Raw genomic sequence first — 144,179 nt, 5'->3', positions numbered from 1 at the left:
CTTTCAGCGTTTTTGGTTATACGTTCTGCTTAATGCTTGATGATATACGATTTTCGGCTCAAGATCTCCGTCAGTTTCGTTTCTGGACCAGAAGACTGCTTCCACGCCGTCAAAATAACCTGCAAATAAAAATTTCCGCTGCCAAATCGTGGAGACCAGGTAAATCACGCTCAGACGGGTTCTCTGCATGACCAAAGGCAGAAGGTGAAAGGTATATGCGTCGGTAAGCTTATCATTTGCTGTAGCATAAAATCGTTTGCCGTCTCTCATCGTGCCTTGTGGAAGTTACGTGCTCCATTGCGCCATTCGAAATCCGCAGGTAAAATCGCCATTGGAATATCATGTTACGCTCAGTCGATTATAGAATTTTTCCACGTTTTTTTTATTTCCGTAGGTTTTAGATGAGGGTTACGTTATAGTTTTGTTTTCATTTTGTTTAATTTGTATTTCAAATAAAATCCAAAAGGTTTGGCATAGAATTAGTTTAGGATTTGAAGTGGTGATGTATTTTAATTTTTAGATTTTTAATGTATTTCTTTAGTTTAGGTTAGTTCCTTTTTAGATTTTAGATTTTAAAGTTTTGAATTTTAGAATTTAGTTTAAGGTAACTTAGATTTAACTTCATTTGTTTATTTTAGTTTAGTTTCAAGTTACATTAGGTTAGTTAAATTTAGATGTTAAGCTTGGTTAGATTTTAAATTTTTTTTAGATTTAACTTTAAGTTAGCTTTTAATTTTTGTCTTATTTTTTTTTATTTTTTGAATAAAAAAATAAAAAAATAAAAAAAATATATTTTTAGTTTTATTTTCTAACGATTAGATTTTAGTTTTAAAATTTTAACTTTTTTTTCAGGATTTTTTTGAAAAAGATTTAAAAAATTTTGAAATTTTGTGGAAAATCAATGGTTTCTCATGTTATATCTTTCATGCTAAATTTTTCAAGTCGAGATATGAATACAATATCTGGTTACAGATCTTTGTGGTGGTTTTAAAGAAATCATTTTTTAAGGCACTGGTCTTCTAAATAAATCGAGTCTTTTAGGTGCTTATCTTAATCGTATCTCGTGTCTCCCAACCAACTGGTCGACGGTTGGTCTTCATCAACCCACAGGGACTACCCCCCTTAGCCGCGGGAGACAGGCTTAAACGGAGGGATCGGGGATCGGAGTGACAGCCCCCGGTCTGAGCGTTGTCGTGTCAATTTGCGCGACAACAGTACCCACAGGGGTTACAAGGGAGTCCAACAAGCGTGACCACCTCTTGTATTTCCTGCATGCATGCCTCCCCAAATTCGCAGATTTATGCGCTCAATGACAGATCCTGTGGTTTAAAGATGCTGAAACACGTCTCTAGCCAATTTTTTTTTGCTAAAATTGGAGATCCCACCGGCCCTGGAAAGCGCTCTAATACCACTTGTTATGCTCTTAACCTGCAAGATGATACCAGAATACCAAATATGCGAAGCAATATACCCAGAACATAGAACAGTGAGAAATAACCGCAAGTATTTTATTATTCAGAAAGCAATGTTCACTTGTCTTTTCGAGGGGGCAACCTCCAATAGAGCAGAGCTCGATTACAAAATAAGACACGATGTTCCTCGCAGGGAGTCTCTATCCTTTATATAGGATTCATACATGCAATAGCATGGGGCAATACCATGGTTCTTATTAATACCAACTATCTAATACCATGGCCCATTTGCAACTAATTGTGGTCCCACATTAAATGCGGGTTAACCACTTACAATTATTAATATGGGCTTTATTGACTCTTTACTTAACTATAACTATGACTCAATCCTATTACATAAATAAGGGGGTTAGGGTGGGACCCTAACAGATTTGCTGAGGAAGGATGACGTTTTCAGTTCTAGAGGCTAAGCAGAGGTTCCAGAGGGTCGGAGAAGCATTTTCCCAGTCAGCAATAGGCAGGATAGCTAGACTAGCAGTCGATTCAAGCAACATGTGTGGTAGGAAGCATCAGGCTGATGCAGAGTCTGCGAAGGCCAAGTTGGAAAACTAGCCATTCAGAGCTTAGACAATGTCGAGATTGCTTGGAGTGAGGGTAATTTCCCTTAGATTATTTTTGCCAGTATTTTCTCTACAGGATAGCCATCATTTGGGATCCATATTGTTTTCGGATAATTTCACTGGTACATAATAATAAAAACCCTCAGTTGTCGCACTAGTTTTCCCAAGCTTGATTTTTCTGGGACATTTGTCCAAAAATAATTATGTTAATTTTTGATGTGTGTGTGCTTGCATATTTCTCAGTTTTGAGTGCTATTATTTTTTAGTAGTTTTATCTGTGAAGGTTGCATGTGATTTGTTCAATATTTGTCATAGCAAATAAATTGTTAAATTAATTAACAATTAGAAGAATAATTTCCGGTTGCTGTAATAGGATTTTAGACTTGAAATGTTCACATGGTATAAGATGGATTTTGATCATACGGGGAAGCTTAGGAGCAAAGGCAAAAATTCATTTTTTTGAGGGAGAAGCAAGGCGAATTTTTGGAGACTGCACGGAGCCTTAGCAAGGTAACGCGAATTGCTTGAGCAATTCCATTTTTTCGTCGCAGGGTTGTAGAAAAATTCAGCTTTCCAAATTGAGTGATTCCATCTGGCAGAGGGAGTAGCAGTCCAATATTTTCGTTGGGTAGATTCCTTGTTTGGGCGCAGAAGGGTTTTGTAGTAGCAGAACCAGCGTCAGGTGGACGAGAAAGAGCACACAGAGAGAGTTTCTCTCAGAGGGTTTCTAGCTTCAGAAATACAAATTTCCAATTGCAGGTGGCAGTAACAGCTAGCAGAATTGCACATTCTATAAGGGAGTGCAAACAACAGTGTAGGAAGCCAAGTAGGAAAGGGAGGATATTCTTGGTTATATCCCGGTTTTTGAGTTTCACATATTTTGCAGCTTTGCAAAGATGGCCATATGAGATTGCCAGAGCAGTCTGTGCGAGTTAGCCATAATGTAGATCTGGGGAGCAAATCGACTTCCAGTTGCCAGAGTAAGGTGTCGGAGGAAGCATGAGTTATCCAGCGCAAGTTGCAAAGCGAAGAAGGGTCTCAGCCTTGGACTAGGCTTGAAAGGAGATAGTGGGGCACCATTTCCAAGTAGAGGAGAAGTATGAGACTTCGGTGTGGCAGATGGGAGCGTCTAGCACAGTTGCAACAAGGAGATCAATCAGATCAGTTCTAGATTGTTGCAGCGGGACCATCACCTTTACTATAGGAATCCACAGTGTCACAGTAGCAACATTTAGTGTCAACAGAACTAGTTGCAGTCAGTGCACGTGAGACAGTGGTATATCTAGTTGTAGTGACACGGGCAATGCGAATCACCCAGTTGTAGTATGCAAGTGCAATTTCAGCCAGAAGATTCTTAGTGCAGAGCTAGGTAGTCCAGTTTCCAGTACAGGAGCATAGTGCAAGCTACCAAGAGGGAGCAGAGAGATTTCCCATAGGGAGATCGAGACTTAGAGGGAGTCTAATTTCAAAGGGAACATCCCTATGGAAGCTAGTGCTTCAAGATCTGGGGAGATCAAACTCATTATTACAGTAGTTGTAGCAGCAGTGCAGAGATAGAAGCAAAGCAATATGAGTAGATTGGAGTGCAAATCCACTGGGGTGTCCTCCTCATGGATCATTACCTTGCTATAGGGGCCCGCAGTATTCAGTAGCAAGATGGATCAGTGTCAGTTGATGTAGCCAGATTCTGGAGTAACAGTTGCAGACTAGTAGCAGTCAGACGCTGAGGGGCGCAGTGAAGTGTTGGCAACAGTGTAGAATCAATAGCAACGCAGATTCTTCAGCAAATAGTACAGTATCTAGTAGCAGTCACAACTCGGGAGACAGATGCATCAGGCTGAACACAATTGATTCAATATTTAGGATGCTTCTCAGTTACAGTTGTCGCAGAAGCAACACCATATGAGAGGGAGTTGCGGTGCAGATGCAGCATTGGCAGCAACACAAATGTAGCATTAGAGTTGCGTAGTCATTTGTGGGAAGTGGCCAGACATCAGTGGCATGACAAAGGGTGTTACAGAGACAAAGTGTGCAACCCTAAAGAGAACACCTTCCTCACTAAGAGGGAGAGTTAGTTTCTATAGCATCGGAGGTGTTCTAGTCTCAAAACTTTGTGGAGAGGCTAAAACATAAGAGTTCTCCATAACCCAGAAATCGTTTATGGAAATTCCACCTGGAAGTGTCTCAATTAGATTATTAGCCTATTTTTAATTATTTTCTAAGTTTAAACTTCGGAAAAGGGGTCAATTAATTAGAATTAATTGAGATAAGGTGTGAATTATCTAGAAACTCACAAAGATCAATAAGGAATTAATTTGGGCCCTTGATTAAGTTTTAATCCTGGCTGTTGGAGGTCCAACAAAGGATTATAAGAAGTTGATGGGTAGATGGAGAACATACTTGTGAGAACAATAGAGAGTTCAATTTCCTTGGAGGGTTCGATTTTCCAAAGAGCCAGTATTGCTGGAAGAGTTTGAGCTTCACTAGGGAAACAGAGACAATGATATCGGAGGGAGATTTCCAGATTTGGTGAGTGCTTTGTAGAGAGGCCGAAATTTCTCCAAAAATTTGCATAGAGAAAACGCAGAGGCTTCAGAGGGAAATTAGATTTGCTGAGGAAGGAAGACGTTTTCAGTTCCAGAGGTCAAGCAGAGGTTCCAGAAGGCCAGAGAAGCATTTTCCCAGTCAGCAGCAGGCAGGACGGCTAGACTGGCAGTCGATTCAAGCAGCACGTGTGGCAGGCAGCATCAGGTTGATGTAGAGCCTACGTAGGCCAAGTTGGACGGCTAGCCTTTCAGAGCTGAGACAGTGTCGGGATTGCTCAGATTGAGGGTAATTTCCCTCAGATTGTTTTTTCCATTTTTTCTCTGCAGGATAGCCATCATTTGGCATTCAGATTGTACTCAAATTATTTCATAGCTGCATAATAATAAAAGCCCTCAGTTGCTGCACTGGTTTTTCCAAGTTGACTTTTTTCAGGGACATTTGTCCAAAAATAATTGTGTTAATTTTTTGTGTGTGTGCTAGCATATTTCTCGGTTTCAAGCGCTATTATTTTTTAGTAGTTTTATTTGTGAAGGTTGCAGTGTGATTTGTTCAGTATTTGTCGTAGCAAATAAATTGTTGAATTAATTAACAATTAGAAAAATAATTTCCAGTTGCTGGAATAGGATTTCTAACTTGAAATTTTCACGTGGATAGAAAGAGCACTTCAAGGTGTTGCTTAAGCATGGGATTAGGAGTTATCTCTTTGTACAACAGGAAGAAGAAGTCCATGACATTGAGTTCTACGGAATTATAGTATATAACACCTAGCATGGCAACATGCGAGGCCATTTGGCTTCAGAATTTGTTAGTAGCCTTGTTTGATCAAAAGGTAGAGACAACAGTGATACACTGCAGCAATAATAGTTGCATCATACTATCTGAGAATCCAATGTTTCATGACAAGTCTAAGCATATATACTTCAAATATCATTTCATCAGGGATTGTGTACAACGCAAGACAATTCAGCTTCAATTTATACCTACAGATCAGCAGGTAGTAGACATCCTAATGTAGGCCTTGGAAAAGGTGAGATTCATCTTCTTCAAAGATAAGATGGGTATTGTGCAGAACACCTTCCTCGCTAAGAGGGAGTGTTAGTTTGTATAGCTTAGATAGGTGTTCTAGTCTCATGTAGTGTTAATGAGTCTAGGAACATAAGTGGATTAATCATGTCCAAGCCCAATTTATTTTATAAAGGGAAAATGTTTTAATTAGATTTATTAACCAATTTTAATTATTTTCCTGAGTTTAACTTAGGGAAATGGATTAATTAGTCAATCTAGTGACTTCTAGAAAAGTGACTTGATGGGGTCTGTTGTCGCACAGATTGTCACGACAACGCTCAGACCGGGGGCTGTCGCCCTGATCCCCGATCTCTCCGTTTAAGCCTGTCTCCCGCGGCTAAGGGGGGTAGACCCTATGAGGTGATGAAGACCAACTGTCGACCAGTTGGGTTGGGAGACACGAAGAAACAAGCACTAGATTTGTATTGTTAAGTTAAAAGACAAGTGCCTTGTGGAGTTAATGTTTAATCGATTAATTATCAGACGCTGCAGAAATATAAACCATGTAGAGCGATCATTTATCATCAAATAAATTGAACGATGCAAGATATCCAATAAAACAACAATGTTCTTACAATGATTAAAGCTCAATAACGATATTCCGGCGAAAAAAAAATTCGAAAGATAAATGCTTTAAACAACCACGCAATTATGAACATTACCCAGATATCATATTCGTGCAGCTAATCTTCAAAATGATCATTCATGTGCAGACTCGCATAAAATGATAAACATTCATTCCAAATCAAAAAATTTAGCCTTAGCAAAGATAATAAAGCGTGATAAACCCCTAAGCCAAGACCGAAAAAAAATTTCCCAAATTTTTTATTTTTTTTTTATTTTTTTATGTTTTTTGAAATACAGCAAAGATTTAAAGCTAAATGAAACTTTTAAACAAGAATCTAAGTGATGCCAAAATCAAAATCTAAGAAAATGATTTTTTTTTTTTTCAACCCCAAAGTCTTTCTTTATTAGCACCAGAAAGAGTTTACAAGAGAGCTCCTTCAACACAAGACTCACAGATCGAATGATCTCAAATGACCCCTAGCACCCTATTTAAAGGAAAAGATCCCAATAGCTAGTTCAAGTGATCCACGTCAAAATGATCTCGACCGTCGATGAGGATCAAGATATCTCTTGATCTCATCCGTCGAATTTTTAATGTATTAAAAATTTGAAATTCTGCATTTATTTACTCAAAATATTATTATTTTTAGGTTTTTTACTTTATTATATATATATATATATATATATTTATTTATTTATTATTTTTAATTTATTTTTTAAATGGATCCTTGAACTTAGCTTTTGGGAAAATTACCTAGGACCTAGGACTTAGGACTTATGAGGGGATTAAAACATTTCCTAACCCTCAAGGCACTTTACATCATGACTTTTACAACTTTACATCCCAAGGGGGGAAAACCCATTTGACATAAACCCTCATAAACCACCCAGTTCTGCGACACAACTATAATCTAGCAGATTAACACACTAGGATTATCCTAAGATTCTAATGACAAAATCCATCCCAGCTTTGGGGTTAGGCTTAAGGAAAACTCTGCTGATCATGGATCAGTGAGACGAAAAACCTTCTGGAACGTAGATTATCACTTAGAAAATTAGGTCCACCTAGGCAATTTACAGACATGACTCATATCTGCTAAGATTATTTACAATTTATACATGCAGACTGGGTTTACAACATAAATTGATCAAGCTGTCGATGACTGTAGAATGGCACGGACATGTCGATCAAGCGCTACCCTTTTTGCAAAGAAAAAGGGGGTGTACTGCTATGGGCAGTTGACCGGTAGTGGTCAACATCTGGCTCTACTTGGGGACACGTTGCTGCACTGTAGGAATGTGAGAATCCAGAATCTGCATCCATGCAACACACAACAGAAATAAGTAGCGTCCATTAAAAAATCATCATATAACATTTAAGCACATAAACGATAGAAGCTCTTTAACTATGAAAAGTAAATCTAATCTAAAACAGAAATGAAATGCTGAAATGACAAGGAGTAGGGATAGAAATACAATACAAAGGATGCCCTATGGCATCAGATATCATCTTTGAAGAACAGCTTGAGCATTTGGCCATTCGCTGGTAGATCAAGTGGTTCACCATCCAGTCTACTCAAGTGGAATGAGTTTGGTCCAGCTATATCTCGAATGATGTAAGGTCCCATCCACAAACTGTCAAACTTCTTATGTTTTCCTGGTTTCTCATTCTTGCGGTCCCAAAGCAATACCATATCTCCCACCTGCAAAGATCTAGATCGAGAAAATTTATCAAAGCTTTTCTTAATGTTAGATTGATTTTTACATATGGCATCAAAAGCTGTCCTACGAGTTTCATCTAACTCCACAATCTGATCTAAATAGGGTGCTAGGGGTCATTTGAGACCATTCGATCTGTGAGTCTTGTGCTGAAGGAGCTCTCTTGTAAACTCTTTCTGGTGCTAATAAAGAAAGACTTTGGGGTTGAAATCTTGCTGGTGTTACTCTCTGGAAGTGCTGTGAGCTACTTTATTTTTTGCATATTTTAATTTTCAGCCATTAATAACAGCTTGTTATAGAGTATTGTTGAGCACAGGTATCTTGTTCACTTGCTAGGGTTTGAATGGCATTAGGTTTTCTGAAGTAATGGCAGGTATCTCCATTGCTTTTTGAGATCTAGTATTATTTTTTCTCTCTTTATTGATGGTTGAAGTGAGTTGTGTAGGAAACCCTTATTGAAGAAGATCAGCAGGCGTTAGGGGAAGTTCTCGGCTGAACCAGCCAGCTCCTGCAAGCATTTTCTTGCAGAGCTCAGCTAGTTTTGATCCTGGGTTAATCATTTAATTTGTTTTCTGATTTGCATGAGAGATTTCCTAAGTATTTTCACATTAAATCTGAAGTTCTAAAATATTATTGATGATAACTGACAAATCTGGCTATTGTAAAGCTATAAATTTTGAAATTTTGGACCGGTTTGTAGGGTTTCATTTTTTGCATATACTTTCTGGATTTTGTTTTCCATTTGCAGGTCTGAGACAAAATTCTTGTGGAAAATTAAATTTTGCAGGGTCCCCATTTTGCTGTACAAGGGTTTCGAAATATCGGTCATATTCAGATCTGAGGTTTCATTATTTGCAGGAAAAGAATTTTGTTTTGAAGTGGTTTTCTCCGCAATCAATGCACGTTATTGCATCCCCTTTCTAGTTTCTGTTGTAGCTGCCTTCATCATTTCCGATCATTCGGCGGCCATCATCGTACCACCCTCATCCTTCCCCTCTGCCTCCTCGTTGTCATCCTTGCAGTCTTACGCTGCCTCAGCCTTCCCTATCAGCGTAATAAGCCTCATATTCCAGTTTAATAGCAAGCCTTTCCCGCAGACATCATCTCTGCTTCCCTTGCGTAGCTGCTTCCTGCGGCTCTTTCTCCCCAACGCCCGCCTACCTGCACGGAGAAAAGAAAAACGCTGAGGTTCTCTGCCCGTCCAGCACGTCGGTTTCCAACCTGCATTTCAAAATTTCATTGCTGCCGTCTGAGTCTGCTATCACCGCCGTCCAGAGGCATTATACACAGGCCAGTGGCCCTCACATCGTTTCCCCTCCGCGCGGACCCTGCAAAACTCACGTGCTGCGTGGACTGAGTTTCATAGTCCCTCTCCGCCATTTTCCCGCTGCCCACTGTTCGATTTTCCATCCCTGCAATCCGATGCTGCATTTCCCCGCCGTCAAGCAGGATCAACCTCAAACTCTCCGTCGATTTCATCTGCACGAGGTGGTAAATTCTTCTCAGGTTTGTATTTTGACGAGTTAAGGTCAGCGTGCATGTAATTTTTAGGATTTCGTTTGATGTTCTTTTCTTTATTTTTGTATGCGTTTCATATGGTAAGAATTTGCTCAGTTATCGTTTAGCTTAGTTTTAATTTTCTTTTAAATAAAATATATATATATATATATATATATATATATATATATATATATATATATATATATAGATATAAAAAGAAAGGGGTTATCATTTTTAATAGATTTCTTCTTAGGTTTAGATTTAGTTTAAGTTTAGTTTAAGTTCTTAGCTTTATTCTTATATTTTTTAATTCTGAATCTTTAAAAAAAAAATATCAAAATCATTTTTCTTGTCTTAAAATTAGATTTTATTTCTTTTAGAATTTGAATTTTTTTTAAAGGGTATAAAATCATAAAAAATATATATATATAAAGCATAATATATATATATATAAAAGCATAAAAAAAAAATCATTTTCTTATATTTTGATTTTGGCATCACTTAGATTCTTGTTTAAAAGTTTCATTTAGCTTTAAATCTTTGCTGTATTTCAAAAAAACATTAAAAAAAAAAAAATTGGAAATTTTTTTCGGTCTTGGCTCAGGGGTTTATCACGCTTTATTATCTTTGCTAAGGCTAAATTTTTTGATTTGGAATGAATGTTTATTATTTTATGTGAGTCTGCACATGAATGATCATTTTGAAGATTAGTTGCATGAATATGATATCTGGTTAATGTTCATAATTGCATGGTTGTTTAAAGCATTTATCTTTTGAAATTTTTTTCACCGGAATATCATTATTGAGCTTTAATCATTGTAAGAACATTGTTGTTTTACTAGATATCTTGCATCATTCAAGTTATTTGATGATAAATGATCGCTCTACATGGTTTATATTTCTGCAGCGTCTGATAATTAATCGATTAAACATTAACTCCACAAGGCACTGGTCTTTTAACTTAACAAAATCAATCTAGTGCTTGTTTCTTTGTGTCTCCCAACCCAACTGGTCGACAGTTGGTCTTTATCACCTCATAGGGTCTACCCCCCTTAGCCGCGGGAGACAGGCTTAAACGGAGAGATCGGGGATCAGGGTGACAGCCCCCGGTCTGAGCATTGTCGTGACAATCTGTGCGACAACAGGGTCAAGATGATCTTTTCCATTGAATTGAGATTAGATCGCGACCGTTGATTCACCAACAAGATATTATGAGAGGAAATCAATGGGGCTGTTGGAGACACAATTCGAGTGAGCAAGGGATTCATAGTGATAGTGTTGGAGACACCAGCAATAGGGTTTCAATAGAAGAAATTGAGGAGTGATTTGCTCAAGTAAAATCTCCATAGAGATTCTAGTTTTTTGAGAGACAGAAGGAGGCCGAATTACTCAACACAAGGGAGGTTGAATTTACCAGTGCGAGTTGCCAATTTAAGAGTGCAATTTGTCGGAGGTTTAGTTTGTGTTTCCAGTTGCCAGAGCGATTTATTGGAGGCAGTGAAAATAGGTTGAGCAAATTGTTGGAGGCGAATAAACTTGCAAGATTGATTTTTAAAGGCAGAGTGAATTGCCAGAAAGGCTAGTACGCATTTCTAGTGGGCAGTGCGAGTTCACAGAGGCAGTGTGAGTTTCTCAGTAGAGGCTAATTTGATTTACATAGGTTCGATTTGGTCAATGGAAGTGAAGAAAACAATATGTTGGAGCTTTTCCAGTGAAAGGAAAGCAATTTATGTACATTCTCAATTCACCGAAGAATTGATAACATAAACCCTTATTTGCAGAAATAAATTCTCCCATCTTGAGGTTTTGCCAGGAACAATTTGTCCAAAAATATTGGTGTCGATTTTATGTGTGATGTCTTCTCAATTCTTGTGGTTTATTTTTTGGTGAAATTTGCATTGTGTGTTTATTCAGTATTTGTAGTAAATAATTTACTAGGACAAATAATCTAAAAGATTGGTGAATAATTACGGAATTAACTGCAATAGAATTTTCACATGTTGGCTATGTCGTTGAGCAACTAGTTGTTAAGAGCAGAAGAAAAGTTTTCTCCTGTAGGGTTACACATTTTGGTGGGTAATTGGATCCCCTCCAAATTAAAAACATCTTATTTCCGAATCATGTCTTGCATTATGGACAAAGTCATTAATACCATGGCATAGAGAAAATTCTATGGGTTCTTCTTGAAAGTTCAAATTTTTAAAATCGTCCAAGGAAATTTTGAAAAGGGGAATGATTCATCAGTTGATGCAAATTGGGAACAAGGGTTTGTAAATCTAGGCTTTCATCAAGGTCGTCTTCATTAGTGGACCTGTTACCCACCCAAACTGGGGGAACCCATAGGAGAAATTTTTCTCTCACCATCTCTTCAACCAGTTAGCTAGCAACCCCTGACATCAACTAGTAGCCGATGACAACATGCCATTCATATCTCCACCACTTGCATCATTCATATGTTTCCTCACCCATGTAGCAAGAGCACATGTTGGAAGGTGGGCTTCTGATCAAAAGGTATTTTTTTCATTTTGCAATTGGGTGCTTATGCTTGTTTGTATTTGGGCATTTGACATGGAGTATTGGGTAACTTGGAAAAAATATGGGTTTTTGTTGTGATCTTGTTCCGTCACCTTAAATGGGGAGTCTTTGATCCTAGTCCAGTGGGACCTCCCTTAATGCCCAACGGTATAGGAGGGACACTACTTGGGAAGCCATCATTAGGATAGTGTAGACCCATCTCTCCCTATTCCACCTCCATTATTTGGGTTCAGCTGACCACTAGTTCATTGGGATTTGGAACTCACACATCCTCATACCTGGATAGGGCCTAGAAATGTATATTGGGAGGTTGATGCAGCTAAAAGAAACAAAAAGAGCATATGATGGCCACAACCAAAACAAAATAGAAATGAAAATGCAAAAGCTGACTGGGACATTCAAATTAGCATGTGGGCAAAAGCTAATGTTGTCCTATCTCATAGAAGAGAAGGAACCCTTGCATGTCCCAACTGCCCCATCATTAAGCAGGTAAATAACTGCTATACATCATACAAAGCAAGCCCTCATTCCTCGAGCTCCAAGTAGTAATACAAAATACAAGGCATGAGAGGGGTGAAAAAAAAGGCCGAGTTGGTAATTCATGCATCTATGATTGCTCCCTCCTCGCATCTATACACCTAGGATGAGGATCCCCCATTAGGTTGATCCCTTTGGCCATTGCACTTGGCCATGAAGTCTTCTCCCCTGCGTTCCATCATTATTCACATAGTACCCATCGATTGAAGGGCGAACCAAGGACATGTCACTTCCCCTTGGGGGTTGAGAACACCTAATAGGGTCATCGATTAACTAATCCTACCTAGGGATGTAACACTATTTGGTGACCAAAGGCCCAGTTTTGGAAGAGAAACCTTTTATGAAGTGTTAGTTTTCCCATTACTTTCAAGCTTGTTTCACTTAGATGCAATAATGATTAAATGTACCTAATGGTGAAAGTTGTAGCACTAGATATTGTGTGTAATTGACAGGTCATTCCATCTATAGATCTGGGGAAATTAACTGGGGTCCAGGTCCTCCAAAGGGACATATTGGCACACACAGGTGAGGTGTTGATACTGTCATGTCCCTTCTCAAAAACATTAGTAAAAGGGTGCTCTTACACAATTTTGCACATTTTTACTAAGGAAGAGGGCCCCACACTTTCAACTTAGGGACTTAGGGGCCAAATTGGCTTTATTTAGCTGCTGGTGGCATGTGGGGGCCACCCACATAGGAGTTCGAATTAACCATTCGATATGCTTGGAGGGAAAATCGAATGGGTGGATGGAGGGGCCCACATGAGGCTAAGAGGGCCCAAGGAGTTGTAAAGAGAGATCAACTCTCATTTTGTTCTCATCTTGCTCATTTTACAAAAAAACTTATTTTTGTACGCTCTGCTGCTTAGCGAGTCTACTGGCTGTTTAGCCACGGATCTTCTGCATGGGAGATTCAACCTCTACTTTGGAGGACTATCCGTGCCCGCCCTAGGGACGATGTTCCACAGAGATTTTAGGGTTTCTAGCTTGTAGTCATCATAGGTGAACCCAACATTCTTGGGGTTTTTTCAGAGGGATTTGCAAGTTGTTTCCTGTAAGTCGAATTTGGCAGTAGCAGTTGGGGAGAGGCTCCAAGGAGGCCGAAAATCGAAAGTCAAAATTAGAGAAATTCCCTTCTGGGTTTTTCTGGGTTTTGTCCAAGGAGTCTAAGTCTAAAAGGATATAATTTTCTGAGTGGTTTTTGGGCGCATTCCAGCAGGTCAAAGTTCAGTAGGACAGTGGTTTTACTAGGACAGCGCAGTGCAAAGTGGTGCAACCACTGGGCAGCCTTCAGCTCATTTATTCCATCACCTGGGTTTGGTCTAACTTGTAGTCATCACAAGTGAACCCAACATCTTAGGGTGTTTTCAAATGGATTTGCAGGCTATTTCCTGCAAGTCGAATTTGGCAGCAGCGGCTCGGGAGAGGCTCCAAGGAGGCCGAAAATCGAAAGTCAAAATTAGAGAAATTCGCTTCTGGGTTTTTCTGGGTTTTGTTCAAGGAGTCTAAGGCTGAAAGGATATAATTTTATGGGTGGTTTTTGGGCACATTCCAGCAGGTCAAAGTTTCGTAGGACCATAGTTTCACTGGAAACACGCAGTGCAAAGTGGCGCAGCAACTAGGCAGCCTTCAGCTCAGCTATTCCATCACCCGAGTTTGGTCCAGCTTGTCCTATAGACAAGCCTAGGTGCACCATCTCATTTATATTGTACCTATGCTCTCATATTTATAATATATGGCTTAGCAGTTCCAAATTTACAATGGTTTATGGGTGTATAATGCATGTTTTTAATTTTATGCTGCTGCACTGTTTATTTGTTTAGAATATCACTTATATTTTGGCATAGGAACATTACAGTGGTATCAAAGCATGATCTTGGCCCAGTTGTGGGTAACCAGTAAGATCATGGGAGATTTGGGCATGTATGCACCGTGACGAGTTACACCGTACAGTACCCATGGCTCAAGGGAGATTCAGTATGTAGCAATCCTGGGGTGGAATCCGTTGGAATGATGAGAGATTGGCTCAGTTGAGGAAGGTGTCAGACCCGATCCATCCTTATCCTTACAACAAAGACACTAGAGGTGCACAAGCCATGGGAGTACAACCATCTACACTATGTGGGGAAAGCCAACAGAATCAGGGTACCGAATCTCCTGAAAGGGAGCAGGCAGGCCAAAGATAGTTAGAGGATGAGTCAAGGAGATGATTTTGCTGGTGGAGACCTGGTTTTAGACATCAGGGGCTTGAGGAGGAGATTGAACATGAGGAAGAGGATACGCAGGAGTGTGAGGATCACATTGGTATACCCAGTGTGGCCCAAGAGTCACCATTGTTGGAGGCCTCTTTGATAGCACCAATTGACACCTTGGGGGAGAGAGTAGAGCATACACCCATAGGACCATCCATTGATGAGGTGCCAGGAGACACAGACATGTCCACCATTGAGAAGGTGACATCTGTTGTTGAGATATTTGAGGTCGTGACCGAGTTTTCAGGTGATAGCAGTGCACGACAAGATGATGAGGTGCCGAGAGACATCACCACCCTTGATGAGGAGCCGATAGGTACAAAGGCACCCAGATCTATGATAAAGTTGCAGGATGACATCCACCTACAACAACATGGAGAGCACATAGAGGGGTGTGAGCTAGTCATGGAGGGGTAGTTTGTGACTCATGTTGAGCCCATGGTGGAGGAGGACGAGCAGTCTTCTTTGGGGCCAACCATTGACTTAGAGCTGATAGATGCACAGACCATCAACAGAGTTGTAGTACTTCCAGATAATAGCTCTCTCTGGGCTTATATAGATGCGGCTTGCAACATTGCTATACTACCTTTGCACCATGGAGAGAGAGATGCAGAGACTCCCCGACAAATTTTATGCGTTGACCAGGATGGTAAGTTTAGATGACATGAGTTGCACAGGGTGCAACACTCGCAAGATGGAGGGCTTGTTCTATGTGCTAGAGTTTGTGCATTCGATCCCTCTCTTGGGGTTGGATGGCGAGAGATTCTAAGTTGGTACCCAATGGAGTGGGCTAGACCCATGGAGATGGTTGTAGTCCAGAGTAAAGCTCAGTGGGAGCTTTCAGACATTGAGGGTGCTGGAGGCTCAGGTTGGCATTGGGATCCAGGCGAGGCTTCCTTTCCGATATCAAACATGCGGGATGGCTATGGCATTAATGAGGTAGTCAACCCCGATGCATTTCTTAGGGGAGTTCCAGTTGATGTTATTGGCCAGGTGATTTGTGAGCCGACTCCATTGGTTGTTTTGGCATGTTGGTTGTGCATGGGGGTGCAAGATGATTAGCATTCTCTGGCAGTTGCTGATTGGAGGAGGTGGCATGGGTATGCCACTAGACCGGATATCGTATGGAGACGATGTTCTCCCATTGAAGTTTAGGACTTGGGGGTCATAGAGGATCGGCATAGCAGAGATATCCCCCCTAATAGGAGTGGAGTTAGGGTGCTCAGGTCTACTAGGATGGATGAGGGGACATGACGCATGTCATGGTGGGGTCACTATCAGAGTGGCAGACACTTTGGCACATGCAGGATACCATATGTTACTGGGTTGTATGATAGTAGGTAGTGGTACACAAGACTGCACAGAGTCAGGTCGTAGCATCCAGTTTTATATAGAGGGATGTGGCCTAATGCATATAGACCCAATTCTAGGCCATAGCACCCAGTGGTGTGCAGGGCTATGTAGCGAGGAGCAGTGGCCTGCAGAGGAGCATGGAGATACATGGTGGTATACCACAACATGCCGGTTGACACTGTGGGGTAGGAGGAGTGACTCACATCACATTGAGGACGTGCGGGGAGTGACAAGTGCAGTGACACAGGTAGGACACAGGACGATACAGGATGGTATGGCTGTAGCCAGGGGTATTCCATGGTGTACAAAGACAGGTTGCGGTATACAGTGGCATGTCGATGAGTGCGGTGATACTGGGTGGTATGCAGTGGTAGATGATGTAGTGCAGTGGGCACTTGGAGTGTTACCTCCAAGGAGACTTATGGACAGGGGTAGTAGGTGTACCATTAGATGCATCTCACCTAGGATCGATGAGGAAATGGTTAAGAATCGAGGGGGTTGTTAGCAGATCCAAGGTAGAGACATGGACGTCCGTAGGATTACTCTTGAGCATTCTGGCAAACTCTTGATCATACCCTTCGAGACATACCCACCCATCCTCCTTTGGTGTTGCTTACAGTCACATAGTGTTTGGTTTTTGCCCCTTGACACTTTCCATTCAGGCAGCAGGGCATGGGAGGCTCACCCTAGGTAGTTGGATGAGACACCGTGTGTCATGGGCTGGGAGGAGACTCTCCAGTTGAGACACTTGGTAGGTCCACAAGTTGACAGATACATGCTTAGGGATAGCATGGTTGATTGCTGAGGTAGCATATGTTCCACCCCTAGGCTCACACTTGGGGAGGTGACTGACAGCGAGTTGTATGGTGCTTTTCCAGCTCAACAAATTGAGACATTAGGTGAGCATGAGGTGGGAGGGATGGTAGCCCTTGTTGGCAGGATGATGCTTAGGCTTCTAGTAGGACCAGGGCACATCATCATGAGTTGGGATAGTAGATCTTGCTGTGTGATTTGGCAGGTGCGGAGTTGATCTAGATTTAAACAAGAATGCAACAAATTACAGAGATAACCATAAATATAGATATGCAGTGGAAATAATACTTCATTTCATTACTGTAAAATACTGAAATATGCTTACAAACAGAAATGGAAATAAATTAGCTAGGGTGATGGTAGCTTATCTCTGAGAAGAGATGTGGTGGCTACATGCTTCTGAACTGTCTTACAATGAGGCTCAAGGGCCTTTTTATTATTGAACAATAAGAGCAAACCCTAAACAACCAAAACCCTAACCCGAGGAGATGTAACACCAAGAGTTTATGGGCCCCGTTGGGGTGAGTTGGACAACCAACTTCCCGGGGTCGTGACTTGGTCATATTATCTCTGTTTGACGCGCATGATAACCCATTGGAAAGATCTCTCCAAGGACTACGACGGAAAAGACAATTTTAGTTACAAAATCGTTGGCGGTAGATTTCCAAAAAAACGTCATTTAGGGCCTCAAAATGGCTCTATAAGTTTAGGACCCGAAAAACTGCTAAAAATAGTAAATTGTGCTACAATTAAGGAAACTGAAAAACTAAAATAAGTAATGATGGGGGTCCAAGTGGAATCGACGGGTGGCCACCAATATCCACCTGGATCAGGAGCAGTTGGTTATTCGCAATATGGGTTCTTGATGCTCGGTGCCTACCTATTGGATACCTACAGGAGTCAAAGATGGGGCACAGAGGAGTTCCAACAGTAAGAAGCATATCACAACGATAGGCAGAGAGGATTGGGGGTTGTGGACCTCCAGTATGGTTATGGGATCTAGGGATCCAATGGATTGGTGAGATACTCCACTCCTCAGTGAGCATGGGCAGGATAACATGTGAATTGATTCATTCACAGGCAGACACATGGGGAATCACCGAAGCCCTCACCATAGGGCGAGGTAGATTGTTGCTCAAGATTGGGGCCAGCCATGGAGGGATAGGCACTGACACTATTGGGTTGCTTTGGCAGGTTGGGCCTAACCTCGATCATCGCATAGATTGTGGCCGAGAGCTATGCGAGAGGAGGCTCTTGTACGAGCATGTTAGACAATTAGTGATGACCAGGGTGTTGCGGGGTCAGCAGGACAGTTTCTTGCTGCGACGGGCATGGGACCGTAGCATCATAGTACTTAGCAGTTCGGATACCCATAGGGGTGAGTTGGTTTCTATAGGGGAGGGTCATCAAGATTCTCCATTGGGTTTCAGTGATTCACTAAGGGTGTGGGAGACTTTTGTAAGAACCTGAAATAATGAATACAAAATTTTAAAGAAATTTAATCTAATGAATACTAACCTTTCTGCTTTGCAAAAAAAGTCTTTCTGCTTTGCTGAAAAATCTGTCTACTCTGCTGCAGTTCTTGTCCAGCTGTCTGCTCTGCTGAAATTTTGCTGAAAATCTATCTGCTCTGCTGCAATTCTTGACTGGCTGTGTCACCAAAACAGCCAAAACCACCTTGCCAAATTGAGTACAACCTAGGTACTCAGTCTCAGAAAGCTTTCAGTTGAAGCAATTTGATTTCCCCCGTGCCCAAAAACATCAGTATAATCAAGACTCAAGTTTCCTTCATAACCGTACTACAGTATCCAATTTGTTCTCCTCCTCCCAAAATGATTTTTCCCTTCTCCTTTTATTTCCTCATCCACCGCCTTCTTTTCCTTCTTCGTGTCAATTTTATGGTTAGGTGTAACTTTTATGAAATCGAATCTGATTTGATTTCATTGATATTTATTTGAATATGTAGTTTGATTTAATAAGGTTTATTTATTTTATTATTTTATAAATTTATTAAATTTATAATTTTAATTAATTTATATTATTATTTTATTTATAAGTGGGTCATTACAACTTCATCAACATGGCACGATGTTTGGCAAGAGGATTTCAGGAGGAGCTCATGCAAGAGAGGCTTCATTCACATAGGGATTGAGTTGTATCTTCAAGGGCCCACAATCAGAGTGCATGGGGTGGACTATTCGGTAGAGCAGCTTCATGAGGATTTGGGTAGAGTTTTACATCGTCAGGATGCTCTACTTATTGGTGATAGACACAAGGGTTCTAATGCCCATATCTGGCAGGATAGTGAGTGGAGAAAGGGGGGCTTCACATTGATCAGGTTGGCTTGGGATCCTAGTATCGAGGGACTCCTTCACTATAGGATAGTACAACGATTAGGGACGATCTAATGGCACATTTGGGACCCTGGTGAAGTTTGCAGTGATAGTGGGGGTCCACAGTCAGAGAGGGTGTTTGTTCAAGCATTGCTTGAGGACAAGCGATGTTTGGTGCATTGGAAGAACTTGCCAGATGAGGATGCCACTTGGGAGGGTGAGCATATTTTGGAGCACCCAGCTTTGAGGTTGCTTGAGGGCAAGCAACATTTGGGAGGGGAGGACTGTCATGTCCCTTCTCAAACACATTAGTAACAGGGTGTTGCTACACAATTTTGCACATTTTTGACTAAGGAAGAGGGCCCCACACTTTCGACTTAGGGACTTAGGGGCCAAATCGACTTTATTTAGCTGCTAGTGGAATGTGGGGGCCACCCACATAGGAGTTCGAATTAGCCATTCAATATGCTTGGAGGGAAAATCGAATGGGTGGATGGAGGGGCCCACATGAGGCTAAGGGGGCCCAAGGAGTTATAAAGAGAGATTAGCTCTCATTTTGTTCTCATCTTAATCATACTACAAACAAACTTATATTTGTACGCTCTGCTACTTAGCAAGTCTATCGACTGTTTAGCCACGGATCTTCCGCAGGGGAGATTCAACCTCTACTTCAGGGGACTATCTGTGCCCACCCCAGGGAGGTTGTTCCACAGAGATTTCCGAGGTTCCAGCTTGTAGTCATCACAGGTGAACTCAACATTCTTGGGGTTTTTTCAAAGGGATTCACAGGTTGTTTCCTGCAAGTCGAATTTGGCAGCAGTGGCTGGGGAGAGGCTCCAAGGAGGTTGAAAATCGAAAGTAAAAATTAGAGAAATTCCCTTCTGGGTTTTGTCCATGGAGTCTAAGTCTTAAAAGATATAATTTTCTGGGCAGTTTTTGGGCACATTCCAGCAGGTCTAAATTCAACAGGACATTAGTTTCACTGTTTTACTAGGACAACGTAGTGCAAAGTGGTGGAGCAACTGAGCAGCCTTCAGCTTAGCTATTCCATCACCTGGGTTTGTTCCATCTTGTAGTCATTATAGGTGAACCTAGCATTCTTGGGGTGTTTTCATAGGGATTTTCAAACTGCTTTCTGCAAGTTGAATTTGGCAGCAGCAGCTGGGGAGAGGCTCTAAGGAGGCCAAAAATCGAAAGTCAAAATCAGAGAAATTCCCTTCTGGGTTTTTTTGGGTTTTGTCCAGGGAGTCTAAGGCTGAAAGGATATAATTTTCTGGGTGGTTTTTGGGCACATTCTAGCAGGTTGAAGTTCAGTAGGACAATAGTTTTACTAGGACAGTGCAGTGCAAAGTGGTGCAGCAACTAGGCAGCCTTCAACTCAGCTATTCCATCACCTGGGTTTGGTCCATCTTGTCCTTGAGACAAGCCTTGGTGCACCATCTCATTTATATTGTACCTATGCTTTCATATTTTATAATATATGGCTCAACAATTCCAGATTTACAGTGTTTTATGGGTGTATAATGCATGTTTTTAATTTTATGCTACTACATTGTTTATTTTTTTAGAATATCACTTATATTTTGGCATAGAAACATTACAGAGACCAATGGGACTCCAGATAGTTGTAATGCATCATCTACATCTGTGGGCACCTCCAATGCCCAACATTCCAGTAGTTTGCCCCACATTATTCACTTTTATGGGATGATGCACTTAGACCAGCATGCCCCCAGCCGAGTTAGCACTAATTAGATGGATGGAGGCCAATCAAGGGCCTAGATGAAGATGGCCTCACACATTAAGACATGGGAGGGCTAGCAGCACCTTGAGAGCACCAACATTGGAGCAAAGACAAGCATTTTGGCCACTTGGTGACATATGAGACCACTTTTGTTCCCCAAAGCCAAAATTGGGGTCCACCAAGGGAGATTGTTAAAGATCTAGGGCCAAACCATAAGAATTGATTTTAGAGGGCTTCTACACTCATGACCACACTCATATCCATCAACGTCAGCCCTAGAAAGGCCTATGCTAGCATGACGTTAGCATTTTAGCCCTCACATGTGGAGATTTGTTATGTTTTTCATAGGCTACTAGGTTGGCAACTCAACTTGTGACCCAGGCAAGTAATTGTCCATTATTTTATTCATTTGAGGGGATAATAGGGTAAATTAGAATTAGACCTCCTCACATAAATAAAGGTGGCCTTCATTTCTCAATGATCATTACATCACTCTTGGATTATTTCTGCCTACTTGGGCATTTCAGCCTCTTAAACTCGTGGAGATATTTGGATCTTTGATGCATTTTGCACTTTGGAGCTATTCTTTGGATGAATGGAATGGATTATTTGCATGTTATCTTGTAAGTTTACCTAAATTTTGAATATCTATCTCTTACATGTCTAATGTATGGAATTTTGTTCATTCTAGTAATTGCAATTGTGCCCTAACTTGTTGAATATCTATTGAAATGGTAATTTAGATGATCTATTGCATGCATTACTCATACATAGCATGTGAATGAATGTCCTTAGTAGTGAACTCTTGGTAGCTCTACCATTGAATATGTAATTGTTGGTGTTAGATTATGGTAGCAATGGACAGGTATTCTAGTCTCTGTGAGGGCTAATAGGCTAAGGAACAGGAGATCTCGAAAACCAAAAAAAGGTTTAGCAAGAAAAGACTTGGACACACCTTAAGTAAATTAATTAGTCAATAATTAAAAAGTTCCTAAGTCTAACTTAGGAAAATTGATTAATTAAAGTGGATTAATTAAGGAAGTTCAATTTTTCTCTAGAGGCTTCTATTGATGAAATCAAATTGATCTTAGTCATTGGTTGAGAGATAATTGTTTCCATTGAGACTCCAATGAGAGATTATAAAGGCAGGTCGAAGGGCTTGAAGAAGAAATCAGCAGAGAGTTGAGTAGTTTTATTCAACAAGGGTGTAGTTGAAGTTAGGGAAGCATCAGAGACAAAGGGATCAACAAAGATTTTAGAGCAAGAATCTGAAGGCTTTTTCCTTAGTATTTTCCAGTGTCCGAGAGACAAGAAGAGGAGGGATGAATTATCTACAGAAGGAGGCCAAAATACCAGTACGAGTTAGCCAGTTTATAGTTGTCAAAGAGACCGCGTTTCAGTTGCGAGTGGTTGAATCAGTATCCCAGAGGCAAAGCGAGTTGGTCTAGCAACTATAGGAAGAAGATTTACTTGTTGGGACAAATTCCCAAAGGCTGTGTGAAAGTCCAGAGGCAAGCAGTGTGCATACTGGGCTGCAGTGTGAGTGGCTAAGGAGATTGTGAGTAGGCTAGGAGAGGCTAGATCGATTGCAGAAGGAGACAAGGTATCTCTAGTATAGTTTGCCAGTAGAGATTGCTAGAGCTTTGCCAGAAAGGCAAGCATATCATTGTAATCTTGAATTTTTGAAGATAATAATAAAACCTTCATCTGTTGCACAGGTTTTCCCTTCGTGGTTTTTCTAGGGACAACCAAATAAACTGATTTTTCCCCCAGGGCGGTAAGGAGCCAAAATATCTAATACTTTAATGTCCAAAAATAATTGTGTCAAATTTTTATGTGTGTGCACATATTTTCTCAGTTCTAGTTTTTATATTCCATGGCATTTTTATTGTGAATGTTGCACTAGTGAATTTATCATTATTTGTCGAATTAATAATTCTAAAGACAAATAAACTGCAATAATTAGAAGATAAATATCCAATTTATTGCAATTGTGGAAATTTCACTTGGTATCAAATTGATAATGATCAGATCAGAGGCACTAGAAGCGAGGGTTGTGCAGTTCAGAGGGAGATATGAAGCACAATGAACCAAATTTACGCAGGCCTAGCAAGGAAGTGAGAATTGCAAAGAGGCAACAGTTCGATTTCCAATCTAGGTTGGACGAAAAGTTCGATTTGTCTCAGAGCAGTGGTAGCAAGCAGTGAGGTTGTCGGAAAGGGTTTCCGGAGGTAGATTAGAAATTTGCAGGGCATATCTAGTGTAGAGATTTGTAGCATAAGGGTTTTGCAATAGAAGATTAGCGCAGGGAAAGGAAGAGAAAGCACATAGAGTTTTACGAGAAGGAATTTCTAGGAAAATTCTCAGAGGGTTTCCAGATTTCTAGAGACATGATAGGAGATCATGATTTCCAACAAGAGAATGTCATAGCAGGTAAAGTGATTGGCAAGTGCGAGCTTGCTAGTCGAGTCAGTAAGTGTTTCAAGGTCAGTAGTGCTATGCCAAAACCAAGATATTTTCCGGAGGTAGAGCGAGTTACTCGGGAGAAGCAGCAGGCAGTGTGAGTTCCAGGAAGAGATTCTGGAGGCAAGTGCATGATACCCAGAACAAAATTGCATAGTCTAGAAGGGAGTACGAATTGTAGGGAGTAGGTTGAGTTAGTTGTCAGAAGGAGAAGGATATTTCCTAGGTTATTAGTTCTCCAGTTTTTGAGTCTCACAGAGATGGTTGTAGTTGGACTCAGAGATTAGGAAAGGTTGGATGGAGCCTCCAACTATGGCATCTAGAAGGCTAGGATGCTATCCTTTTGGATGAGCATGGTCTGAAGGAGTTTGTGACAACAATTGTGGTTGTACCAGCAGATCCTATCTTGTTACGTGATTACAGGAAGGATATGGACAAAGGTAAGAGGATGGTCCTCAATGGAGTATGAGATCATATCTTCCTGCATATTACAGAGAAAGGAACTACAAAGGAGATGTGGGATGCCATCAATAAGTTGTACTATGATCCTTTTGAGAGTCGAAAGACTCAAGGAGAAGCTAAGAACAGTTAAGATGCATAATGACAAGAACGTAAAAGTCTATCTCACTAGGATTCAGGGTGTCGAAGATGAACTTGTAGTAGTTGGAGAGAAGCCAGCAAAGGATGAATTGGTGCATAGAGATCTACACGAGTTTACCAAGGAACTGTGAACCTTTGTTCAGGTGATTACTAGACAGGGTAAGCTACCAGATTGGTAACGCTTGTGGAGTGACTTCACTCAGGAGGAGTTGAGGCTCAGTCTCGTCGATGGTACTACCAACAGTTGTGGGGAGGGATTGAAGGTAGAGAAGGAGGAAGTGAAAGCCGCTCTTGCAGGGAAGGGAAAAGCAAAGAAGAGTCCTAGCCAGGAACATAACTTTAAAGGAGACACAAAGAAGGAGGACCTATCAAAATTCAAGTGCTTTGGATGTGGTGAGCTTGGTCACTACGTCATCCAGTGTCCGAAGAGGAAGGACAAAAAATGGAAGCAGACAACAGCTTCAGCAGAGGTCAAGGATTTGTCCGCTGGGTTCGAGGATGAATTCGTGTTGATAGTAGTAGTACCTCCTGGAGAAGGTGGAGTATAGAACTCCAGTTGTCAGATCGGGTAAGGTCTGAGGGAGGTGCAACAAGGAGATAGATTAGTAGATTAGTAGGAGGGATAGATTAGTAGATTAGATCTAGTTGTTATCCATAAGATTCCTTCGTTGGACCAATACCTTTGCTACAGGGGCCCATAGTACTAAAGTAGAAAGAGGATCAACGTTTCAACAAGGCGCAGTCAGATTCTTGAGATACAGTGCAGAGCTAGTTAGGTGCAATCAAGTACTCAAGAGATAGTTGCAGAGCCAGTTGCACTGACACAGTAGATTAGTGAGAGATTGAGACTCACTATTGCAGTGATGGCAGTAGCATAGAGGCAGGGGGAAGGCAATGCGAATTGGCTAGTTGTAGAGAGCAAGGTGCAGTTCCAGCCAAAGAGACTGCAACGTAGGGACATTAGCAGTGTGAGATCAGAGTAGCGTAGTGGAAGCGCAAATTGATTCAACAACAATAATTAGCAGGTGAATCAGGGTATGCACAGTAGAATGGTGGATAGTGAATGTAAGACTATTTTCTTCACAGTGATTTCCAGTGACAGGTTGTCTGATCAACTAGATGTGAAGAGTTGAGGTGTCACAGAGGTTAGACACCAAAAACATGGATTGATTCAGCTATAACATGTTCCCATAAACCAATAGGTGGTTGATATTGTCATGTCCCCTTTTTTTATCTTCCTCTATAGTACAACCAAGATGGATTTCCAGGGCATGGGATGGCCTGGTCAGGGGAGCAAGATTATGTCATTAGGGCTCTCGGGGGAGTTTTGAGGAGTTTTTATGGGATCTGATAGCATTTGCTTGGCATATTCCATAATCCATACAACTTTCCTTTTGCTTCGTTGCATTTTGACAAATTTCAAAAAATGAGGTTATTATTGGGCTTGACTTAATTAATTATGCTTATGGTGGCATTCTGGGAGGATCGTTCAATGTAACACCTCAATGTAATAACTCATTGGAACCAGAATGAGGATATCTACAGGATGGAATGTTGAGAAGTGACTTTCAGTGGCCGGAGCGAGTATGGTGGGTGATTTACCATTTTTCCAGATTAAAAATGACTTTAATTAGTCATTTAATTAAAAAGGGGAAAAGTAATTAATTGGAGGCAAAAGGCCAAAAGTGAATTAAGTGAAATAAAATTAAATTAAAAGGTCACTTAAGATAAAGTCAAGGGAGGAGCTTCTAGAATAATAATAAAATAAGATGCTTCTAGAGGCTTGGAGATCTATCTATGGAGTCTTTAAAAGGAGGAGGAGATCATTTGAGACATCCTTGAGTTGAGTATTTTTCTTGTGGAGAGGTTTGGAGAATAGGGAGTTCCTAGCTTCAACAATAGCCCCAAGACAGAAACCATTGGGTGATTCAGTGAGAGTGGGCGAGTACCCATCTCTCCCCATGGTGAATTCATTTAGAATTCACAGGTCAGATCAGTATTTTGGAGGTACACTGCAGTGTTTTTGTTGATCCTTTGAGGGCATCGTCTCAGCCATATTCCTATTCCTTGTATCAACTTATTTATATATCAATAAAATAAGGTTGAATTCTCTGCATGTGTATCTTGTTAATTCTTTAGTTGCAAATCATCTTTCCAGTTTTTTGTCGTTAATTTTATGATTCAATTTGTGCAAATTATTATTTAAATTGATGACATTATTTTCTGAAGCAATTTTTAGTGAAAATTTTGATTCGGAACATTAAAATGGTTGTGCATCCTGCTAGCTTGAGGGTTTATTGCAGATCAATTTTGAAGAAAGATTGTGATCGAATTACTGAAGATATTTTCTTGCAAGCCATGTGAAAACATCACTCATTTATTAAGTATTCAACAATTTCTATTTCAAATTGTTGAATTATTTGGACAAATAATATTGAGCAATATTGAAGCATTAATAAGGGTCGTGAGCAATTTTTTTTGCAAAATCCAAATCAAAGATGAATCAGTCGTTGGCAAGCAGAGAAGGCCAAGAGGCCACATACAAATTATCAACTTTATGATTTAGTTTGTAGTGTTTATCCTTTCCACTTAAGGGGTCGAGTTTAATTATTCAGCTGGGGCATTTACAAGATTGGAACATTACAGTGCCATATTTAATTAAATATCATTTTGGAAAGGGCCCAAGTTTTATCATTGCACTTCAGAAACTGAAAGGGAGCCAAAGTTTATTATTTTAAAAAGGGTTGAATTTCTATAATTGTTTGAGCATGAAAATATTTTGGAAACCCAAATTTTATTACCATGGCTTTTCAAAGGGTCGTGGAAAAATATTGTAAAATGAGCCAAGACTTAATTCTATAACATGTATGAATAAAATAATTCATAACTCAACTTTTGCTTGACCAAATTGGGTGATATTTATGTTGATTTTGGCCCTCTCAAAAAGAGGAATCTAATGCAATCATCATATCAGTCATTTAAGTTGTCCAAGGTGAAAGTTTACCGCAGCTGCAAAAATTAACACTCCCTCTCAACTAGGGAGAATTCTACCTGCCAATATTTGTCCATTGATCAATATGCCATTTTGGAATCTTCAAGTGTCATCACGTATCATGTAGTCATCGTGCCATTTTCATCTCAAGTGTCCCATTATCACAAATCATCATTGTACATCTCGATCTATCCTTTGCTTATTCCTGCTTATCTCCTTATTGTTCCTACTCATATGCTGAACATTCTCGGATCTAGAAGAATAATTTGTTACTAGAGGGGAGCTTAATCCACCACCCTCTATCCATCAAGTTGCTATCTGGAATCTCTATCAATGGGTTACTACCCGGAATATCTTTATCAATCGTCATCAGAGAGCATATCATCAAGGAGCACATCTCAACCTGGAACCACATCAAGGAGCAATAGCTTCCACCCATATCGAGCAATAGGATAACTCATCACATAGGGGAGTACACCCTTGACCCTTGAATTTCATCGAGGAGCTTACCCTCAACCTATCCTATTTCCTACTGATTTTCCCATCGATGACCCTGAATAGTCATATGGTAGAAAACCTACATCATAATCGACTTGGGTTGTACACCCCAAGTACACTCTCAATTTGTTGGCCAAACGAGCAGCGATATTCCCGACAAGTTGGCCTGCTAGTGGGTATGATGCCAACTGGGGTATACTCTGCAAAGGCCAAACGGGGAAGCAACATTCTCCGGCCCTATGAAGATAGGGGAGAAACATTCTCCAACCCTATGGGTAACAGATAGGGGTAACGCCCTATTGTCTAGAGTTCCCTCAACCCCAGGAGCCCTTCTCCCTCAATTCCTCACCCTGGGAGCTCAAACAGGGGGGAAGAGTTGGCTCAGTGTCCTCGATCAACGCTACTCTCATCATACTCGAATCTGGTATCTTCTTGTCTCAATAGTAGTTGTTTCCTGTTCATACAGAACATCAAATCAAATGTCATGTCAGATCATATATAATCATATAAATCGCAAAAGGATACCATAATCATCCTCCCTCTCAAGGAGGTGCCAACCACAAGCCTGAGCATGTTTCGAACAACTGCACCGTCTCAATATATGAGAATATCTTAGTCCCAACTATAAATATGGGACTTTCTGCTAATCGGATATCAATGTATCCATGTCATATCCAGATCATGCTCAGGAGCTTCTTCATCTTGCCTCACAACTAGCCATGCTAGTAACATTGTACTCATCCTCAAATGTACTATGGACCTCTCATCCAAGATATCATGGCAGATCTCATACTAAAGTAGCATCCAAATGTGCTTATCAACAATAATCTCAAATGTCAGCAATACATCTATGCAGACACATATCATAGGAGAAATATCTCATTCGCAAATAGAATATCTCATGCAGATATTTCAAAGGATGCTCGGTGGCAACTCTATGTGAGTGAAGTAGCTCAATCATGAATTTAATCAAGTTCTATGCACATCATACATATACAAATGGATGTTCAAAATGGAACATCAATGCTTCAATCAACTGTCGGGTGCCATGTCAAGTTCAACAACATCTTGAACTACAAATCGAAGTATCCAAGGATTTACATTTTCATTATTCAAAAACATTTTCCCATAGCTTTGCAATATGGAATTTCTTTCCCAAATTCCAAAAATCGATTCATCATGCCATGATACATCATTTCGGGCTTTAGAAGCCATCTCCCTCTGATTTAGATCATCAGAGGCTCATCACTTGTCACAAGTAGATCATCAGGATATAAAACCAAAACCATAATCAATATCAAAGCCATACCTTGGAACTCATCATCCTGAATTCATCAAATAACTGTCAAATATAGACATATTAGGATTGCAATGCTCTAAGCATAATGTCTTGCTAATCCAGCATAATCAGCCTTACATAAATCAATGTTGTATCATATCAGCAAAGTCATCTCATTAGAGTTTAGAAGTCCGATCACGACCATTATCAAAGTCATCATTATCATAGTATCAATACTTTCAACCAGGAGACAGGTAGAGCTCATATCAAATCATGACTTCATCATGCCAACAAGTTGTAATCAGTTATGCAATATCAATTCAAACTTTATCAAGTCATAATCATAACATAAGTCATTTCTGTCACTAGATGCAAATGCATACACCAAGGATGAGTCATGTTCATGCTGAATCATAGCTATCAATTGATCCGAAATTGATCAAAGGATGATCAAGGATCCAAAAAAGACCAAAAATCAAATTTGTTGGATTCAAGCAAAAGCAGCGCCATCACACAGATCTCGCAGAAACGATTCCAACGCAACTTGAACGGGCGAAAACCGACTTCTTATGTGGAAGTTATTCAAAGTCAAAGTTTTCAGGGCAAACTCCAAAAAGTCAAAGGTCAACGGTCTGTTAAACACACATGGGCAGCAAGAGAAAATATGAAAGATAAAACATGCAGTACAATTTTTATTAACAACTGATATACATTTATAATACATTATTGTGACCGTTGGGTTTCACATCCCAAGGTCTCTTGGACTACTTAGTCTATTCAGCTTCCACACTAACCCATTGAGGATTAGGTGTCCAACATTCCCCCCCTTAATCCGAAGGGTTATGTATGAGTCCAAGAAGAGAGCTGTAATACAAAATGTGCAAAAAATGCATGGCAGCACTAGGCTGAATGTGCTCTATGAAATGTTGGTATAAAGGGCAGTGGTTTAAGGATGACCACCAACACTGGAACGCTTAGTGCAGTTCCCGGAACTCTTCCAAAACTGGCAAGAAGCTGAAGTCTTCTGCTAGAGGAAGTGATCCTATTGTTTTAAAGAGGGAAACCTTCAACCATGAAAGGGAGGTCTCACCCCGCATAAAAGGGAGAACTTCAACCTGAAAAGGGAAGTCTCAACCTGTGATGGTTTAAGGATGACCAACAACTCTGGAATGCTTAATGCAATTCCTGGAACTCTTCCAAAGCTGGCAAGAAGCTGGAGTCTTCTGTTAGAGGAAGTGTTCTCAATTGTGTTCCTGGAACTCTTCCAAAAATGGCAAGAAGCTGAAGTCTTCTGCTAGAGGAAGTGTCCCAGGTTGCCAACTGAAGGCATGTTCAGGGGCATCTTTGTCTCTGGCTACAACTCTGAAACTGGTGTGGCAGGTTGTGGCTCAGGCTCGCTTGATGTGACTTTGAAGCTTGTAGATGACCATCATTTCCCCCCCTGTCAGATACAAGGTGAGAAGATGGAGAAAACTCAACTGCAAGACTGTTCAATACTCTAGAACAAGTTCTAACATGCATTTGGAATATCTTCTTGCTGTTGATGCCCATTGCCAAGAAGCGATCCATCCAAGATGAATCTTTGTTCTTGTAGGACGTTTGTTTCTGAAGCATCTGTGTGAAGAATGGGTGGTTTTATGACAATGCTTACATGTATGAAGATCAAAACAGTGATCTTTCAAATGGCCAACTCGGTCACAGTGTTGGCATTTCACAATCTGTTGTTGTTGTTGTTGCTATGGAAGAGGGGCAGAGTCTGGAACAGTTGAAGCTGAACTCTCATAAGGAGCAGGTGAACTGTCATGAATGAATCCAACACTCTGAAACTAAATGGGCTTGGCATAGTCTGGAATATGAAAGGACAAGTCCTTGTCATATTCAAGACCAGTTCTGTGCTTGTTGTGGACAAGTTGTTCCCAAGGTCTGATGATGGGCTTGGGAAGTGCAGACTGAGTTTCTGCATCTGCATGTACAACTGCTGCTTTATTGGGCACTAACTCTGAATCAACTGTAATATTATTGACTTGCTTCTGATGGGTTGCAGTCTCAATGTTCTGAACAGAAGAATGACTCTTCTGCTTTAGTTCTTCTTGCTGTAGCTGAGTTTCAAGCTGCAAAAAATCAATTTTCTCTTGTGCGTTTTGTAGACAGACTTGAATGTCTATGAGAGAAACTTTGCTAACTTTTAAAGTATCATGATTAGAGGAATGTATCAGAGTTTTTAAGAACTCTAATATTTCAGTAATTCGAGCCATATTTTCCATTGTCAAAATTACACCTTTTAAAAAACTGATCACAACTATGACCCAATGAGTAAAAGTAACACCCACTCACAGTACAAAGACACAGAAAAATCCTTTGTAGATGTGCAGCAAATGAATCAAGGAATCAATGCATATATATGTAGACAGAAACTATAATGAGTTTTAAATACAGTTCCACAATTGAGGCAGCAGCAACTGCAAACTTGCTTGGATCCTTCAAGTACTCCTTCACTTTCAAATCAGCATCAGCAACAAGTTCCCAGAATCCAGGTTCTTTAAAACGGACTAGTAACATGCATCTCAGCTTTTTACCCAAATCAAAAACCTCAATAGCTGGCAATTTCACAACTGTACCATTTGCATGCGGAAGCTTATCTTTTATGTGGTTCAAAATCATTCACCATTGATTTCATACTTTCATTAAAAGCCATCATATATGGAATTATCTCAATTCCAATATCTACTCATCAGCAGGCAAATTCATAACTTCTTAAACCCAATGACTCAAATCATTCAAATGCTCATCAACCCAATAAACATCATTCATATATGACCAAAATTCAATGAAACAATGTGCCCATGTTTTAATATTCAATTTAACATTATTTTAATCAATGAAAGGCTTGGACTTGTCCTTACTCAATGCGCCCTTGATCTTTTAGCAGTGGTACAAATGATCCCCAATGAATCTCAACCTCCTAAAATGATGAAGAATTTGGTCTTCCAGGCATCTGGAACTCCTACATAATATATGCCCTTGGATTCAAATAAGGAAATGCTTTCGGCCTGCAAGAATGAATGGCTCTTGCCCTATCAAGAATGAATGGTTGAAGGAAACAACCAAGAGTATATATTCGATTTGGAAGGCCTCAATACATTTTTGGAACAAGCGATTAAACCATTGTAGTCTTATATACATCTGAGCTTTGAACAATGACTCGAGTATTTCACCAAATACAAACCGTCTTTCGTTTCATCTTTACACAAACCATTTACTCTTTGCTTTCTGAACAAGTTGACTACAAGAAGCAACTATTTACCTTTGCCGGACACCAGTCGGTGAAGGAAATTTAACTCACAAATCACAAATCTGAAGACCGCACCTAAATATATCGAGTAGCACTTTGAGGAATTTCGCTTCAGGCAGCTTACACTTTCAGAGAAGGACGCAGAAAGTGTCATGATGATGAGTTACATTCAAGCATGTCACGGAAGTTTCTGAGCAATTTCCATGATGTTCATCTTCAATTCACTTTTTGAAATTCAGGGGATATCAAACACGTATGCCCTGAGAATCGAACACGCGTCCACCGACTGGTATACACAAAGCAGAAAGTCTGTGAAGACCGGAGATATCGCTGCAGCTACCAGATATCAGAATTACCGCGACCCGAATGTATTACATTTCCTTTTTTTAAGAAAATATCGTTTCATATTCCCGGCGATAAAGCCCCAATATCAAACCATATCATCGCATCCAACTGCGATTTCTTCAGTGGCAAACCATGGAGCAACCTCAAATGTAAAACAGCGGTAGACGAAACGCTGAAGTAATTAAAAGAGATTGATATGTATAGTCTATACACACCCAAGTGCTTGGCAAATGTCATAGTTGGGCAAAAGTCGAGAAGAAAATTAATGGCAGGATCATATGATCCCTGTCTTGATAACTATGCAATCGTTTATTATAACAACCCGGATGTTCAAAGAGCATTGCATGCCACAATTGGCGGAGATCTCACAAAATGGTTCCCATGCAATAATACCATCTTTAACAACTGGAAGGATGCCTTATTCTCTGTGCTGCTTCAATACCACTCAAACGCATAGGCATAGGCATATACCATTCAACGCAGTCAACATATACACAACGTCTAGTGACTATGCAACGACGTATGGTGGTTTGTAGGGATGATTAAAATACCAACATACATTCCATTCGTGCAGGAGAAGTAATCCATGTCACAGTCATAACGCCTCCGACTTCAATGCACCAGCCACAACAAGATAGAGGAGAGTAGCTCCTTTGACACCCTCACGCATTCAACATCTCCAGGTAGCAACCCTTCAGCCACAACACCTCCATTCGACTGCTCTCACTATGCCACAACAACTACCAAGCGCTGTTACAGATTTTCATGAAGGGGGTAGCACACCAAGCGCTGTTACATATTTTCATGAAGGGACTAAAGATGTTTGGAAACATGATCACAAATCTGTTTTTGAGTAGTCATATCACCTCCCAGATCAACACTTGCTCAAATATCGATGTGTTACTCAAAATTCCCTTTTCAAACATGCGCTGGAACTACAAAGGATCGTCTGTCTGACGCTGGTTCATAACAACATATGATCCGAAAGCCCTTTTATTCTCCCTCAGCGTAGGCGCACTAATCCATTCTTGATAGATCCTGAATATCCGTTCTTCCAGGTTTATGTCTGCATTCTTCCACTAACAAAAGATAGGTCAGCCTTAAGATAGGTCGGCCCTCCCTTATGATTTAGATCAGCAAATATGAATCTCCAGATTTTCTTGTCTTAAGGTGAATCCTGAGTGCAGGATTACATAACCGTCATGCATATTATGAATCTTAGTGACAAACCTACACCAATATCAGGCAGAGAGACCAGAGAGCGTAGAGAGGTCAGTTATGCGTAGAATAATAGCAGAGAATAATAGAGAATCACAGGTGAATAATAGACAGAGAGGAGCGTTTTGTATGCAGAGAGCAGCGTTTTGTATGCAGGTGGAGCAGCTACAGGAGCAGCGTTCAGGCCAGTGTTCAGAAATAAAACGCATATGACAGACAAGACCAGCGAAAAAATGACAGACAAGACAGCACTAAAATTACCATGAAATGCTTATGGACAGAGAGCGCAGGTCTAATTTCAAGGGTGAGGACTGTAAAAGACAGAGGTCGCAGGTAACGCAGAAGAGAGCGCCGGTATGGCAGACAGACATGTCAGAACAGCTTGGACAGCGCTGGCAGTGTCAGGCAGAGGAATGTTTCATCGTTCAAGTGAATATGGCAGACAGGGCGCAGGTCTGTATAGAGGAATATGGCAGAAATAAACTGCACAGAAAGGCCATAAAACAAATGGCTCAAATTAATTATGCAGGGCAGGAATACGCCTGCTCTGATACCATGTTAAACACACATGGGCAGCAAGAGAAAATATGAAAGATAAAAAATGCAGTACAATTTTTATTAACAACTGATATACATTTATAGTACATTGTTATGACCGTTGGGTTTCACATCCCAAGGTCTCTTGGACTACTTAGTCTATTCAGCTTCCACACTAACCCATTGAGGATTAGGTGTCCAACACGGTCGATAGGCAGTGAAAACTAAAAATTCAATGCTGACGTGGCATCTGACTAGGTGTTGACATGGCATTGCTAATTGTGCAATGATGTGGCAACTGACTGCGTAGTGACTGGACTGGGCACGTGGTCCTACCAGTAGGCACCACATGACCCTATCAAAGGGCACCATGTGGTGCATCTGGATTCGTCAAAAGTTGCTAAGGGTCCGACGGATTGGACGGGATTCGATCCTGCGACCTCTTGGTTACAAATTCGGCGACTTACCGTGGGTTACATGTGATTCTTGTTATAATGTTTCTGGTGCATTTATTTAAAGGCATAATAGTTGTTATTAAACAAAAAAAAGGTGGGAGCCCACCATTATTGGTGGCCCTCGCCGAGTCGTCCGCCATATCATACACTTTGCCAAACCAACCTTATCCATCCGACAACACAACATTAATCAGCCTCCTCCATTCGAAAGCTTCCACCATAACTCCGCCCACGGTTTAATGAAAATACATATGGTTATATACAATGTATATGGTTGGGAGGGGTGAGTTCGGGGGACCTCGCTCCCTTATTATGGTTTAAAATTATATTAAAATAACTATATGCAGATGTGAATCCAAACCAACGACAGAGAGTTTGGGATTTGATTCCCTGACCTCCTACCTATAAATTAAGTTTTTTCACCAATACGCCAAATGGAAGAGGAACTGAGATTTGATGCAGTAGAGAAATATTTGTGCAAGTTCAGGCAGTGAGACTTAAACTTTGAAGGCACTTTTTGGGAGATCCGAGAGGCCTTTTTTAGAACCGAGAGTTGCTACAGGTTCCCGAGACAGAGTAGATTACAGTGGGATTGTTCAGGATTGTAACTGAAGCATTTTTATTTTATGTATTTATGGTTTTGAAGATTTAATATAAAGGCCTCCCCAATAAAGACTAGGGCCCGGAGACGTAGGCTTGAAGATAGCCGAACTATGTTAACAAACTTTTGGTGTCATTGTGTTAATGTGCTTGCTGTTATATTCTCTAAATTGCTACAATTTCTATTTTCAAGTTTTTATTCTTAATTTCAAGTTTTAAAGCAATTTAAATAGTGTTTTTAAAAGTCATACATTAACATTTTTTAAAAGACAATAAATCACGATTCAATAAAAGATCAAATCTGGGATCATTTGATATCAGAGCTTAATTGATAATTGTGATCTATAAGTGTGCATGATCACTAGGTGTTGAAATTTCTAAGTCTAACACGTTAGAAATCCCTACTGCATCTTTTGGTTTAAATTCTCCTACTTGTTTATTACATTAACAAGTTATTTATCAATATAAATACTGAAAATAAACACAAATGCAGCATTAACACATATACAGATCAACAACTGAAATACTGAGACAAACACACAAGGGACACCGTTATTTTTGGACAATCGTCCCTGGAAAAATCCAATGCAGGAAAACTGGTGCAGCAGATATGAGGGTTTTATTATTATGCAATTTCTGAATACATCTAAGGTGCCAAAAATGGCTCACCCAATAGAGAATGCCCTCGGCAGTAGTACCTCTCCTCAGAGACATATATTATGGCTGATCAATCATCGAATGAACGATCCCACAGCAACAATGGCAGCTCCTTAGTTGGACAGCGAAAGCTGCTCCAAGTTTCTCTGCTGCTCTGCGCCACTTTGCAAGGACTGCGTCACCCTGCCCAGCTCACCAGCACCCAGTTTTCCCCACGAAAATTACCCAGCGCTACCTCTTAGCCCTTCGTCGCTCTTCTAGCCTCTGCGCAGCTCCTGAAGCCTTTGCGTCAGCCCTCAGACCCTCTGCATCACCCACGCTAGCCTCTTCAGCCTCTGCATAGCTCCCAGTTGCCTCTGCGTCAACCTCTCCAGGCTCTGCACTGTCCTTCTGGCACTATCACTGCCTCTCTGCTATGTACTCACTGCCCCTCGCTAAAACAGATCACTAGCTCGAATTTTCTCAGCAAGCCCCGCTCTAGAAAATCGAACTGACTAATCAATTTGGTGTATCTCCAAATGACCCTCAAGCCTCCTCTTATACTTTTCCTGTTGAGTCTTCAACAACCGAGATTAAGTCTCTAATCAATGGATAAGAGTAGATTTGGTTTGATCCATGTCATTTAGAACGTTCTCACCCAGTTTTATATTAATACCCATTAATATTTTAATTTTCTTAAGTTTAGACTTAGGAACCCCATTAAAAATATTAATTATTTTAATATCTCTCCAACTGGGTGGAATTTCCCCAAACCATTTCTGGGTCTTGGAGATCTTATGTGCCTTAGCCTCTCCACCAATGTTCATGGCTAGAGCACATCCGATGCTACCACAAATCAACACCAAGAGAAAATCAAGGCTTGGTGAAGGAGAACTTGTTGAAGGAGATCCAGAAGTTGGATAAAGAAGAAGGACAACTCGAGGAGAAGAGATGGCTGAAGAAGGAAGCGGTGATCATCCTTTTGGATCTGATGCAGGCTTTGTGGATGCTTTCATGACCTTGCAAGCCATGGTCAAAGAAATGTATCGAGAGTTTAAGAAAGAAAAAGATGAAGACGCAAAACCTAAAGACGAAGAGGGACAACCATCACAATCTGGAAAAGAAGATGAAAGTGATCAAAAAGACCCTATCGCTTCTCTCTTGACTCCATCTGAAACTTTGAAACCACTATTGAAGCTCGATGTTAAGTTCAAGTTACCCATGTACAATGGAGAAGTTGATGTTGAGAAGCTTGACAACTAGGTCAGGAAAATGGAGTTCTACTATAGCATGCAACGAATCACTGAAGATGAAGTCAAAATCAGGCTAGCATCGCTTTGTTTAGAAGGCACAACATTGATCTGGTGGCAGAGTAAGTTACAAAAAGGTACTCAGCTTATCGGTAATATTTTTCCATCATGGTCTGATTTTATTACTACACTTAGAAAGCAATTCTATCCATTGGGATATAAGGAAAAAGCTTTAATAGAATGGAAAGGACTAAAAGTTAGGAAAGGCCATTCAGTGCAGGAATACACAGATGAGTTTCGTAAGAAGGTGTTGATGCTATATATTCCTTTATATACTCAAGAAACTCTACTAAAATACATAGGAGGATTACCTGAGTATATTCGTAATACTGTATTTATGTTTAGTCCTACTAACCTGGATGAAGTGGAAGTACAAGCAACTTACATTGAAGTAGGTAAATTAGGAGTTAGGGTATCATTAGAATCAATAGCTAGAAAGGAGAGCAAGGGAAAAGGAAAAGCGAAGAAAGAAAACTACACTAAGATGGAGGTTGAAAATCTCTCTTGTAAACATTGCAAGAAAGAGGGCCATGACGAAGACCACTGTTGGCAATTGCATCTTGAAATGAAACCGAAGTGGATCAGAAAAGGGAAGAAAAAGGTTGTGGCAGCAGTGAAACCGATGGACTTAGGGTCAAATTTAGGCGACGAGACGTAGATCGCATCATTGGTTATGACCGGTAAATTTGATGAAGGTAATGATTCTAACAGTTCCAGACACAAGTTATTTCATATAAGGGTTGTTATGAAACATACAAAGATCGACACATTACTAGATAGTGGATCTCAAGCTAACCTAATTTCAAAAAAAGTGGTTAAGCAATTGGGATTGAAAACCATAAAGCATCGTAAACCTTATACTTTAATTTGGATGAGAAAAAACCATAAATTGCGAGTGACTAAGCAATGTATGTTACCATTTGCAATAACTTCTCAATTTAAAGATAAGGTGATGTGTGATGTGGTAAAACTAGATACATGTGGGATGGTCTTGGGTAGCCCATATTTATATGATCGGAAAGTGATATTTTTCAGGGAACAAAATCAATATCACTTGTTCAAAAAAGGAATTGAATATATTGTACATTCTCACCCCATAAAAGTAGATAAATCTCTTTTCACAGTAAAACAATTAAAACAAGCAGCTTATGCTAGTAAAAATGTTGTTGTACAACCTAAAGTACCTAAGCATGAGATCATTAAAGTTAATCACAAACAGAGAGACATGCTTAAGGAATCCAAAATTGTACATCAACAAGAGTTGCAACATGATAAGTTGAGTTTTGTTTCAGCTATGAAGAAAAAGCAGGGTATGGTTTCATCTATGTCAATAATTTCAATGTTGTTAATGGGTTTATTACTATTTAGTGGTGCCTGGAGAATGTAGATTTGGGTGAAAAAGGACTCGAGATACTTTGCAGTTTGTCTGTTTTAGTGACGATTGTATGGATGAGTAAAGTGTACAGATTCAGAATAGGGTGGACAGATACCGACCAAGTGGGAAAATAGTACCCACATTTATTTTATGGAATTTAAGACTTTTGGTGGTCCAAAAGGTCTCAGCGGGGAGGAAATGATCTGAAATTGATCAATGGATGATCAAGGATCTAGAAAAGGCCAAAAATGCAAAGTTGTTGGATTCGAGCAAAAGCAGCGCCATTGCGTGTAGCTCATAGAAACGATTCCAACACAAATTGAACGGGCGAAAAATGACTTGTATGTGAAATTTATTCAAAGTCGAAGTTTTCAAGGAAAACTCCAAAAAGTCAAAGTCAAAGTGAAAGGTCAACAGGCAATCAAAATTCACCATTGACATGGCAGCTGACTAGATGCTAACTAGGCACTGATGTGGCACTGCTGACTGTGCGATGATGTGGCAGTGACTGCATAGTGACTGCACTGGGCACGTGGTCCTACCAGCAAGGGCACGTGGCCCTATCAGAGGGTGCCATGTGGCGCATCTAGATTCGTCAAAATTTGTTAAGGGTTCGACAAATTGGACAAGGTTCGATCCCGTGACCTCTCAGCTACAAATCCGGTGACTTACCGTTGGGTTACATGTGATTCTTGTTATAATGTTTCTGGTGCATTTATTTAAAGGCATAATAGTTTTTATTAAGCAAAAAAGGTGGGAGCCTGCCATTATTGGTGGCCCCCGCCAAGACTTCTGCAAAACCAACCTTATCCATCTGACAACACAACATTAATTTGCCTTCGCCATGCCAAAAATTCCACCATAACTCCGCCCACGGTTTAATGAAAATACATATGGTTATATACAATGTATATGGTTGGGAGGGGCGGGTCTGGGGGAACCCGCCCCATTATTATGGTTTAAAATTATATTAAAATAACTATATGCAGATGTGAATCCAAACCAACGACGGAGAGGTCGGGATTTGATCCCCCAACCTCCTGCCTATAAATTAAGTTTTTTCACCTGTACGCCAAAAAACAGAGGAACTGAGATTTGATGCAGTAGAGAAATATTTGTGCAAGTTCATGTAGTGAGACTTAAACTTTGAAGGAACTTTTTGGGATATCCGGGAAGCCTTTTTCAGAACCGAAAGTTGCTACAGGTTCCTGAGACAGAGAAGATTGCAGAAAGATTGTTCATGATTATAACTGAAGCAATTTTCTTTTATGTATTATGGTTTTGAATATTTAATATAAAGGCCTCCCCACTGAAGACTAGGGCCCGAAGATGTAGGCTTGAAGATAGCCGAACTCTGTTAACAAAATTTTGGTGTCATTGTGTTAATGTGCTTGTTGTATTCTCTAAATTGCTAGAATTTCTATTTTCAAGTTCTTATTCTCAATTTTAAGTTTTAAAGCAATTTAAATGGTGTTTTTAAAATTCATGCATTAACATTTTTTTAAAAGATAACAATCACGATTCAATAAAAGATCAGAACTGGGATCATCAATACTTCAACCATTGTGCTAGGAATGAGGCTAATACAAAATCATTTTTCCGAATACTCACATAAGTCATTATGCCCACATAGCATCAAGGAAAATCAACAATCGTGAAATCAGATCATTAGTCATCAGGTCAAGTCCAAATTCGCTTTCGTAGAGAGATCTAAAGTCAAAGCATTTCTCAATCATCAATTCAAAGATATTGTCAAGCATCATGTGAAAACATTGTTCATATATATCAGTAAGCCAAATCATGTCATCTTCATGTAGGACAAACATAGTGACATATCTATCTATATGTCCCGGCCACCTACAAACACAAGTTCAGTCTGCATGTTCATGTTATGGAAAACATTCAAGGTTTTTCCTGCTTGCAAATCTTGCTGTTATCTGCAACACATCTGTGGTATTGACGTCTTTCAGGTGAACAACTGATTTCATGCACAATACTTCATTATGTGATCAACAATGTAACCCAACAACTTCAAAAATCAGATTACAGTGGCAGGATATGTCAGAGACATCTTGATTAAGAGTTTAGATAGTTTTAGAAAGCTTCAGATGATGGTCAACTGTAGTCAAACCTCTAGTCGCTCCCTTCAGGTTAGCATGAGAGCGACTTTAGTTGCTTGGATGCTATCTATGCCTTAGCATGCGTGCTTTTAGGGATGAGATCTCCCAGATCAATGACTGCGTCTGGAGTAGAAACCCTAATTTTTGTATGGGCTTTAGATCTGAGATCCTGTTGCAGATCAATATTGTCAGATGCACATAAATCATACTTTAGCAACAAAAAATGCAAATAGTAGTATGAGTAAGAGTCTTGAGAAGAGATTCTCCCTCTCACTAGGGATCTACTTCATTCATATCATTGGCCTATCTCTACTAGAGTCATGCAACAAAAAATTTGTTAGATCATAAACATATATCTATCATGGCTATCAACATCATGACATCAATCTTTCATCGAAGGTTAGACTCAAAGCAGCAGATAGATATAGCATCATATCTCAAAGATTATGAATACAATAGCACTTTCTATCGAGTCACTTCATCACGTTATGACATCTAGTTTAACCATATGTCGTCAAGACATGACCATAGTTAGTAAGAGATCTACTTATCAATCTTACACTTATACCTCTAGCATCAAGGTTATCATGCTCTTCATTATCAATAGGATCAAGTAAGGTCATTCAATAAAGCTTTATCAAAACAACAAGAGTGTCAAATTCTCTCTTTCCATATGCTTTCATCATGCTTATCACAAGCATTATCAGCATACTCAAGTATAGGAGTCAATGAGTTATCCCTCTTTATGAACTCCATCATGACAAGTATCAAGAGTGTCATGTACTAGAGTCAAGGTGCTAGCCTTCTTTCTAGGATCTGGATATCCAACAGATAGATAATAGATGTTAGCCAAACATCAAGTCAAGAGCCATCAATGTCCATGGCCCATGTACCAATGTTGCCTTCAAGTATCCAGCCAATTCTGCTAGAGATTATCCCATCTAGAGCTTCATCGAATCTTTTTCAAGTGCTTGAGCATCTTCGCATAAACCATGCTAGAGTTTCATACATCAAATCTCAAGTCTTTGCCAAAAACCAGGGTTTTCTCTCCAACCCTAACCTCATATAATCCATCAAACTCTAATCATCAAGATGCCTAGGGTTTTCTTCAAACCCTAGAATTCTTTTAGGTCTCCACCATCCTCTTCTTGCTTCCATCAAAGGTGTCATCGTCGGGGTGATCTCCATGACTTCTCTTCAACTTGGCTCCTCTCCCATGTTAAATTTTCTTAGGGCAACATTGTCCTTTGCTTTGATAATTGCATTTCATCATTAATACATTAAGTTCACCCCATATTATCATTACGTTATTCAGATCTATATCATTATACATCAGCGTATGCAATTATACATAAAGAGACAACATCATCGTTATCATCATCAATGCATCAGAACATAAAAGGAACGGTAAAAGAAAGCATGCACACATATAAAGACGCCAGGATTGGTCCGAGACCAGGGCAAAACCCACTATGGGGAAAACCCTTGCAAATCTTCTTCTTCTTAGATCGTCATAAAATGATGCAGCAAAAGAGAGTACAATGATCCATAACTTATTATATGCAACAAAACAATAATGATATCTATGAAATAGATCTAATCATGCTAATAATCAAAACTCTCATATGACTATAATTCTCTGTCAAAAACTGATTTCAACTGCTTTATACTGTTTTCACTATGTCGAACACTTCTAAACACTGATGTCACTGATCGAAAACTTTGGAACACTGAAATATCATCTTTGAGTCTCGGATGCAAGGAGGAGGAACTGTGTGAGCGACTATAGCAACCCTGAACTCCCTCTAAGAACTATGTGCCAGCGTCTGTGGCAGTCCGGACGCTCCCATACTATTATGTGCATCCGTCCGGGGACCAACTCATCAGATCTACACAAAAACCCTTGGTTTCTCCCTTGAAGTTACTATGTGTGCGCCTAGGACAGTTTGGTTGCTCTCAGGACCACTCTGTGCGAGCGACTGCGGACCGATACTTCCATATTTGCCTATGAAGCCCTAGTCGCTCCCATAAGCCTCTGTACCAATGTCCAAGGGTCTTTGGTCGCTCTCATAAGCTTGTGTGCTAGCATCTAGGGACCAAAATGCCCTGTTCTATGCTAGCATCCGAGATCTAGAAAACCCTAACTCAGAGCGAACCTTTTGCCTATGATTTCGGACCCTTGCGTGAACTCCTTTCGTCGAACCTATGCGAACCAACACAAAAGAGAAGAGAAGATGTGTCCAAATGATCTTGAGGTCTATTTTATTTATACGCTTTCTTGAGGGGTCACTTGAGGTTAAGACTAACCCAAGCAGTTACTCATGTGGTTAGGGCCGACCTATTCAATAGTACATGTATAAATAAAATAATTCATAACTCAACTTCTACTTGACCAAATTCGGTGATCTTTAGGTCGATTTTGGTCCTCTTGAAAAGAGGAATCTAATGCAATCATCATCTCAATCATTTGAGTTTTTCAAGGTGGAATTTTACCGCAGTTGCAAAAATTAACAAGGGGCAATATTTCTTGGACATATCTTGTTGATGGACTGGGCAAAGCAACATAAGTTGTGCATGGACTAGCATCAACATAGTAGACTTGTTCCATAACCAAGTGTCCATGCATTGGATTGGCGGGAGATCATGAGTTGGTATCCTATTGATGGGATGTCATTCTTAGTCAGGTGCATAGTACAGTAGGAGCCCTTAGATGTGAGGGATAGTTCATGTTTTAGTTGACAGTGGGATGTGGAATGACAACTCATCAGCATTCCAGTAGCACTAGCCCAACATCAACAGAGTGGGGTTGACCTCGGTCTATCCCAGAGGTTGGATTGGAGAGAAGTAATGAGTTGGTATGCTATTGGTGGAGAAACATCTTTAGGTGGAGACAAAGCATAGTTAGAGCCATGGGGTATGGGTGATGATGATCAGACATGGTGGCTTTGGGATCTAGGTGGATTTGTTGATGGAAATATGAGTCGTAGATGGGTTTGGGATCCATGTATTAAGGGATCCGTTCATTTTTTATTAGCATGGAGGCATGGCATAGAAAAGTGGTTCATATGGGATCCTATTATCAGTTTGTAGATGCCTCTACAACGGATTGCTTAAGGGAAAGCAATCTTGGGGCGGGAGGATTTGTCATGTCCGCATTTTTATTTTCCTCTATAGTACAACCAGTGTGGATTTTTCAGAGCACGGGATGGCCAAGTTAAGGGAGCTGAATTATGTCATTAGGGGTCTCGGGGGATTTTTGAGGAGTTTTTATGGGATCCGATGGCATTTTCTTGGCATATTCCATCATCCATACAACTTGCCTTTTGCTCTATTGCTTTTTGGCAACTTTCAAAAAATAGGGTTATTATTGGGTCTGACTTAATTAATTACATTTGAGGAGGCATTTCAGGAGGATCGTTTGATGGAACACCTCAGCGTAATAGCTCGTTGGAACAGTAACGAGGAGATCTACAAGATGGGATGCTGAGAAGTGACTTTCAGTGGTCGAAGTGGGTATGGTGGGTGATTTACCATTTTCCTAGATTAAAAATGACTTTAATTAGTCATTTAATTAAAAAGAGGAAAAGTAATTAATTGGAGGAAAAGGGTCAAAAGTGACTTAATTGAAATAAATAAAATTAAAAGGTCACTTGAGATAAAGTTAAGGGAGGAGCTTCTAGAATAATAATAAAATAATAAAATAAGATGCTTCTAGAGGCTTGGAGATCTATTTATGGAGTCTTTAAAGGAGGAGGAGATCATTTGGGACATCCTTGAATTGGGTATTTTTCTTGTGAAGAGATTTGGAGAACAAGGAGTTCCCAGCTTCAGCAGTAGCCCTAGGATGGAAACCCTCGGGTGATTCAGTGAGAGTGGGCAAGTACCGATTTCTCCCCTTGGTGAATTCATTCAGAATTCACAGGTGATTTCTGCATATCAATATTTTGGAGGCTCGTTGCAATGTTTTTGTTGATCCTTTGAGGGCATCATCTCATCCACATTCCTATTCCTTGTATCAACTTATTTATATATTAGTAAAATAAGGTTGAGTTCTCTGCATGTGTATCTTGTTAATTCTTCAGTTGTAGATCATGTTTCTAGTTTTTTTGTCATTAATTTTATGGTTCGATTTGCGCAAATTGTTATTTAAATTAACGACATTATTTTTTGAAGCAATTTGTAGTGAAAATTTTGATTCGAAACATTATAGATATACTCGCGAAAGGCTTGCAGAGAGAAAAGTTTGTCTAGTTTAGGGAGCAGATGGGTATAGTGGAGAACACCTTCCTCGCTAAGAAGGAGTGTTAGATTATGCTAGTAGCAGGCAGGTGTTCCAGTCTCTATGATGTCTAAGATGCTAAGGAACATGGGATCTCCAAAACCCAGAAAAGGTTTTGTGAGAAAAGACTTGGAGATGCCTTAATTAAATTAATTAGCAAATAATTAAAACATTCCTAAATCTAACTTAGGAAAATTGGTTAATTAAAGTGGATTAATTAAGCAAGTTCAATTTTTCTCTACAAGCTTCTATTGATGAAGTCAAATTGATCTTAGCCATCGGTTGAGAGATGATCATGGTCGTTGAGACTCGAACAAGATATTATAAGAGTAGGTCGAAGGGCTTGGAGAAGAAATCAGTAGAGTTGAGTAGTTCAACTACCCAGTTGCAAGTATTCAATAAGGGCACAGTTGAAGCTAGGAAAGAATCAGAGACAAATTGATTTGCAGATATTTGAGAGCAAGAGTTCGGAGGAATTTTCCTCAGTATTTTCTAGTGTCTGGGAGACAGGAAGAGGAGGGCCAAATTATCTGCAGAAGGAGGTCGAAATAGCAGTGCGATTTAGCTAATTTATCCAGTGTGAGTTGCCAGTGGCCAAATCAGTATCCCGGAGGCAGATCGAGCTAGTCTAGCAACTGCAGGAGGCAGTGTTACTTGATGGGACGAATTCCCAGAAGCTACGCAAAAATGCAAAGGCAAGCAGTTTGCATTTTCGGCAGTGGTGCAAGTAGGCTAGGAGAAGCCAGATGATTGTAAAAGGAGATAGGGCGTCTCTAGTATATTTTTCCAGTAGAGATTGCCGAGATTTGTAAAAAGGCAAGCAGATCACTATAATCTTGAATTACTAAAGATAATAATAAAAACGTCATCTGCTATACTAGGGTTTTTCTAAGGATAGTTGTCCAAAAATAATTGTCAAATTTTTATGTGTGTGCATATTTTCTCAGTTCCATTTTTTATATTTCGTAGTTTTTTTATTGTGAAGACCGCAATAGTGGATTTATCATTATTTGCCAAATTAATAATTCAGAAGACAAACTGCAATAGTTAGAAGATAAATATTCAGTTTATTACAATCGTGGAAATTTCACAGTTGGAATTTTGGTAGCTAGGGCATCAAAATTTTGGCCTCCTTATAAGCCATTTGGCTTATTTGAAACATGATTGACTCCATACTCCCAAGGGATAAGGGACTGGCTCAATTGGCTGGTGATCATTTACCTTTCTTATCCATTTTCTCTCTCTTTGAAATTTTTGCCCCTTTAAGGCTAAGGTAGTAAACTAGGGCTTGATATGAATCCCTAGGTAGGTAGGATTCTTGGGATTAAAGAGCCTAAATATTAAGGGGATATCATTTTCCACAAAATCTACCCTTTTGGCGGGAATCCACTTCAATTTCATCCATAAATTATTTTTCCCTAGTTGTTTGCCCTAAGAGGGAAACACTAGTTTTATCGTCCTTCAAGTTGGGGTTTTTCTTAAAGGTTTCATGAGCCTTGGCCTTGCTAACATACATTATTGGAAACCTTTACTCTTGACCTTGACATTAGGTTACTCCAACACTCATCAAATCGATCAAACCCTAGGTCTTGTGCCTTGCATTATAGGTCTCTCTATAGAAAGTGAATTACCTCCTATGGATCCTTGAACCCAAAATTGTGCCTTTCTTTGAGATACTATTTAGATCACCTAATAACTTCTACCTAGAACATCATACATAGGTGACCTTTACCAAATACTAGGACTCCTCCCATTGGTGAAAATCCATGAAGAGCAACGGGTTTTGGCTTGTGGTGAGTCTAGTGACAGTGGGCCTCTACACCATTTTTGTCTCTTGGTCTAGTTTATGCCTTGTAGGGTTTCCAACGCCTGCTAGATTTTATGGCAACAAAACCCACAAAGTTGTTCTTCATAAAATAAGGGGTCAACAAACTCCTCCCTTTCAAAATTATCAAAGGACATATCAAATGTTTGGAAAATAGTGCAAGTCACTAAGTCATTAATGCAAAGATAAGTGAGAAGTGTTGTGATTATTGCAAATCAAGTGAAAAGTATCTCAAACAATAGAGAAATTGCATGTAATGCCAATATTGCCCAAATAAATGAAATTTTAACCAACAACCTCAAAAAGATAGTGTTTAGCAAATTAGAACATCATTCCATTAATGATATTAGTGCAACTCTCTATACAATAGTGAACCATAGGATTTCCAAATGCACTACAGTCATGACAACATAGTTCATCAAGAAAGATCATTAGCTACCTCATATTTCGAGAAAGAAAGGAAGAAAGAAAGAAACTATTTTAACATCCACGAGGCTAAAGATAGCCTATGGGATATATTGCTTCTTCATCTGCTTGATGTATTCGGCCCTTTTTCTGTGAAGCTTCAAAATGAATGCTCCCAGCTTCCCGACAAACCCCACTAAATAGATAATCCCAAGAGCTATCTGCCAGCATATCTACATAATTTTCCCTGTTGTCTTTGAGGGCCTCACATTCTAAAATGAAACATTTTTTTGCTTCTACTTTTCCGGAAGAACAAAAAATGCATACTCTTTCCTCCCACACTTCTTTTGGCCTTTTCCAGCGCCCTGTTTCACAACGGAGTTGATGAGAATTATTCCTCAACTAAGCAATACGAATTTTGGCTTTCCAAGAGATATTGGCCTCTATGTATGCTTTTGTTTGATGACTATGAGTGGGATTAAACACTTCAATATAGTATTTTTTCTTTCTTCCTAGCTCCTTATCCCAAGTATGCTTGTGGAACTTTTCCATCACAATAACTTTTATCTCTTTATTGTTTATGGGACACGCGTTCAAGCAAATAACCCATTTACTAAACCATTTGTTATTTTGTTGCATCCAAGTATTTTTTCTCTTACACAATCTGTCATTAAAGACAACCTTAGGCCATCTACCCTCTTCCATTTGCTCAAAGTTTTTTAAATACCTTATGACTCGTACCATAGCAATTTCTTCAATAAGAGCAGTCCCTGTTTCACTTAACAAGATAAGATAAGGAACTGCACTTTTAATCTTGAATTTTTTTGTAATCAAACGCTTCTGAATTTTTTCAATTTGTCTCCACTACATGTCGGATGTACTGTTGGCTCATAGTTCACAACCATAGAGAATCATCGGAATCACTAGAAGCCCAAAAAGGGTTTGAGTGGTTTTCTCGTCCCATAACTCTGCCTCTCTACACCTATTTTGAAAAGCATAAAATGCTTTCCAACCCCCCAAAGTTCTTTTCTTTCTACAACCATTCCAGCTTAGATTTTTGTTGAAGTCAATTCCGAGATATTTTTAATCCGCAACTTCTTCCAGAATGTTGCCGTCAAAGTAGAACTTATGTTGGTTATGTTTTCTTTTCTTAGAGAAAACCACTACTTTCGTTTTGTTGATATTGACTTGCATCCCCACACTTCTACAAAAATGCTCAAGGGATAGTAAGTGCTCTTGCAAACCAAGCGTTGATTTAGCAATCAGAATAAGGTTATCTTCATACAAAAGAAGCTTATAACAAACTTGCCCAAATAGATACCATCACCCCCTTGCAAATTTGACCACTCCTCAAGCGTATCGATATGTAAACCAAAAAGGGTAGGAGACCGTGGGCAACCTTGCTTGACCCCGATATCGCTTTCGAAACTTTCAGAAATGCCTGCTGAAGTTCTAATTTTGACTTTCACCTCTTCATATAATCTATGCATAGTTGCTCTCGAATGTTTAGGAACCCCAAGTTCCTCCATTCTATGCCAAAGCTTATCCCTAGGAACTGAGTCAAACGCTTTTTTGAAATCAACAAAGCAACAAAATACTTCTTCCTTTTTCTCCCAAACATTTTCAATGATGTGCCTTAAAGTTATACAATGATCAACTGTGGAATGTTTAGGTCTAAAACCTGCTTGCCCTTTAGCACGCTTATCTCTTTCTTCTGCCCACTTGCTAATTTTGTTTTTTAGCATGCTTCCAAATAGCTTTGAAAACAAAGGGTTTATCATGATGGTCCTATTATTGGAGGGATTATTGACGTCACTGGTCTTGAAAGAGGTATTGCCATGCTAGTTGTCCAATCTGTGGGGAGCCCCTGTTGTATGATGTTGTTTAAATTTTTTGTAATGTGAGGTGCAAGAATGTTTGAGCCCCACTTTAGATATTCTGCATGGAGTTCAACTAAGTCTTTTGCTTTTCCAATACCCAACTTCTTGATACCCATCTCTACCTCTTGCACCGTGAGAGTTCAGTATCACTGTTTACCAAGGGGGGAGGGTCACCCTTGGGATTCTGCTCATAGAGTTGTCTTGCATAGTCAAACCATTTAGAAGTTGTAATACTATTTCCAGTTTGTATCCTTTTTGGTTGGAGCTCCTTCAAAAATAATTTGGGATTATTTTTCCCAAGGAAGATTAGTTCTTCCCTCCTTGAAACCATGAAATCAGCTTTTTTCTTGCTTAATAACTGCTTGTAATATTTGAGCTTTATGTTATCCTTGTTTGACTCTTTCCACATTCTCCTTGCCTTTTTCATTCCTCATCAAACCAAGCATTAATCAGAAAGCAATTTGTTTCAAACTTCTTAATTTTTGCTCTTTTGCACTTTGCAAGTGCGCATTGAATTAAATGTGTTAATTCATGACTATGAAGGCTGTGAATTGTGATTTTCTCTTTCTCGAAGAACCTCTCTCGCGTCATTTTGAAGGTATCACAATTTTTTGGGGTCAAAAGAATTCTGCCCTATGGGAGGTTTTGTTGGACATGCTAAATTTTTTACTCTAATTGTTTCTTTCAAGTCCAATAGAAACACAAATAAATTGGCTTGTGATCTGATTTTAAGTTCCATAGCTGATCTCCAATCAAAACTTCCTCCATTTTCTCACACAAACCATGTGACCAAATTACATAATCTACTACACTTGCTCCATTATAAGTATTGCAAGTGAAATTACCAGACTTTGCCCATCTAGTCAAGCCATTACAAATGATTAAATCAAAGGCCCCACATAGAGTAAGCAATTGTTCACCAAAGAGATTGTAGCTCTTGCCCTCTGAAATTCTTTTCCACTGATGATTACTCTCTTCCATAAGCCAAATAGGGTCACAATCATCGTTACAGCAAATAATGCTAGCTTGCTCACTTGCATTCCTAGCATTGAAATCACCCACTATAAGGACTTCACCTAGCTACGAATAAGTTGCAATATCTACTTTTAAGGTTGCAAATTGATCTTTGTGGTCAAGCCCTCTACCTTTGTAGATTTTTGAAACTTGCGACACAAAATAGCATGCTGACCCCTTAACTTCAGAGGCTTCTTTTGGGGCTGCATGTTGAGAGGTAATTTACTCTCCCTCTCAACCACCAAGTCTCTAACATTTTTCTTGCTCCTCAAGGCTTTTCATGCATCTTGAACCTCAAAAGCATACAGGTTCTTGGCTAGCACACCAATATGTTTCATCTGTCCTACCGTCACGAAATTTTCTACAAGAGAAGTTGATTTTAAATCAGCGATATCTCCCTCATCTGAACTCTGATTCGGCCGTTTTTTTTTTTTGAATTTGGGTATTTTTTCGCAAAGAATCCAAATCTGCTATTTTTTTCTGAATTTTTTGCACAAAAATTTTTAGATCTTCTCTACAAACTCACGGCCCAAAACTCAAAACTTCAAAATCTCCTCTAGTATACTGTTCTCAGCTTCGATACCATTTAGAAAATCCCATAGATTCACAATCTCATGTAATCTACTAAAAAAGAGACAAGAATCTACTTCTACTCTTTACAGCAGAAGCCCATAAAGATCGAGAAAAACAATAATCAATAAGAGGAAGTCGAATCAATGGAACATAACATAATAAATATCTAGGGAAAGCCACAACTCAAAAACCCACTATCTATATTGTATTAATTAGAAATCCAAGATGATAATACAATGCTTGTTCTCACAAGAACAATCACAACACTCAGTAAAATCAATCTCCATCTCACAAGCAAGTTCAAGCCAAATCCAGGCCTCTTCTCTACTCTCCAAGCCTCATATTTCCTTGCGCCCTTGGTCAAAGAATTTGGATGAATACAACATGCTCTGCTCAACCTTGAGCTTAACCTGCACATGTATTTCCTATCCTCCACTTGAAGACTTCCTTTGGCCAATACTTAGCCAAATTTCCAAGCCATCAAGCTTCTAATTCTTTACACAATTCTTGAGAGAATTAGCCCGTATATAAAGGAAAATTCCTCAATTCCTGAATGCATGCACTATTAGTGCAACTCAGAAAATCTAAAACAAATAGTACACTGTCTCTACACTCTAGTCTCAATTGGGTCTTTCTCAGAAGCGACATGCATGAGTTTCTTATGAGCAAATATTCAGTTAATTGGAGTAGCACTAGTTGAGTGCACTAATGCATCAACTGACTGTTAACTCACTATCAGTTCCACAAATAGTTTGGAACTAATTTAACTGGACTTAACTCAATAAACTGAGTTAACTAATTACAACTCATACTTAAATCATCTTGGACCCCTATAATAGGGAGATAACATATACATGACTTCAGAAAGACTTCCAACTCGAAATTCCTAAGTTAACTAAGTCAACTCACTCCAGTTAACTTTTACAAGTTGCTATGAGAATAAAATTCGATTTTAATTCTCAATTTAATTCAAGGACAAATTAAACTGGAATTTTTGGATTCTATTTTTATCATTTCTTGTTGCTATTTTCAACAATTTGATTTCCATATTCAGACGATCCTTGTCACAATGAGACGTTGGACCATGGTTGACCATGATTGATTCTCATATCGAGACAATCTTTGTCACCACACAATGTTGGACCATAGTTGACCATGGTTGATTTCCATATTGAGAAAATCTTTGTCACAATGTGACATTCGACCATGGTTGGCTATGATTGATCATGGTTGACCATGATTGATATTATAAACCCAAGGGAATAATAAACCTAAGGAATTGATATTATAAACCCAAGGAAATAATAAACCGAAAAGGGTTAATACTAAAACCCCAAGGGATTATGGATCCAAGAGAATAATATTAAACCAAAGGGTCTAATATTATAAACCCAAGGTATATAAACCCTAAGATAAATACTATAAACACTAAAATAAACATGGTTGACCATGGTTGATTTTCATATTGAGACAATCCTTATCATAATGCGACATTGGACCATGGTTAACCATGGTCGATTTTCATATGGAGACAATTTTTATCACAATGCGATGTTGGACCATAGTTGACCATGGTTAAATTTCATATTGAGACAATATTTGTCACAATGTGCCATTCAACCATGGTTGACCATGATTGACCATGTTTGATTCTATAAAACATGGTCGACCATGATCAACCATGGTTGACCATGATTGTCCATGATTTTCATATGGAAACAATATTTATCTTAAATTTTATATACCTTGGGTTTATAATATTAATTCCTTGGGTTTAATATTATTCCCCTAGGTTTATAATCACTTGGATTCTAGTATTAATCCGTTGGATTTTTTATTCCCATGAGTTATAATATTGATCCCTTAGGTTTTTTAATCTAAAGGTTCATATTCCTAGGGAATAATATTATTCAAAGAGTTCCCCGGATGCGGGTGGTTGCTAGACATATGGCGCATAAGGCTCGTCCGAAGGGCAGGTGTCCGCCCGGACGAGCCACGCATGCCAGGAGGACACACCATAAATTCACCAACCCGCTGCATTCAAGGAAGGGAGTTAAGGGTGTTGACAGAGGCGTCCTGTCGACATTCATGGCGCGTCTTGAGAAGCGAAACATGGCGCTTCATAACTGCAATCTCTCGGACATTCTCCCGCATTTCCCGTCTGCACCTGTTCTGATCTTGCAGGAGGTGACGGAGGTTCAGCACTTCGGCTCTCATTCTGGCCCTGAGAGTGAATGTAAGTGTTTAGCAGCTACAGAGTGGGGCAATTGGCAGGCTCACAAGCAAGCCAGTTGCGATTCTGAGAATTTGGCAGTGCTTACTTACCCGCATCTCTCGTTGGCTCTTGTTCTGGTTTCGAAGGAAGTGGTGGAGGTTCAGAGTCTCGGCTCTCATTCAAGCTTTGAGAGCGAAGGTCAAGGCTCTGCAGCCACAACTTTGGGCAATTGGGAGGCTAGGACTCGGTCTAGCAGTAAACCTGTGCCAACAGTGGTGTTGCGTTGGGGAATTGATCGCCCTGTTCAGAGGACCAGAATGCAGCGCAATCGTGGAAGGGGTAACAGTGGAAGGGGAGGCTACAGTGGAAGGGGAGGCTACAGTGGAAGAGCCCCCTCGACTTCTTCCTCAATTGAAGAAACCTCTGAGTGCAGAAGGCCGAGGGGAAGGCCCCCGGGCAGAGGCAGAATAGGGGAACCTCCAGCGCGAATGGACTGTGGGCATACGGAACACCCAATGGTGAGATACCGCCTTCCCTGCACCTTAGCCAATTCTACTTTCTTCGTGACTGTCTCTGTGGAGCACTGCAGCAATCCTTGGGAAGATGAGGAAGGCAATCCCCGTGCCAACCCTCCGCGTGTTCCTGGGATTGTTCCTACGGTGGAAATGGAATTCCCTGCTGTTGAGATGATGCGGCCCATACATGACCCGGGAGCAGGCCCGAGAGAACCTGTTTGTGACTATGGCGCTGGCCCAAGTGACCGTGGAACGCACAACCCTGGTAAGGCCATCCTCCAGCCTCCCTGCTGCAAGGCGGAAGATGAACCGCAGACTACTGATGAAGATTAACATGCCCAGCTCGCGCTCCAGGTTTTACAGCAAGAATTTTTCTCTGTCAGCTCCCTACGCGGTCATATATGAATCTGTTACTCTGTCTCTATGTAATTGTGTCGGTTTTCTGTTATCTCTGTTCTGTGTCGATGTTCTTCAAGTGCTTTTGTTCATGTGTCAGCTACATGAGTGTTGCTCTAAGTTTTTGTCCATGTGTCCTATGTACTCCTGGCATGAATACTCCGGTGTCTACTGTCTGTCCTAGGACAAATCTTACAGGGCCGCGGCCCCGTTGTAATTTTGATGATGTAACTTTGCTCTTGCTGTAATATAATAGTTTAGCCTTACTTAGAAAAAAAAAATATTATTCAAAGAGTTTATTGCCAAAAAGATTTAGCCCTTGTAATTATTGTTGATTTTTTTCTCAATAATTCAAATATAAATTACAAAAAGCTGAAAATTATAAATCTATATAAATAATCAAATATTTTTCATTTTATATAATTAATTATAAATTATAAAATCTATTCATTTTTTATTCTATATAGTTAATTATAAATTATAAAATCTAAGTATTTTTCCTTTTATATAGTTAACTATATATAATATTTTTCATTTTATGTAATAATAATTAAATATATTTCTAAAGACATTTTTAATTAAATAATTAAAAATTAATTAAAATTAAAATAATTTATTATTATTATTAAAAATAATTAATATTTTTAGTATTATTTAAAAAAAATATTTCTACTCATTATTTTATATCAAAAATATTATTCAAAAATATAAATAATTATTTTTTATAATTATAGAAAAAATAATTATTTATTATTATTATTATATTTTATTTATCTTTTATTATTTAATTATATAACTGATTTTAAATTATTAACTTTTTTAAGAGTGGTTCACGAATATTGAGTAAGGACTGCTACATCTATGGAAAATCAAGGGAGATCAACCCAAAGGAACCAAACTAGCAAGGCCTAGCTCCAAAGGCGTCAAAGAGATTTGATCCCATAACCTCTAGATAGACAAAATACTTAACAACAAGAACCCAACCAACTAAGCTATCCGTTGAAACTTAATTATAAATTATAGCTCACATCAATTTTTTTATTATTAAAACTCAAATATCTAAGAATTACAGAAATATTAATTCAAATTGCTATAAGATATTATATCACATTGCTATTGATAATCATAATATCATGTTGTTATTATTTATTTTTAAAGATGGTGTATAACAAATTTGAATTAATATTTTGTTGTTAATAAAATTGAATTCATTATTATTTAAAATATGGTTTTAAATATATAAATAAATAAATAAGCAAAGTACTTCACTATATGAAAAAAAGATTATCAAAATTTGAAAGTAATTACACAACGGAAACCAAAATTTTTTTTTTATAAAAGTTTCAGGGGATTAATAATAATAATAATAATTTGTAACAACATTTCCCTTAAAAATCACATAAAATAAAATCCTGTCGACACATTTCGAACCAACAAGTGTGATTGATCTTATTCCATCGATGCGTTTCGAATCAACAAGTGTGGTTCATCTTATCCCAAAGATGAACCACACTTGTCCAACAAATGTGGTTCATCTTATCTTAAAGATGAACCACACTTGTTGGTTCGAAACGTGTCAACGAGAGTTTATTTTATGTAATTGTTACCAAAAACACTGTTACAACTAATATGGATCACAAAAATCTAAATTCTACAATAATAAGAATTGTCGGCCATCCTTTTGTGCTTGTGCCGTTTCCAACGTGATGCCCGATTTGCTTCCTAACTTTTAGGCTCTTCATATTTTCATTTTCATTACGTGATGCCCCATTTGCTTCCTAACTTTCAGGCTCTTCATTTTCATTTTCGAGCTTGAATAACGTAACGGCAATCGACAGTCCAAGTTGATTGTCAGCTGCAAAATATCTAGTACAGAAGCCCTCTCGCTTCTCTTGCGATTTCAGCACAAGGACGGATTGCATAGATTCGATAGAGATGTTGAATATTGTCACAATTATTTTGTGTGCACCCCTCTTGGGAACTTTATAGGAATAGATCTCGTCCTCTAAAATTACTAATATTCCAAAACACTTAAACCATAGTGAAAAAACAAAAAATTTATTATACTTTCTTCATCATTCATCTTTATTATCACCATCGTTAATCTGCAAAGCAACATACATCTTTATTATCACCATCGTTAACCTGCAAAGCAACATAACGATTAATACTTTTATTGTGAAATGATTTTTAATGTATTCTGCTTGCGAAATAATGAAGGAGAAGTTGATATGAGATAAGTTGAGAATTACAGGATACCATTGTACGTATTCCCCACCATGAGGGTTAGGATCCGTAATTACCTGTTAATGTGGATTTATTAACAAGTTAATAATTGATTCAATTGGACAAAATATAGATAATTATTTGAATATCATTGTGCAACATATGAATTGAAACAGAAACGGGGTTTACATTACCAATACTGCCGAGTTAAGATCCCTGAAGTTTTCATACGTCTTTTGTTGAATACAAATTTTAACTAACACAAAACCTCTTCTAAAGCAATTGGTCTGCCAACACCTGAATTGAATTAGTCCCCCTTCCGAATTGCATCTATTTATGGGTAGCTCAATTAAGTATTTAAGGGGAAATCAACAATCTAGTATTTAACAGATGATCAACAATCTAGTGAGGACGAAAGCAAGCTGAGTATTTGTTGGAAGACATTAATTCCAACTACCTACCATTAATGCAGTTGCTAGACTATTCTGGAGGATTCGACAGACGTCTTAAGAGATGGATAGCTTCCTGGAGAAACCACTGACTCCATAAACTTCCTTGCTGTGTATAAAAGCCGCTTCAGCAATCAAACAAAGACAGTTTTGTTTTGTGTTTTATGTGTTCAAGTGTGTGTTCTCTAATTTGGTATCAGAGTAGGTGTGAGGTGTGAGAAGAACGAGCTCAGGTGAGCTGCGAGGAGAGGCCAATTAATTGTGGTGCTAAGTGTTTGAGTGTAGAGAGCTTTTCGTTGTTTGGAACTGCGTTAGAAGAGGCGGTGGGGAGATCCATTCAGAGCGGTGGATTATAGTTAAGTGTGAGGGCTCTGTTCTGTCCGGGGAGATGGCTCTGTTCTGCTAGAGTGCTGTCTGCTAAAGCCAAGGGAGAGCTGAAAGGAAGCCTGTGTTTGGTGTGCGATTGAGGCGTTCGAGCCACTGTGAGGAGGATTGTGTTGAGACCATCGTGGAAGGTAAACTCGTCCAAGCGTGGTTTATTTTTCTTGTTTTCCAAACGTTGTTGCAGGGATCTACGCTAGTGTGACCGCAGGAAGCCGAGGTTTGAGAAAGGAAGTTCTGAAAGCAAGGACAAGCGCCCATTTGAAGTTCTGAGTTTGGCGGGGCCAGTTGCTGATGCACTTCAGATTTGAGATCTTAGGGCGAAGGTTCTTCTAAAGGGATTGGTGGAGAAAGCAGAAACGTTGAAGGCTGTTGTCTTTACTTTTATTAGTTTGGAGACTTAATACAAGGGAGTTCGAGGATTATGGGAATGTCATATTAAGTTTCTGGTTGTCATTAGTAGCGTTTATATTATCGACTGTTATAGTTCACTACTTACCAGGGATGAAGGGTTCATCTTGTGCATTTTTCTTCACTGGCAATGGTTATTACTATTATTCCATTTTAGCAAATCTAATCTATTCGATCAATCACATTTCAAAGTTGTGTTTAGTAATTTGTGATTTAAGCTATTCTAGTTTGTGATTCAAAAAAAAAAAAAAAAAAGGCAACAATATTATCCAATAATATTGGATAAAAAAATTTTGCTTGAGGATTTATATTTGTAAAAATTAGTAATTTTTGGTGATTGGTAAGGTGAAAATAAGTAAAATGGCTAATGTATTGGCAGAATCTTATTTATCTGAATCTAACAAGTTAGATGGTGAAAATTATGCAAATTGGAAGTTTAAGTTGCAGACTTTGATGGAAGGCAACAATACATGGGCGATTGTGTCTGGAGCTGAAGTTAAGCTAGTGTCCCCTCAAGCCACAGATGCTGCAATTCAAGATTGGGAGTGACGGGAAAACAAAGCAAAGGTGCTTTTGCGGATGACAGTTAAGGAAAACATTATTCCACACATTAGAGAGTGCAAAACATCCAAGGAGACATGGGACACTCTCAAAAATTTGTATGAGACGAAGACTACAAATCAAATAGTGTATTTAAAGAGTAAGCTTTTTTCAATTAAGATGGAAGAAAATGAAAGTGTTAGTGATTTTATTTCTAGAATTAAAGATCTAAAGGATAAATTAGGTGACATTGGTGAATCAATATCTAGTATAGACTTGGTCACTGTGACATTAAATGGAATGCTTGATGAATATCAAATATTTATAACTGGTCTTTCAGCTAGAGAGAAGGCTCCTACTTTTGATGAGTTGGCAGGTATACTTATGCAGGAAGAAGAGCAGAGAAGAAGCCTTAAACAGAAATCCCCCAAATTAGATTTGGCATTGATGGCCAAAGGGAAGTAGTCCTTCAAAGGCAAACAGTGAGAGAAAAATAAAGGCAAAAAAACATGGGTAAAATCATTTCAAGGTACCCCTTTACCAAGGAAAAATGCCAAATCAAGTAGAGATGATGTGTGTTATTATTGTGGAAAACCTGGTCATTTTGCTAAGAATTACATGAAAAGGAGGTCTGATCAATTTAAACAAAGAAGGCATTCAGGAAATTATGTTGATAGAGATTAAGCAATTAGTCAAGATGTTATCAATCTTAAATTGTTTGTGTCCAATGCTACTTTATCAGTAGAAACTGATGATGATAATGCTTGGTTTATAGATTCTGGTGCATCAATCCATATGTCACGCAAAAGAGATTGGTTTGATACTTATCATGAGATTAATAATGGTGGACACATCTATTTAGGAGATAATAGATCACATGAAATTAAAGGATATGGTAATATAAGTGTTATGATGCCTAATGGACAAGAAAAAAAAATTCAAAATGTGGCGTATGTTCTAGGATTAAAGAAGAACTTAATTTCAGTCTCTACTATCACAGATCAACATTTAAAAGTTGAATTTGTGAAATCACATTGTTTGGTAAAGGATGTGCGGGACAACTACAAGGTTGTTGCAAAAGGAATGAGAGTTGGAGGCTTATACAAGTTGGATGTAATAAAGAATGGGCATCAAGCTTTGGCATCAACAGGCATGTCAACTATAGAACTTTGGCATCAAAGGTATGGACACTTAAATCATAATGACCTAATGTTACTACAAAAGAAACTGATGGTAGAAGGTCTTCCAATTATTAAGGGTGAACACTTTGAATGTGAAGGTTGTGCACTAGGAAAACAACACAGGGAAGAATTTCCTGTGCATGAAAATAGAAGAAAACGTGAAATACTTGAACTAGTGCATACTGATGTATGTGGTCCAATGCAAACTAAGTCACTTGGTGGAGCATATTACTTTCTTATATTTATTTTTGATAGCACTAGATTCACCTAGGTGTACTTTATAAGAAACAAAAGTGACGTGTTTGACTACTTTAAAGAATTCAAGTGTATGGTTGAAAAGCAAACAGGAAAGAGCATTTAAATTATTCGATCAAATAAAGGTGGTGAGTACACTTCAGGAGCTTTTATCAAATATTGTAAACAAAATGGAATTATGCAACAATTTACAGTACCACATACACCTCAACAAAATGGAGTAGCTGAAAGAAATAATAGAACATTAGTTGAATGTGCTCGAAGTAAAGGACTTTCTAATAGTTTTTGGGTTGAAGCCATTAATATAGCTGTATATCTTAAAAATAGAAGCCCTACTAAGTATCTTGAGCACAAAACACCATTTGAAGCATTGTATGGTTTTAAACCTAAAGTTAGTCATTTAAGGATATTTGGATGCAAGGCCTTTGCTCATATTCCTAAAGAGGATAGGAGAAAGTTAGATGCCAAAGCCATCAAATGTATTTTTATTGGATATTGCACTGATCAAAAAGCATATAAAATGTATGATCCAAGTACTCACAAGGTCTTTGCAAGTAGAGATGTTATATTTCATGAGCATGTAGATAAACAAATAAAAGAAGATGAACATAATACATGGCAGTCTTCTTATGAAAGATTTAAGGAAGAAGAAGAAGTTGTGGAATCAACTCAAGAACTAGAACACATGGACATTCCAAAAGACACATCAAGGAATCAAAGTCCACAAAGAAGTGATGAAGGCACTCCACAGAGAAGAAAAGGAGAAGGTACTCCACAAAGTAATGAACCTCTAAGAAGGTCAACACGACAGATTCAAGCCCCCATCAGGTATAAAGATTATGCCTTAATGTCTCAAGTAATGATTGTTTTTGAACCCTTAAATTATAAACAAGCCAAAAATCATAAAGAATGGATGGAAGCTATGAAAGAAGAATATGACTCTATAATAAAAATGAAACATGGGAATTAACAAAACTACCTGAAAATAAAGTCCCTATAGGATCAAAATGGTTGTACAAGACAAAATTTAATGTAGATGGTAGCATAGATAAGTATAAGGCAAGATTGGTTGCAAAAGGTTATTCACAAAAAGAAGGTATAGATTATGAAGATACCTTTGCTCCTATTGCAAAAATGAATACAATCATAATAATGATAGCAATGGCAACTAAATATGATTGGAAGCTACATCAATTAGATGTGAAGTCAGCTTTTTTAAATGGTGATTTAAAAGAAGAGATTTATCTTGTTCAACCAGAAGGATTTGTAAAGAAAGGTCAAGAACATTTTGTATGCAAGTTAAAAAAGGCCTTATATGGACTAAAACAGGCCCCCAGATATTGGTATGAGAAAATTGACAAATTCTTCTTTCAACAAGGATTTAAAAAGAGCAAAAATGATCCTAATTTGTATGTCAAGACAGAAAAAAATGGGGATATAGTATTGCTTTCTATATATGTTGATGATCTAATAATAACAGGCAATGCTGATAAATTAATTACAGATATAAAAATGAAGTTATCACAGGAATTTGAGATGAAGGATCTTGGTGAGATGCACCATTGTCTAGGTCTTGAAGTATGGAGAAATTATGGAAGAACCTTAATCACACAAAGCAAATATACAAATGAAGTACTAAACAGATTTCATATGAATGGATGTAAAGCAGTGAGTACTCCATTGGAACAAAATATCAAATTAAGAAGTGATGATGGAACAAAAGAGGTGAATGGAACATTGTATCGACAATTAGTGGGAAGTCTGGATTATCTCACTACCACTAGACCAGACATTGCTTATGCAGTAAGCATACTTAGTCAATTCATCGCTAAGCCTTATGAAAGCCATTGGATAGCTGCAAAAAGGGTCCTTCAATATTTAAAGGGAACTATCAATTTTGGTATTGAATATACTAATGCTTGTAATGTTGAATTGACAGGTCATTCTGATTCTAACTGGGCTGGAAATCCAGATGATCGGAAATCGACCACTGGATATGTCTTCAATATAGGATCGGGAGCTATATCATGGAGCAGTAAGAAATAGGCAACAGTTTCCCTGTCATCAACTGAAGCATAATATAAAGCATTATGTAGTGGCACCTGTGAAGCTATATGGCTCAGAAGAATACTTGAAGATGTTGGTGAAGGTCAACAAGAACCTACAGTGATCAGATGTGACAATCAAAGCACCATCAAACTAGGGAACAATCCTGTATGTCATGCAAGGTCAAAACATATAGACACACAATATCATTTTGTAAGAGAAAAGGTCCAATCAAAAGAAATTTCTCTAATGTACTGTAATACAAATGAGAATGTAGCTGACATATTCACTAAGCCTCTTGGGAAGGCAAAATTTGAGTTTTGTAGAAGTAAGTTATGTGTTGTAGAAAATCAAGATTATATTGTAAGCCTAGCTGAGACTTAGACCAGCAGGCATGAAAATTAAGAGTATGTTTATAGTGTCTTATATATTGTGCTATAGTATATTTTTCATATGGTTGGAATTAAGGGGGAGTGTTGGAAGACATTAATTCCAACCACCCGCCATTAATGCAGTTGCTAGACTATTCTGGAGGATTCGGCGGACGTCTTGAGAGATGGATAGCTTCCTGGAGAAGCCACTGACTCCGGAAACTTCCTTGTTGTGTATAAAAAACCGTTTCAACAATCAAACAAAGACAGTTTTGTTATGTGTTTTATGTGTTCAAGTGTGTGTTCTCTGATTGTATTCCTTCAGAATCTCATCTATTAAAGCAACTTACACATTTTTTTTCCATGGAACACACCACCGTTGTTTTCCATGGAACAAACCAGGGAAGGAATTCAAATTCAGTTTGAAGAGGAAACATGCATGGTAGAAGCCATCTGCAGAGGAGGGGCAAGGCCTTGCCTTAGAATGCATTCTGATTGCATGTAAAAACCCGGAACTTCCTCTACATCCTGCGCTTTATGAAGAAAACAATGCACTTTCTGTGAAGAAATATTTTACCTGAATAAAAAAATTTTGAGAGCTCAGTGATTGAAAGGAGAACTTATTGTGTTGCCTTGGCCTGCGCCTGTGTCTCTGGTTCAAATGCAACTAATGCTGCTACCTTTACCCCTCTTTTTGTCCCTGTTGTCTCTAATGAGTAAACCACCTCCAACTTGACTGTCCATTAAATAGATTTTGTTTAAGGCATTTCTCTTTCTCACTGCCCCTATTACTCCCCTCTCCATCCCATGAGTTAGTGTTAGTTGGAGTTCAATATATATTGGGAAAAATCTAATTTAGTGACTTTGTATGAACAAGTTAGAGCATGGAGAATTAGTATAAGTTCGAGTTCAATATATATAAAGTGGAGAGTTAGTATAAGCCCGACTTCAATATATATAAGTGGAGTTGTGTCCACTCAAGTTAGAGTGTCCCCTTTATATACTTGTACCCGTGAGGATCATGTCATGTCATTGTAAAGTGTGTGAAAGCCCCGTGATTAGGTCATGGTAATGTGTGTGAAAGCCAAGCGGTAAGAAGATAGTGATAGTTGGGTGTGAAAGCCAAGAGGCAAGAAGATAGTGATAGTTGTGTGGGAAGGCAAGAAGATAGTAGTGATAGTTGTGTGGGAAAGCAAGAAGAAAATTGTGTATGTGATAGTTGTGTATGTTATACGTTTTGTGAATTTGTGTTTCTTTGGTTTGAATTTGTTTGTTGTGTATGTGAGAAGTTTTGTGAATTTGTGTTTTTTCTGTGTGAATTTGTTTTTGTTGATTGTGTATGTGAGAAGTTTTGTGAATATGTGTTTTTTAGTGCGAATTTGTTTGTGTTTTTTCCTCTCTGCGTTTACATCAGATTTTAGTTAAACACTTAGTAAGAAAGTAGCACTTATGGGTTTCACCATGATATTGACAAGGAATGACTCTAGTTGTTTTTATGGTCTGTGGTAACTTGGTCTCTATTTTCTTTCTTTGCCTTGGCTTTTTTTTTTAAGAGGAAAAGAACACAAACTTTCATTAATAAAAGTTGTTCATAAGCATGGATTTCTCATTATTTCATCCATTCACTACCATCCATACTATTTACTTCACAACTCTTTCTATATCCTATCATCTATTATAATTCTTAGTTGTTTGTCTTACAGATTCTTCAAACTCTAACTGATAACAAAAATAATCATCACAAATATTCTACGAGTCTCGTGATCACTCAACATCTAAGGCTTCGAAGAGCCTTGTTACATAAACCAAAACAATAATTTATCATCTATTAGTCAACCCTTATCCATCATATTGAAATGAATCTAGTTTTTTGGAGGGATCCATTGACAAAAACTGTATATTTGATCCTACACAGTTCAATAGTGCTCCTGTGAGATTCCCACCAAGAAAATAATCAATAGATATGGAATATTTTAGTGTTCTAAATGGAATACTGACAAGCCAAACATAAAACACAAGAGACCTAAAAGAAATGTAGCCTTTATTTATATTATTAACTAAAGAAGATAATGCATGCCCATACAAAATATTGGAGCCCCTGCAATGGCATGCACGACTGCACAACAAAAGAGAAAACAAAAGACTGAAGCACAATCGTGGATTTTGAATGGATCCACTAGATAAATCACACCCACGAGGTTTTCGTCCCCGGATCAAACTGGAACTGACCATGCCAAGTTCTCAAGAAAACACAATAAGATAGATAAACTCAAGATGATCTAAAGACCTAGCACCTATCCCCTTTTATAGGTTTGATGGACTCTTTAGAAATCATATTTTACTATTTTTCCTTGAGAAACGAGGCAATTACCATGGGTCAGTACCTTAGGTAAATACCATGGGCAGATTTCGTCCACTTTGACCATATAAAAAAAAAGGGAATATTACAAATCCTCCCACCCAAATATTGCTTGTCCTCAAGCAATCCACTTCAATCCACAACAAAAGCATTTGTATACTGATACCAGGGTCCCATACAAACCAGTGTGTTATTCCACGTGTCCATGCTAAATGATCCTGAATGGATCCTTTGATACCTAGGTCCCAAACAAGCCTCCAGCCAATCCTGCCCTCAATAGATTCACCTAGATCCAAATGCCACCTAAGTCCTAGGACCTGTGGGTTATGATACCATCTCATCCCTCCATAACTGCACATGCCTAAGGGCCCCTGCTGTGATATGCCCTTGGCTAAAAGTGTCCTATTAATCATCCCATCAATATCGTACCAACTCATAATCTCTCGCCAATTGATGCCATGGGAATGATGAATACCTGCACATGGAATAAATATACTATGTTAATGTTACTCGATGCCGCACTCATGTTGCTCCACCTAGTCACTCAACATGATCCATTTGGAGAACTCTGCCCTACTTTCCTCAGTGTATAAAGGTGGGTTGGTAGTGCTGCAAGCCTTATCTATGTACTCCTGTAGAGGGCTGCTATGGAAGTCCCAACTGTACTCCTCTTACTGCGTTGTGAGGGACTTGAGTCATTCCTCAACACTGGACAACTTGGCCACTGACTCGACACATACCCCTATGAGCTCCTCAATTTTCCTATTCTCCTGTAAGACAGTGTCTCAGACTGTCCAGACTCTCTGCTTCAACATCATAAGACATGTCTTGAAATGCATGATATTTTTCTCGAAATTCCTCCCCTGGAAATTATGGTGCCGTGTTGAATGCCTTTGTATCTGTCTACGTCGAATGTTCAACCATCATGGCTCTAGCTTGAACCTTCGACTGACTCTCCAGAAATGGCTCATCCTGCATACTATATTTGTCATGTTGTCCCTCATGATCATGCTCATCATGTCAGTTTATTACTATTGGCTCCTCACTTGAGTCCTCTTGAATGTCCTCTTCATGACCTTCTCCACGTGTGGGGACAATCTGTTGTTCACCCTCTCTAGTTGTCAAACATGGATGTACTGGTGGACTGTTACCTATACTTGATTGCCCATACTCTTTCTGGATGTCCTCCTGGATATCTATGGACTCAATTGTACAAGACTCTACCACATCGTTAGGAGGAATTACCTCATTCTTTTCCTCGTGTACTAATTGTCAGGTTGATTGATTATCATCGGCTTGTCCAACAAGTCTCTCTAAAAAACATTGTATTGTTTCTCACCATTTGTACTTGAATGCACGGATCCTTCATGGGTGCTCTCCTGAAAACCAATGAACCCAACCTCGCATGATCTAAAGGAGTCTCCAACCTTTTTTCCTTTGTTGCCTCCTTCCTATCACCTGAGCATGAATGGTTAGGTGCTCTTGGTCCCTTGCAGATAAAGCATAGTCCTCTCCTTCTTAGTTCATTTTTGTTACAGGTTCTACTATCTTTGTTCTTGCTTCTTTCATCAATCCTTTTAAGGTCCTTCTTAGTCAGCACCTTTCTGAGCAATTTTATGTTTTGCATGACTAACGTCTCCACTAGATCATAAGCGACTAGTGATACAATTAGTGCCTTCCTCCAAATGGTCAATAGTTTGGATCTCAGTATCTTGTAGATGTCAGCATCTCTTTCTAGGAACAAGAACAAAATCTTTTACATGCTTGTTTTGACATGGTCTGGATGAGATGATGTAATGCTGGTGTAAAAGTTCCAGAACACTTGAAAGATTAAGTCATCACATTCCAGATTCAACATGAATGTGCCAAAGCTAAACTCTGCCATGAGTTCTAAGATTATGCACCACTTATGAAAGGTAGGAAGCATGATGTTGTTCAACCCTTGAAGGGATTCTACTATCAGCTACAATATCTCCCTCATGATATCATTATTGTAAGGCAGTAGTGGTGATGTTAAATCCACGATCCTGCTGAGACAAGAAGAAATTGTGAGCCCGACCTCTTCATAAGGATGTTCCCAATATTTGGGTTGTATTAATGCAAGCATAGATGGCTTGAGAGCCCAACTAAGTTTCTTCCATTCTGGTTGCCCCTCCTCGGACATACATGCGACTAATTCCTCCAACTTATGAAGGTCTATGACTGAATTCATCCGTTGTAGCTTAGATCCAAGAGTGAAGAGCTTAGCGCCTCTTCCCTGTCCTTCCTTTATTTCTGATGCGCGCTTTTGCTGCAAAATGGCATTGAATATTTTTTAGAAAGGCCTGCTATTCTGGTCTGAAGTGGTATTGCTGTAAAAAAGCCCCCATGTTTCTTCTATTTTATCTAGAATTTTGTCCAATATTTTATGGGCGTTTTCTAGGGAAGGTCCCATCTCCTTACATACCAAAGCAAGAAAACACTCTCAATCATGCCCTTCCAATTATTAAGTTCAACTTCAAACAAATTTGGCCCAATTTAGCTTCAAACAAATTTGGTCCAGAGATGCCAATAAAACCTGTTGTACTCGCGAACACGACATTACACACCTTGACTAATGACTCCACACATCACCATGATACATAATCCCATCTGGGCATGTTTTTTTTAGACTAACCAATGATATTTCTCCAACAATGATAAATTCCCCAACACATTGTCTTCTTTTGTTTTTATAATTGTATTACTTCAAGACTGAGAAACACATTGATATTTACACACAGGTTCAGTAATAATAGACACAAGGAAATAAGCTACGTTGTCCACATAATACACCAACAGTAGAACTGTAAATGAAGGACATGAACCTATTATGTTGACTCAAGTATCTTTGTTCCAGACTCAAAGAAATGCTCAGAAATTCATTTCCATGCTCAGAGCCAAACTCAACCTCCAAGATGATATGGAACTTGTGCTCCCTTTCATTGCTTACTTCAACCACCATGCAGAAAGGATATATATATATATATATACTTCATTGATGTCCAATGTGGCTCAGAATGAAGGTCAAAATATGCTCAAGAAGCCAAACGACTGGGCCATCGAGAAAGGTAATTCATCTTCCAATTACTGCAAAATTTATGAATTAGTCTCTTCCATGTACCTACACTATGCTGGCTACAATTGTTATTACAGCTCTGCTCTAGGTAAGGCTAAATCTAATACACTGCAGATGGCACACATCACTTGGACTTTGATAACATATTAGACTCCCGAGATATATGCCCAGTTCCTTTAAAGGGTCAATCAGTTACAGTACAAAAGACACGATCCATGAAACAATTGTTCTGGAAATTTATGCAGTGATTAAATGTCTTATATTCCTGCAATTTTATCTATTTATATTCTCTTCTGACATAAACAAACAATCTCATCATAACAACAATAATACAACCCAGTGATACATTGATTTTCTGAGATTGATCTAGCCGTATGTGGGCCTTCTGCAATAATTCGGTACTTGAGCTCACTGCTGGTATTCGTCCTTAGGACTATTGATGCCCCCAAAATAATGTCCCTCTGCTTTTATAACTCGACTCTTTGACACCCTTGCTAGACACAAATAATTCGGCTCTCTCAAATCTGGGATAAATCGACCATGGTCAATACAAGAATTTGGCATTTTATTTCATTATATTTGACCCTTAAGTCCACTATTATCACACCCAGAATTCGACCTCTTTAATTGTGTGACATGGTCCCTGGTGAAGGAATAGAAGTCAACTAGTCTTTGAAGGAAAATTAATGACAGAATTCTGATCCCTGATAATTTTGGCCCTTGTGACTCTGCTAAAACACTATAGGTTTGACCGTGGAATCACTATTGCATGCCGAAATTAATTCAACTCTCTCCTAAATATACAGTCGACCTCTTGGTTCTCGAAAATCCCTTGGAACTTTGGCAACTGCGCCTCCCAAATGGACGTTGCACCACTGTTGGGCTTAGTGTATACAAACAATCTCAAATCGTTGACGTCATGACTAATTCTTGGTGTCCATCAGGGGCCTCTGCACCCAACGATACTTTGGTTAACACTATTGGGTTCAAAGACGAAATGCCCTTTTGTTCTTTGTGCTAATTCTGCGTTCGATTGGGATGAAAGTGAGTCTAATCAACTTAAGGATAATCGATGGAATGCTTCCCTATCAGAACACTGTTAATGTTAACTAATACTTCGGGACTGTTATTGTATATTGTATAATATGTAATTAGTTTTACATTCCGTTTTTACGATTAATAAGTTACCGAGACACAACTGTCTCGTACTTAGATTTCATATGTATAAATAAGTAATTTTATCATTAATATGACGCTGTTTCCTTATGCTCTTTCATTGTGGAGTTTATTTGGGCTTGTACAGTGGTATTAGAGCCCTGGTTGAGTTGTTCCTAAACTCCATGTATTTGAAGTCTATGGTGAAGGAGATGTGGAGTGTGAAGATTGTGAAGATAGAGTGTAGTAGAAGGTTAATCCAATGGAGCAATGCAGTGGGATGCCCAAACTATTGACTTTCTGTAAGTTTCATATCTTTCAATCACAATGAAAGACGATTGGAGAAATTGAGTGGCATATTTATTTTTAGTAATTACATTTATTGCAGTAAACAAGAGTTTAATCACAATATTTGCATTTACCACAATCAACATGAGTTTAATAACAATAACATTTATGAAGGATAACAATATACATTTACTGCAAATGGGAGATTTCTGAAGGATACAAAGTTTAAATGATACAAGTTTTTTACAGAAAGATTTCTAAAGATTACAATTTTTTTTGCTGAACAATACACATTTTTTTACTGAAAATGATACAAAGTTTGAATGATACAAGTTTTTTACAGAAAGATTTAAGAATACAAAAAAAAATTACTGAAACTTTTTACTCAAGTATTTGTGAAGAATACTTAAAATGAAGCATATATATTTTGGTGGCTTGAATAAAACTTTTAATTGAAGAGTGGTCAATTTTCTGGCGAAGATATATATTTTTTGGTGGTTAAGAATTTAATTGAAGAGTGGTCAATTTTCTAGCGAGGATGTATATTTTTGGTGGTTTGAATTAAATTTTTAATTAAAGAGTGGTCAATTTTCTGGTGATTTGAAATACATATTTTTTTAAGAGGCCATTCGTAAAATAAAATTTATTTTTGAAGGCTAATAAGATTTGAACCTAGCTCTTTGCTAGGCTATTTTTGAAACTTACCACTAAACCACAAAGCCAACTTTGTTAAAATAAGAGGAGAAACAAATTTATATCTTTTCAGAAGTATTGCATATATTTTGAATTTGAAAGGATTCGAAAAATATTTGGCTACATAACAATTATGACTTCAATAGTTTCCATAGTTGGAGTTGTTCTTAATGGAAAGGAAAATTATCAAGAGTGGTTTAGAAAGCTTAAAAGTGCCCTTGTTTTTAATGATTTGTGGGAAGTTTGTCAAGGCAAGAAGGATAATGATGGAAAAGAAATTGCACCAGAGCCGCCTGATAATGAGAAGCAACATGCAATTTGGGAGCCAAAATACAACAAGGCATATGCATTAATAACTGCATTGGTGACAGAAGAGGTAAGCAGATATATCGTTTCTTGTGGTACTGCATTTGAAACACTAAAGAAATTGAAAGAATTGTATGATTCACACTCAAAACTTGAAATTATTCAGTTATTGTTAAATTTGTTTAATTTTGAGATGAGGGATAAAGATCCATTTAAGAGTGCCTCTGAAATAAAAGCCATTTTTCATGATATAGTAGCCACTGGAATTAAAGTAGATTTACAACTTACAACTTTTATAAAATTCCTTCACCCTGTCTACTCAACCTATTTGGAATCTCTCCAAGTTAGTGGGCAACTAAAAGACATTACATTTGATAAACTAGTAAGCAAAATAGATGAGAGAGAAAAAGCCTTTGGGAAGAAAGAGGCTCCACCTAACTCTAATGTGGAAACTTTGTGCCTTGCACAAAAGGATCAGAAGTCTCATGCCGAAACTTATAGAGGTGATAAAAGTAGTAGAGGTCGTGGTAGGATAAATTATAGAGGTGGGGGGGAAATAATCAAGGAGACGGACAACAAAGGAATTTTAATGATAGACCAGCTATCAAATGTTTTAGATGTGGTAAAATTGGTCATACTTCTACTAACTGTAAAATCCCTTGGGAGAAAGTCAGTGAAAGGAGAGAAAAATTAAATGAAAAGAAAGATCAACCACCACCAGACAAGGGAAAATCATCAGAGTCTGCACATTACATTGTTGCTCACTATAATTTTAATATGAATGATGTTTTCAACACTGCATTTTCTTCATGGCGAGATACTTGGATTTTGGATTCAGGAGCCACTTGTCACATGACATTTAGGCGAGATTTTTTTGAAACTTTCAGTGACGATATTGATGATGTTATTTACTTTGCTGACAGGTCTCAAATTAAACTATCTGGAATTGGGTCTATTCGTTTGAAGATACCGAATTTTGTAGATTATGTTCTACAAGATGTACTTTATATTCCATATTTTCAACGAAATTTGATGTCTCTTATCCATATTTGGCAACAAGGGCATTCTATTCATATATTTGATGACATCATCGAGATAAGAAGAGCAGTTGATCATGTAGTTGTTATGACCGGTATGGAAGAAGGTACACTTTTAAAATTAAATGGTACTTCATATTCTAATTCTCGTGAAAGTTCTGTGCTTTTGGCACATCAAAGTGATATCCTATCTCCCAGCTTCTTGTGGCATGCTCAATTTGGTCACATCAATTATGGCATCATCAAAATTATGAAAAAGAAAGGTATTAAAGGCCTTCCGACAGTTCCAAGAAATATTACACCTTGTGATGCTTGTATTATAGGAAAGCATTGTAAACAACCTTTTCATAATTCTTCTTTCAGACCTATGCCTGTTGCAATTGCAAATGGAAATAAATATGTACTGACATTTGTTGATGATTACTCAAGAATGTGTTGGGTGTATTTGTTGAAGAATAAGTCACAAGTGTTTGATTCTTTTAAAAATTTTCATTTCATGATTAAAAATGAAACTCAACAAAATATAGGCATTCTCAGAACTGATAATGGTGGCGAGTACACTTCTCATGTTTTTGAACAATATTTGAAGGACAATGGAATCAAACATTAGACTACCATACCTTATAATCCACAACAGAATGGCATCATAGAACGTATGAATATAACTTTTCTTAATATGGTTAGATCTATGATGTTCTTTAAGAATGTTAAGTTGATGTTTTGGGGAGAAGCAGTGCTTTGTGCAACTTATATTCGCAATCGTTTTCCTTCTTCTGTCATCAATAATAAATCTCCTTATGAAATGTGGTATAATCGTCTTCCTGTTGTTCAACATTTTAGAGTCTTTGGTTCTCTATGCTATGCATTAATTCCTAAACATCAGCACAACAAGTTGGGTGCTAGGAGTCGCAAATGTATTTTCTTGGGATATTCTGCTACTTCCAAAGCTTATAGATTGTATGATGAGGAGAATAAGAAGTTAATTATTTCCAGAGATGTTATTTTCCTTGAATCAAATAAAAGTAATTCCACTATTGATAAGCAACTGACTCATTTGGAGAAATTTGCATCTAAGAAGTTCTATTTTGAATCTGATAATGTTGTTCCACACACTGAAGGGGGGGTTCCCATTCTGGATCAATCTGTGGTTCTTCCATGTTTGACTCATGAGAATGTTATTGCTGAAGAAAACTTGGATGATCGTAATGTTTCTGCAGGACCAAAAATTGCTCTTGAAGAGCCTATTCTTGAGCTTGTTTTTCAAGATGAGCAACCATCACAACCACTTCAGCAACCTTTACAGAGATCTACACGTACTCGAAAAGTTCCATGCAAGTATGACGATTTTGAAACAAGAATGTCTTCTAAAGGTGATTCATGTAATGTTTCTCATGACTGTGAATTCAATCATTGTACAATTAGTGAACCTAATTGTTTTGAAGAAGCTGCTAATTGTGATGAATGGAAGGATGCAATGCAAAAGGAATATGATGCACTTATTAAGAATAAAACTTGGAGGTTAGTGGATCCTCCTGCAGGTGTCAAACCCATTGGTTGCAAATGGGTGTATAAGATCAAATACAAAGCATATGGTTCGCTTGATAAATACAAGGCAAGACTTGTAGAAAAAGGCTATGCTCAGAAGGAAGGTGTTGACTACACAGAGACATTTGCTCCTACAGCAAAATGGGGCACAATTAGAACTTTGTTTTCTCTTGCAGCTCAGAATAGTTGGAAGATACACCATATGGATGTTAAAACAACTTTTTTGAATGGCGATTTGAAGGAGGATGTTTATATGTTTCAGCTTGAAGGTTTTGTTGTTAAAGGCAAAGAGCAAAAGGTATGCAAATTGGTTAAGGCTTTGTATGGACTGAAACAAGCATCTCGTGCATGGTATGAAAAGTTAACTGAACACCTTCTCAAGTTGAATTATAAGTTATTTGATCTGGATGATGCAACTCTTTTTGTTAAGAAAATTGGAAAGTCAGTTGTATATTTGGTTGTGTATGTAGATGATTTGATGATCACAGGAAACAATGATGACTATATAGCGTCCATTAAAAGATAATTATTGAAAGTTTTTGACATGACAGATTTGGGTTTATTACATTATTATTTAGGGATTGAAGTTGATCAGAAACCCAAATATATTTTCATTTCTCAGAAAAAGTATATTGGACAGATTTGGGAATCCTGTCGCTACTCCTATGGAGCAGAATTTGAAGCTTACTTCCACTGAAGGAAGTATGTTTGAAGATCCAACAAAGTACAGGCAACTTGTTGGAAGTTTAAATTTTCTAACTACTACTCGACCTGACATAGCTTTTGTTGTAGGGATACTTTCCAGGTTCATGCATAAGCCATGTGAAGGTCATTGGAATGCAACAAAGCGAGTGCTCAAGTATTTGAAAGGCACTTGAACATATGGCATCAAATATTCCAAAGTTGTAGATTTCCATCTCACCAGCTATTCAGATTCTGATTTTGATGGAGATAAGGAGAATGGAGTCTCTACTTCTAGTTATTTGATGAGTCTTGGATCAGTAGCCATCAGTTGGAGATCACACAAGAAATATGTTCCTGCTGATTCTACCACCGAAGCCGAATATGTTGCAGCAACTCAAGCTACAAAAGAAATCATTTGGCTTCGCAAAATACTTGAAGACTTGCAGGAGAAACAAAAGGCTTCAACTCCACTACTCGTCAACAACTCTTCTGCAATTCAGTTGGCCAAGAATCCCAAGTTTCATGATCGAAGCAAGCATATTAACACCAAATATCACTTGATTCGACATTATGTAGAGGCCAAAGTTATTCATCTGACACATTGTCCTACTTCAGAGCAGATCACAGACATATTTACAAAGCCACTGGGACGTGAAAAGTTTGAAAAGTTCAGAATGTTACTCGGCATGTCAGATGTCCCTTTAGATTAAGGGGGGAATGTTAACTAATCCTTCAGAATTGTTATTGTATAGTGTATAGTATGTAATTAGTTTTACATTTCGTTTTTACGGTTAATAAGTTATCAAGACACAACTGTCTCGTAGCTAGATTTTAGATGTATAAATAAGTAATTTTATCATTAATATGATGCTCTTTCCTTGTGCTCTTTCATTGTGTTCTTTCATTGTGGAGTTTATTTGGGCTTGTACAGTTATAATATATGGTGGTCCCGGTCCTTGTCTTTTCTGTCATAAGTCTAAGTTTGATATTGTTGTATCTTTGACTCCTGCTAGGGGTTACTACAATATAAGAACTTGATTCTGTTGTTGTTGTTTCATCTCTAAAACTCCCTTTGCTGTATAGCTCAACGTAGATCTCCTATTGTGTGTGGGCAATTATGAATCAGCGGGCTTGGTTGGAATTGCGGCCTATCCATGTGACCAATATATCGTTGCCCCCTCCCAAGCCACAGAGCTGAGGCGACGGTAACCCTGGACAGTTAATGGTGTAAACGAGTGTCCCAATTGTGGCTTACAACTTTTAAACAATTACGAGTGGCCACAGATATGAAATAAGCTCTACCTTTGAGACGAATGATAGATCTCAATCTCTTGGACTGAAAATAAGCTTAATCTTTTTTAAGGGAAATAGATCTCAACCCGTGATAAATACATTTGTACCGTAAGGTTGCAAAATTATTCGATGTTAAGCTATTTGATAGATATGGCAATCTTATTGCAAATATCAACTAGGGTGGATGTGGATGTGAATAAGCTACCGAAATTGATAGATTTCTAGTTAGGGTGATTATGGAAGATCATTGAAAAACTAGTCTCTAAATTATTTTCCAATAAACCCTTAGGCTGGCAAGAAAATCAGATACCACTTTGAGATTCTGAACAGGAAAATAATCAACATATCTGAAATATTTTAGTGTTCTAAATGAATTATTGATAAGCCAAACATAGAACACAAGAGACCTAAAAGAAATGCAACCTTTATTATATTATTAACTAAAGAAGATAGTACATTCCTATACAAAATATTGGAGCCCCTGCAATCACATGCACAAATACACAACAAAAGAGAAAACAAAAGGTTGAAGAACAGTCGTGGATTTTGAATGGATCCATCAGACAAATCACACCCATAGGATTTTCGTCCTTGGGATCAAACTAGAACTGGCCATGCCAAGTTCTCAAGAAAATATAATAAGATAAATAAACATGAGATGATCTAAAGGCCTAGCTCCTATCCCCTTTTATAGGTTTGATGGACTCTCTAGAAATCATATTTTACTATTTTTCCTTGAGAAACGAGACAATTACCATGGGTGGATACCACGGGTAAATACCACAGTAAATACAATGGGCAAATTTCGTCCACTTTGACCATATAAAAAAAAGAGAATATTACAGCTTCCTTCTTTTGATAGGTCATCTTCCACCATGTTCTTTTCTCTATGGATGTGCCAAAAAAAATTCTCTTGAATTCCCTGTTCAACAATCTTATCCTCCCCATCCAGTGTAACACCACTAAATTTGACATCAAACAATACTCAGTTTGAAAGTACTAAAGACTCTAAAGTAGATCTCATATTTACTCAACCATAATAATCACTTTGGAGTCTCCAAAAATATCAATCTTTTCAATAGAAGATATCAGAAAGCCATTTAGCACAGCTTATAACTCCCTAATAAATCCAATAACTTCGCTTCGCTCTAATGTTGGTTGTACTACTACTCGTTCAATTGTATATACCACTGCTTGGTTTGTTTATTCTCTAGCCACCCCAACTTCTCTTCCTGTTCTAACTTTTTTCATTGCCTCAGGAAGTTGGTGAAGCAATTGTGTGCCCCCAGGGGGTTAGTCTCCATTCCATCTAGATAAACCCTTTTCATTTCTCAACTTACCCACGAGAACCAATTTGGTCGAAATCAAGAGCCAAGCTTTTGTTAAAATGAATATGCAGACAACAGAGCTTGCTCAGGGTATGCGGTGTAACAATGCCTAGACATAGGTCTATGATATAGGGAAAGCTAGCACCCAAATCTGCTTCAGTAACTTCGAAGGGCTTTGCCCAAATCTGCTTCAATAATCTTCAAAGGGGCTAGTTGGCATCTTGATCCCGATAATGGTAACACTAGAATGGTTACTAAACTCACGGTTTGCTAAGCCATGACTGTTGCATTTTCCATGTCTATGCATGCATGGAAAATGTGGGAGTCATAGCATTAACAATATTTTAGATATCGTGTCAGTGCCATCACTTTTCGAGTTTCATAACATTATTTTCCTTTAGATATTACAAATAGGGTTGGAATTTGACAGGCAAAATGCCCGTCAAAAGGGTCTTTTACCCGTTTTTGGCATTTAAAATTTTTTCAAAACCATTTCTTGTGATGCGTTATAAACTTTATAAAACATATTTTTGATTATTAATACTCTATCCCGATGATTCCTCAAGGAAAAGATACTTTGTTAGGATATCACTTGGGGAAATTATTTTGCATAGCCCTAAGTTAATTGGTTGACCTCTTGGTGCTAAAGTAGTGACCCATTTGATCCTTAACTGTTTGCAAGCATCTCAAGTATAGTGACTCACATCCTTCCAGGAGCATAAAATAATTATGTATTTTATGTTCTTTAAACTCATTGGCTTCTGTCTCATTCATCTCCAATTTACCCTTAGACTCGCTCTTTTCGTTCGTGATTTGAGTTTGAATTTCCATTCTCCCTCGTCGTCCTGAAATTTAAACCTCACAAATGTCTCCTCCATGACTTCCAAATCTTGAGTTCTGAAATCCCCCCACCATTCAATCAAATCATTTGAAATCAGAGTCTTAGAAATACATCTCACACTTGTCTCCTTTTCATTCCTCCACACTCTCCTCGTTGCCGGCCTCGCTTCTTCACATACACTGTATTACCAGAAGGGGAGGCAAGTATTATTATTATTTGGAACCATTATCTCAAATGTAAACACAAATGGACTTCCAACAACAATTTATTCAACCTAATCTTGCAAGCACTAATTCTTCTCAGAGAGAGAGGAAGAAGAATATATAAGAAATAAGGAAAACATCCCTCCATTATCCTCTTATTCTTCTAGAATAAGGAGAAGCTTCAAATAAACAATCCATTAGTGTTTGCAACTTGAATTAAAATTCTGTTACGACTTCCATTGAAGCCCAAAATTGACTATTAGTGAGGATAGCATGGGCTAATTTACCCACCAAGAGAATTCACATGATATCTTGATGTGGAAAACATTATTTACTCGAGGTACAATGAAACGATCATCTCCCCTCCGTCAAATTTTTCTCGATAAAGATTTCTTTCGAACCATCATATTCATTGTAACACTAAATCTTATGATATATGTGCCTTGTCTTTATATGTATGTTTTTACATATCACGGGTCACAATATGTCCTTTGTTTTTCGAGTTGTTTTTGTTTTTTTTGGAACTTGGGAGGTGGTAGTCACATGTTTCTTAAAATGGGAAAAAGAGTATTTTTATATTACATACTTATCAATATGCTTCGAAGCTCCCGGAGTTAATTATAAATTATTATTTTTTATGTGCTTAAAATTAAAATGTATCTAAATTACATAAACTTACACCGAATTGTAAAATACACCTTGTAAATTCTCAAAAGAAGAATCAATCATTATTTTATGATAATTATTTTATTTATGTTTATGGTAAAATAAATATTAAAATATTTTAATTATTTTTTGAAACTTTTTAATTTTATAAAATGAGAAATTTTATTTTATTTATTATATATTTATTGTTCTAAATTTATTTTTTATGAAAATAAATTAATAGTGTGAAAAGTTATGTACATGAAAATTAGGAGTGGCTCAACTCGTAATTAATTGCATTTTTATTTTTTTATATTTTTCTAGGCAAGATATCAAAACATTTTTTTGGTTATCTTAATAAGGAGTCTATAAGGGTTAACATTTTTTATTTGTGATATTTACAACAATCCATTAGCAACTAATGTTATGCACTTATTGTTGTGGTAGGTTTGTTGCTTTAAATGACATTCGATGGCTAGGAGGTGCTCATTTTGTTCCCTTGACAGGTTCTAGATGGCCATTTCATATTGGGTGATATTGGGTGATTATCCCATGCGATGTAGACGAACTGGTTTGCAAGGGTTTTAGTCCTTCTAGATGGCCATTTCATATTGGGTGATATTGGGTGATTAGCCCATGCGATATAGACGAATTGGTTTGCAAGGGTTAGTCCTTACCATGTCACAAGTTCAAACCTTATGGAGAGGGGTTGAGGATGGAAGCCATGTTATGAGAATTAAACTTCCCAAAGGTTGATAAGCATCCCATTCTAGGTGAATAGGTAAAAAAGAAGAAGAATTACAATCAGATCACAAGCCAATTTATTTATGTTTCTCTTGGATTGGAAAGAAACAGTTAGAGTCAAAAATTCAGCATGTCCAACAAACTCTCCCACAGGGCAGAATTCTTTTGACCCCAGAAAATTGTAACACCTTCAAAATGATGCTAGAGAGGCTCTTTGAGAAGGAGAAAATTACAATTCACAGCCTTCATAGTCATGAATTAACACATTTAATTCAATGCGCATTTGCAAAGTGCAAAAGAACAAAAATTAAGAAGTCTTAAACAAATTTCTTTCCGGTTAATGCTTGGTTTGACGAGGAATGCAAAAAGGAAAGGAGAATGTGGAAAGAGTCAAACAAGCATGAAATAAAGCTCAAATATTACAAGCAGTTATTAAGCCAGAAAAAGGCTGATTTCATGGTTTTAAGGAAGAACTAATCTTCCTTGGGAAAAATAATCCCAAATTATTTTGGAAGGAGCTCCAACCAAAAAAGATACAAATTGGAAATAATATTACAACTTCTAAATGGTTTGACTATGAAAGACAACTCTATGCGTAGGTTCCCAAGGTTGACCCTCCCCCCTTGGTCAACACTGATACTGAACTCTTCATGGTACAAGAGGTAAAAATGGGTATCAAGAAGTTGGATGTTGAAAAAGCAAAAGACTTAGCTGAACTCCAAGCAGAATATCTAAAGTGGGGCTCAAAGATTCTTGCACCTCACATTACAAAAATCTTCAACAACATCATACAACAAGGGCTTCCCACAGATTGGACAACTAGTCTGGCAATACCTCTTTTCAAGAGCGATGACGTCAATAATCCTCCAATTATAGGACCATCATGATAAATCCTTTGTTTGCAAAGCTATGTGGAAGCATGCTAGAAAACAAAATTAGCAAGTGGGCAGAAGAAAGAGATAAGCATGCTAAAGGGAAAGCATGTTTTAGACCTAAACATTCCACAGTTGATCATTGCATAACTTTAAGGCACATCATTGAAAAAGTTTGGGAGAAAAAGGAAGAAGTCTTTTTTTGTTTTATTGATTTCAGAAAAGTGTTTGACTCAGTTCCTAGGGATAAACTTTGGCAGAGAATGGAGGAACTTGGGGTTCCTAAAAATTTGAGAGCAGTTGTGCATAGGCTGTATGAAGAGGTGAAAGTCAAAATTAGAACTTCAGCGGGCATTTTTGAAAGTTTTAGAAGTGATATCGGGGTCAAGCAAGGTTTCCCACTGTCTCCTACCCTTTTTGGTTTATATATCAACAAGCTTGAGGAGTAGTTAAATTCGCAAGGGGGTGATGGTATCTATTTGTGCAAGTTTGTTATGAGGCTTCTTTTGTATGCATATGACCTTATTCTGATTGCTAAATCGGCCCTTGGTTTGCAAGAGCACTTATATCCCTTGAGCATTTTTGTAGAAGTGTGGGGATGCAAGTCAATATCAGCAAAACGAAAGTAGTGGTCTTCTCTAAGAAAAGAAAACATAACCAGAATAAGTTCTACTTTGAAGGCAACATTCTGGAAGAAGTTTCGGATTACAAATACCTCGGAATTGGCTTCAACAAAAATCTAAGCTGGAATGGTTGTAGAAAGAAAAGAACTTTAGGGGGTTGGAAAGAATTTTATGCTTTTCAAAATAGGTGTAGAGAGGCAGAGTTATGGGACTGGAAGACCACTCAAACTCTTTTTTGGCTTCTAGTGGTTCCGGTGATTGTCTATGGTTGTGAATTGTGGGCTAGCAATACCTCCGACATGCAGTGGAGATAAACTGAGAAAATTCAGAAGCGTTTGATTACAAACAAATTTAAGATTAAAAGTGCAGTTTCTTATGATATCTTGTTAAGTGAAATAGGGACTGCTCCTATTGAAGCAATTGCTATGGTGCGAGTCATAAGGTATATAAAAAATTTGAACAAATGGAAGAGGGTAGATGGCCTAAGGTTGTCTTTAATGATAGATTGTCCAAGAGCAAAAAAACTTGGATGCAACAAAATAACAAATGGTTTAGTAAATGGGGTATTTTCTTGAACGTGTGTCCCATAAACAACGAAGAAATAAAAGCTTTTGTTAGGGAAAAGTTTCACAAACATACTTGGGATAAGGAGCTAGGAAGAAAGAAAAATTACTATATTGAAGTGTTTAATCCCACTCATAAGCATCAACCAAAAGCATACATAGAGGTCAATATCTCTTGGAGAGCCAAAATTCCTGTTGCTTAGTTAAGAACTAATTCTCATCAACTCTGTTGTGAAACAAGGTGCTGGAAAAGACCAAAGGAAGTGTGGGAGGAAAGGGTATGCATTTTTTGTTCTTCCAGAAAAGTGGAAACAGAAAAACATTTCATTTTAGAATGTAAGGCCTTCAAAGATAACAGGGAAAGTTATGCAGGTATGCTGGCAGCTAGCTCTTGGGATAATCTATTTTGCGAGGGGTTTGTTGAGAAGCTGGGAGAATTTATTGTGAAGCTTCACAGAAAAAGGGCCAAATACATTAATCAGATGAAGAAGCAATCTATCCCATAGGCTATCTTTAGCCTCGTGGACGTTAAAATAATTTCTTTCTTTCTTTCTTTCTTTCTTCTTAATAATCATTAATAATTAAATTATTCTAAATCCATGAAGTCTAGATCTATTAAGCTCCAATAGGGATCAAATATTATCCTATCATGTTATTATGTAAATATTTTGACTCAGTCAAATTACATAAAAATAAAAATAAGATAAACTAAGTATTTCCATGCAATAGACTAAGTGACACCAACCTAGATTAAAAAATAAATAAAGTGTTTTTTCTTGCTACCTCCTCATATGCAAAAGTAATAATGTATAATACAATGATGTGTTTGCTCTTATGACATGCTTAGGTGATCTATACCCAATTATCCTCTCCTTTGGTATAAAAATAAAAATAAGATAAACTAAGTATTTCCGTCCAATACACTAAGTGACACCAACCAAGATTAAAAAATAAATAAAGTTTGTTTTTTCTTGCTACCTCCTCATTAGCAAAAGTAATGATGTATAATACAATGATGTGTTTACTCTTATGACATGCTTAGGTAATCTATATCCAATTATCCTCTCTTTTGGTGAAGACAATATTTGTAGTTTTTTTTCCAAAGATATCAACAACATTTTATCTACAACAAATCATTATATAATGTAAAAATTATGTTTCTCTCCTTTATGGCATAATTTAATTTAAAATCAACCAATATCATGCTTTACCTAATCCAACCTACAACAAATCATTCTATGATGTAGAGCTCCTTTACTTATCCTCTGCCTCAAAGCTGTTTTTAATTTAAAATCAACCAGTCATTCTTCTAATTTATTTTAAGTTTAAAGTAGAACCCATTGCATGGTTAAGTGTGCCTAATTTTTTTGAACAAAACTTACAATCAAATACTTTTAATCTTTGAAAATTAATTTTAATCTTTATTTGATAGTTAATTTGGTTATTGAAAATTTGTAATATAATAAAAGAAATTCAAAATAGAAAATTTATTATCATTATTAACTATAATAAAAATTAATATTAAAGATTCAATAAGCCATTTGTATGATATGGTTATTTTGCTTTTTTTCCTTATCATAAATATGTAAAAAAAATAACATAGTTGTTAGTGGCAAAAAAATTTTAATAAAAAATTTATTGGTAAAAGGTTAACTTATTATGACAGCATCACTTTGAAAGCGCAAAATTTTAAACATAATATTTCTAGATAAAAAATATAAAAATTCAAAACATCAAAAAAAAGTTTGATAAGTAAAATGAAATCCAAATTCCAACTCTAATTACAACCTTAATATTTTAAACATAAAATTTATTTTCCTTTTAATATTACAACATTGATATTTAAAACATAATATTTTAGTAAAAACCGCACCTCTTGTTCAATCCACAATCCAAATAAAAGTGCCATGGTACCATTTAACATTAATTTTAAACATAAAATTTATTTTTTATTAGAAATCACAACATTAATATTTATAACATTAAATTTTCGTAAATAAATTTTTATTATTTTTTAATTCCAAATATAATATTTATTTTTTAGCTTCAGAATTCTAGAAAAAATAAATTTTTAATAAATTTTTAGTACTTGTGCTTATATAAATAATTGCATTATTCTATGTAGAGTGAAATCAACCTTTACATTTATTTATGATGCACGGGGAAAGAAAATTATTATTATTTAAACTATAAATTAAAATTTGATTATTAATTTTTTAATAATTAAGTTTTAATTTATATTTATAAAATATTATTTTATCTTCGCAATTAATTTGGATGCATAATCGAACTATATTTAATTGAAATATATAAAAGGTTTCTAATCTTATATAATTCATTTGGAATATATAAAAAAAATTTAATCATAATCGATTTGATTCTTTATTTTTAATTTTTAATTTTATTGATATTTAAATTTTATATGGATTTTTATATTGATTAAAAATGTATACTTTCAATATATAACGAAGAAATACCTTTTTCATATATAATAAAGGGGCATATTTACTGATATTGGGGCAAATTTACTAATAATTGGGGTAAATTTAAGAATAATTGAAAACTTGATCTGTAACAAAAAATAGAACGGTTCTTGCTTTAATACCATGTCTTTGATTAAATTTCTAATTAGAATAAGGGCTTTTAATATCTTACTTGAGACAATAAAATGTCTAACTATAAGGTATAGGGGTTTTTAATCTCTTGCTTCTAACTATAAAATGTGTAACTCAAAAAAAAATGTTCAACCTCTCAACTGTAGAATGTCTACAAACTTTTTCTCCCAACTATAGAATTTTCATGGGTTTCAGTGTCCATGGGTTTGACAAAAAAATTTCAATTTAGTGCTTCTAATGGTAGAATGTCTAAGTATCTCCATGTAGAGAATGTTCACAATCTCTTGCATCCAAATAAATTGTAATCCTTAATATGAAAAATCAAGAATCTCAACCTTTTATGATCACAAAAATAACAAAAAATAAAGTCCAGTAATCATATTTTTAAAATAATTTAATAACAATTAATTTTTTTTATTATAAAAATTAAAAATATTAAAAATCAAATTATAAATATATTTTCATATTACAATATTTAAGTTAATTATTCCATTAATGATAAATGATTTTTATATGTAATTATATAGTTTTGAATATCTAACTTTTAAATAGTCTGTCATAAATTTTTTGTTTGTTGTTTGTGAAGTGAGACAAACAACAACCACTCACAGTAGTAACCCTTGACCTTAACTTTCACCCTTAACCTTAACTTTCACATCACAAAGTGAGTACCTTAATAATACACTCTATTGCCATCTATTCTACACCACTTGAACTATCATAATATTGAAAATAAACTTTACATAATAAACTCACTCTACATAATATTATTTATATAAATTAAAATTATTCTACTACCACTTGAACTATCATAATATTGAAAATAAACTCTACCTAATAAACTCATTCTATATAAACTCTACCTAATATTATTAATATAAGTTAAAATTATTTTTAAATATTTATGATTTATATTTTATAATAATAAAAAAAATATAGATTCATTTATATATTTGAAAATATAAATATAATCATGGTAACTAATAAAATTATTATAAATTATTATTACTCTTTTGTCAGAATTCTTCGGAAATGTGTAGGTAGAAGGGACGGTTATGTAAATTCAAATGTAAATTGACATTTGAAAACTAGATTTTTAGAAATCAAAAGTCTAAGTCTAAGTTAAATTTAACATGTTTATTGACAGTTGGATAAGAACGGCTATCCTGAATGGAGGATTGATTATGAATTCACGGACAACAACAGCGACCCTCGAATCTTAACAATAATTGTCATCCAAGGGTTGGGGTTGAATTGTGTTCATCACCTTTAGATCATTTTGAAAAGTTAAGTTTAAATTTGCTTTCTCTCAACGGCTGGAGATCGTGGAGGAAAGGGTTGGGGTTGAATTGTGTTCATCACCTTTAGATCATTTCCAAAAGTTGAGTTTAATTTTGCTCTCTCCAACGGCTAGAGATCGTGGAGGAAATATGATTCTATATATATAACACTCACCTTTAGATAATTTAGAAAAGTCGAGTTTAATTTTGCTCTCTCCAACGGCTCCAACGGCTAGAGATCGTGAAGGAAATAGGATTCTATATATAGAACATTCACCTTTAGATAATTTGGAAAAGTTGAGTTTAATTTTGCTCTCTCCAACGGCTAGAGATCGTGGAGGAAATAGGATTCTATATATAGAACACTCACTTTTAGATAATTTGGAAAAGTTGATTCTAAATTTGCTCTCTTCAACGGCTAGAGATCGTAGAGGAAATAGGATTCTATATATAGAACACTGTAAAGTTAATCCAATCAGATTCGTTTGAGACAGTGGTTTATGTTCCTCTGTTATTTATTCTGTCCTTCCTGGTTGATCTCTTCCAAATTGTTGTGGAGTTCGGCGGAGCGGAGCGCTCATTGTTGGTGGTTTTGTTGTGTGTGTGTGTTTTTAGGTTTTTGTTGTGGGTTTGTGTTTGCCTTGTAGGTCTGTGTTTGTGTTTCTATGCATGCATGTCAGTATTGTTCTGTGATTCATGTATGCTTGCTTGTTTGTGAGTATTGTTTTGTGATTGATGCATTCAGTCTCTGTTTTGTGTCATCTCTATGTATGTGAACACTGAGACAGACAAGGAAACAATGGTAGTGGAAGCAGTACATAGCGGAGTAAGTAATGCAATTTAATTATGTTTTATATTTGCATTTTAATTGTTTCCATCCTCTCTCGGCTGGCTCTGATAATTTGGTGCAGTTTGTGTTTGATTGAATTATTTTCTAAATTCTGATGTTAAATTACATTACATGTAGGAAATAAGGAACCCAAGAGTTTCTTATTATGTTGTTCTTTGGAAAATGAAGTAGCTGTGGAGAAGGTGCAGAGAATCAAGTATGATCGAAAGAATCATAATGGATAGACCATAAGAGCCACCCTCTCATTTTACAGGTATGTACACATTTTCCTTCCCGGATTTTTTTCTACTTTGATTCAAAAGATATGACTAGTCCATAGAAAAAAGAAGGGAATAAACGAATCGATTGTGTATGAATTCTCCATGATATGACTAGCCCGTAGAAAAAAGAAGGGAATAAACGAATCAATTGTGTATAAATTCTGCATGCTAAATTATATTGGATATAACTTTATTGCACTGTATTATTATTAAATTTATTATTATAAATAGAAAAATGAATCTCAAATGACACACAGATGCATCTAAGTAAATTTATTATTATAAGTAGAAAATGAATCTCAAACGACACCCAGATGAATCTCAAAGGAAACTCAGATCAAATAGCAAGAAAGCGCGACATATTCTGTATAAATGAAAATAGATTTCTGATATTTTTTTTTTTTTCGCTCTTCTGGCATCGACCACTCTCTAAATTGAGAATTCCAAGTGAACATCAATTTCTGGTTAGATTATTTGCGAACTTTTCGATAGCGTCTGCAGGTTCGGGTCTCGAATCCCTCGAAGATCATTCCCATTTGTGCAGTTTAATGACCATTAATTTTCCATCAAGGTTTCTTTAAATTCTTTGACACAACATCTTAGGCAGTATCTTGTCACTATACATCTAGCAGATATTTGTCCAATGGGCCAGCGATTTGTGGTCTCAGCCGATGTTAAAAGAATTCTGTTTATGTTCTGGTTTTTTTTTAAACCCTCTTCTAAAATTTTTGATGGTATAATTTATGCTGGGCAGATCTTAAAAAACACCATTTAGGTTCTTTGTTTTCTTTAAAACGCTATGTTCAAATAATTTTATATTTACTCTCCCTTGCATGGAATTTACAATCCCAAAGTTTCTGTTGGTTTAATAATTTGGTATTTAGATTTGCAAGGAAGGTGATAATGACTAAGTTTAGGTTGTCTTTGTTAAAACCCTCGTAAAATTTCTGTTGGTTTAATGGCCCTCGATGCCTGAGACGAACCTTGTTGAATTTTTACCTGTGCACGTTGCTATAGTTAGGTTAGACATCACATGTTTTATGATATAATAGTGTTGTTACACTCCGTTTATGGCATTTAATTCTTTACATGGTCAGAGGTTGGCGTATGAGACAGAGTAAGCGTATGAGACAGAGTAAGGTAGGATCCAAATTTGCTTTAGTATTCTTCGAAGGGGCTGCTAGTTGGCGCTTCCCGCATTAACTCTCTTTTCCATTTTAAATTCCTCCCAGCGATTCACTAACACTGGGATTCATGAATAGTAAGAGCATAGGCGATTTTCAATGACATTAAATTTGGCTTCAGGGTTCTAACAACCTATTGCCATCTCATCTCCATGATGTAGAGGGGATTGGCAGAGACCATGTGACTTTAATAATTCCTGTGGCTCTTTGGCTGTGAAAACTAGTTGAGGGTACAATATTTGACCAATCGATTCAATTTGCAATCCTTCAACTATGCATGCTCGGGTTTAAGCCTGGAAGATCATCACCGTGGTTGCTGGGTGTGAGCCTCGAAGATCATCACCATGGTTGTTGGGTGTGGGACGAGATGATGTGTGACACTATTGATGTGTAAGTGTAGCAACCAACGTCCCGTCTAGGGTTCGACTCTAACAAAGGTTAGCGACATATATTTTTTAATGAAAATTAATTGTCTAAAACCGTCTAAATTTTACTTGACCTATAAGTTTCTTGTCTCTCTCCTTCCAACCGGTAAGCGGCTCTATGCCATACATTTTAAGGGTTTTCATAGATATTAAAAGATTTATGTAGCAGAAATGGGAATTTGAGACTTTTTATCATTTAAATTTACTTTCATTTTTAAAATTTAAAAATAGGATAGGAAAAATAAATTCTATCATTTAATATATTAATAATTAATATTAAAATTGAATACTAATCATTAAAATTTTAATTAAAAACGTTAAAATTTTGAATTAAAAATTTTAAATTGAATATTAATTGTTAAAATTTTGATTAAAATATAAAATCATAAAAGACAAAAAAAATTAAAATAATAAAATTATATTATTTAAATCTATATTATTAAATAAATCAAATTATAATTTGTATCATCTAAAATTATATAAACCAAATTGGTTGCATTTGGTTTTTATAATAGGAAAATATTATCACCATGAAAATAATTACACATAGTTTACTATTATACCATATATAACTTATTTATTATAAAAAATTTAAGTTAATTTTATTATTTTTTTATATATCAATTTTTTTTTTTTAAGTTAATCAAATACATCATGATGATGGCTGTGCTGGATTCCAACACTCAACACTCTCTTCTTAATCGGTTTTTCTGTCCCCTCCTGGTTTTTGAGCTCTTTTTATATATATTATTATTATTATTATTATTATTATTGGTTTATTTATTTATTTATCTATAATTTATTATTATTATTATTTTTCTAACTTAACAATCTAATATTATAATTTTAGTTAGAATATATATGTATATATATAATATTAGCAATATTTAATAAATAAATTACCTTTTTAAACTAACCATTAAATTATTTTATTTATTTATATAGTGTTTTATCCTAACTTTATAATTTTAATTATAATATATATGAATATATATATATATTTGATTATTAATAAATAAATTATTAAATTACTTTTTTAAAGCTAACCATTAAAAATTATTATTAAATTAATAAATGAAAATCCTCGGCCTAATATTATGATTTTAATATATATATATATATATATATATATATATATATATATATATATAATATTAATAATAATTATTAAATAATTTAAATAAATTATTTTTTTAATCTAACCATTATAATTATTTTATTTATTAATCTTAACTTTTATCTCAATAATCTAATATTATAACTTTAATTAACATATATATATATATATATATATATATAATTATTAATAAATAATTTAAATAATAAATAAATTACTTCTTTAACAAACCATTAAAATTATTATTGAATGAAAATACTGGTCACTTAACAACCTAATATTATGATTTTAATTAATGTATATATATATATATATATATATATATATATATATATATATATATATATATATATATATATATATAATATTAATAATAATTATTAAATAATTTAAATAAATAAACCAATTATATTTTTAAACTAATCATTGAAATTATTTTATTTATTAATCCTAACTTTTATCTTAATAACCTAATATTATAATTTTAATTAATATATATATATATATATATATATATATATATATATAATTTAAATGAATAAATAAATTCGTTTTTTAAACCAACCATTAAAATTATTTTACTTATTTATGTATTTTTTACCTAATTTAACTTTTTTCCATAAATAATAATAAGAAAAATAATAATAATATTAAATTAATAAATAATAATTTGACCTGGGTCCTAAGGTCAAAATTAGCGGTTAGTCAATTTAGCCGTTGGAGACTCTGCTCAAACTATTTAACATGCTTTCTTCAACTTGTCCTGATGATGAACCACACTAGTTGGTTCAAAACGCGTCGACAAATGTTTGTCTACATGTGATTTACGCCAAAGTTTTTCTTTCAACAAATACATCATCTTAAAATAAATTCTATTTTTATATAATTTTTAAAATTGATTTTTTATGCCCACGGGGCTTTGGATTGACTGTGAATGGGTGCCTTGTTAAGGCACTCCTTGCTATAGGTCACCGGTTCAAATCCCCGTGGGTGCGTAGATTAATCTTAACAAGCAAAAAAAAAAAAATGATTTTTTATAATTAATCACTAAAATTAATTAATAAATTACATTTAAATAAATGTGAAACTCATCCACATATCCTTTAAATTTAATAAAACTATTTTTATTTTTAAAAATTCATGTAAATCCAAATCTTATACTTAATTATCTATATCCACTCTCAAAATTATTATTCAAAATTTATATTAATATAATTATATATTAATAATAATTTGAAATTATTAACTAATTCAATCTAAAATACTATTAATCCACATATTGATAAATAATTTTGCCTATCAAATTTTAATTAATTACTATGACAAACTACTTTCAATTAATTTATTTATTATATGCATTATTTTTTAAAATTGATTAAATTCTAATTTTTATATAAAAATAATTATGTAAATATATAAAATTTTAATTAAAAAAAATAAAAATTTTACCGAGACTTTTTATCCAGATATTTCCATTCATTTTTCGTTGGCCGTCATCTTCCACCTTTACCTAGTTTTATTTTCGGACCAGTGTCATGGATTAAAGGTATCTCCGGATGATTTGGGCACTAAACTTACATACGTCACGATTTCGAAACAAGGCGAAGAATTCCCCAAAAAAAAACCAGAAAATCTGAACCCGATGACTCCTACTTTAACCCTTTCCGCAATTTCAACTCCTTATTAACAGCGCAGGGGAGTTTGTGTCTGATTGAATTATTTCCTAAATTCTGATGTTAAATTTCATAATATGAAGGAAGGAAGGAATGCAAGAGTTTCTTATTGTGTTGTTCGCTCGAAAATGAAGTAGCTGTGGAGAAGGTGCAGAGAATCAAGTATGATCGAAGGAATCATAATAGATAGACAATAAGAACCATCTTCTCATCTTACAGGTAATGTACACATTTTCCTTCTTAGAGTTTTTTTTTTGATCTTTTTTACTTTGATTCAAATGATATGACTAGCCGATAGCAAGAAAAGAGAATAAACGAATCGATTGTGTATGAATTCTCCATGGTATGACTAGCCCGTAGAAAAAAAAGGGAATAAACGAATCAATCGTGTATACTAAATTATATTGGATATAAATTTATTGCAATATATTATTAGTAAATTTATTATTATAAATAGAAAAATGAATCTCAAATGACACTCAGATGCATCTAAGTAAATTTATTATTATAAGTAGAAAAATGAATCTCAAACGAAACCCAGATCAAATAGCAAGAAAGCGCAACAAATTCTGTATAAATGAAAATAGATTTCTGATAGATTCTTTTTTCCTCCTGGCATCTCCCACCCTCTAAATTGAGAATTCCAGTGGTCATCCATTTCTGGTTATATTATGTGCGAACCTTTAGATAATGCATTTCTGGTTAGATTGTTTGAGAACCTTTCGATAGCGCTGGCAGGTTGGGGTCTCGAATCCCTCGAAGGTCATTCCTACCATTAATTTTCCATTAAGGTTTCTTTAAATTTTTTGACACAACATTTAAAGCTGTATCTTGTCAGTATATATCTGCGAGGTTTCTTTAAATTCTTTGACACAACATCTTAAGCTAGCGCTGGCAGGTTGGGGTCTCGAATCCCTCGAAGGTCATTCCTACAATTAATTTTCCATTAAGGTTTCTTTAAATTTTTTTGACACAACATTTAAAGCTGTAAAGGTTTCTTTAAATTTTTTTGACACAACATTTAAAGCTGTATCTTGTCAGCATATATCTGCGAGGTTTCTTTAAATTCTTTGACACAACATCTTAATCTGTATCTTGTCATTATATATCTATCAAAGTTTCTTTGTATCTTGCCAGTATATATCTGCGAGGTTTCTTTAAATATATTTATCAAAGTTTCTTTAAATTCTTTGACACAACATCTGAGGCGGTATCTTTGTCACTATATATCTGCGAAGTTTCTTTAAATTCTTTGACACAACATCTTAGGCTGTATCTTGTCACTATATATCTAGCAGATATTTTTCAAGGGACCAGGGATGTGCGATCTCAAGAACTTAAAAGAATACTGTTTAGGTTCTGGTCTTTTTTTTGCGCCTCCTAAAATTTTAGAAGTTCTGCTGGTTTAATAATGTATCTTGTCACTATATATCTAGCAGATATTTTTCAAGGGGCCAGCGATGTGCGGTCTCAAGATCTTAAAAGAATACTGTTTAGGTTCTGTTTTTTTGGCTCCCTCCTAAAATTTCTGCTGGTTTAATAATTTTGTTTTTAATTTCTGTAGCATAAAGTCTCTGCTCGGCAGATCTTTAGAAACACTATTTAAGTTGGTTTATTTTTTTTTATTTTTTAATAAAACGTTATGGTCTAATAATTTTATATTTTATATTTACTCTCCATGGCATGGAGTTTACATTCTCAGACTTTCTTTATAATTTGGAATTTGATTTGTAAAGGGTGGATGATAATGAATTGGATTAGGTTCATGTTTTTGTTGAAACACTCTTAAAATTTCTGCCGTTTTAAAAACTTTCTCGATGATACGAGTGCACATGGGTATTCTCGATGATACGAGTGCACATGGGTATAGTTAGGTTAGACATCACATGCTAAATGATAGAAAATTGTGTTAAAATTGTAATTTTACGCCGCACAGTGGTTTTTGAAAACCATCCCGGTCTCCCCGCACCGCTCTTGGCAAAGACTGTACGAGCAGGAGGAGGCTCCGAACACATTCACACTCCGCCACGCGTCCCATGTACGAACGCCCAAAAACCACTTTCCCCGGACGTTAAAAGTCGTTTGGTTTGCCGGAGGAGGGTGTGCGAACCACGTTGGATCGGCTCAGCGATTTGATCGCGTGATCTCAGCCGTTGACTTCCCGAATGTGCTGTCCGCCCACGTCACATCAAATTTTGTCATTGTCCCGTTGACCGGCGTAGGTGAAAACGTCGTGGTTTTTAAATGCCTTTACATGATTTTTGGTGGCGGCCTTTAATATTATGATGGGCATACGTCCCATGCTTTTAATATTGTTATGGGCTTGTTTTTAATATAGTGATGGGCACATTTTTTTATATGTTTTTTTATATGTACACGTTGTCATATGTAAAACAAAAAAAAGGTCTAAGTGCTGTAGTTTTGATATATGGTGTATGCGCGCGATGTCATTAGTTTTTTTTTAATGTTGTGAGCGGAGAGGCTACGCACGAGTGTGTGCATTTTCTTTTGGAGGCACAGCAGTGCTGTAATGTTTATCTGCAAATGAAAAACATAGGAATGTTTTGAAAAATTGTTTATGTAATATCCACAGCAGTGGAAAATTTGTGTCTGCAACAGAGTTTTTTTTGTCATTCCCTCTTTGCACAGAGGAAGAAATATGTAACAGAATGCTTGTTTTAAATTAATAGAAATGTGTTGTGACTGTGTAATGGTGTCTTCTGAGTCATTTTAGTTTTAAGAGGTTGTCTGCAAAAGATCCTGGACAGAGTAAATAGAGCATTGTCTCTGTGGTGAATTTTTATTCTGGTTTTGGTATTTCTCCATTTAAAAAAAAATACCCAACAGTGGTATCAGAGCAAGGCTTAGGCTCTTTAAAGAAGTTAAAGAAGCTGAAGGGAGAAGGTTGTTGTTGCAGCAAAACTTCTCAGGCAGACAGAAGACTCAGACAGCGAAGGATTCAGGTATTCTTCAAAAGCATTTCTTTTGTTATTGCAGAACACAGTTAGTTGTTTTAAAAAAATACACAGTCAAGGAATGGCTAGCACAAGCATGGGTATGTTCAACACCCAGCTCCCACACTTTAATGGGAAGAACTATGACTACTGGTCTATAACCATGAGAGCTTTGTTCATCGCTCAAGATATATGGGAACTAGTAGAATATGGGTTTGAGGAACCAGCAGATGAAACTGAGTTCAATGCATTAACTCAGGGAGAGAAGGATCAGCTGAAGCTCAATAGGAAGAAGGATGCAAAGGCCATTGTCTTGTTGTATCAAGCAGTGGACCAGAGTATATTCCCAAGGATAGCAGCAGCTACAACATCACATGAAGCATGGCAAACTCTCAAGACAGCCTATCAAGGCATGGAGAGAGTGAAGACAGCAAAACTACAATTGCTGAGAAAGGATTTTGAAAACTTGAACATGAAGGAGTCAGATAACATTGACTCATTCTTCACTCATGTGATTGGTGTAATCACACAAATGAGAACTCATGGAGAAACAATTGAAGATAGAAGAATAGTGGAGAAAATATTGAGGGTCTTACCCTCAAGGTTTGATGCCATAGTCACCACCATTGAAGAGACAAAGGATCTCTCAAACTATTCAGTTGATGAGCTACATGCATCACTGATAACTCATAAGCAGAGGTTGAGTAGGAATGAAAACTCATCTCTTGAGCAAGCCTTCAAGACCCAGATGTCCTTTGGAAGAGGAAGAGGTCAAGGAAGAGGAAACCGAAGAGGAAGAGGCAGAAGCCAGAACAGAGGTGGAAGGAACAACCCATCAAACGCACAAGGAAGAGGCAGCAATACAAATCAGAACCAAGGTCAAGGCAGCAGCCAACAAAGAGATCAGTATCAAGCTCAAGGACAAAGGTATGATAAATCTAATGTTCAATGCTATTATTGCAAAAAGTATGGACATTATGCTAGTGATTGTAGAAAGAAACAGCATGATATGAACAGCAGACAAAATGCAAATGTTACAAGAGAAAACAACAGTCAAAATAATGTCCTGTTAGCTTGTAACATGGCTGAAACTCATAGTGAGGACATATGGTTTTTAGACTCAGGTTGCAGCAACCATATGACAGGGAATATAGCCCTCTTTTCAGCCTTAAATCAGAATTTGAAATCAGAGGTCACACTAGGAACTGATAGTAAAGTGTCTGTTATGGGAAAAGGGGAGGTAAAAATATTTACAAAACAAGGAGAAAAGAAAACCATAGCAGATGTCTACTATGTCCCCGGAATGAGATGTAACCTATTGAGTATTGGACAGCTTATCCAAAAGGGTTACAATGTTTACTTTGTAAATGATGTGTGCACCATCATGGACATACCACCCAGCAAAAGATGCATTGCTGAAGTGAAGATGACAAGGAACAGGATGTTCCCTCTCCGGATCCGGGCAGACTTGAAAAACAAAAGGGAAATGGCAGCAGTCACCCAAGAGGCCTTCCAAAGCGTGCCAAAGGATGAGAACTGGTTATGGCACTTGAGATTCGGGCATCTAAACTTTGAAGGTCTAAACTTATTGAACAGAAAAGGAATGGTAAAGGGATTACCATTGATAGAGAAGCCGGACAGCCTTTGTGAAGGTTGTATATTGGGCAAACAACATAGAGAGAGTTTTCCATCAGGGAAAAGTATAAGGGCAAAGGCACCCTTAGAGATCATCCACTCAGATTTATGTGGACCAATGCAAGCTCCATCATTAGCTGGCAGCCTATATTTCTTGACATTCATTGATGATTTTACAAGAAAGACTTGGATATATTTCCTCAAGAACAAAAGTGAAGTCTTTGAGAAATTCCAAAACTTCAAAGCACTAGTGGAGAACCAAAGCGGGCTGCACATAAAAGTATTGAGAACTGATAGAGGAGGTGAGTATATCTCAAATGAATTCCTAAAGTTTTGTAGAGAAAATGGAATACATAAACAGTTCACAACTCGGTACACCCCACAGCAAAATGGAGTTGCTGAAAGGAAGAACAGAACCATCATGGAGATGGCAAGGAGCATGTTGAAGGCAAAGCATTTGCCAAATGAGTATTGGACTGAAGCTGTACATTGTGCAGTTTATATTTTGAACAGGTGTCCTACAAAGGCAGTCATGAACAAAGTGCCAGAAGAGGCATGGAGTGGGAGAAAGCAAGTAGTCACCCACATGAGAGTTTTTGGGTGTGTGGCCTATGCACACATTCCAGATAAACTAAGGAGGAAGTTGGACAGCAAAGGGGAGAAATGCATCTTCATTGGATACAGTGAGGAATCCAAAGCCTACAGGCTGTACATTCCATCTACCAAGAAGTTCTTTGTCAGCAGGGATGTTCAATTCATTGAAGAGGAAGCTTGGGATGGAAGCATAGAGAAAACAGTGAATGTTAAAAACTGTTTGTCTCATGATGAAGATGAAGAGGAGGTGGCTGAAATGAATCCCCAAACAGCAGCACCAACACAAGAACAGCAAGGTACACCATTGAGGATCAATGAGAGTGCTTCTCCAAGCACACCACAAGGAGGAAACTCAAGTGCATCTTCAAGCACTTGCACACCAAGTGAAAGAGGTAAGAAGTTTAGAAATCTAAGTGAAATTTATGAAGAAGGAATGAATTCTTTATTTGCCTTGTATTGTCATGTTGATGATCCTATTCATTTCGAGGATGCAATCAAAGATAGGAAATGGATAGAAGCTATGGATGAAGAGATCAATGCCATAGAGAGAAACAAAACATGGGATTTGGTAGAGCTACCAAAAGGCAAAGAAGTCATTGGTGTGAAATGGGTCTACAAGACCAAGAGCAATGCTGAAGGCAAGATTGAAAGGCATAAAGCAAGGCTGGTTGTCAAAGGCTACAAGCAGCAATATGGGAGAGATTATGAAGAGACTTTCGCCCCGGTTGCAAGAATGGAAACCGTGAGAGCAGTGCTGTCCATAGCAGCACAAAACAAATGGAAAGTCTACCAAATGGATGTGAAGTCAGCATTCCTAAATGGAGTGTTAATGGAAGAGGTTTATGTGGAACAGCCTCTCGGATATGAGAAGAAAGGAGAAGAGCACAAAGTGTGCAAATTGAAGAAAGCTCTTTATGGGCTGAAGCAAGCGCCAAGAGCATAGTACAGCAGGATAGATTCATATCTATTGGATAATGAATTTGACAAATGTGAAGGAGAACCCACAGTCTACATCAAGGAAAAGGATGGTAAAATTTTAATTGTTGTCTTGTATGTAGATGATGTTATTTTCACTGGAAATGATATTTATCTTATTGAGAATTTTAAATCAGTCATGAAGAATGAATTTGAAATGACTGACATGGGTTTGTTGAGATACTTCTTAGGCATAGAAGTAGATCAAAATGAAAAAGGAATTTTTATATCTCAAGCAAGATATGTAAATCAAGTTTTGGGCAGATTTAACATGCAAGAGTGCAAGGCAGCCATCACTCCCACAGTGATGGGATTAAAGCTCAGCAGAGAGGACAGCAGCAAGGATTTTGATCCTAGCTTGTATAAAAGCATTGTGGGCAGCCTTATGTATTTAACAGCAACTAGGCCTGATTTAATGTATGCTGTTAGTTTGATTTCCAGATTTATGGAGAGACCGAAGGAGGCACATTGGCAGGCAGCAAAGAGAATTTTGAGGTATGTCAAAGGTACCAAAATGTTTGGAATTCTATATCATGCCTCAGAACATTCAGATTTGGTTGGGTACACAGATAGCGATTGGGCTGGAAGTGTAGATGATCGGAAGAGCACTTCCGGTTATATTTTTAATATGGGTTCAGGAGCCATTTCATGGGCTTCTAAGAAGCAGTCCATTGTAGCATTGTCTACAGCAGAGGCTGAATATGTGGCAGCGACAGCAGCAGCTTGTCAGGCAGTTTGGATGAGAAGGATGTTGAGAAGCTTAGGCCAAGAGCAGGCAAAAGCAACAGTGGTCTTTTGTGACAATAGCTCAGCTATTGCCTTGTCAAAGAATTCAGTGTTTCATAAGAGAACGAAACACATCGACACAAGGTTTCACTACATCAGAGAATTAGTGAACAATGGAGAAATTGTCCTAGAACATTGCAGGACCCAAGAACAGGTTGCAGACATCTTGACAAAGCCACTAGTTCAGAAGAGTTTCGAATTTTTGAGGAAGTGTTTGGGAATGACCGAACGTGCGGCTGTTAAAATTAAAGGGGAGTGTTAAAATTGTAATTTTACGCCGCACGGTGGTTTTTGAAAACCATCCCGGTCTCCCCGCACCGCTCTTGGCAAAGACTGTACGAGCAGGAGGAGGCTCCGAACACATTCACACTCCGCCACGCGTCCCATGTACGAACGCCCAAAAACCACTTTCCCCGGACGGTAAAAGTCGTTTGGTTTGCCGGAGGAGGGTGTGCGAACCACGTTGGATCGGCTTAGCGATTTGATCGCGTGATCTCAGCCGTTGACTTCCCGAATGTGCTGTCCGCTCACGTCACATCAAATTTTGTCATTGTCCCGTTGACCGCCGTAGGTGAAAACGTCGTGGTTTTTAAATGCCTTTACATGATTTTTGGTGGCGGCCTTTAATATTATGATGGGCATACGTCCCATGCTTTTAATATTGTTATGGGCTTGTTTTTAATATAGTGATGGGCACATTTTTTTGTATGTTTTTTTATATGTACACGTTGTCATATGTAAAACAAAAAAAAGGTCTAAGTGCTGTAGTTTTGATATATGGTGTATGCGCACGATGTCATTAGTTTTTTTTTAATGTTGTGAGCGGAGAGGCTACGCATGAGTGTGTGCATTTTCTTTTGGAGGCACAGCAGTGCTGTAATGTTTATCTGCAAATAAAAAACATAGGAATGTTTTGAAAAACTGTTTATGTAATATCCACAGCAGTGGAAAATTTGTGTCTGCAACAGAGTTTTTTTTGTAATTCCCTCTTTGCACAGAGGAAGAAATATGTAACATAATGCTTGTTTTAAATTAATAGAAATGTGTTGTGACTGTGTAATGGTGTCTTCTGAGTCATTTTAGTTTTAAGAGGTTGTCTGCAAAAGATCCTGGACAGAGTAAACAGAGCATTGTCTCTGTGGTGAATTTTTATTCTGGTTTTGGTATTTCTCCATTTAAAAAAAATACCCAACAAATTGGTGTTACACTCCGTTTATGGCATTTAATTCTTTACCAGGTCAGAGATAAGCGTATGAGACCGGGAAAGCTAGGATCCAAATTGACCGGAAAAGTTAGGATCCAAATTTGTTTTAGTATTCTTCGCAGGGGCTGAAAGGGGCTGGTTGGCGCTCGCACTAACTCTCTTTTCAATTTTAAATTCCTCCGGGCGATTATATGATATTATTTTATTTTTATATTTATATAATTTATATAAATAAATTAATGATATCATATATCAGGTGGTATATAGTGTTTTTATATTCATCATTTTAAATAATTATTTTATGATACTATTTTATTTTTATATTTATAAGTAGTATAAATAAAGTATATGTTTATTGTTAAATAATTTTGATGTTAATGATTTTGTAATTAGTATAAATAAAATATTATTGTTTTTATAATTAATATAAATAAAATATTTCAATAAACCAATTAATTTATATGGTTGAAAATTTAAAAATAATTAAAATGTTCAAATAGATTACATGTTTCACAGTGTAAATTAAATTTAAAATCAATTTTACATAAATATAATTTTAAAATACAAATTCAATCAATAAAATGATATATTATTAAATTTATAATAAAAAATATATATATCATTAAAATTATAATAAATATATCTTAAAAACATAAACTTATTATAATTTTTAATTAATTAATTTATTATTATTATTTTTTTTAAATTTGAGATTTTATTAAAAAAAATATTTGAAGTGTAGAAATAGATCTACACTTTGAGACAATTCAAATACATTATTTTAAAATAATTTTAATTTTAATATTTTTTATAATTTTTAAAATTGATTTTTTATAATTAATCACTGAAATTAATTAATAAATCAAATTAAATAATAGTGGAACTCATCCAAATTTTAAGTTCATGTAAATTATAATCATCCAAATCTTACTTAATTTGCTACATCCACTCTAAAAAAATTATTAATTTTTATTAATATAAATAATATATTAATAATAACTTGAACTATTAATTAATACAATCTGACATACTATTATCCCCATATTGATAAATATTTTACCTATCAAATTTTAATTAATTATTATGACAAACTACCTTCTATTAATTTATTTATATACAAATAATTATGTAAATATATAAAATTTTAATTAAAAAATTACTGAGACTTTTTATCCAGATATTTTCATTCATTTTCCGTTGTCCGTCATCTAAAAGCACCACCTAGTTTTGTTTACGGATCAGGGTCATCGATTAAAGGTAGCTCCAACGTTGGGCACTTACCATACATACGTCACGAGTTCGAAACAAGGGGGAGAATAACAGGGTCTTTTTCTTTTCTTTTCTCTTTTCGTAAAAAGAAAAAGAAAATATGAACCCGATGATTCTTCTTACATTAACCTTTTCTGCACTTTCAACCCAGGGGATTTTCGTTGGCGCTAAATCGCATTTGGTTATTGTAAGTTTGGTCTTGTTGCTGTTCATGGCAAAACACAGTGTCATTGAAGCGGTTAGCGGGGACCACGCAGAATGTGTAATAACTCCTTACAGTGGCACCTCTATTTTTCTTCTACTATGGCTTCGACTTCCGTTTGTCATGTAATATTGCAGCCTCTTGATCTTCTGTCAAATCCTTTTAGAAATACGATTGCTTCTTTTCTGTAGAGTCGAGTTTTAAAAAATTTAATGCACGAGAGCTCAATTTAAAGAAATAAAGAAATAGCTAGAATACTGAAGCATTTTTTAATATGAATTTATTTATAATAAAAGTTCAGGTCATGAGTTGGCCGCTTCACTAGTTGCATTTCAAAAAATAAATGAAAATTCATTTAAGAATTCATTATGTTTAATTCATCAACTGCGTCCCATAAATTACAATTTCGTTAATATTGGTCCCTAATTTGCATTTTACAGCAAACATTTAAAAATCCGATATCGTCTCTGTAAATTATTCTCTCATTAAAGGAATTCAATACTGCATTTTCAAGAAATATGTAGAAAATAGCGGTTGTTGAAAACTCGGTCAGAATGTGGTAATAATGTTTGATGAAAAGCTTCCAATGGCTACCTCTTCTACTCATCTTGGAAAGCTTCTGGAAGTGTGAATGATATTCCTTAAGGCTGGTAATTTCCCTGATAAGTTGGTTAGAAGATATTGCGCTGAAAATAAATAAATAAAGCGGTGTACTGTTCAAGTCGTGGGATGCGTAGGTCTCACAGCTACCTGAAATCCTGAGGTTGAGAATTTCAAGCGGTTATCCCTTGCTGGTTAGATTCTGCTTGAAATTTGGAAACTGGGAGTTCCAAACATTTCAAAGATAGCATAAGGTTAAAATATAACACCAATTCCTTATCAGCTATTGCAGCGTTTCTGCTTGCATTCGTAGTCCGATGGAGTATAGGATAGGACAAAACTTCTTTCCGAGATGTGGAGACTTCCCAACCTCAGGATAACGGAGAAGGGGGTCAGGGAGGGTGTTAACAAGGATGTCACAGCCTGCCCTGTATCTCGAGAGGGCCAGTCGAGACTTCCCAACCTAAAGGTAACGGAGAAAGGGGTCAGGGAGGGTGTTACCAAGGAGGTTACAGCCTGCCCTATATGTCGGGAGGGCCAGTGGAGACTTCCCAACCTCAAGGTAACGGAGAAGAGGGTCAGAGAGGGTGTTACTTAGGAAGTTGCAGCCTGCCCTGTATCTCGAGAGGGCCAGTCATTTTGAGCTACTAGACAAAGGTATACGAAACATCCATGGGAATGTGGCTATCTGAATTCGAATCCCTTTCCTGGTTAATGCCTTTAAGATTCAATCCTTGTTAGATTCTGTGCAATGTTACACTCATAAACTTTCAACCTTTAGGTTTTGACAGGGCCAAGGCTGTGGTCCAACGGCTGCCTGCGGTGGTTTGGTCCTATAAATTTTAAGGTCCATTCCCTAGCAGAGCTATGTTCCGAGTCTTTCTTGATTTATATTAATAACAAGAAAAGTATATATAAGAAAAATAGAGATATAAACTGAAGTTAATAATTGAATAACTGGAAGATAAGATCAGCTAAGATAATTATATTTATGTCCAACTAATAACCAAAAAGTAGGTCAAAGGGACTTGAGTACAATGATATCAATACAATGTGGGAGAACCACTGTTTCCTATAAAAAATATAATGTATGAATATAAAAGGTACAATGCAGGAACATAAAAGATACAATGTATGGAATGCTCTCATGGAGAAGATCCGGGAGCTAATGGCTCTGACGATCAGATTCATCTCTCTTAACATTCGAGGCCGGCGGGAGGTGCAAATTGTCCACTAAATCGTTGTTCGGGGGAGTTCACGCATTGTTGAGGTCTACAGGACCTAGTCCGTCTCCTAAGGACGGATCTGAGACGGATTTGCTGCTGAGATCTCATGTGGTGGGGTGAGGTTCAACAGATCCTCATTGATCTAGAGTATGGATATGAAACGGTATCAATCGGTCTCTTAGTGCCCCTGTTTGAAGGTAGTACCCTAAAAAATGTCATGATCCTCTGTGTGGGCTCTGGTTTGATGGGAGGCTGAAGAATATGCACTCGGAACCTGAGAGCCTCCTGCATATATAGGGCCAAACGTCTCTGATCGGGATACCCGAAAAAGTCTACGAGGGTTTGAGAGTCTTTGAACAAGCAATGGAACCTTCCTCTGATCTTGTAATAGATAGGGCATCCAAAAATGAAGTGTGTCTCGGTCTCTACTTCCTGTAAATGACATACCTAGCAAATATTGTTTGGTCTATCAATTGGGTGGTCCGTCTCTACCTGAAGTCTATGAGAACCTACTTTGAATTGATCTAGAGGAATGTGAAGAGCATGCATCCAGTGGTGAAACGTATACTGGGGTTGAACAATGAGCCCGTCTCAACTCCAAGAAGTGCTCAACATAGAAGGCCATCTTTGAGCGCAACCCCAGAGGATTGACCCACGTGACCTGAACAAATGCCTATAGATGTCCTCCTTGATGATCTTGTTCAACTTCTGTCTAGTAGGTAAAATATAGATATATATAAACTTTTCGCTTCCAACAATTCATACCCATAACAACAAAAATATACATATAAAATCAAGTAGATAACTGGGAAAGTATATATATATATATATATATATATATATATAAACCTTTCGCTTTCGATAATGCATAGCCAGGTTGGGGTTTCGAATCCCTCAAAGATCATTCCCATTTGTGCAGTTTAATGACCATTAAACTTTAAATTTCCGTCAAGGTTTCATCTCTTCTTCAGTCTAACACGTAGCCAACATCTTGTCTCTCTGCATCCAGGGGATATTTGTGCAAGGGGCCAACGATATGGATTCTCAGCAGATCTTAAAAGAACACTGTTTAGGTTTTGGTCATTTCCTAAAATTTCTGTTGTTTAATAATTTTGTATATATATATATATATATATATTTAGATAATTCATAGCCGTAGCCTAAAGATTATGTTTTTTTCTCTGAAAGTTATGGAAATTCCAGCTATATTTTGAAAAAATCTGGCTTGGATTTTTGTAAATCCAAGTAAATGCTGTCAAAATTCATAATTTTAAGTGTCCTAGACGTTTTTGATGGTGCTGAATCCATTTCCACCATCAAAAACATGATTCAAACACTGCATCTACAATTTTTTCCCCCCCTGCCCAGATTCCAATCACTTTTGACCATTCGGGCAATTCCTCCGCCTCCGTAGACGACTCCTAATTCATACCTATAACAAATAAAATATATATAAAAAATCAAATATATATATATATATATATATTCGCTTTCGATAATGCATACCCATGTTTGGGTTTCGAATCCCTCGAAGATCATTCCCATTTGTGCACTTTAATGACCATTAAACTTTAAATTTGCATCAGGGTTTCATCTCTTCTTTAGTCTGACACATATGCAACATCTTGTCTCTCTACATCTAGGGGATATTTGTCCAAGGGGCCAGCGATATGGACTCTCAACCGATCTTAAAAGAACACTGCTTAGGTTCGAGTGATTTCCCAAAATTTCTGCTGGTTTAATAATTTTGTATTTAATTTCCGTGACGCAGAGTTTAGGCTCGGCAGATTTAGAAAAAACACTTTTTAGGTTCTGGTCTTTTTTTAGAACGCTCTCATAAAATTTCTGCTGGTTTAATAATTTTATATTTAGTTTCACTGGCATGGAGTTTACACTGTCAAAATCTCTGTTGGTTTAGAAATTTAGTATTTGATTTGTTAGCGTGGATGATAATGGATCTTAAAGAGAGACTACAATTTTTTTGGTCAAGTAAGAGTGGAGCCTTCAATTAACCGCAGGAAAGATTACATATGTTACATGTCTTTACAACTGTAAAGACCAGCAAGGGGCAAACCCGTTGATGATTAACCATCAACAAAACCCAAAAACCTACACATAAATCTTACACAGAAACCTCCATCCATTATCCAACCCGATGGCTATTCGTTAAGACCCCAGTGATCCTATGGTCCTTAAAGAAATCGCTTCAGAGACTTGCGCGACCCTTACTTGCTATACAGAGCCGACAGAGAAAATAAACTGTCAATGAATAAAACTTTGGGTCCGTTCTTGGACTTAACCTCCTCCCATGTTGAAACCCGATATCCTTTCGATCAAGATCTCGTAAGATTCGACGATCATTAATGATATCGCCTCGGCAACATGCGCCCCTTTTACCCGGTTCACGGATCCGATAAGGATTATAAGCCATTGGTATATAAAAGTTCGGGTCCGGTCTAAGACTTAACCTCTGAACACTTTTAAAACCCGATATCCATACGATCAAGCCCCTGTTGATCTGATGGTCCTCCGAGATATCGAAACGGAAACTAGCTCGATCTTTACCCTCTTTACAGATCCGATGAGGATTATAAACTGCTGACCTATAAATCTTCGGTTCCGCTTGAAGACTTAACCTTCGATCAATTTCCAACCCGATAGCCATTCAATGACGAAGGCCATCAAAATCTGTGGTTAGCAACCTTCTAACAAGCCCGCTATTTACCAAGTACCCCTCCCCTGTAATTAACTCTGTTTTAAGAATTCTATGTGGGATCAACGTTATGATTGACTTCTGCTTCCACTTTCTCCTGCTTCCACTAGTCTTCCTTCTGTTCGTTCCTCAAAGTCTGGAAGTGCTCCATGTCTTTGGCCGATTGTCTTTGACAATCATCACACAATTTCCCCAAGGGTGTCGAATCCCAAGCATACCTACTATAACTTTCCTTGCAAAGTACTCCTTCATTCGCCAGACAATCAACTAACATATTGGCTTTTCTTCGCACATGAACGAAGCTGACCGTTCTCAGGGTTCGCAGGTGGGAATGAATACGCTGAAAGCCCTGCAAAATCCGCCAATGTTTTGAAACGTTTCCAGGTGCCGTTCCATTACATATCTTCTTGGCCGCATCAATTACCAATTCAGAGTCTACTTCAATGACGGCCTTGTGTAAATTTGACTCGATCAGTTTTTCCAGGCACTGCTCTAAGGCCATGAGCTTCGCCATGTTATTAGTGGCAGTCCCCAAATGACTATGAAAGATATCCTTAATGCGCCCCTGCTCATCTCTGATGACCTCGCCAAATCCAACCATCCCTGGGTTATCCTTAGAGGCTCCATCTATATTGATTTTCAAGAAACCATGAGGAGGAGGTTGCTAGAAGTCTTTACCAGCAGTTATCTGGCTCACACCCTTGTTTATGCTCTGGGGAACTAGCAAATGGAGACCCAACTGAACCAGTATGCGGGCATCCTGGGGCAGAGTAGGGTCCTCAGGAGGTCTCCACAAAAGGGCTCCAACAGTGTCTTTGAGTTGTCGTAATATTTGTGCAATAATGTTCTGGATTGAGCCAGTTTTGTTCTTGAAAATCCTGCCATTGCATTCTTTCTAGACATCCTAGATTATAAAGCCCGGAACCAGAGTCCAAGCTTTGTTGATGATTTCATTGCTCTTTTATCCAATTCTTCAAAGTGTTGGTGATACTGAGTCTGTCCCTGTCAGTTTACCTGAAGACTGAGGCCACCCAATCCCACAAGGTAGAAGTGAATGGGCAGAGGTTGAGTAAGTGTTCCATTATCTTCTCTTATAAACCACATAGATGGCATTTGGATGGGCCAACAAAACCCCTTTCCAGAATATTTTCCCAAGTTAGAATTTTCTTTTGTTGAACCAACCACATAAACAGCTTTATTTTCATCCAATGTGGGTGTTGCCAAAAGTCCTTCCATACCTTATAAGGGTTTTGATAGTCAAACCCTAGGGCCAATCGTTTAGCTTCTTTGAGGTTAAAGTCACCTTCTATGTTTCTTCCCCATCTCAGTTGGTCAGACAAGGATGATACCAAAATCTTCCTCTGTTCCAAGTCCAGAGCAAGAGAGCCTACGTGGGCCTTCAAAGGGCTCTCTTCATTATAGCCTAGATCCTTCCGTATTCTCCATTTACCATTTTTCCTTGCCTGATCCCAGAAGTCACTTACCATACATAAACCTTTGTTGTTAGTGTCATTCTTGAGAGCGGTTAGTTCTTCCCTAAACAAGTTTGGTTCCTGTTGCCAGTTATCCTCCCAAAATCTTACCAGGTTCCCAGCTCGGATCTCCCAGAAGCTATGCTGTTGGACAATGGCTCTATTTTCCCAAGCAAGATTCCAAATGTGGGATCTCTTGATAAGCCCAGACATTCGGATATGATCCCTTTCCTGCCAATTATTTGCATATTTTTGTTTCCAAAGTTTGGCCCAAGGAGTTTCTGATTCCTTAAGCCACCTCCACCAAAGTTTTGCCCCTGAAACTCTACTGAGGGTTTCGGGGTCATGAAGCCCCAAACCACCATGGGCCTTAGGTTTGTAGAGCTTGTCCTAAGCTACCAAAGCCCACCTCTTTTTCTCTTCCCTTTGCCCCAAAGAAAATCTCTTTGAATATTCCTGATTTGTTGCATAACTCCTTTTGGAGCAGGAAGAGCTGACAACATGAAAATGGGTATGGCCTGCAGGACAGCCTTTGTAAGCACAAGACGCCCTGCCAAATTCAAAGACCTGCAAGTCCATTTCCTGATCTTGTCCTAAAGTTTGTTAATTACTAGCTCCCACACTCCCTTGCTTAGAGGTTTGTCCGTAAGAGGCATTCCAAGGTATTTAGAAGGTAACTGATCCCTTTGAAACCCGAGAATTCTGGTGAGGTTCCTTTGAATAGCAATGTTAGTGTTAAAAAAGAAAACCTTTGATTTGTCAAGGCTTACCTCTGTACCAGCGGCCATAGCAAAGTTGTTCAAGATTTGTTTGAAAGCTTTGGCTTCCTTGACCATGGGAATACCCTGCAGCATAGTGTCATCCACAAATTGTTGATGAGTCGAAGTAGCACCATCTATGGTTAGTTTCAGTCCCTGGATTCTTCCTTCAGCATTTGCCATTTTGATCGCTCTGCCTAGCCCTTCCATCATGAGCACAAAGAGGAAGGGGGAGAGCGGATCTCCTTGTCTGAGACCTCTAGAAGGCATAAAGGTTCTGGAGGGCGAGCCATTAAGTAGGATTGAAAAACTAGCTGTGGATACAAGGGCCATAACCCATCTAATCTAGTTGTGGTCAAAACCATAAGCTCTTAGCACTGCCCTGATGTAAGACTAGCTTAGCTTATCATAAGCTTTCGCTAGGTCAAGCTGTATGATCATACCAGCTTGCTTAATGCTCTTAAGAGAGTGTACCACCTCGTGAGCTTGTATGATGTTATTGAGAATCTGTCTTCCTTCCACATAACTAGTTTGCTCCTTTGAGACAAGAGCTAGAAGAAGGGGCTTGAGTTTGTTAGCAATCACTTTGGAAATAATTTTGTACACCACATTACATAAAGCTATGGGTTTGAATCTGTCCGGTGTCATAGCTTTTTCCTGCTTTGGAATCAAAGCTATGAAAGAGGCATTGAGAGCCTTCAAAACCGTTTTGGATCTTCTTGAGTCTTCCACAACATCAAGGATGTCTTGTTTGACTGTTTTCCAACATGCTTTGAAGAAGTCCACATTGAAACCATCTGGGCCAGGAGCTTTCCCATTTTGCATCTCATTGATAACTTCACTGACCTCATCTTCAGACACTGGCCTGTTAAGATTGTGATTGTCTTCCCTGGTTACAAGCTTGGGAATGTACTTTGTGAAATTGTTAATGAACCGTGATCTGTCGAGGAGAGGCTCCTCTGCTATGCTAAGGAAGTGTTGAACTAGGACAGATTCCATTTCTTTGTGGGAGACGAGCTCTTTCCCTTGAACATCTCTGAGTTTTGAAATTCTGTTATGTGACCTGTGATCCAAAGTTGATTTATGAAAAAACTTCGTGTTTCTTTCCCCTTCTCTGATCCACTGCACCCTCGATTTCTGTCTCCAGAAAATCTCCTCTTGCATGCACCTATCTTCCCATTCCTTCTGAAGAGAATCGGCTTGAGTTTTCCTTTCCTCGGTAAAACCATTTGTGATGATGATCTGATTAATCCCCTGGAGTTTCTGTTCAACTTCTCTTTTGGCTTTAAAAATATTACCAAACTCATTTTTGTTCCAATCTTTAAGTCTGGATTTGATATGTTTAAGTCTTTGTTGCAGCATGAACATTTTAGTGCCTTGAACAGGCATATCTTCCATCCACCATTTGTCAATATTGCTGGTGAAGTCAGGGTGAGAGAGCCAGACATTTTCAAACCTAAAATGTTTGTTCCTCGGTGTACCCATAAAAGTGGCTTCAAGCTAGATAGGCCAATGGTCTGAGCCTCCAAAGGGAAGGATTAAAGCTGACATGTCAAGGCCTGTGAGGAGGAGATTCTCTGAAATTATGAATCTATCTAGTTTAGAGGCAATTTGAGAAGCCCCTCCCCTCTTATTGTTCCAGGTGAAAGTGCCATTTATTATTTCAGTATCCACTAGTACCATGTTATTTAAGAAGTTCTAGAAGGTAATGGAGTCTCTGCCTAGTATTCTGGTGCCACCTTTTTTCTCTGTAAGAGATTTGATCATATTGAAATCCCTTGCCAGAATCCAGGGCATATCAGGATATCTCTCTCTCAGCTCCTCAAGGGAGGTGAGAAGCTTGAGTTTGTCTTCTAGTTTTTGTGGACCATAGACATTTGTAATCATGTAGATCTCTTTATCACCCAAAGGTTGAATCACCAGTGATAGATAGTTCCTGGACGCTTCAGCATCCAGGATTCCAAGTTTCTAGGGATCCCAAAGCATAAGAATCCCCCCTGCTGAGTTATCTGCCTTAACCTCTAGATACTCATACTTGATTAACCATTTGCTATGTATTTCTCTGATCTTGTTCATCGAACACTTTGTTTCCTGAATAAAAACCATATATGGTTTTTCTTCTTTTATTCTACTGCTAAGATTTCTTTGTTTCCTTTTACTTCCTAGACCCCTAATGTTCCAGGTTGTAAGCTTCATTAAGAAAGGTTTGTAAAGGAGTAACTGGTGAGATCTTTCATCTTACCTGAGTTAATCATGAGTTTCCCACATTCGGTCAGCAGCTCATTCTATCTTTTCCTTCCTCTTTTCCTACCTGGGTTCTTGGAAGAGTGCCCCAGTGTTTCCTCCATTGTTTTCATCCCTCTATTCTCCTGGCTGTCATGGTTTCTTTTGACTCCAGAACCCTTCGATTGGGATCTCCAGAGGAAGAGTTGTTGAACCCTGTCAAACTCCTCTTTTGGCAGGGAGTCAACCCCTTTGGTAATTCCTTGCTCCAAAAACCTTTCTAGTTCTAATTTCTCCCTCTCTAGAATCTCCTGCAGTTCATGGTCCTTCGTTCCCGCCTCACTTGGGGTCATCTCATGGTCCCTAGTGAGCTCCATAATGCTCGGTATATCATCCTTTTGCTGGCTATTCTCTGGTATATCCTCCATGCTAGCATCCCTTTCCTTCTCAGTGGGATTAGTCTCTAATTCTTGGTTTGCCCTGTTGTTTCCAACTTCTTCTTCTAAGATCTTGAAACTATTGTGGCTTGGTTGCCCATCCTTGTTGATTTTCTTTTGGTACCGCTTTCCTCCTTTCCCTTTACCCCCCACCTTAGTGAAACCCTTGGGATCTTTGCCTATGGCGGTTTTCGTGTTGCTCTCCAGTTTGTTTGATGGGCAGTCTCTGTATAGGTGCCCGTGTTCATGGCACTTACAACACCTAAATGGGACATGTTCATAGTCCACCGCTTGCACCCATTCTTCGTCATACACTTCTAAAATGATCTCGTCCAGAAGTGCCCCAGATAAGTCCATTTCCACACAAATCCGGGCAAAGAAAATCTATTTGCCTCTTAGAGTCGCATTTGATATCTTTATAAAATGCCCTAGCTTGTTGCCGATAGTCTTTAGAGATTCCGGCAGCCAATAATCTAAAGGAATGGAGTAAAGTCTTATCCATACCGGTACTGAAGTGAACGTTTCTCGTTCAGGGACAAAATTCATCACCCATGGTTGCATGTAAAGGCCTGCAGTTGCATAAAAATAGTGTCCTCCCTCGAACACTCTGTATTTATTCTCTAAGCTTGTGAACACCACCGTGAAGAAGTCCTTGAACCCAAGGTGAAGGTTTATTTCTCCCATTGGTTTCCAGTGATTCCTTATCCATGTGTGCAAAGCCTTCTCCATCGGCCAAATCCCCATAAATTTGCATATAACTGCGTGTTCCACCATGTGATCTCTGTGCACCTGTATTGCTGGGTCACTTAAAACTACCCGAGGAATAATGGTCGACTTGGGTTTACAGACCCCTGTCGCACTCATAGGTGCAGCTTTCTGACTGCTACCCCTTGTCCTCTTCTCCTTGCTATCTTCCTTGTGATTCTCTTCTTGTCCGTGAGGTCTGATATTTCTTGTGTTAATATCCTCAGTTGTCACCTCCGTTGGTCTCTTGAAGCGATGTTGACCAACTCCCTCGCTTCTGTTCACAGCTACTTAACTGCAGGAGGGAGCAGAATCCCTTCTCCGCGTCCCGCCATGGTTACCAGCAGCCAAACCCTAACTCAAACCCTAGTTCAGATTGCAGAGCCCAATTCCCTCAGTGGATCAAAATAAAAACCCTCTAAAGAGAGACTACAGTTAGTTTAGGTTCTTATCTTTTTTTAACATTCTTATAAAATATCTGCTGGTTTACTAATTTTATCGATGACTGAAGTTAACCTCGTTGAATTTGTACGTGGCCCAACATTAGAGTTAGCTTAGAGATCACATGCTTTATCCTATAATATCGATGTTACACTACGTGTATGGTATTTTAGTTCTTTTCGCGGGATTATGCTTCATAATGCTGGCATATTTGTTGGTATAATAGCACAAAGATAAGCTCTGTTTTGAGAAATTCAAAGAAACTTCAATGCGAGAACATCCTACAAAGGCTAAAAGTGTCACCCAGTCTATACCGTTCCACTTCAAGATTGCTTACTCTACCAAAATTAACTTTGAAGTTCCACCTAAATCTTTGTACAAGCCAAAATACATTCTTTCACTGATAGTGTTACGGGTCTTTTTTTCATGTCCGATATCCCCCGAGTAGGATAGTTCATGTTTTTATAGTCTCAAATAAGTGGCATGGACTGTCTGAAATGATGGGTCTAAGTATCATTGTGTATTCGGTGTTGAGGATGACGGATCAGATTGAACTCTTTTTTTGCAATCTTATATTCTACAATCTCCTAATCGACCAAGTGATATCCTTCCATTTTTAGAGAGATTGGACGTCATGATGAGTCATGACAGTGCTTGATTAGCTATCTAAGTGTGCCAATTTATTAGTTGATCTCATCATGACAGTGCTTGATTAGCTATCCAAATGTGCCAGTTTATTAGTTGATCTCTTCACGTGTTTGTAGAATATGTCAATAAAGGCTTCTTCCATATTCTACTGACTTTTATAGCTTCCACATCCCATTACGGTTTCCCCTCTCATCTTGGACATGGGGTTGATCTTAATGTTTGAATCCGAAGGCGTTGAGCAATACCAATGCATTCAAGGACAGCAACACCTTCTGCCCTATAATAATTTCGGAAGTGTCTACTGATGCCAAGGAATTTGGCCGGCCAAAAGTTGCTGGAATCAGGGCAAAAACAATTTAAAAAATTTTGTACTAGCTGAATTTGAATCATATTTTTGATGGTGGAAATGGATTCAACACCATCAGTAACCTTTGGGACACCCAAAACCTTGAACTTTGACAGCTGTAACTTGAATTTACAAAAATCCCCTGTCGAATTTTATCAAAATCTTACCAAAATTTTTATGATTTTCAAGGAAAAAGACAGTCTAATCAGACTACCGCTATAATTTCCCCTCTGTGATACGTGAAACTGCCACTCACTCTTGCAAGCCTTGGGTGTTTGTCGGAGGCTCCATCACAATTAAACTTATAACATCTCTCTCTGGTTTTAAAACAAAGACGACAACACAATTAAACTTATATAATTCCTGGTTGGTTTTGAAAGCCATTAAATCCTTTTTTTCTCTTTGAAGTGCACTTGGTCAACTAAGAGGAGTTTGATGATTTCATAATTTTATTGTTTCCCATACTTGCTCTTGGGTGGGCATTTTCTTTTGAAAATTCTCTAGTTTTTCAGTCCCTGGGGTAATGTCTATTGCACTTCTTCTTTTACACGTTTTTCTGAGTCCTGGAACATTTTTCTTGCCTTGCTCCATCAAAGTTGTGCCAATGTCGAAATCTTCTGCAGCTGAAACGAATGGTTTTGCCGCCTCTTTGAAAACCGCCTTACCCTGTTTGCTTTGCTGACACCATTCTTCTCTTTTTCTCCAAAACCTCTATTGCTGTTGCTGTTGCTATTGCTATTGATTTCATATGTAGGCGTCTTAATCAACTTCAGTTTGGGGATTATTGTGTGGATAAATTAATTCTGATGTGATGGGATTGTGTGATTTGGGGATTTATTTCTTTCGAAGAGAGTATTTGTTTATTTCTTTTAAATTGCTTATTTGTTTATTGTTATATATTTTAGTGATGTGGTATTTTTCTATAATAGGTTATAAGATGGTTAAAGGCTATATAATAAAATAAAATATTATATTAAGTGTTTTTTGGTTTCGTATGTGTTTTTATAAAAAAAAATTACAACGTTCTCAAGCTCAAGTTGATGCATAAAATTTATGATGTTTCCAATTTGACATTAATGCAATCTTACTAGCTTTGGATTGGAGAATAAGGTTGCACTTAAAAACTTTGTAGAAGCATATCCATGAGAAGAATGATTTCTTTGAAAAAAAAGAACTTATAAGATTTTATCTAAACCAAACTGAGATGCTATTAAGAAGCCTACTGCCATCCATGCACAACCCTTGTCACTCTAAACAAGTATTTCTTAATGTCAATTTCAACTCATATTTGACATGCTATACTCCTTGTCAAGTCATTCAAATTGAGTTTGATTTTCTTGTATTTCTAACAATTGAATCTAGTTACCTAGAAGCTAGTCTAGAAGCATAAGTCGTGCTTGCTAAAATGATTATTTTAGCGACATTTTTTTAATTTTCTTTATTTCTAAATGTTTCCCAAGTATGGTAGTGGCTAAGGGAACATATCTTAAGTTAAAGAGATTCCTTTTGCTACATTGTTTGAATTCTCTTTCTTTCTAAGTAGGGAAATGTTGAAGGGAATTGAACATCTCCTAAAGAAAAATGAAAACCCAAAATCTGTTTTGTTTAAGATCTTCATAAACCCTTACTTCCTATTATCACACAACTTCTTTAATTTTCAACCATGGGATTGTTTGGAGCAACTCCAAAGAATCAATTTCGTGGTATTATTGAAAGGTAGTGGTAGTCATGCACAACCGCATAGAAATTTAAAATTGTCTTTGACAATATATGTTCAATATATTTCAACCAATAAATTAACTAGAAAATCATAATGGTTATTTCCTCACAAAAGATTCTATGAAGTTATTTGCAGAATTTTTATAATAAAAATGCAATTAGAGGAGAGCTCTACTCTACTTTTATCCTTATTAAAAAATTAGAAAAAACACCTAACATGTATTGAATTAAACAAAAACATGAAGAACAAAGTAGCTATCATTTTAAAAAATTAGAAAAAACACTTATCATGCACTGAATTAAACGAAAACATAAAGAACAAAGTAGCTACAAAGATATCACACAACATATGAGGGAAAACTCTAATAAGGACCATACTTTATCTTGTTCATTTTATTTGTAAATACAATGCAAATATAAAAAAATGCTTCACAAATCGTGAAGGTGATATATAAAGAAATGCTTTACAAATTGTTAAAGTGGATAATTGTGGTATATATATTAGGACTCCTGTAGAAACTATCTACATCCCTATTCTATTACATTGTACAATTTTTTTTATCAATCCAAAAGACAGAAGAAGAATGTGTTTGATGTGTTTTTAAGGTTAGTTGAACTTAAAACCTCATTGGCCATAAAACACTTAACATTTCAATTCCACCAACAAAGAAAATTGTTAGTATCCCAGACAACTAGTTGTCCAACTGTTTCATTTTGGTAACCAAGTACTTTTTCTAATAATAGTTTGGTGGCAATATCTACATGGATATTATGTGTACATTCACATGCCTCTGGTTGTTTTGGTGATAAAGGGTAGCTACATTGGCTTCATCTGGGTGTTCATTGTCTTGCTTAACTTGTGGCATATTTTATTTACTTTTTTGTTTTTTTTTTTTTTTTGTCTAAGTTTAACTTGTTTTCTACATGATTAGGTTTCCATTCTTAATAGGCATATTCATACCAAGAAGAAATGCAGTAGCAGGGAATATGCATAAATAAGATTAGCAATTCAAAATAAGATTCTTTTTGGATCATACATACCCATTTTGGTCTCCTTACTTGTGGAGGAAATAGGAAATGAGGGAAAAGTTTCACCACATTTTTTATGTGATTTCTACCAAAAGGCTTTTATTAAACCATTTTTATTATCTTCTAATTGACATCTTACTGTTATCACCCCAAGAAACTCTCCTAGGTTGTATCTCAGAGATACTCAGGAACATTACAAACTCAACAAAAATGTTGGAAATAGGTGGATGAATGGAAGGAATGATGCATATTCAAGCCAGATAACCACTTCTACTATACTTAACCCCAGACATGGGTGAACACCCCCAGAATACAAGGCTTTAGACCACCAATTACTCACAGTTTGAGGAACAGGTGAAGATGGAGAATACTGACTACACCAGCAGATGCACATGACCCTGTGATGGCCGGCTGCAACTAGTTAAAAGGTCTGTAAATCTATTCCCTAATGAACAGACAGGATGACAGCTCTCTGACATTAAAATAACAGAAACCTACATACACACTCAATGATACATACTAGATTTTAACACAGAGGTGGGATGACAATCCCTCTAATGCTAAACATCAAGAGCACATAAAAATGCATAACAAGCACAACCTGGAACAAAGAAGTGGAAAGTGAGCAATTAACAACAAAAGAAGCTTGTATTAGCTGAAAATGAAGACCAGATGCTGCAGATATTACAGTAGTTACAGTCTCCAGAAGTTGAACCTTACATCAAAATAATATCCATCAACCCTCATTACATCTGTGTTCTGGGTATATATAGAGTTTGTTTACAAAGATATGTTGTTGTGCTATGCGTGGAGGGGTCATAGTGGACCACCAACCACCTTAACTCTCTGATGGAGTCTCTGCTATGATCTGACTGTGTCTGCGCATGAATTCGACTTTCTTTGATGTTCTGCAGTCCTTCTCGGGCAGGTGGAGTACTGTATGAGTGAAACTCCATAACTGGTAAATGCCTTTGACTGCTCGAGGCTGTCCTTTTTCTTCTCGGCCATCCCCTTCCTTAAATACAGTTGTTGAGGATTAAAGAACAGCTGAGGGTAGTACAGATAGTATGGCGGGGGCAAACTGAACGAAGGAACAAAGCTCAGCCGTCGGATCGCGCAAATCGACGGTGGAGATCAGTTTACAAGAGGAATCGGGAGATGACGCGGATGGAGAAACGTGGGTCGTCGGATTGCAGTCGGGCAGATCCGACGGTGATCGGGAGGTGAAAGAGCGCGGGGTTTAACGAGCGAGGGAGGGTGGTTTTGCTGGCGGGCGGTATTCCCCGCACCGCCCACGGAGCTGCAGCGGTTTCCGTATAAACCCGCGCGATGCAATAGAACTGCGACGGGTGGCTCCCGCAACGGGCGGGAAACCGCTTTCCTCGCGCGTTAACGAGCGGGCAGGTTGCACGAGCGGGGCTGGCGACTACCGTCCGATCGCGCGATGGACGGTCGAATGGCGGGGAACATGCACGAGGTTTAATATGCAGGGGAAAAAGGCGGAGACTGTTAGATCGGGGGATGTGCGATTGACGGTGGGGATTTAACGGTGAGGAATAGTGGGGTAGGCGCGTGGTCATGTTACCGCGGTCATATGACGATTCAGAATTAGCACTCGGGAGCCGAAAGAACATAGGATTTCGCAGCGATGTAGAGGTGAAGTGGAGTGTTTGAACAGGGAACAAAGAGGTTTCAAGAGAAAAAGAAACAAAGATGGCAGGGCTATGGGGTATGAAGAAACCGAAGGAGAAGAAGGTGAATGACTGTTGCGAGCTCCTTTTCGGCATAAACCCACCACCAGACCCGAATTTGACCTTCAAACGCTAAAGTTTATAGCAGAGCTAACATTGGCTCCTTCTGGGGATGAGATCCTCCCTGTGAGGTCTCAAGAACTGCAGACCAATGCCTTCATACAAAACAAGCTTAAAAATAGTGCCTAGTGTCCATTGGGCATGGAGTCAAATTAAGTCTAGACTAAAACCTGTAAAGAAAATGCTTACAATCATTAAGGCCTGAGAACATAAATCTTCAAAAATTGGCCAGCTGTTGGGCCATCAAAACTGTTTCTCCTTCTCTCGGCCGGTTCATCATAGAGCTGCAAAACTGGATTGATTTGATCCTCTACCTCAAAGAGTTTAGGACATTTGACCTTGTCTGGTAGATATGGATCAAATTTCATCCCCTTTCTGTGTGCTCTCCTCCTTGGATGCTCTTCATGGGAGCCTCTGTACACCTGCTGAATAATCATGGCTGTTGTGTACTTGTCTGTGTCGTTCGTGGTCTGCACAACTAATATGAATGATGAACCATTGTATTCTTGTGCAGGGGACACAGAGACATCATCTGCTCCTGCATCTTGCTTTGAACAATCTTCATCCAAGGAGGAGTCCCAAAACTGTGCATCCTCTTCCTCTGTCATCTGGCAAGCTACCCTTTCAATCTGTGTGGAGGCTACCTGAGTAGGTTTCAGAATATCAAAACTGAGGTGATCAGTCTCAACCTTGAGAATGGAGCTATTACCTGCCTCAGTGCCTAGTGGGCAACTGTGAGGGATTCTCTTTTGAGTAGACAGAGAAACATAAGATGATGGGGAGCTTTCTTCTCCCTTATTGATCACTGGGCAGGGGACAAAAGCAGGCTTGTCAATTTGTAGATCTGCGTAGTCATGGGAAGATGGGTTGGCTTCAGACTCTTGGAGGATGGTGGGATCTGCTACTGGCTGCTTCTGCTGATAAGCTTGTTGTTCTGCAGGTACAACAAACTCACGAGCAGTGCCTTTGGATAATGCTTCTTCAAAAGCAGCTCTGGTTAGGAAAGGGGCATTGCCCTTGTCTTCCAAACCATGGACCTCCTCCTCTTCTTCAGGCTGCTCTTCTTCCATGACTATATTCTGACAAAGGGTCTTCACCCTTTGATCTTCATTTGCATCTTGATTTCTCTGCAAAATCTGCAATTGCTCCTGTGCTCCTTTATATGGATATGGCTTTGAAAGAGTAAAGGAACAAGGAGTTCCTGCTTCCTCAGAATACTGCTAAGCTTTTAGTTTGGAAACTTCAGAGGCTAATAACTCTATCATCCTGGCTAATTCATCGATCTCAAGATCATAGGATGATGAGGATTCACCTCCCTGTCTTCTCCTTTCAGCATCACCTTCGATTCTTTCTGCAGCAATAACATTTTCTTCTATTTCAAAGGCTGCATCTTGCATATCAGCCAAAGAAGCAGATCTTCTTTCTTTTAACAGCAGGCAGAACTGAGAATCAAAGGCATTAGCATAAGTAAGCATAGCAGAAGTAGGGGTAGGCTTCACTTCGGCTGGCATTCTGCTGTACATATGGTTGAATCTGATGTTGAAATTAGACAGTAGCACACCATCTTCTCTCTGCAAGTTCCCAAATTCAGTATGATAATAGAGCAGATCTTTATTATGTTCCCAGTGCTTTAAAAACACATCATCTAAGGCTTCAATGTCTACAATAGACCTAGGGGGTAATTCTTTGAACCATTTTCTAGCTTCCTCATCTAGGGTTTGAACAAAAACCCTCATCCACACATCCTCTTCATTAATATCTAGGTTATCAGCGTAACAATAAAAGGCCTCAAGGTGCTCTTCAACTGTTACTCCTTCTGTACCAGTAAATTTAGGCATATATTCTTGATAATCTCCTGCAGGCATGGCATTCAAAGGGACAGGCAAGACCAAGGGTCTATACCTAGCAGCAACAATTCTTTCTATCTTTGCAAGAGCTTGCTGACCTTCCATGACTGGGGTATATGAAAGGATACTGGTGAACTGAGTGGTATGAATCAATGAATAGAATGGCAGAGACAGAAGAATATGATGGACAACATGGATGCTTCTTTGAACTGAGGTCCAAAAGGGAAATGAACGACTAAGGAGCTTTACGAATCTCTGAAGGTGATTTTCACTAGTAGAGATACATGGGACTTCTAAGGCTTACTTGGTCCTGATGCTCCTTTCTGTGATATTTTCTTCGACTTGACAATCTTCTCGGGGTCAGGTACTGATTCAGCTGGTGATTTCTGAGGATTTCTTCGAGTATGTCTCACTAACCGAGCTAGAACTTCAATGTGGAGTCGCCAAAAGTTGGTCTTCCTCCAATGGAGTCGCCAAATAGATGATTACATTCAGATATGTGCCCAGACCTTGTCTATCATCAAAATCTGGAACTGTGTCGTCTCCCAGGGAAGCTGAGTTTCAATCTCCTCTCCCCGGCAACGACGCCAATTAATGTTATCACCCCAAGAAACTCTCCTAGGTTGTATATTAGAGATGCTCGGGAACATTACAAACTCAACAAAAATGTTGGAAAATGGTGGATGAATGGAAGGAATGATGCATATTCAAGTCAGATAACGACTTCTACTATGCTTAACCCCAGACATGGGTGAACACCCCCAGAATACAAGGCTTTAGACCACCAATTACTCATAGTTTAAGGAATAGGTAAACATGGAGAATACTGACCATACCAACAGATGCACAAGACCATGTGATGGCCGGTTGCAACCAGTAAAGAGGTCTGCAAATCTATTTCCTAATGCACAGACAGGATGACAGCTCTTTGGCATTAAAACAACAGAAACCTGCATACACATTCAATAATACTTACTAGATTCTAACACAGAGGTGGGATGACAGCCCCTCTAATGCTAAACATCAAGAGCACATGAAAAATGCATAACAGGCACAACTTGGAACAAATAAGAAGTGGAAAGTGAGCAATTAACAACAAAAGAAGCTTGTATTAGCTGAAAATGAAGACTAGACGCTGCAGGTATCACAGTAGTTACAGTCTCCAAAAGTTGAACTTTACATCAAAACAATATCCATCAACCCTCATTACATTTGTGTTCTGGGTATATATAGAGTTTGTTTACAAAGATATGTTGTTGTGTTATGCATGGAGGGGTCATAGTGGACCACCAACCACCTTAACTCTCTGATGGAGTCTTTGCTACGATCTGACTGTGTTTGCGCATGAATTTGACTTTCTCTGATGTTCTGCAGTCCTTCTCGGGCAGGTGGAGTACTGTATGAGTGAAACTCCATAACTGGTAAATGCCTTTGACTGCTCAAGGCCGTCCTTCTTCTTCTCGGCCATCCCCTTCCTTAAATACAATTGTTGAGGATTAAAGAACAGCCGAGGGTAGTACAAACAGTATGGCGGGGTCAGACTGAACGGAGGAACAAAGATCAGTTGTCGGATCGCGCAGATCGACGGTGGAGATCAGTTTACAAGAGGAATCGGGAGATGATGCGGATGGAGAAACGTGGGCCGTCGGATCGCAGTCGGGCAGATCCGACGGTGATCGTGAGGCGAAAGAGCGCGGGGTTTAACGAGCGAGGGAGGGTGGTATTCCCCGCACCGCCCACGGAGCTGTGGCGGTTTTCGTATAAACCCGCGCAATGCAATAGAACTGCGACGCGTGGCTCCAGCGACGGGCGGGAAACCGCTTTCCTCGTGCGTTAACGAGCGGGCAGGTCACGCGAGTGGCGCTGGCGACTATCGTCCGATTGCGTGACAGACGGTCGGATGGCGGGGAATGTGCACGAGGTTTAACATGCAGGGGAAAAAGGCGAAGACCGTTAGATCGGGTGATGTGCGATCGATGGTGGGGATTTAATGATGAGGAATAGTGGGGTAGGCATGTGGTCATGTTACTGCGGTCATATGACGATTCAGAATTAGCACTCGGGAGTCGAAAGAACATAGGCTTTCGCAGTGATGTAGAGGTGAAGTGGAGTGTTTGAACGGGGAACAAAGAGGTTTCAGGAGAAAAAGAAACAAAGATGGCGGGGCTATGGGGTATGAAGAAATCGAAGGAGAAGAAGGTGAATGACTGCTGCGAGCTCATTTTCGGCATAAACCCACCACCAGACCCAAATTTGACCTTCAAACACTGAAGTTTATAGCAGAGCTAACACTTACCCCATTTTATTCTTAAACCATTTTTATTATCTTCCAATTGACATCTTACCCCATTTTACCCATGTTCTTCCTACCTCCTCCTTGCCATTCTTCTTTTGGGAATCACATCCTCTTAATTCCTTTTGTCGATCTTTTATGTTATGTTACAAGCAATCTTCTCTTCCTGCATCCTTTCCTTTGTCCTTACTTGCCTTGTTCTTTGGGATGGTCCTTCTAAGGATTCTTTGGATACAATCTGAAATGAAGCTTTTAACATTTCTCTTTAGTGTATTCATCAATGTTGCAATGGGCCCAATGATTCTTTAAATCCTTTCACTTGTGCATGATGGTTACATTCCTTTTTTTATTAATCTCATTTTCTTGTCAACCTTTTCTTATGTATTTTCTTCAAACCACTTGGCCACCCATTATTTTGGTCACCTCTATGTGGAATTCTTTCTCTAGATTCTTTTTCTCATTTTGAAATTATGTAAATATAAATATAAATATAATATAATAGACACAAAATTTTATATCCTATGAGAATTAAATTTATCTCGGGCTAAGTTTAATTTCTCTCATTTGGTAGTCTATCAATGAAATCAAATGGAACCATCCTTCAATCTTTATCTGCATTTGGCAGTGTAACATGACTTGTTATTGGCCCATCAACAGTTCCAGGCAACAATATCTATCATTGGCCCATCAACAGTTCCAGGCAACAATATCTATCATTGGCCCATCGACAAATCCATGGCAGTACCTACTTCTTAAATAATAGAGGTATTGATTGGGCTAAATTTAATTTCTCTCATTTGGTAGTCTATCAACGAAATCAAATGGAACCATCCTTCAATCTTTATCTACATTTGGCAGTGTAACAGGACCTGCTACTGGCCCATCAATAGATTCAGGGCAACAAGATCTGTTATTGGCCCATCGATATATCTAGGGAAGTACCTACTTCTTAAATAATAGGGGTATTTATTGGCAAACGAACAAGGGAACATAACCAAACTAAAACTATTTCACATAACCCAACCCATTTGCTCTCGTGCTTAGTCAATATGCTCATTACATAGGGGATATTTGTTGAGACCAAAATGGTGGTATGTGGGCTTAGGGATGTACACACCATTGCATAGATGGATAGACCCAAGGGAAAGTTGGAATGATAAGAGACTAAGATAATTGAACTTGTAGATAGAAATTGAGTTTACCCAAGAGATGCTTATTATTTTATATAGATGTTTAGACCCAAGGCAAAGTTGGAATGATAAGAGACTAAGATAATTGAACTTGTAGATCGAAGTTGAGTTTACCCGAAAGATGCTTATTATTTTTATTATTTTATATAGATATTTTTGTACAATCGAGATCGAGTTCACCTTGCAAATGCTTATTATTTTATATAGATTTTTTTTACAATGAGATCGAGTTTACCTAGCAATTGTTTGTTATTTTATATAGAATTTTTGGACAATCAAATTGTATAATCATGTATAAATTTGCCTCTTAACTTATGTTCAAATATCTAATCCTTTACATGATAATTCATCCATTTTAATTTACTTAATTAATTAAGTTGTTAGATTATTAGCTATGAAAATTTGCTTTCTTTTGCACATAATAATTCATCCATTTTAATTTAATTAATTAAATTGTTAGGTTAGTAGTTATGAAATTTTAATAACTAAATTAATTGAAATGATTTTTTTTAATATTTTAGAGTAGATTAAATCCTTATAAATTACTATTAAGATATAAGATTAATGGATGATCTGAAAATGGGGAACTTAGGCTTCTTGTCTAACTTACAAGAACCTCTCCCACTTCCAAAGCTTTAAATATTCCCAAGTCTTATTGATTAACCAATGCGGAAATGATAATATGCTTGAAATTATAGGTGTATGCTTATATTTATTGTTGGCTGTTTATGTGCTTTAAAATATGTTGTGTATGCTGATATGTAAATACATACAATAAATACTAATGCAGCAATAAAACAAAACACACAGAACAACAATTTAATTAGGAGTTCACCCAAAACTCTTGGGCTACATCTCCGTGAGCTCTAGTCAACTCAACTAGGCTCTCTGGGATTATGGTATAAGTCCTTTTTACAAGCTCTTGGCTCAACTCCTATTATTTTACACAGAAACAGTGGGTTCAGACACCATTTTATCCTTGTCTCTTAAAGCTCTCGGCTTTTTGGCTCTTAGCTCTCGCTCTGGCTTCTTCAACTCTCTGTCAGTTTACATCCCTCTGGCTTTCCATTTGAACTCCAAGTGACTTCCTTGGCTGCGTGCGCTTCAGCTTTTGCTTTATGCGCTACTTATGTTGCTGCTGCCTTTTTGCGCTGCTCTCTTACGCCTTAGCTTCCTGCTTTGGCTTCGCTTCCTGCTTATGCTCGGTTTCAGCAACAACTCCAACAACCCCTTTTGTCTCTGACATTTATGGATTTTAATCCAACTGGTGCTGTCCGTTCGTTTCCTCTTCTCGGGCTCTCTGGCTCTCGTTCGCTGTCCCTTCATCTTCCTTTTGGATCGTTTAACAATCATTGCTAACATCCTAAGGTATGGTGGCCACCTATTTTGCAACAGAAAAGGCCATTGGCGCGTTGAAATCCCAAAGATATTATTTCTCTGTTTACACAGAGAAATACACTAGAAACGCTGAAAAATCTGCATAAACACAGTTCATCGGACTACAAATATTCATAAATCCACCCTATACTTCTATCGGGTCCGCCTTTTAATCGTTGTCGCAAGTCGCAACGGCCCTGCTTCATGGTTTCCTTTTGTATTTATAAAATATATTAAAACATTGAAAATCCCGCAGAACGACTCATATGGGACTTGAAATAATATGCAGTGGCATTTATAAACCCGTCGGGTCTGGATATATATCGCAAGTCGCGTAGGTATCGGTCCCCGCTCCGTGGTGTTGCTCCGATGCGATTTTGTGATATCGCAATCACGTATCGCATGAGCCCCGGGGTCTGTCCATATGGCATGGCCTATGTCGACGCGATCCGCCGACGCCGATATCGGCGATAGCGATATCGCTCGGCTCGGGCTCCTGCCTTTGCTACGTGGCATCGTCGATTGCGCTCTGCTGATATCGGCGATCGACTTATCGCTCGGCCCGGTCCTTATGCAACATCGCATGTTTGCCTCCGACTCGATATGTCGGGGATCAGCGATCGGGGGTGCTTCCCCTTTTCCACTTAAATCCGCCTTTGACCTCCTCCGATGCGATTTTTTTCATAAAGCCTTTTAGGCCATTTTTAAACGATTTTGCCTCTTTTTCTAAGGAACAAATGCATCTTCCTTTTATTGTAACTTCTTCATCTGAAGTCTATTTTCGCCCATTCAAGGTGCGTTGGATTCAGAATGAAGAGATCTCTGCAATGAGACTATTTCTGAGAGCAGCCTGCGACTTTCATTTTCCTCTGATTTACAAAGGATTTGTGTCGTTTGGCACCTTTTACCTCCTATATGAAGTCTTTTAGACTTAGAGGTTTATCCAGGATCCATTTTTGGATCACGCCTTCCCTCTAAAAGAACTTTTGGTCTCCAAAAGACTAATATATTGATCTGAACAATAAATGAGAGTGACTCACCCTCCTCTTTTAGCCTCCCTACACTTGCCTTGCATAGTGCCTTTAACCAAAGTTTCTGACCACTTCCCTTCTTGGATGCGCTGGTCTTCCCGTGAAGAACTGTCTTCCTCCTTGCTTTCCTGCAGAACTTCTGCTGAATGGTCACAAAAGGTGGTTTGAACTTCTTTGCCTTGATCATTGATCCAAGGTGGCTCAAACAAATGTGAAGTACATCTGCTCCACAAAACTTTCATTTGTACCTGTTTGAAAAGCTATCAACAACAACTGTTAACAACAACAGAAACACAGACAACAACTGGATGGCCTAAACTCCTGCTTCAACAAAAGAAACAGATTTTCACATCTTGTGAACACCTCCATGTCTTATATCTGCATACAAATGATGGACTAGATAACAAGCCCACAAAACATGCCTTTAAACAAATGACCCTTCAAGTCAAGCATGTAGAAAAAGACCATTATGAATCTTTTTCAAAAGATGAAACACTTCATCATTATCTCCATTTGGAGACCAAGTTAACTTCTTCCAAGTCAACATGGCATCACATGCATGTCAAAGCAATCAACCCTGCAAGTTAATTACACATACATGTTCAAAAACAAGGAAATCATCAACATCCCTGTGTTCATGCATCTCATGCTCATGCATGCATTTCATCCTTCAACTTTCACTTAAGTACACTGTACTTTCGAAGCTGAAATGAAATATAATGTAGATGCATCAATAGACATGCAATCTTAATCGGATAAGAACTCTAACCGTTCCTTACCAATCCCTTTCAAAGGTACTACCTTTGTCTGCACATCAGCATCATCATGTGAATCATTCTGAGACACATCACTCATGGAATCTTCACTTCCATTTCTGCCATCTTCTCTTTCCACTTTCTTCAACTTTTGTGGAAGCATTGCTGGATTCAGAGTCCAACATTTTGCAGCAAGATGTCCTTGCTTATGGCAGTAAGTGCACTGCATGTGCATCCTCTTGACAACATGATTTGCCTTGTCCAATGGACCTTTGGCTTCTTGCTTCTTTTCCTTCAAAAGTTTCCTGTATGTGGCCATTCTCTTCCAACATCTAGAAACATTATGGTTATCCAACCCACAAAAGGAACATGCAATTCTTTTCCCATACATATGTGGAAATTTATCATGCTTTGCACAATCAAAAGGAAAATGTTTAGAACCAGATTTATACCTTTCTCTTTCACCTTTATGGCCTTCATGAGGAGGTGAAGTAAATGAAGAAGTGGCTCCCTTTGGGACACCATCAATCTCTTCAACGCTGTTAGAGTCTCCCCAACTCTCTGGTTCAAGTGTGTGCTTTTGCACACCTGCAATGCAACTCCCTCTTGGTGTTGTTTCAATGGTCTTCATGGCAGCTTTGGAACTTTCTCCATAAGCTTGTCCATAGCCAAGACTCAAATACTTAGGCCTTTCCTCAATCATTATTGGCTCAACAATACCTGTGCATATCTACCCAAGCCTTTTCCTTCATAGCCCATCTTGGACATTAGCTTGGAACCTATGCTTCTAGTATGTTTTTCAAAAGAACCAATATAAGCATCCTTAGAGGAATTTGAAGACAAACTAGAATGGTTTACCTCTTCTTCAAGCTGATACTTGACTAAGGCTGCTTGGGCAACAAAGAGTTGTGTCTCCAACTCATGCATCATTTTCAGGTTCATATTTGCAATATGAAGTTGCCTCTCAATTTCTGCAATTTGTCAGAAAGCAACTGCTTCTCTTCCTTCATGGAATTCAACTGCTCTCTAAGCACGCTGCTCTTGCTTCCATCCTCATACATTTCTTTCACCATATCCATCATGGTGGACAATTCTTGCTTCATGTCTTCATCAAAGAATCTTGTGAAGAAGGCAGAATTTGAGGACCCACTTGTAGAAGTTGTCATTATGCCAATGAACAAAAATAACTTCAACAAGATAAATAAAGAGCTTATTCAGCAACCTTTTGCAACAAACCTCTTGTGCTCCAAGGATTCCCTTGAGGTCCTTCCTAGACTGAGCTATCAGTGGCTTTCCTTTCACCTCTGCAAACTCAAACAATAGTCACTCTGCAAAACAAGCATACAATCAGCCTCTTGCTGTTCAAACACCTTTCAGACAAGCAGTCCTTGCTCTGTCAATCAAGCATTCTAATATAACCTTCTTTGAAGGTGGGGTTAACCAATCTTATGCTTTGATACCACCTGATCTGAAAATGGGGCAGTTATGCTTCTTGTCTAACTGACAAGAACCTCTCCCACTTCCAAAGCTTTAAATATTCCCGTGTCTTATTGATTAACCAATGCGGAAATGATAATGTGCTTGAAATTATAAGTGTATGCTTATATTTATTATTGGTTGTTTATGTGATTTAAAATCTGTTGTGTATGCTGATATGTAAATACATACAATAAATATTAATGCAGCAATAAAAAAAAACACACAGAACAACAATTTAATTAGGAGTTCACCCAAAACTCTTGGGTTACATTTCCATGAGCTCTAGTCAACTCAACTAGGCTCTCTGGGATTATAGTATAAGTTCTTTTTACAAGCTATTGGCTCAACTCCTATTGTTTTACACAAAAACAGCGGGTTCATTCACCATTTTATCCTTGGCCCTTGAAGCTCTCAACCTTCTGGTTCTCGGCTCTGGCTCTGGCTTCTTCGACTCTCTATCAGTTTACAATGCTTTGGCTTTCCACTTGAACTCCAAGTGACTCCCTTGGCTGCGTGCACTTCAACTTTTGCTTTCTGCGCTGCTTGTTTTGCTACTGCCTTTTTGCGCTGCTCTCTTATGCCTTAGCTTCCTGCTTTGGCTTCACTTTCTGCTTATGCTCGGTTTCAGCAACAACTCCAACAACCCCTTCTATCTCTGACATTCATGGCTTTTAAGCCAACTGGCGTTGTCCATTCGTTTCCTCTTCTTGGGCTCTCTAGCTCTCAATCGTTGTCCCTTCATCTTCCTTCTGGAGCGTTTAACAATCATTGCTAACATCCCAAGGTATGGTGGCCACCTGTTTTGCAACGAAAAAGGCCATTGGCGCATTGAAAAATCCGCATAAACACAGTTCATCAGTCTTCAAATATTCATAAATCCGCCCTATACTTTTATCGGGTCTGCCTTTTAATCGCTGTCACAAGTCGCAACTGCCTTGCTTCATGGTTTCCCTTTGTATTTATAAAATATATTAAAACATTGAAAATCTCGGAGAACGGCTCATATCGGACTTGAAATAATATGCAGTGGCATTTATAAACCCGTCGGGTCTGGATATATATCGCAAGTCGCGTAGGTATCGATCCCTGCTCCGTGGTGTTGCTTCGATGCGATTTTGCGATATCACAATCGCGTATCGCATGAGCCCTGGGGTCTGTCCATATGGCATGGCCTACGCTGACGCGATCCGCCGATGCCGATATCGGCAATCGCGATATCGCTCGGCCGGGGGTCCCGCCTTTGCCTCGTGGCGTCGCCGATTGCGATCCATCGATATCGGCATTCGGCTTATCGCTTGGCTCGGTCGTTATGCAACATCGCTTGTCTGCCTTCAAGCCGATATGTCGAGGATCGGCGATCGGGGGTGCTTCCCCTTTTCTGCTTAAATCCACCTTTGACCTCCTCCGATGCGATTTTCTTCATAAGGCCATTTTTAAAGGATTTTCCCTGTTTTTCTAAAGAACAAAGGCATCTTCCTTTTGTGATAACTTCTTCATCTGAAGTTTGTTTTCACCCATTCAAATTGCGTTGAATTTAGAATGAAGAGATCTCTGCAATGGGACTATTTTCGAGAGCAGCTTGCGACTTTCATTTCCCTCTTATTTACAAAAAAATTGTGCTATTTAGCATCTTTTACCTCTTATAGAAATCTTTTAGACTTAAAGGTTTATCTAGAATCCATTTTTGGATCAATCGATCACCTTAAATAGTAATAATAGTTGATTAATTCACATAAAGAAACCAATAACTCGACTCACCCTAAAAACCAATAAGTCACTTTAAGATATTAGTTATAGACTCAAATTTAGATATCAAAATTATTTAATTATCCAAAACTTTTACTTAATATATATTTAATTTATCTATTATAGCCTTTATATTAATAAATAATTTAATCAACTCTCTTTACATAAAAATTTAAATTTTAAAATTAAATCTTGATTTTTATATCACAATTGTTATGAAATCCTATTAATTTTTAATATGTGAAAAAATCCTATTAATTTTTAATATGTGAAAAATAGAAACTTTATTTTAACATAAATAGTATAGTACGAAGACTTCGTATAAATATATTGCATTTATTTGTTCGTGGTCCCAATCCTCTGCCTACTATGTTTAATATCAAATTGGGCTCGTTGACCGAAAGTATTGTCCTAACAATTTGGACATCATCGCTTGCTTAAATGACAAGTTCGAAATAGGGAAGAGAAATCAATTATAAAAGAAACCCATCCCTGCGATTTTGACATTAACCTTTTCTACAATTTTAACATCAACATTTTTTTCCAGAGAGAAAAATCTTCATAGATTTATATTAAGACAATATAAAGAACATAAGATATGGCAAGGGATAGACACCTTGCATGCATATGAATGCTAATGGATCAAAATTTGACAGGTATAGGATCCCTAAAGAGATTAGAACTAACCTTCAGAAACTGAACAAATATGGTATCAAAAGCAAGATTCAGCTGCTATCATAGTCATATATAACAAAAGGGGCCTATATGCAAAACAGGTAAACAGATAATGAGAGAGAGAGATCATATTCCCGGGATGAAGAAGTCCTGAATGAGATAAGAAAGATCACCATCCGAGACCCTCAAAGACCAAGAACCTGGCTCCATTGTAAGACCCTTCTTCGACAGAAAGTCAGCTTGATCATTTCTGGAACGAGGAATATGGTGAATTGAGCGGTGTTTCATATTGCTCCAAAAATGCATGATTCTGTTTAGCCATCCAGACAGATGAGGACAGTTGATGTGGCATGCACCGCTGACATGATCAATCATTGATTTCGAATCACCATAAATTGAGATGCTTTGGATGTCAAAGAAAACGCAAAAAGCAAGCAGGCCTGCAAGAGCCCTGGCCTCGGCCATGCTGTTTGAGCCAATACCTCCATTCCAGGAAAGAAAGTATTGCAGATTGTCATGCATAATTATGTGGACCCCACATCCACAAATGTTATTTTGCTCAGCCCCATCAAAGAAGGCACATGGAGCCTCGATGGAAATGTCATCCGACATCATTTTGCAGTCTTTTTTCGACTTGACATTTTCCAAAGGGATCAAGTCATGAAAGGCCATTATGCGCTGCAGAATTGACTTAAGGGGCTCCTTTGACTCTTGAAAGATCTTGGCATTCCTCCATTTCCATAAGCACCAGCAGGTGATAATAAACAGAGATCTCCATAAGTGCTTTTGCTCGCTCCACCATTGAATAGCAACCTGTACTGAAGCAAAAACAGCGTGAGGAAAACCATAAAACAGAGAAAGTTCATACCAGATCTGAAGAGAAGAGTTGCATTGGAAGAACATATGGAGGTTAGATTCCTCTGCAGCTTGGCACATAGCGCATCTGCTCGGCCCATGCCAGTTTCTCCTCCTCAAGTTCTCCCATGACAGATTTCTGTTGTTAAATACCAGCCACGAGAATAGGATCATTTTGAGAGGACACCCCGACTTCCATAAGCACGGAGGGAAAAGAAGGTTGGAGCCTGGAGCTTTAGGAGAGATCATGTCGGCATAAATGTCTTTTACACGAACAGGCATCTTTGCCTTTGGAACGGTCCAAATCAGATGGTCATTGGTTCCAGAACGATAGATTCCCAGGCTGCATAAAACATCTTTAACTGAATTCCACACCGGGAGCAGCGGACCTGGCAGGTGAAGATCATAACCATCTTTCCATAATGGTATGGGACCATTCCATGATGCGATCAGTTTATCCCAAGTAAAGCATCCATTTCTGTGAAGAAAAGATAATAGATTTTGAGGAAAAAACAAACCTTCTCGGCCACTCAATATGGGATCGATACCAATTAGGATACGGGAGCCAGAGAAGAGATTCCATCTTAAGTTCTCCAGAAAGTATTGCTGGACTTTTCTGAGGCTGAGCCAAATGGCTGAACCTTGCCTGGTTCCAATAGATCCCCTTCTGTACCAAAATTCTAGGTCTTTTCCATGCATGTATTTCTTTCTAATAGAAAGACTCCACAGCCCGTTGCCAAAGATGCCTCTCCACAGCGATTTGCATAAGAGCGCTCTTCCAAAGGATCGCAAATCAAGCAGGCCCCAACCACCTAGCTTCTTAGGCATGGAGATTTTGTCCAGCTTCGATAAATGAATTTTGCTCTGATTTGATTTTCCACCCCATAGAAAATTTGCCGAAAGTCTGTTCATTTTATTTATGATGCTAGCTGGAAGGAAGAAAATATGAGCCCAATAAACCGCTAATTGTGTTAAGACTGCCTGAGTAAGAACAAGTCTGCCTGCCAGAGAGAGAGTCTTAAACTCCCAGCCTGATATCTTTTTATAGAATCTTTCCAATAACCATTGCCAGTCTGCTTTCGAGTAGCCCTTAGCCTTTAGATGAAATCCCAAGTATTTCAGCCCGTCTATGATCGGACTCTGAGCAATACCCAGTAACTCAGCAATCCAGGACACCATTGCCATATTTGTATCATTATGAAAAAGGGTTGATTTTCCTTTGTTGATAACTAAACCAGTAGCTTTCTGGAATCTATCAAGAATTTCATTGAGGCAGGTCCAGGAAGCTCTGCACAGCATGGCGAAGATGAATTTTTTTTTTAACATCAACATATCCGTTCTTGCTTCAACATTTTCAACATTTCCATTAACATTAGGAGGGCATGGGATTTTCTTGGTAACTGCCTCCTTGTAAATTTGGCTTCCTTGTCAATTTCACAGGAAAAAAACAAACTGCTTTCATTGAAAAAAAGAAGTTTACATATACAGATCGCATTATCCCCATAGGCCAGTGTAAACCAAAAAGAAAGAACAATAATCCGGAACATACCTTCCATAAATCGCCAAAAATACATCATAACAAATGTTGCACATAGGCACAGGTCCACAATGGGCCAGAAGAACTAAAAATTGTCCCATACAATCTAAAATTGATCCACTATCCAATCAGGGACAAGAAAAAACTAAAACTACCAAAACAAAAGGGAACTACGATAAGCCTCCACATGATCTAGGCCTGCATCAGAAACCCAAAAATCAGAGGAAAAACTTAGCAAAGAAAAAACAACATAGAGCTAGAAGAGGAAAGTCCCAGATCCACGGACAGAGCCATCCACCTAAGAGTCAAAGTGGATCGAACCCTGTTTAGAGAGAGCATCAGCTTATTCTGCTCCCAAAAAGCATGCTCGAAGGTGATGTTGGAGAAAGAGGCCATCAGATTTTGAGCATTTTGCAACCAATGTCGTGGGGAAGGCACTATAATGAAATTTTGGCTCAGTGCCCAATCTATAACTATTTTGGAATTTCCTACAATGTGAATCTTGTCAAATAGTGAGCCAGGAAGCGTCCACCAAGGGCCAATACCTCTACCTTGGCCAACAATACCTCTACCTTGAATTAGTGCCCGGACCACCAAACCAGTAGAAGCAGGAGGCCAGTGATGAACTGATCTCAATATACGCCCCTCAGCCGCACTTACCACGTAAATTTGGCCTTGTTGCCATCGTGCACTGCAAAAAACGACATTCGGTCATGTTGCCATCGTGCAGTACTTTGTAGGTGCCACGTTGGCTGCAATAGCTCGTCCTGTGGCACCTTTGCTCTACTTCAATAACAAGTTCAAACCCCATCCCTATCGTCATGTAGATCTTCCATCAAAATCCATATAGATATCCAATTGCTTCTTCTTATGTAAATTCGAATTTTATTAAATTTTATTGCCTTGGAGCAATATAAAGAAATAAAATATAAGTGCTCGTTGAAAGTGAATTTAAGTTTAATTCTGAGTTGTATTATAGGAAAGAAAGAAATCACTTCAACGCCTACGAGGTTAAAGATAGTTTATGGGACAGATTGCTTCTTTATTTGCTTGATGTATTTGGGCTTTTTTTGTAAAGTTTCAAAATAAATGCTCTCAGCTTTTCGACAAACCCCTCACTAAATAGATTATCCCAAGAGCTAGCTGCCATCGTATCTGCATAACTTTCCCTGTTGTCTTTGAAGACCTCACATTCCAAAATGAAAAGACCTCACATTCTAAAATGAAATGTTTTTATGTTTCCACTTTTCTGGAAGAACAAAAAATGCATACTCTTTCCTCCCACACTTCCTTTGAACTTTCCAAACACCCTGTTTCATAACGTTGTTGATGAGAATTAGTCCTTAACTGAGCAATAAGAATTTTGGCTCTCCAAGAGATATTGGCCTCTATGTATGCTTTTGGTTGATGACTATGAGTGGGATTAAACACTTCAATATAGTAATTTTTCTTTCTTCCTAGCTCCTTATCTCAAGTATGCTTGTGGAACTTTTCCATAACAAAAGCTTTTATCTCTTCACTGTTTATGGGACACGCGTTCAAGCAAATACCCCATTTACTAAACCATGTGCTATTTCGTTGCATCGAAGCTTTTTTTCTCTTACACAATATATCATTAAAGACAACCATAGGCCATCTACCCTCTTCCATTTGCTCAATTTTTTTAAATACCTTATGACTCACACCATAGCAATTGCTTCAATAGAAGCAGTGTCTGTGTCACTTAACAAGATATCATAAGGAACTGCACTTTTAATCTTAAATTTGTTTGTAATCAAACGCTTCTGAATTTTCTCAATTTGTCTCCACTGCATGTCGGATGTACTGCTGGCCCATAGTTCACAACCATAGAGAATCACCGGAATCACTAGAAGCCCAAAAAGAGTTTGAGTGGTTTTTCAGTCCCATAACTTTGCCTCTCTACACCTATTTTGAAAAGCATAAAATGCTTTCCAACCCCCCAAAGTTTTTTTTTTCTTTCTACAATCATTCTAGCTTAGATTTTTGTTGAATTCAATTCCGAGGTATTTGTAATCCGCAACTTCTTCCAAAACGTTGCCTTCAAAGTAGAACTTACGCTAGTTATGTTTTCTTTTCTTAGAGAAGACCATTACTTTCGTTTTGCTGATATTGACTTGCATCCCCACACTTCTACAAAAATGCTCAAGGGATAGTAAGTGCTCTTGCAAACCAAGAGCCGATTTAGCAATCATAATAAGGTCATCTGCATATAAAAGAATCCTTATAACAAACTTTCCCAAATAGATACCATCACACCTTTATGAATTTAACCACTCCTCAAGCTTGTTGATATATAAACCAAAAATGGGGTAGGAGACAGTCTGAATACGTCTTCACCTATGTTACTAGAAACGAAATGGGAGCATTCGTTTCCAAAAAAAATGCAAAGAAATGGAACGGGAGCATTCGTTTCCGAAAAAAATGCAAAGAAATGGAACGGTACAGAAAACACCATTTTGTATGGTCGTTTTTGTTTTTCAATACATGAAACCGCTTTCTCCATAAATGAATGGTTTTTTGACATAGTTTTCAAAGAAACGTTATTCTGGTTCATTTGTAATGTTGGTCTCATTCCAATTGGACGTTGAGCCAAATAAAGAGAGGCAAAGATTGGTTTTCCGAGAAACGTTGCTCTGGTTCGTTTGTAATGTTGGTCTCATTCCGATTGGACGTTGAGCCAAATTAAAAAAATGAAGGTTGGTTTTGTGGCTAGTTTTCAGAGGCGGTTTCATGGTCTCCTGCTAAAATTTCTTTAACAACATTGTCCATTTAGGGATTTTGTTTGTTAAAATTATATTATTTCGATGCGTTGCCTATTGTTATGTTTTTTTAATGTTTTAATTATTTTTTCTTAATTTTTGTGTATGTTTTATTTAAAATTGTATTTAGTGTAGAGTTTGTTATATAGTTTTATTGTATTTAATATTTAAAAATTATTTCTTTATATAAAATTATAAATTTAAATGCACAAGGTTACATTATAAATTATTTTTATTATTATAAAGATTAATTACTATTATAATGGATTAACGATAAAGTTTTGAAAATTTGATGGTAATTTTTTTTAGGTTTTGTCTAGTTGTAGCATTTATGGTTCTCAACCCTTCAGCGTTTTCTATTCAAAATGTCAATGGAGGGAGTAACACTTCTTCCTATAGCAAGATAGTTGAATGTAGTAATAGTTCTAAACAACCCTCTACTTTTGGCTCAATTCGGGAATCCCAATGGAGCTCAATTCAATCTTCACCATCCTATTACCCAACTAGGGAAACTACAACCTAGTAGTTGCTTGCCAAATACTACAATATAGCTCAAATTTGAGGTCCGCTCAAATCATATGGGAGAATATACACATGATATGCGAGATCATGTACTCATCCGGAAATTTCTAGGGATATGGCCTTCAAAAAAATCCCACTCAATCGGTCCAAATCAAGTGGAAATGGAAAGGTCAAATCAAGCTTGAGTTCAATGCCAAAGGTTTCTTCACTATTAGAGGATCAAACATGGGTATTTGAAAATGACCCATGGAAGCAACACAAACTTTGTTTCTCACTATGAATATTCGAGAATGGTTTGTGTGAGCAACTATATATGAACCACATTATTGGAGAATGCAAATCAAGCTTGAGTTCAATGCCAAAGGTTTCTTCACTATTAGAGGATCAAACATGGGTATTTGAGAATGACCCATGGAAACAACACAAACTTTGTTTCTCACTATAAATATTCGAGAATGATTTGTGTGAGCAACAATGTATGAAACACATTATTGGAAGTATGAACCACATTATTGGAGAATGCAGATGATATATGCTTTGTTTTATGCTTTTTCACATTTTTCCTTTTTTTTTTCTCTATCCTCTTTTTTTTGAATGCGCAACCTCTAAACTCCATTTTTCGTCCCGTTATCGTTCATTGTTTCGTTTCCCTTCCCGTTTCTAGTAACCTAGGTCTTCACTAGCCGCATTTTAAAAAGAAAGGAAAAAATAAAAAATGGAGTGATCCTCTTTTAGACTTTCAAGTTTTATTCATGCCCTGCATTAGACTTGGTGCCTGCCCTGCATTTTACAACAAATATTTAAAAATTCTAGAACTTTTTGCTTGGAAATTTACTTGATGAGCTGCATAATTTATAGGAATATTTAGAAACCTGAATGTGAAACCTTCTTGTCTGAGTACTAGAATTTATAAAGAGCTGTCTTTTCAGGTGAATCTTTCTTCTCTGTAAATTAAACTTCATTAAAGAAAATTCAATCGTTGCATTTTTAAAGAATACTTAGAAAGTAGGGATTGTTGAAAACTCGCTCAAAATGCGGTAATGTTTGATGGGGTGTTTCCAATGACCGGGTCTCCTACAATAAAGAAATAAATCTCTATAATATGTAGGTGTTGCCACAGATAGGTCTCATAGCTACTAGAAGAGAATTCCAAGCGGTTACCCATTTCTGGTTAGGTCTCGTAGCTACTTGAAATCCCGAGTTTGAGAATTCCAAGCGGTTACCCCTTCCTGGTTAGGTCTCATAGCTACTTGAAATCTTGGTTGAAAATTCCAGACGGTTATCCATTGATTAGACTTTGCCTGAAATCTTGAGATTGAGAGTTCCAAGCGGTTATCCGTTCCTGGTTAGATTTTGTGCAATGTAACACTTGTAACTTTTCAAACATGCATATGCAGGTTGGAGTCTCGAATCCCTCAAACATCATTCCCATTATGTGCATTTTAATGACCACTAAATTTGCCATCAGGCTCTCTCTAAATTATTTCACACACCATCATCTCTTCTTCAACCTGACACGTAGGCAATATCTTGTCTCTATCCAGCGAATATTTGTCGGTTCTTAAAGAAAAACTTTCATAAAACTTCTGCTGGTTTAATAATTTTATATTTAATTTTCATAACACTGGATTTACGTTGTCAACATTTCTGTTGGTTTAATAATTTAGTATTTGATTTGGTTTGACCGATGACGATGGAATTTAAAGAAATATTATAGTTAATTTAGGCTTTTTTCAATTGGGTTTTATTTAGATAATTGGGATAAATGATTATTACATTATTTGATTTTAACAAAAACGCAGGTACATGAAGTTAGGCGAAGATCGTTAATTTAGTTTTTTTCAATTAAGTTTTATTTAGATTAGTTGGGATAAATGATTATTAAATTATTTAATCCTAACAAAAACGCAGGTACAATAATATATAGTATTAAATGATTTTAAACTTTATTGTGGAGATTAACCTTGAAAAATATCTTACTGAACTATAGAACTAAAAGATATAAAAGATAAAATATTTTTTATTTTTATTTTTATTTTTATATTAAAAAAAATAATTGGTTTAATATTTTATTGATAACTGAAACTCAACAAACGTTGTTGCCGAGTACTAACTCGAATGTCGCCAAGGATAAATAACAACAGAGGGAATTTGTAATTTTGTGCACATTGTAGATTTAGGTTGGTCGGCATTGATGGTTTTTTTTTACAAACATTACAGGCCTAAATGTTCAGGTGGTTGGGGCATCCTTCATATGCGGTCTTTTGGCCGGGCGCTCTTATGCAACTCTCTTCGCAGAGGCGTTTTTGGTTCCAGCACTTGGAGTGCTATAATTAAACAAAAATATTTGAAGGGCAGGCCTTTGGTATTCTGGTACAGGAATAAGACTCTCGGCTCCAAGAGGGGTTCCGCCATTTGGCTTGGGTTCAAAAGGGTGCAGGCACTCTTCTTTGATTTTCTCAGATGGCGTTTTCACACTGGTTCCAATATAATCATTGGTGTAGATGCCACTGTACACGATCTGGAAAAAAGGCTATCTCCTCATATGATATCCTTTCTTCACACCCGGGGTTATTTCACTTGGGACAAATTGATATTATCTTGGTCATCCTCCATGCCGATTTGGAAGAGTGCGCAGGACCTTGGGCTTCCTCCTTCGCTGCAACAGCCTTGGGAGCTGGCCTCAAAATTTTTTGCAGACAAGAGAATTGTTCAGACAGGTGATGCTGATGTATTGATATGGACCAAGCCGAATTCAACTCTGCCCATTCGGGTCTCCGATTTATACGTTGCTGCCTTGTCCAATCTCCAACAGCGGCCTTCTCCAATCTTCCCTTACAAATTTTGGAAAGCCCATTGCCCGCTCAAGGCCATTTTATTCTCCTGGCTGCTATTTTCTGATCGTAATCTCTCATGGGAGGTTCTTCAGCGGAAGGGGTGGTCGGGTCCAAGCAGATGTGTTATGTGTCGACAAGCGCTGGAAACGAACGCCCACATGTTTTTCCAGTGCCCAGGAACTGCTCAAATCTGGTATGAACTTTCAATATCTCATGGTTTTGCTCTGCAGGTTTTCGCATCTGTGCAGGAGGGTTACAAGTGGTGGTCAGCTCAATGTCAAGAGTGGCAATCTTTATTTATCATTACCTGTTGGTGTCTCTGGAAGTGGAGAAATGCATGCATTTTTCAGGATTCCAAAGAACCAATCCTCTCCTCTCTCATTCACATATCGGCGATGCTAAATTCATCATGTTGATGTCTCTGTTCCTTCTTCAAGTTTTCATGTCTTTGCACAGGTTTTCCCTCTATAATGGCCGTGGGTTTTTGGCTCTGTTTTGTTCTTGGCCATTTTTATATCACAGGTTCCTCCTCGTTGTACAATGTCTCAACGGGTTTAGTCTCTCGGATTCAGGATTGCATGGCTCTGCAACTTATTGTATGCTCCATGCTATTATCTGTATTTTTCTGTCTTTATCATCTCGTTGTATCGTCATATGGATTCCTTTTGATCTTATTCGGCCCTATGCCTCTTCATGACCTGTACATGTCCTCTGGAATGTTATTGGATGGACAACACCTGATATTGAGGCTCAATAGCACGCCTGCTATATTGGCTTATATGTATATCCTTATATTTTCTCAATATAATATATGCTGATTTTCACTCTGAAAAAAAATATGTTATAATATTGATGTTATTATAGTATATTTTTTGTTACACTATATTATTATTATTATTATTTTTTCAGTGTTTATTATTACATTTTTTTAAGATATTGGAAATTTCCGAATTCAATGTGATTCATATTGTTTCAATTTTTTTTCCGATAAAATTACATTAGCAAATGCAATGTGATTCATATTGTTTCAATTTTTTATTTATTTATTTATTTTTTTTTTTCCGATAAAATGACATTAGCAAAGGATGGGTGGAGGCATTTCGAACCACTTAGGATGCTAACCACATTGGGTAGTTCCAAATGCATCAACCCATTATTTGTTAGTATTGAAAATTGCTTGAGTACTTATACCAAAGCAAGGGTATTTATACCAAAGTAGATATAGATTAGATTGAACTAGATCTTTTCACTTATGTTAGAGTGCATTGAGATTGACATTATCCACTAACTACCTAACAAGATGATATTAGAGAGGCGATTTTAGTTGTGTTTGAACTCTTGATTATGAGAATATAGAATTTCAATGTAGGTTTTTTAATTAGGATAAGGATTTGACACTAACTTTTATATATTAGATATTTAATTTCAATATTAGTTTTGTCAACAAGTAGGATAAGGAATTGTCACAACTTTCAAACACTGGACATTTGATTTCTCTTTTGAATCCACACCTTCATATTTTTTATACGTCTTTAGTAATTGTGGAACTTTCTTGGAGGGTATAGCAAGAGATTTGAAAAAGAAATACTAAAAAGGCAGGATTGAAGACTATTTTTAATTAGAACAACAACAAAATGTTCATTAATTTGTAATATTATCACATAAATAGGGAGGATATTTTCCCAAATTATTATTGATTTTATTTTGCAACATTTACATAAAATAGAAAATTTTCTTCTTTATTTATTTATTTATTTTTTCCATAACCAAGAATTTTTTATTAAAACTCCTATGCAAATAAAAATATCTAAAGCTATGGTGAATCTTCTATTTAGTTAATGATTTTTTTGGTAAAGTTCTTGTATTTCTAATTGTATCCAAGTGCAATTAGAATTAGAATGCCATTATCTTTGGAATTAGCAGAGAATCTTCTATTTTATTTAGTGATTTTTTGTAAGGTGATTGTATTTCTAATTGTGTCTAAGTACAATTAGAATGCCATTCTCTTTGGAATTAGTGTAAAAATCATTGCCAAGTAATTGCTGATATTGTCTTTGGTAACATCAACCATGTATCTATGTTATTTATACGAATTCAAACAATGGCTTTAAAAGTTTTCAAATTGTATAGATGCATGAACATTATGAATGTAATCAACTTTAATACCAACTTCCTATGCATATGATTTTCAACCAAAAGTTTAGTATCAAACCCTAATATTCAACCCGGTCCCATCATTGGTATAAATTCAATCCATATGTTATAGGTAGAGTTATAACTATGCCATATCTTTTACTATAGAGTAATATCTAACATAAAATCCATTATAATACATAAAATGAATCACTCACAAATTAATATATTTATTAATATATTTATTATTAGTATTATTATTTTTAATGATATAATAATTAATATGTTTATGATTAGTATTATTATTTTTAATGATATAATAAATAAATTTACATAGCACAATGAAAATAACAAAAATAATCATATGTTTCTTTGATATTTTTTATTATTTTTATTTTGATTAAATTATATTATTAGGAATTTTCAAATATATCAAAATTATACCAGACTTAAATATGGATTAATCTCCCTAATTTATAAGTATAGGTTAATACGATTCCAATCATTTCAATATTAGCTACCAGACCTCCTATTTAAACTCAAATATCCATATTAATACAAATCCAATTACCTTGATACTCCCTATTAAATTGTATATAATTTTTTCAAATTTATGAAAACTACTCTCTAAATAATAATATAATTTATAATTATAACATGAGTCAAATCATTATGTTTTTTAAGGAACTATAAATGTTTTATATTGAAAATCTGTGATTGGCATTTGTTGCATAACATGAGTATAAAAAAGCCTTTAAAACTGAGCCATTTTTGCCACCGGAATGGAATCCGTGAACCATTTTTGCCACAATAATGGAATCCAAGCTCGACAGCTGATAATAGTAGATAATTACATTACATCTTTTGCAGGATATTAGCCAAAACACTCCTAAAACTGTAGTTAACAGACCTGGAACAAATTAGTGGTAAAGTGGTCAGGTCCAAGGGATTTGCCTCGAGACATATCCATTACTGTTTGCTCTACCTCAACCGGTGTAATTTCTCTAAGGAGGGAATATGATGGGAAATTAGCCAGAGGCAATTGTATGCCTGGGATTGGACTCTCTGTTCTGGATATTGATCAACCTCCTTTTTCTTCTAGGTTATGTAAGGTTATATGGTGGAGTGGCTAGGAGTGACGTATTTCCCTGAGGAAGGAGTTCTCACAAACTATCCTTATCGATTGGTGTTCTGGCCGTGCCAATAAAGAGGGCAGGAGTGGTACCAGATCTAATGAGTCGTAAATCCAAAAGCACATAAAGGGCTTCATTGAGGATTTATCCGAGGATCTTCACTGGGAAATAGCCAGTTCTACGTGTCTCATTCTTCATTGTCAGGCTGTCGAGGTTGTCAATTTGATACAAGGCCATCCACCATCGATTTCAAAAGGTCGTTGATTCTTCTTCAAAGGAAGATCGCAGCCTCCCCATCATAACGACGACCTACTTTGACTGATCTAAACTAGGATTCATTATTTTTTCAAATAGAAAGGCAACGATCCCTTTGGGATTTTGTGAGGAGGTGTTGATAAAAGGATGTCAGATCCCTCTGAGTGTAATTTTGGGTATCTAGTTTATTACCCAGGTTGTATTTAATGCAAGAGATATAATTGTGATGATGGTGTTGGATCATTGAGTGATGAATGATCTTAGTATTCGTTTCACCGTCCCTTAGCCATTGCACTCTGGATTTTTGTTTCCAGAGGATTTCTTCCTAGTTGTGTTACTCTCCAAACTGTGCTTGAATGGTAGTTTTCTGCTAATGAGTTCATTCGTGTGCCCCTCCAAGATGATCCTTTGTTGAATATGTTGCATCTGTGTAGTGAGATCCTTTTGATCTTTAAATATATGACCAAATTCTTGGTTGTTCCATTGCTTCAAATGAGCCTTAAGGAATTTTAGCCATTGGTTAAAGCAATGCATAATGGAACCATTGTCTATCGAGGCTTCATTCTACAACGTGGCAACAATTTCTTGGAAGGATGGGTGCTTCAACTAGAATGGTCGAAATTAGAAAGGACGATTCTTGGGGGCTTCCTTGCCAATCTAGTGTTAAGCATATGGGCCAATGGTCTAAGCCATGACTAGGCAAGATGGAAGCGTAATAAAAATTCCTGTAATCATTAGGGATTCAACTATGAGAAAGTGATCTAGGTGGGACCAACTTGTAATGACTCACCCTTCCTATTGTTCCAAGTATATATTAGATTAGAGGTTTACAGATCATCCATCTTAAGAGAGTGGATTGTCTCCATGAAGATCTCTGAATCAACATCCAATCTCCTTATACCTCCTTTCTTTTCATCAAAGGACTTTATTGATGAATGGCTCGAAGACTACACAGAAAGGAGGATTTAACTTCCTATCTATTACCTATCTCGTATTTATTGATGATTGGCTCGAAGACTACACAGAAAGGAGGATTTAACTCCCTGGAGGTTAGGCCCATAAACAATGGCGATATAATTGTGTTCAGTTGATCCTATCGGTTGAAATTTAGTAGTGAGGTTTCTTTGAGTTGAAATGAATTCACAGAGAGTGATTTCAGAGGGTTTCTAGAGGATTGTTATTCCCTATGATGCTACTTGAGCCTTAATTGTAATTGAAAGGAAACCTTTCCAGATAGTGGCTGCACTTTTTGATAGTTGATCACTTAAACACTTGGTTTTTTGAATCATGACAATGGCAGGTTGGTCTTAGAGTATTTTACTTTTGAGAAGCTTGTGTTTTGTTTTTCCATTTAGGCATCTTACCTTCTATGAGGGACTTTCATTGAGTATTGGAAGGGGTGGGATGGAAGGAATCCATCATCAAGTTAATCCTTCTTGAATTTACCAATATTTCACCTAATTCTTATAGTAGTTGTTTGTTGCTTCTGCACTCTCTTTTTATCCTCTTTGCAAGATTTGAGGTTCTCTTGAGAGGGATTTCTTTTAATACCCAATGAAGAAGATTGAGTGGGCTTACCTTAGAATTGTTGTTTTTGGAGCTGTTAGGATCTGATATAGGCTTTGGTTAGGAGCTGGATTCACTGATGCAAAATAGAGTTTGGGTCTTTACCCTCCTAGGCTGCTGCAATGGAATGTAAGTCACTCTTCTAGATTCATATCTTCTTCTTCCTCATCTTCATACATTTCCCCAGATTTGTGGATCATTTCGACATCTTCTGTTGCATTGGCCTTATCATCATTATCTAGTTTTCTTCTCCTGAGTTGATCTTCTGCAACTTCCAAGGGCTTATAGGAATGGGCCCTTTGGTCTTCTTACTGCTTAAACTTATCATCTGTAGAGTTCATTGCTGGGTTGGACAGGATTGCATATCTATTGTCGGTTATGTGTCCCTCTGTAGATGCAATCCCTATTGATTTCTTATTGGATTGTCTTTTGTTCATGATCCTTCCAAAGCCATCTTGATCCTTGGAAGATGGATATGAAGGGAGATATGCTTGTAAGCCATTGGTTGATTCTAGAGATTGTAATATCGTAGATGGGAAAGGTACATTTAGAGGGCATTCTCAGAAGAGATGTCCATGTTCATGACACTTTTGGCATCGAAAGGGGATAGGGGCTTAGATATGTTCATATCAACACAAATCCTTGCACAGGAGTTGTATTGGCCCTACTTAGTAGCTCCCTAAGTCAAAACATATGACCCCAAAGTGTTTCCTACTGTGAAATTTCCTTAATTGCAAGTTGCAACAACTAGAATTTAATCTTCTATGTACTACTGCTATTTTCATAAATAATAACAGGAACTAAGAAATAATGCACACACACAAAATTATTAACACTAGTATTTTTGGACAATTGTCCCTAGAAAAACCACAATGTGGGGAAAACTAGTTCAATAGATGAGGGTTTTATTATTATTCTTAAGCAAAAATGAGAACTACAATTTGCTTGCCTTTCACTAGCAAAGATTCGGAAATTATTTTCTCCACTGGAAAAATCGATCTGGAAACACTAGTCTCCCTTCTACAAAACCTCACGGCCTCCACTAAGTAATTCACACTCCCTACTTGCTACATGCACTGGATGATATGGAAATGTGTATGGACCTCTTTGGAACTCGCACTGCCTACAGAAATTCGTTCTGGTAATGATTTATGCCTCTTGCAACTCAATTGAGCAACTCGAACCTCCTCCAATACATATCTTCGACAATTGGAAATTGAACTACTTCCTAGCTATGCACATTGGCTAGTATGGCCTCACTACAGAATAATTTGACCTTCCTTCCTCTATCTGGAAAATGGAAATTACTAAGAAAAATTCCTCCGAAAGTCTTCTCTACTGAAACCCCTTTGTCAGTGTCTCCCTCGTTCACACAACGCCCTTACTATCTCTGCAACTGGGTGATTCGAACTCCTTGATATGTCTCCAACTGACCCATTGATTTGCTCTTATAATCTCTAGTTAACGAATCAACAACCATGATCTAATCACAATCGATGGCTAAGATCATATTGACCCCCTCAAGTGACTTTTCTGGAAGTCTCTAGAGCAAAATTGATTTACCTTAATTAATCTGATTTAATTAACTAGTTTTCCTAAGTTAGACTTAGGAAAATATTTAATAATTGGCTAATTAATCTAATTAAGGTATTTTCCTTGGAAACATTTTTTGGGTCTTGGAGATAATTATCCTCCTGTGTTCCTTAGCCTCTTAGACACCAATAGAGACTAGAACACTTGTCTGAGCTACTTAAAAACTAACACTCCCTCTTAGCGAGGAAGGTGTTCTCCACTACTCCCAACTTATCCCTGAAGAAGACAAACTTTGCCTTACCCAAGGCCTTTGTGAGAATATCTGCAACTTGCTGATTTGTGGGAACATATTGTAGCCGAACTGATCCACATTGTACACAATCTCTGATGAAGTGGTATCTTATGTCTATATGCTTCAACCTATCATGAAACGTTGGATTCTCAGAGAGCTTGATGCAACTTTGATTATTACAGTAGATACTAGTCGAATCCAATTGTTGACCAAACAGTGCCACTAGCAGCTTCCGAAGCCAAATAGCTTTGCATGTGGCCATGCTTGTTGCCATGTATTTTGCCTCTACAGAACTCAGTGCCACAGACTTTTGCTTCCTGCTGCACCAAGAGACAACCCCTGATCCAATACTGAAGCAACACCCTAAGGTGCTTTTCTGATCCACTGAACTGCCTACCTAGTCTGTATTTGTATATTCCATGAAACTGACACCATCACCTCGAGCATATCTCAGACCATACTCGACTGTACCACGTAGATACCTCAGTAAATGTCTCACTGTTGTCTGATGTACTCTCTTCAGCTCCACCATGAACTAACTGAAAGTATTGCCGCGAAGCAAATGTTTGTCCTTGTGTTGACCAGATACATGAGAGATCTGATGAGTTGTCTACACAAGGTTGGGTCCACTACTGCATCCTCTAATGCATCTATCTTCCTCCAGTTGGTAATCATAGGCATAGACATGGGTCTACAGTCCTGCATCCTGAACTTCTTCAGGATTTCCATAGTATATCTCCCTTGCCCAAGGAAGACCTCCCCATCTATTTGCCATAACTCTAGTCCTAGGAAATAATGTATCAATCCCAAGCAATGTGGAAAAGTTGAAGTTGGGATTAAATTGGCAAGGGTCCAAAAGTTGAAAAACTCGTTGAAGTCGGGAGTTTTTTGAAAATGTCGGCAAAATTAAAAAAAAACACAAAAATATTCATTTATTTTTTATTTTTTTAGCATCTAGAGTGTCCACAACATCAAATAAATGCATTTCCACATAAACATGTAAAGAAAGCTAATACATAATATGTATATGAAGTCTAGTGCTACATCACATATCAAAATAGTGAATCAACTCTTGAATCTTGAGTCTTGTCTGAGTCTCAACTCTCAAGAGTCAAAATATCAACAAAAAATATAATAAATGTATATCACAAGTCATCTACATTGTTAGTTTTTGGTAGCATCGGAAGTGCTCTAGCCTT

General features: G+C 37.6%; 1 protein-coding gene across 1 annotated transcript; it reads right to left on the bottom strand.

Moving 5' to 3' along the window:
- Positions 1-55,596: 55,596 nt before the first annotated feature.
- Positions 55,597-104,018, bottom strand: LOC149259483 (uncharacterized). The gene is made up of 4 exons (XM_089454276.1): positions 103,824-104,018; positions 56,071-56,121; positions 55,940-55,963; positions 55,597-55,848 (listed from the first exon to the last, which is right to left on the bottom strand). The coding sequence occupies exons 1-4, from the start codon at positions 104,016-104,018 to the stop codon at positions 55,597-55,599; spliced, it is 522 nt and encodes a 173-aa protein (XP_089310402.1).
- Between the last annotated feature and the right edge of the window lie 40,161 nt (positions 104,019-144,179).

The sequence above is a fragment of the Pinus tabuliformis genome, chromosome 6, assembly GCF_031772625.1.
Source record: "Pinus tabuliformis cultivar Carrire ecotype Pingquan chromosome 6, CPIR1, whole genome shotgun sequence".
NCBI lineage: Eukaryota > Viridiplantae > Streptophyta > Pinopsida > Pinales > Pinaceae > Pinus > Pinus tabuliformis.
This window is presented reverse-complemented; position numbering and strand designations above follow the sequence as displayed.

Excerpts from the sequence above, each read along its gene's own strand:
- LOC149259483 (XM_089454276.1), bottom strand. The coding sequence starts at position 104,018 with ATGGCCTTAGAGCAGTGCCTGGAAAAACTGATCGAGTCAAATTTACAC. Across the intron at positions 56,122-103,823 it reads ACCTGCGAACCCTGAGAACG|GTAATTACGGATCCTAACCC; the intron begins GTCAGCTTCGTT and ends CCACATTAACAG. Across the intron at positions 55,964-56,070 it reads AATACGTACAATGGTATCCT|GTTAACGATGGTGATAATAA; the intron begins GTAATTCTCAAC and ends GTTGCTTTGCAG.